The 115130-nt window shown below is 43.9% G+C and overlaps 10 protein-coding genes, 2 long non-coding RNA genes and 2 pseudogenes across 24 annotated transcripts in view; 5 read left to right on the forward strand and 9 right to left on the reverse strand.

Annotated features, from left to right (window-relative positions):
* Positions 1–4706, reverse strand: part of LOC117850808 (beta-glucosidase 20) — a 4917-nt gene extending 211 nt beyond the window's left edge. Inside the window, exons 1-13 of one of the 2 annotated variants that reach the window (XM_034732683.2) lie at positions 4479–4706; positions 4305–4368; positions 2725–2783; positions 2545–2620; positions 2376–2447; positions 2214–2301; positions 1490–1700; positions 1268–1383; positions 922–1142; positions 800–828; positions 610–709; positions 413–500; positions 1–246 (exon numbers count right to left, since the gene is read on the reverse strand). The exon at positions 1–246 is cut by the window's left edge and continues 211 nt beyond it. In XM_034732683.2, the coding sequence (XP_034588574.1) occupies positions 18–246; positions 413–500; positions 610–709; positions 800–828; positions 922–1142; positions 1268–1383; positions 1490–1700; positions 2214–2301; positions 2376–2447; positions 2545–2620; positions 2725–2783; positions 4305–4368; positions 4479–4616 (1491 nt within the window). In that variant the 5' untranslated portion in view covers positions 4617–4706 and the 3' untranslated portion in view covers positions 1–17. Of the gene's footprint in view, positions 247–412; positions 501–609; positions 710–799; positions 829–921; positions 1143–1267; positions 1384–1489; positions 1752–2213; positions 2302–2375; positions 2448–2544; positions 2621–2724; positions 2784–4304; positions 4369–4478 lie in introns of both variants that reach the window. The other variant, XM_034732682.2, reaches the window with a different exon arrangement.
* Positions 4707–7808: 3102 nt separating this feature from the next.
* Positions 7809–10278, forward strand: LOC140222199 (uncharacterized; annotated as a pseudogene).
* Positions 10279–25949: 15671 nt separating this feature from the next.
* LOC117848587 (peroxidase 21) lies at positions 25950–27780 on the reverse strand. Its single transcript, XM_034730046.2, has 2 exons — positions 27191–27780; positions 25950–27113 (listed from the first exon to the last, which is right to left on the reverse strand). Exons 1-2 carry the CDS (start codon positions 27273–27275, stop codon positions 26185–26187), a joined length of 1014 nt encoding a protein of 337 aa, XP_034585937.1. The 5' UTR covers positions 27276–27780; the 3' UTR covers positions 25950–26184.
* A 470-nt stretch (positions 27781–28250) lies between these two features.
* Positions 28251–50298, reverse strand: LOC117848586 (beta-glucosidase 20-like; annotated as a pseudogene).
* On the reverse strand, positions 33186–42302 carry LOC140222379 (uncharacterized). The gene is made up of 4 exons (XM_072292811.1): positions 34580–42302; positions 34435–34464; positions 34068–34152; positions 33186–33961 (listed from the first exon to the last, which is right to left on the reverse strand). The coding sequence occupies exons 1-4, from the start codon at positions 34630–34632 to the stop codon at positions 33680–33682; spliced, it is 450 nt and encodes a 149-aa protein (XP_072148912.1). The 5' UTR covers positions 34633–42302; the 3' UTR covers positions 33186–33679.
* LOC117848588 (uncharacterized) lies at positions 47985–50430 on the forward strand. Its single transcript, XR_011897823.1, has 3 exons — positions 47985–48520; positions 49944–50075; positions 50222–50430. It is a non-coding gene; the product is annotated as an uncharacterized lncRNA (long non-coding RNA).
* A 369-nt stretch (positions 50431–50799) lies between these two features.
* On the reverse strand, positions 50800–54604 carry LOC117848584 (uncharacterized). The gene is made up of 6 exons (XM_034730043.2): positions 54374–54604; positions 53540–53923; positions 52808–53118; positions 52588–52668; positions 51726–52072; positions 50800–51390 (listed from the first exon to the last, which is right to left on the reverse strand). The coding sequence occupies exons 2-6, from the start codon at positions 53845–53847 to the stop codon at positions 51070–51072; spliced, it is 1368 nt and encodes a 455-aa protein (XP_034585934.1). The 5' UTR covers positions 53848–53923; positions 54374–54604; the 3' UTR covers positions 50800–51069.
* Positions 54605–57561: 2957 nt separating this feature from the next.
* Positions 57562–59260, reverse strand: LOC117848585 (phytochrome A-associated F-box protein). The gene has a single exon (XM_034730044.2). The coding sequence runs from the start codon at positions 59081–59083 to the stop codon at positions 57920–57922; it is 1164 nt and encodes a 387-aa protein (XP_034585935.1). The 5' UTR covers positions 59084–59260; the 3' UTR covers positions 57562–57919.
* Positions 59261–61240: 1980 nt separating this feature from the next.
* On the reverse strand, positions 61241–65416 carry LOC117848868 (serine/arginine-rich splicing factor SR30). 3 transcript variants are annotated; one of them, XR_004638944.1, is made up of 15 exons: positions 65241–65400; positions 64865–64956; positions 64239–64304; positions 63893–63967; positions 63707–63806; positions 63576–63622; positions 63449–63506; positions 63230–63279; positions 62975–63031; positions 62734–62873; positions 62610–62651; positions 62138–62317; positions 61753–61786; positions 61608–61676; positions 61241–61514 (listed from the first exon to the last, which is right to left on the reverse strand). XR_004638944.1 is itself a non-coding variant. In XM_034730442.2 (14 exons), the coding sequence occupies exons 2-14, from the start codon at positions 64949–64951 to the stop codon at positions 61500–61502; spliced, it is 840 nt and encodes a 279-aa protein (XP_034586333.1). In that variant the 5' UTR covers positions 64952–64956; positions 65272–65416; the 3' UTR covers positions 61241–61499. The 3 variants fall into 3 exon arrangements, 2 of the variants coding, with proteins under 2 accessions (XP_034586333.1, XP_034586332.1); XM_034730442.2 differs by lacking the exon at positions 62138–62317 and having other exon boundaries at positions 65272–65416; XM_034730441.2 differs by lacking the exon at positions 62138–62317.
* Positions 65417–65493: 77 nt separating this feature from the next.
* On the forward strand, positions 65494–68837 carry LOC117848867 (chaperone protein dnaJ 49). Of its 5 annotated transcripts, none has more exons than XM_034730439.2 (4): positions 65561–65617; positions 66291–66371; positions 66735–67950; positions 68475–68837. In XM_034730439.2, exon 3 carries the CDS (start codon positions 66783–66785, stop codon positions 67881–67883), a length of 1101 nt encoding a protein of 366 aa, XP_034586330.1. In that variant the 5' UTR covers positions 65561–65617; positions 66291–66371; positions 66735–66782; the 3' UTR covers positions 67884–67950; positions 68475–68837. The 5 variants fall into 5 exon arrangements, with proteins under 5 accessions (XP_034586326.1, XP_034586330.1, XP_034586327.1 ...); XM_034730436.2 differs by lacking the exon at positions 66291–66371 and adding an exon at positions 65730–65896 and having other exon boundaries at positions 65562–65617; XM_072292812.1 differs by lacking the exon at positions 65561–65617 and adding an exon at positions 65724–65896.
* Positions 68838–76040: 7203 nt separating this feature from the next.
* Positions 76041–79830, reverse strand: LOC117848649 (uncharacterized). Of its 5 annotated transcripts, none has more exons than XM_072292816.1 (7): positions 79589–79830; positions 79459–79506; positions 79084–79294; positions 77959–78272; positions 77782–77863; positions 77016–77532; positions 76041–76362 (listed from the first exon to the last, which is right to left on the reverse strand). In XM_072292816.1, exons 4-7 carry the CDS (start codon positions 78268–78270, stop codon positions 76347–76349), a joined length of 927 nt encoding a protein of 308 aa, XP_072148917.1. In that variant the 5' UTR covers positions 78271–78272; positions 79084–79294; positions 79459–79506; positions 79589–79830; the 3' UTR covers positions 76041–76346. The 5 variants fall into 5 exon arrangements, with proteins under 5 accessions (XP_072148917.1, XP_072148918.1, XP_072148915.1 ...); XM_072292817.1 differs by having other exon boundaries at positions 77791–77863; positions 79459–79515; XM_072292814.1 differs by having other exon boundaries at positions 79459–79515.
* Positions 79831–79968: 138 nt separating this feature from the next.
* LOC117848650 (mitochondrial zinc maintenance protein 1, mitochondrial) lies at positions 79969–84081 on the forward strand. Its single transcript, XM_034730134.2, has 2 exons — positions 79969–80338; positions 83782–84081. Exons 1-2 carry the CDS (start codon positions 80092–80094, stop codon positions 83856–83858), a joined length of 324 nt encoding a protein of 107 aa, XP_034586025.1. The 5' UTR covers positions 79969–80091; the 3' UTR covers positions 83859–84081.
* Positions 84082–90458: 6377 nt separating this feature from the next.
* On the forward strand, positions 90459–98423 carry LOC117849508 (putative E3 ubiquitin-protein ligase LIN-1). 2 transcript variants are annotated; one of them, XM_034731078.2, is made up of 17 exons: positions 90460–91343; positions 92399–92459; positions 92567–92809; positions 93189–93268; positions 93352–94533; positions 94606–94747; positions 95061–95306; positions 95401–95698; positions 95859–95980; positions 96241–96360; positions 96587–96718; positions 96796–96918; positions 97010–97120; positions 97194–97340; positions 97418–97543; positions 97910–98026; positions 98118–98423. In XM_034731078.2, exons 1-17 carry the CDS (start codon positions 90649–90651, stop codon positions 98133–98135), a joined length of 3963 nt encoding a protein of 1320 aa, XP_034586969.1. In that variant the 5' UTR covers positions 90460–90648; the 3' UTR covers positions 98136–98423. The 2 variants fall into 2 exon arrangements, with proteins under 2 accessions (XP_072148919.1, XP_034586969.1); XM_072292818.1 differs by lacking the exons at positions 97910–98026; positions 98118–98423 and adding an exon at positions 97698–97831 and having other exon boundaries at positions 90459–91343.
* LOC117849509 (uncharacterized) lies at positions 94917–99852 on the reverse strand. Its single transcript, XR_004639034.2, has 3 exons — positions 99332–99852; positions 95516–98111; positions 94917–95300 (listed from the first exon to the last, which is right to left on the reverse strand). It is a non-coding gene; the product is annotated as an uncharacterized lncRNA (long non-coding RNA).
* Between the last annotated feature and the right edge of the window lie 15278 nt (positions 99853–115130).

Consider the following 115130-nt stretch of genomic DNA (forward strand, 5'->3'; position numbering starts at 1 on the left):
TTCTTCGGATGGAGCGCTTAAATTTGTGCATGATAAGTTGTAGTTGCTGCACCACTCTCCACCTGAATTGAAGCATTCTTCTTCAAGAAGTCTGAGTACCAGTACGCAGAAAGCCTTGGCTGCCTCTGCCGCCTCTTGTCCCAGAAATCGACGCGGATGAGGCCAAAATACGCCTTGTAACCCCCGAAAATCTCGTACAGATCCATCAGTGCCCACACAGAGTATCCTTTGACATTGGCTCCATCCCTGGAATAAACCATGTCTTGATGAATTTTATGTGCTAAACACATCCAAAGAACCATGCATCTGTCAAGAAAAACTATGCGTGTACCTGATGCAAGCCTTAGACTTCTCTAGAAGTTGGGGCATCCTATCAGTGCAAAAAAGGGGAGAGAGAGAATTAGACAGTTACCTGATGGCTTTCAGCGTGCTTGCAATATACTTCTTCAGGAAGTCAACCCGTTCTACATCCATCAGGTCGTCGCTAAGTTGTCCACGGCCTGAATGATGCAATGTGTGGTTAATCAGTGATATCGCTAAATGTGTACATGGCATTGTTTGCTTCTGAACTTGCAATTCCAGATGTTATCGCAGAAGCTAGATGGATACCGTTTTCCTGGATGTAAATTGAGATGTTTCCGTACTTTTCACGGATATATCTGAGTGCATGCTCTAGTCCTTGAGGATCAACCACTCTGCCTGAAGGAATCTGCTCTTAAAATCAATCAATCTCAGCGTCTATATTCATGGAAAATTGATAAAAGTATTCTACAACAGTTAGTATCAACCGTCACTGTACCAGCGTGGAAGTTTCCCCGTCCCTGGTTGCTGCAAAAAAATTCACAAGCATACCCATGCAAATGAGCAAACTTCATAAACATTTTGAAGCACGCACATATAGAAATTTACAGGCATTTCAACCTCTGAACAAAGCTCCAACGTCAGCTGCTTGGTCTCGCACGGGCATCTTTGACGCATCAGGATTGTTGCTCGCGTATATGGAGCTGTAGTGATTCAGTCCGATGAAGTCAAATGCTCCAGTAACAAGCTCGGATTCATAACTGGTGAACGATGGAAGGCGGGTGCCAGCAGCCTTCTTCATGCTCTCCGGGTAGTCTCCAAACAAGAAAGGGTGCAAGATGCTGCAGTTGAAAGAGAAATGAGAGCCAATAGTTAACGGAGCTGTTTACATCCTGTAATAACAAGTTTTTGTGGTAAGAGATTTGTCTGAACAACATGAAAAATTGCATAAGGGAACATTACTTACCTACCAAACAAGTAGTCGTTGGCTCTTTCCGTTGCCTGGATATCTTCAGCTGAATCTGTCAATGTGTAAATCCACAAGGAATACAGGTTTATGCCCACTACGCCCTTCTGAACAGCCTGAAACCCAAAATGCCGTGATAAAATTCATTTTTCCATGCGTGTCATCAAGAAAATCCTACATAGACAGAAGGTTTGAAGGGTATGATGAACGCAACAAACCTACCTGGTACTTCTCCCGGTAAAGCCTGACAGCAGACGAGTGAGCCAGCAGACTGTGGTGTAGAAATAAGTAAGGTTCCACAGAAGAGTTGCCAACCGTACAATTACGACCAACGCCAAATGGATTCGAACAACGTCCAGGGGGCACAGCTCCCATGTCATAGGAACCTTGAGCAATGATGTTTGGTTCCAGGATAGTTGTCCAGTGCGCAACCCTATCGCCAAACTCGCGAAAACACACATCAGAGTATGCTGTGAAGTCATCTCTGCATCAACATATAGACATTAAAGGTGAAGCTGCAATGTCATACCAGATAAAGCACGCATTTGAAACGGTTTTCACTATTCAACATGACTTTTTTTATCTGATCCACTTAGAGTAAGGGGGTGTTTGGGAGCTCCTGTCACATCGGATGTTTGGACTCTAATTAGAGTGTTAAACATAGGCTGATTACAAAACTAATTGGACAACCCCTAGGCTAAATCGCGAGACGAATCTATTAAGCCTAATTAGTTCATGATTTGACAATGTGATGTTACAGTAACCATTCGCTAATGATGGATTAATTAGGCTTAATAGATTCGTCTCGCGATTTAGTCTAAAGGTTCTGCTATTAGTTTTGTGATTAGCTCATATTTAATCCTCCTAATTAGCATCCGAACATCCGATGGGACAGGGCTAAAGTTTAACTCCTGGTATCCAAACGAGGCCTAAAGCAGAAACTTACACAATTCTGGGGCTCAGCCATCCGCCATACTCGTCTTCGAGGATTTGTGGGAGGTCTAGGTGGTAAATGACAGCATGTACCTGAATACCTGCACAAGAATTGGAAGACGATGATTCAGTGAGGCATTGACCATAAGCTCTGAACAAATGCAGTGTTACTCACCCTCTTTAACTAATTCATTTATCAAATCGTTGTAGAACTGCAGCCCTTTTGGGTTAATCGCTCCTCTCCCATCTGCATGAACCGAAAATTAAAATTAGTGAAAATGGAAAATCTGGACCTTTTTAAATGGGTAACATGAAAAATTGAAAGGATGAGGTTAGTTGCACACTAGGAATAAGTCTTGACCAAGATATGCTGAACCTGTAAGCCTTCAGGCCTATGTCTTTAATTAGCTTTACATCTTCCTAAATGAAAACAACAAGAGGAGATGTCAGGGAACAATTCACACATACCAACTTATAACCGACTAAAGTAGCAATTAATCTTTTCTCTAAAAGAGTGACCACACCTTATACTTGTGATAGCCATCACAAGCAATATCGCCACTGCGCTCATTTGGATTCCTCGCTATTTCATTATACAATATCAGTCAGGACAAATGGAATAGAAAACTGAGATCAATCATAAGTTCAGAAGGAATATGTTTACAATTCTTGTAACTTTGAAGTGTAGAAAGATAGTACCAGTAACATCATCAAGAGCATGTGAATTTTGATAAATCAATCAAATGGTCCAAGACTAGCTAGGTGAACCCGCTCAGCCCCACGTCGCCCTAGGGGGACTCGGGCGGTGACCCATCCCCCACTGCTAGCGGCGCCCCCTCCGCCTCGCCGCCGCCGGAGCTCGCAGGTGTAAGCCCGTCCAGCCACGATGAGGGCGGTGGCAGGCGCATCTCCTCTCCCACGAAACCCCATCTTCCACCTCCACATCCTCCCCCACCCTCTCGGTTGCCGGCAACGGTCGACGCCCCTGGATCCGGCAAGCCCCGATCCGACGCCAACGTGCCCGGATCCGGCGGCGCCCTGGTCATTGGGGCCTCTCCTGGCGGTTCCCCATGGGAGGGTGCTAACGGGGTCCACGGTGGCGATGAAGGCGGCGATGGCCCGCGGCCGTGATGGTGGCAAGGAGGTGGTGGCGGCCCACAGTAGGGGGTGGCATGCATGGAGCCGACCTCTCCTGGGCTGAGCTCCGGGTGGATGGCACTTTCTTCACCTCCAGTGGCCGCTGTCGTGGGAAGCTAACCTCCGATTACCGCCCTCCCGTCAGGGCCTGCTGGGCGCCCTATGGGCAATCTTATGAGCGGCCACGATCGTCGTGCAATGCTTTTCGTGGTTGTGCAGGTTCTCGAGCAAAAGCCTAGCTCGGTTCTCGACCATTTGCTAGTTATGACGGTGCCAAGGGCATTGTTTTCCTTCTTGAAGGTGTTACCATGAGAACCTCAACATACAGGGACAGATCCAGGTGAAAACCAAAGAACCAACTGGTTCGGGCGGCGGCGACATTGAGATGTTGCTCTCCTCTTGAGGCGTCATCTTGGAGTCCTTGACGGCGACACTATGGTCAGCTTGGAGTAATGGCGGTGCCCGATCTGTTTGTGTGGTAGAGATCAACTCAGTGTAGTTTCTAGATGACAAGGATTACCAGGCAGCATATGACCATCGACAATCCTTACATCAAAAGTTTCTAAGAAGATAGCTGATATGAGATGTTTGTTGCTGCATAAGGATCAAAGCAAGGTTGAAGGAAGGACGTAGAAGAAGTTTGAAGCTTAGTCTTTCAAGCTTTGTTTCTTATTTTCTTTCTTTTCTTATCTTTTATGTTCCTCAGTTGGAGGTTTGGAGTCTAAGTACTCGTGTAGCTTCTGGCCATGTGACTGGATGTGTTACTTTATGGTCGTAGACATTCACATATGAATGTCAAGACCGGATGCTTTCCCTTAATCTAAAAAAAGAGCATGTGAATTTTGTAGTTCGTTAATGCAGCGTTAACAACTACCAATATGCAATCGGAACAAATCAACAATCGTACTAGTGCATAAAACTCCTCTATTATTTTTCCCGGATGAGATATTGAAAAGCAATTGTTTACCTGAGTGAGCCCAGGTGTTCCAAATGCTTGGGCTCTTCCCATCCTCAGCTATTGCACCCTCGTACTGCCCCCAACATATGAAAGGAAGATGAGGTCTCACTCACTTGAAACTTCTTTTACCCTGTTTGATCCGAATTAAGAGAGAGAAATTTGGAGCATGCTCTTTTAGGGTACCTGAAAAGCTGCGGTCCCGGATCCAAAGGTAAATCCATCAGGGAAGTCATCCACTGTGAACCGGAACGCCGTCGCAGCGTGTGATGAAAGCAGCAGCAGCAGCAGCCGTGGCAAGAAAATCAGCAAGCGCCTCCCCATTGCTCTGTTCTCCCGCACGAATGCATGTGGTGTAGGATGCTGCTGCTCGGATGAGGGATGACAAACCTCCTGCTAGTTGTACGTGGCCAGGAATATTTCACACTAGACCTCTCGCATTTGCAAAGACTTCTTTTTAAAAAAATAGAAAAAGTTTCAACCTATGCAGCCTTATGCCCTTATTTCATTATTACACTATTTCAACATTTGTTATAAGATAAAAAAAAAACTATAGTCCTCCATAATATAGCCTCTTACTAAATCGCTAGGAAAAAGTTTCCATGGCCACCACATCCGAAGCTTGACTTTGCAATCTATTATTTTTTAATGATATCTACGTGCTCTTGAAAAGGACATGCATTAAAATGTGGTGTACGATTTATCAATAATAATAATATTATTATTGCGGCATCACCAAATTAAATCACCGAAAATAGAGCTTCCACGCTAACAAATTTATGTTCCTTTTTGCAATACCACTATGCTACTTAACCGACCCCAATACATGTGTAATACCCCAAAAGCAATGGTGGCAATGCACCAAATTGATTTAGCAAAGTGGTAATAAGAAAACAAAACAGATGTTGCATATGTTTATTGTGATTGCAAAAAAAATGCATTTGAGGCTTCTATTCTGGTTATATTTTGTGCAACATTATCCTTGGTCAAGTATCTGTTCCTATATACAAAAGGTCTTTATTTTAATGGAAAATTGAGCAGTAGCCATTGACCCATTTCAGTTGACTAAGGGTATGTTTGGATCCACCTCAATCAAATTATAGAAGTTAACATGTAAATTGTGGAATTGTTAAAAGAATGTGGGTTGTCTGTATCCACCCGGATTTTTGGGTGGTTGTCTCCCAAGTTCATGAAAGCTGAGGTGAGGTAACATGTGAGATTCCATAATATGGGGTTAGTGGATTGTGAAAGAGTTGGACCACAATCTAGGCTGTTTGGATCACAAGCTTGTTTCTAAAAGGTAGATGCTCCACAATTTGGGTGGATTCAAACAGACCTTAAGCATAACCATCTGATTTGGATACCTCCTCCCTCCCTCGGTCCCTCCCTCCGAACATCCTCATTGCATTACTGGACCTGCCGTTCTCCGAGTCCACCTAATTCCTTGATCCTCCATCACCATCACCACCCAAGCAACTGTCCATCGTGCACACTACCCACAACTAATTGTGTCAACCCGCCACCAATTTCAAGGCATATATATTTGCAAATGTTTGCCATGTCAGCATCAAGGTCCTGTAGAGGGCAATCCAAACCTGAACTCACAAGTTAGTTTTCATAGCTAAAGTTAGTTTTCATAGCTACGATGCTAGTAAGATACTTCCTTTATGAACTACAATCCAGAACATGGTGCACGATTTCATTGTGTAGGCCCGTAATAAAATCTGGGGAGCACGCAGCAACGACGGACATCATGGCACGTTTGAGTGTTGGTTCCCCCCCCCCCCCCCCCCCCCCCCCACCCCCACTACACACACTATGGTAATGATGGATTCAGTCGATTTGATTCATATCTGCGGTCCCCAAAGATATGCTGATCTTTTACTTATTCGCAAACCATTTATCTCTCTCCTCTTTAATTATGTTTCCACATTTAGCAATTAGTTTCATGGCAAGGTAATTAATTTTATGAAAACCATCCTAATCATTGCGTCCGGAACCCAATCAAAATCCCCATGAAAAATTATAAATTTTCAAAACAAGCCAAAATTGACATTATAAAATGCGATAAAGTATAGAGTTGGCAGTTTGGTATAAGATAATGAGCGCCTCACAATAAGACCCAACACAAATAAGAGAGCCGGACCGATAGCCTCCTCCCTCATTGTAGGTGGATAGTACTTGGGGATTTATCGCTTTCGGCTCTTTCCCATTGCACTAGCACCAATTTAGTGTCCTTAAAATTGAGCCGCCTCCACCACTCTATTGGTGGCAATTGCTTCTCGACAAGCCCATCCCTAGGGGCGGGCGGGCTGCGCGGTCGTATAGGGTCTCCATTTTCTAAGGGCCTCCAGAATCCATCTGGCTCATCAGTCCCTAGCATAAACCTTTTGTTTTCCTTGTCACTGATGCTCTCCTAAACAGCCCAAGAGTCGTTCTCTATCCGCGTTTGTGGCTCCGCGCCTGTTCATCTCTTCATCTCCTAATCAGGATGAAGATTTGAGTATTTACACTACAAGAAATGTGTTGATCTATGATGAAAATTTTATGAGACATTTGTTCTCATCATAGATCTATGACATTTCTAGCTGAAAACGTCACAAAGTTTGACATCCGGGCAAATTTAGTGATAAAGTTAGGAACATCATAAAAGTTGCCGCTGTAGCCAAAAAAGAAATCGTCACTCGCTGTTACATGGTGGTTTTGTGACGATATAAGCTTCGCAAAAATATCCTAAACCAATGAGGGTCCAACATGTAAGTTTAAGTTGATAAATAAGATGGTAAAATAAAATGAAAAATGTTATCCTCCCGTGGGTCAATCCTGTTACCGATCCAATGGGAAGTCTTTACCGTGACCGGATCCCACACGTAAGGTAAGTTTCAGTTGAGTGTGGTATGTGGCGGCAGAAAAGCCCGTGCTGCAGCCAAAAAGTAGTTTACCCGCTGCCACGCTCCCGCAATAGGGAAAAAAGAAGAACAGAGAGAAGCCGGCCAGGACGAAGCACTCCAGCGGAGGTCTGCGCCACCCCACGGTGGCTCAGTCCTTTGGCAGCACAAATCTGGTGCTTCCAGCTGTGGTGCATCAATCTGGTCAGTAATTTTGAGTTGAATTCATCAAAATTTCATTTCGCATTGAGGTCTTTCAATCTGTCAGCAATTTTGAGTTGAATTCGCTAAAATTTCCCTGATGGATAAAGGTTGGATACATGGTTGTCAACTATTTACCCCCGAGCATGAGAAAGGGGTCAATGATTCTATGGAATTTGTTAAGAGTAGATACTCTGATGATGAATAAATACTATGCCCATGTCGTGGATGCCTAAATCAGTCTAGATGTACTATAGATACGGTGAACCTGCACTTACTTATGAATGGGATGGCAAGCACCTACACTAGGTGGATCCATCATGTTGAAACATTCGAGAATAGGGTTCAGGAAAATGCAAATCTGTAGTATAATGGGGCTCAGGGAAATGCAATTCTATAGGATGATGGGGTTGAGGAAATTGTAGTTCTGTCGGATGAGGGGGTTGTGGATCATGCAGTTTTGCAGGAAGATGGTGATCAGGAAATGGTTCAGGAAAACGAACACATATCGGGTATGGAAGAGGATGAAGGCACTGAAGACGGACTTCCTAAAATGATAGCCAACATGTGCCACGCTAAAGAGCTTGAAGGGAAAATGTTAGAATTTATAAAGGAACATATAAATCGTAAGGTGGCACCGGGACCTAAATATACATAATTTACATTTGTTGTGAAGTTACTTCATGTCAATTCTTTCTATCGAATCAGCAATATCGCATTCAATGCGATTCTAAAAGTGGTGTCCCTTGCTTTTCCAGGAGCATGTGTTCCGACATCTTACGATGATGCAATGAAGTACATACGTGCCATGGGACTCGGCTATGAATCTATCCATGTTTGCAAGAATAATTGTGTATTGTTTCGCAAGACGCTAACCGAACATGGTGTGTGCCCAGTGTGTTGTGAAGCGGATTCAAGATGGAAAGATGCAAACAACAAGAAGCGTGTTCCTCATAAGCTATTGAGGCATTTTCCGCTAGTTTCAAGGTTGAAGAGGATATTTCTTTCATCAAAAACCGCAAAGGATGCGCAATGGCACGAGTTGAAGCGAAAACCAGTGGACAATGAGCTTAGCAATCCAGTTGATGGTGAGGCATGGAAAGACTTTGACAAAAATTGGCCAAAATTTGCAAAAGATGCAAGGAACATTAGACTTGGCCTTGCAACCGATGGTTTCAATCCATTTGGCAACATGACTAACTCATATAGTATTTGGCCAGTATTTGTTGTGCCGTATAACATGCCACTATGGGTATGCATGGAAGAATCAAACTTCATGATGGCATTATTGATCCCTAGGTCGAGTTCTCCATCAAAGGATTTTGATGTCTTCTTGCAACCTCTCATAGAAGAGCTGTTGGACCTTTGGAAGGGTGTTAATGCATACACTGCTTGTAGTCAACAATCCGTTAAACTGCATGTTGTGGTTAGTTGGTGCATACATGATTACCAACACTGAGCACATTTGTGAGGCGAGTCACGAAAGGTTATTATGCCTATGTGCATTGTGACAAGGATCCTTGTTCAAGGAGATTGAAGAACAAGATATGTTATAATGGCCATCGTTGTTTCCTTCCAACTGACCATCCATGGAGAAGAAAGAAAGTAGAGTTTGATGGTAAAACTGAAAACCAAAAGAGCCCAGAGCAATTTACTACTCAGGAGCTTTAGCAGCAACTGGAGAAGGTTAAAGATGTTAAACCAAGAAAGCCTCCTCAAGGTCAGAAAAGGAAGCGGTAACTCGGACAGTGTTGGAGCTGAAGGGTTTGTTTGTTTGACTTGACTTGCCATATTGGACAACTCTGAAGCTACCACATAATCTTGATGTCATGCACATTGAGAAAAATATATGCGAAAACCTTATTGGAACATTGCTTAAAATTGCTGGGAAGACAAAGGACATGATCAATGCTAGGGTTGATTGGGAAGACATGGGCATTAGACCACATCTACACATGCTGAATACTATAGAAGGGAAGTCATGCAAAATGCCAGAAGCTCCATATATAATGGGTAAAAAGAAATAGAAGGTGTTCTGTGATTTTATAAGTCAGCTGAAGTTCTGAGATGGATATGTTTCTAACTTATCAAGATCTATTGCTGCTAATGGATGCAAACTCCAAAGATTGAAAACTCATGATTGTCATATCTACTCTAAAGGATTTTGCCTGCTTCCCTTCGAGGTTTAATGGATAAAGAGATATACTCAGCTGTTTTGGAATTAGGAAACTTCTTTTGGCAACTATGTTGCAAAACTCTAAAGTTGGATGTTTTGAAGAAACTGAAAACAAATATCCCAATAATTTTGTGCAAGCTTGAGAAAATTTTCCCTCCTGCCTTCTTTGATGTTATGGTGCACTTGGCTGTCCATTTGCATGAGGAAGCAATCCTAAGAGGCCCAGTACAATTTGGATGGATGTATCCCGTCGAAAGAAGGCTATGCACGTTGAAGCGTTCCATGAGAAAAATGACTAGGCCTGAAGGATCCATTGCAGAAGCATATGTCGCTAATGAGGCCTTGATATTTTTCTCAAGGTACTTAGCGGATGATGATGTTGGCACACGATTCAATCAAGAGGGTAGGAACATAGAGAATGCTGATTTAATGTAAGAAGGCGATTTATCTTGTTTCCAGCGGAATGTTGATGCAATTGGAGCAGCAAGGACTTCGGTCCTTGATTCGGATTACGACAAGCTGGTTTGGTATGTGCTAAACAATTGCGAAGAGGTTGAGCCATATATCGAGTATGTAATCCGACATGCAATGATTATACTGCAATTATTTCGATCTAATTTTCAGATGGATGTGTTTTTGCAGGATATACAGGGATCAGTTAGAAGCAGAAGGTGTGTTGGACCAGGTTATTCACTGTAGAATTCAGAAAGAATTTGCCTGATGGTTTAAATCGCATGTAGATTTTCTGCTTTTTCATAACAAACTTATATTAGCTGGCGAGGATCTATACATAAAACTATGGTTTTATTGTACAAATTGAAAAGATACCTGAAGGAGAGGTCTTCGAGGACCTATATACATTATCAGCTTTACCAGACAAGCGACTAAGAAAATATTCAACATCTCTTGTTGGCGGTGTTCGGTACCACATACAGGCCCGAGAGGAAAATCGGAAGACACAGAACAGTGGGATTATGGCTCCAGGATTTCATAACAGTGAGCCATTTGAGTTTTATGGTTGTCTAAAAGAAATTATTGAGCTGTGGTATAACTTATCAGGGCATGGTATAAATCGAACTATTGTATTATTCCATTGTGATTGGTATGATCTGGGAGGGACCACAAGGGAACCAAGGATTAGAAAGGATGGGTACTTCACAAGCATCAATACCGGTACAAAAGTGATCCCTACATTTTTGCTAAACAAGCAACGAAGGTGTTTTACTTGCTAGATGCCCTGCTACAAGACCCATGGAGAGTGGTGCAAAAATTTGAGCACAAGCATTTGTGGAGCTTTAATGAAAATGAGTAGGACATAGCACCCAGTGGCATAGTACTTGCATATCAAGATGATGTAATTGAAGAAACCTTGAATGATGGTATTGGTGATGGTTCGGAGGCTCCGGTGTCTATTACTAACAAGAGGAGGAGTGGACTATTTTTCCAGAGGCTCAAGTTAGTTCCATTCGCCAGCATGTTCTATCTGATGTGGACGGATTCAATTCTGATGATGAGGAGGAGGATGAAACTATCTGCCAATACCATGATGAAGATGAAAATCCTGCACCTAATAGAGATGAGGACTAGGAAGTGAAATCAATTAATGTTTTAGTCAATCCGATCTGAACTCATTTGTTGTATAAGATATGAACCAATATGTGCATGTAGACCTTTTATCATAGTAGTTGTGGGAAAATCCTTTTGATGCATCTCAATATGTTTAAAAGCACACTTAGCTGGCTATTGATCCAACTCATTGTATTGTAAAACACCAGAACATCCTATGATGCCTTCCAAAATCTTCGAACTCCCATTTGGCTGGCTTTTTTTTCAGTTCGGTATATTATCAAACACCAGAACATTCTTTGACATCTACAAAATCTTCGAACGCCCATTTGGCTGGCTGTTTATCTGGCTCAGTGCATTGTCAAACACCGAAACATCCTGTGACCACTTTCAAAATCTTTGAACACCCATTTGTCTGGTTGTTTATCCGATTCATTGTATTCTCAAACACCGGGATATCCTTATTCTAGAACAAGGTTGGGTAGGAAATTCCTACCCATCTTCTTGTCTAGGCGCACTTTATACCTTTATGACTTTATCCAACATCGTGTCACTCCTGCTGACCCGTCGTTCCCCATTCCCCATTTACTACAAGGTCACCTGTGGCGCTCGCCCTTGGTAGGGTTTAGCCGCCACTGCCACCACCTACTACAACCACCCGCCGACGCGGCCGCGCTCTAGTGCTACCTCTATCCACCACCGCTCGCCCTGATTTCATAGGAATTCGTCATTGAAAGGGGATTCATTAAATTTTTTGAGATCCTTGTGGATGCTGATTTGAGAAAGACCTTGCAGATGGGCCGAGATGGTGGCAAGAGGAATGGAAAGGCGCTTGATCCACCTCTAGCAAAGCAACAAAGGAAGTCGCAAGCGAATTCTGCAGGCACGTCTGGTGCTTAGACGCGGCAAAGGGGCAGGTTCATTACACAGGAGTCTTCCCCTACCCGTTCTCGTCATACACGGGGTGGGTCAACCTCGGCCCAATCTTGCTATACACGGGCTGGGTCAACCTCGGTGCCTTCCTGCCGCACATTGGGGGGTCAACCTCGACGCCTTCTGGGTGACTGCAATCTATGAGGCATCGGCCGCCCTACCCTGCTGAGTTTCCTGCGCCCGACCCCAGGGAGCAGAACGAGGTACCTCTTTACCCTCCACCAGAAGAGCCGCTAAGGATGATTGACCTAAGAATGCATAGCTACCAAATGATTAAAAGGCTCAGATTTGTGTCTTAGGATGTGTGGTTTGAAAAATCCCATGACAAATGGGTCGAACCAAAATTTAGGAATGTCATTCAGCAAACTTTCTACTATAACTACAAAAGTTGTCCCCTAAACTATTTGAGCACAAGATTATAAACTGGAATCATATGAACATGGCCATAGGAGGAGAAAATATTAAGGGATACTTCGATCAACTACCCGGATTGGCTGATTTGGTCTCAGGGTATTATCAGTATATTGAGGATTGGGTCTGAGTTTTCTATGCTACGGTGCACATTCTTGAGAGCAGAGAGTACATTCAGGTCATGTTTCAAGGAGCTCCACATAGAATTTGACGACACCAAATTGCTGATAGTCCTGGAGTCAATACATGTCACGTGTCCCTACACTACATTGTATACAGGGATAGTGAACCATGTTGCCGTAGTTTTCTTGGTGGATCATTCCCTTCAAATGAGGATATGGCCAAACTTTTTGTGGAGCCATTTCCTTCTCACCGAGCATATCGCATGCCTAACATGCTTACCCCTAAGGCCAATGTGGTTCACTGGGCACTAAAGAAGACATTGTTACCACGGGTCGGCAATGCAAACTCCATCACTAGTCTTCAGTAGTGGATTCTTTTCCATGTCATGACTAGCAGGGAGGTCGACATCGTGAACTTTATTCTTTGTGAAACTTAAGATGTTATCTATGATGGGTTGATCGTGGCCTGACAAATGCCGTATGCTCACTGGATCTCCGTCATCCTAAGTCATCTTACTAAAAAAGATGAGAATAGCATAGAGGTGCAAACCGGACCCAAAAATTGGCAAAATGAGAACGGCAATGCCAAAACACAATTCAAGGTATACAAGCCAGTGAGACTAGGAGACAGCCATCGTGGCCTAAGGGCTAGGAATGAGCAATCTCCTAATGAGCACAGAATTGAGAACGATTGTTCAGACAGTGAAGGCAGTGAAGAGGAAAATACGTATGTACCTTGTTTCCAAGTCACTCATGACCAGCAGATAGGTGCATCGCGATCTGCTATAGAATCAGTACCAGTCACTCCAGCAACAGCCAGTCAACCGACTGAGCTTGCCTTAATTCTTCAGAGACTTGTTGATGGTCAGGAAAAACAAGCCAAAAATAATCTTCGTATGGTCGAGCTACAAAATCAGTTGGACGAGAGACTGGATCGTCAGGAGGAGAGACAATTCTCATGGCTAGAGCAGGTGGCATAGAGGGTAGACAAGGTATGATAGAACTTCAACTTGCCACTAGCACATTTGCACGTACTGATATGTTCCTCTTATTCATGTATATTACATGAGTGTTCATTATTGTAAAGGAAAGGTGTACTACAAACACCGATAATTGTGGGGCGGTCAGGTTTCCTCAGTGCACAGGATCTAGAAGCTACGTTGCACAGGCTCATATTGTGGTAAGCAACTGAACAAGTCATGTTTTTGTTGTGTACTTTATTTGATGAACCTGCTCATGCTCCTTGTTCCAAGCAAACAGTTTGTGCCTGTTTTCACATCATATTAGAGGGAGAAGCATGCTAAAGGAGATCCAACTCCAATAAATCTTTTCAAGAACTTCCATTGTAGCAAAAATGGCTACACCACTCCAGTACAGGCAACCATTGTAAGTACTTGTTTACTTTGCATTCTTCTTTGCAACAACAACACTAGAAACATTTGTGAGTACTTTTGTGAGACCTTTCATTTTTTTTCTTTTATTAGGCTTAGATGGAACAAATTGTCGCCCAACCTGGAGACGACCAACCAAAGACTGTTGCTGAAGCAGTGGCTGAAGTTGTCCAATCTAGGACATTTTGGGAGGTTGCTGCATTCATCCACCCTCGAAGAAAATGACTAGGGTTGGTACTGCACTGCAGGTAGAAGAAATACAAGCTAATCTTGAGAGTGAGAAACAAGGGTGAGCACAACTTCAGCAAAACATTGCTGAACAGGAGTCTAAGATGGGTGCACTGAGATTGATGGCTGAAACACAAGAAACAACATTAAAGTCTCAAACAGAGGAGCTCAAAGCTTTGAAGAAGACCACAAAGCAGTTGCATTCTCTGATTTCTAGCCTGATAAACTCCAACACCAGTCAGAGCCAGGTGAATCCTTCCCTCAACTGAAGTGTGTTGCTGGTGAACTTGTTGTTTGTTGCTGATGAACTTTTGTTGTATCTTGCATTGTTGATGCTTAACTTTTTGTATGTTGCATTATTGTTGCTAGTGAACTATTCATTGATTGTGATTGAACAATATGGAAGTTTGAAATGAGTTGTTTTTATTTCTGTGATTGTGCTGGTGATCAGTAGCCAAAATTGAAATATTATCGATGTTTATACCCGGCAACCTACCGAGGGGTATCCCGGGGTAGTAGATTGGTTGGTGAGGAATGGTCGGACCTGAAACTTGAAGGTAAAAATGAGGACACAAGATACAGATTTATACAGGTTCTGGCCACTAGAGTAGCGTAATACCCTACGTCCTATTTTGGGGTGTTGTATATTGCGCCATGCGCTTGGGTGTTGTTTGGTACTGAGGATTTGGTCCTTTGTTATGGTTCTATGAGGTCTTCGCCTCTGTTTGTCTGAGTTGTTGATCTAGGTACCCCTGCCCTCCTTTATATACTCAAGGGGTGGGATTACTAGTCGGTTACAAGGAGTTCTAGTAGCAATACATGGTATGAGCCCTAGTAGGATTACATAGGAATCCTAGTAGGAGTCCATCTTCTTCCTTCCTTGCGGATACTGGGGATCTATCCCTGACAAGCCCCCGAGCGCTTCATAGTCGAATGCAGCATCCTTTGAGTTCTTTTTGGATCCTCGCCAAGTAGTTTTGGTGCTCTTCGAATACTTTGTCTGGCTGAATCTTCAAAATTACTCAAAGCTGTCATGAGACTATGGTGTGCTCAAGCCCTTGGTTGTCTTGATTTTGTAATCTTCATCTTTGGAATGTGATATGGAGGGCGGCAGAAGTCGCACTTCATATGGAGTAGCCCCTGAGTCTTAGGTTGAATCGAACAATCAGGCGGAGGGTCAATAAAATCTTGAATCTTCTTCTTTCATCTTGAAAAAAACAACTGTTGAGTGTAGCTTATCAGCCCCTGAGCCTTGGAATGATTAATTAATCAATCTAAGGGGTCTTTAGTCCTCACACAAGTCATCATCCGAGTAGTTTTGCAGCATCCAGCTCCCGAGCTTATGTGCCAAGTGAGCCATAGGAGCCACGTTGAGTAGTTATTAGCGCTTAGCCCCCCCCCCCCAAGTTTGAGAGCTAGCGGAGCTACCGGAGGTATTTCGAGTAGTAATTGGCGCTTTAGCCCCCGAGCTTGGAAGCTAACTGACCCACTAGAGATATTTCGAGTAGTAATTGGTGCTTAGCCCTCGAGCTTGGGAGCTAGCAAAGCCATTATAGGTACAATGAGCATCCTGGAGAGTTGTCGCTGAAACTTGACCTGAAAAAAGAAATGCATACATTATGCAGTATATTTGTAGAATTTGAAACTACTGAAACTTATTCAGTGATGAATGTAATGTGAATGTTGTATATCATGCTCTTATTTCGACCATATTTCTCCTGAGTAATTAGCCTATTATGTTTAGACTCTCAGTCTCTGTTTAGCCATTGCCACTGTGTGTGAGATCTTTATCTCGTGTACGCATACTAGCACTGCTTCTACAGAGGTTTTTGTCTCGCGTCCTAGCGTTTAGGCATGATAGAAGATCTAGGTCTACATGAATTAAGGCGTGTTCTGCTCGAGGAGATTAGTGACCGCTAAGAGAAGACATTTCAAATAAGTAGTCGGCATTGCGACAAAAAGAGAGCGCGATTGCACTTAAAGTAGTCGTTGAGACTTATCTACCTTTCAGTGAGAAGAGCGTGTGTTGTGCGCATAGGATTTGTGCCTCCTTAGGGTGTAGCCGTTGTGAGCCTCTAGTATTCAGTGCATCAAATCTGTGGCTATTGCCTCCAAAATTCAATGTACCAAACCCGTGGTGGTGCCTTCAAAACTTAGTGCACCAAACCCATGGTTGTAGCCTCCGTAATTTGGTGTACCAAGCCCATGGCTATCGGTCAACATGCCCCAGGAATAGTTGGCAAAGTGTAGCTCTAGAGGGTAATTACCATCGAGAGATGTACACAGATAGGTAGCCGGCACATTGGCCAATCATGCTGAAAACAATCTAGAGAAAAAAGATTATTTAAAAGTGACTTAGCTTGATTTGTAGGCGATTGACGATGAAGCTGTGATGGTTGTTGATGAAGTCCGATGGTTTGTTGATGAAGCTGACAAGTCGGAGTCAATTCCGACTAGTTATTGTCGACATGAGGCCTACCTCAACTAGTTTATAGTCAAGACAAGTAGTCAAAATAGTCGTTGGTGACTTGATTATTTGCCTCAATGTGCGCTCGATGAGCCGTATGCAGCAGCCTGCGGCAGAAACCAACTCGGTCTTCGATTGGAACGCGGAGCGCATCAATTTTGTCTCGACGTAGATTTGTCTGCTCAGAACCCCGACTCAGCGACTTGCTTCTTGTCGAGTAGATTGATCTTGATGATGACGTCCTTCAAGATCGCCCGATGATCTCCCCGATCACCCCTAACTGGCGCGCTAGATGTCGGTGTTTTATACCGGCAACCTACTAAGGGGTATCCCGAGGTAGTAGACTGGTTGGTGGGAAATCGTCAAACCTGAAACTTTAAGGTAAAAATAAGGACACAAGACACGGATTTATACAGGTTCGGGCTGCGAGAGTAGTGTAATACCCTATGTCCTGTTTTGGGGTGTTGTATATTGCTCCCTAGGCTTCGGTGTTTTTTGGTATTGAGGATTTAGTCCTCTGTTGTGGTTCTATGAAGTCTTTGCCTCTATTGATCTGAGCTTCGATCTAGGTACCCCTTCCCTCCTTTATATACTTAGGGGGTGTAACACCCATGTGGCAGAACCGTCCGACTTAAACTAGCTTAAGTGTGCCTAATCGCTGTCAGAACAGCAATTATCTGAAACGCACTTAAAATAGTTTAAGCCCGATAGTCCGTCGAGTGTCTCTAGGACACCTTAAAACATCCACGACATATTTCATAGCCATACATTAGGATCACTTCCACGAAGGTAAAGCATCAACAAATATTACATTTTTACATACATACAGGAGATACGAATTATTACAAACCGTAGATTGAAATAAATTTAACAGTGCAGGTTAGACCATTACTAGGAGTTTTGAACACAAAACCAGTCCAAGGCAAATAATTATACAACTAAGTTTTATTCTAGGGTATCATGATACTCGTACAGTACCCTAGTTCTTCAGAACTTCCTCATCAGTTGTCCCCTGCTGCGCTTCTGAAAACAACAACAAGGGATCCCCGAGTACAAGGGTACTCAGCAAGACTAACCCGACTAACCAATATAGATAGATTTAAAATACTGTATGATAGCTTTATGGTGTACTAGCTGACTCACATTTTGCAGAAAAGCTTACTATTAGTGGGACCATAGCTTTGTCATTTTATTTCAGATTAGTTTTTTTTACCTAACTAGTCACACAGCATATTAAATCAAGGACAATATTATATTCAACTTGATTACACTACGATGCTTAAACGATGATCAAATGCATTCATAACCGAGAATTGTGACGATCCGGATCGATTTACATCATGCAGGAGATAACCAATTACTAGCCATGCACAACTGTACAGGTTGCACATAACAACCTTTCGATTAGCCGTACCCAAATATCGGAAATATGACTACCCAAACCTAGGTACGCACCCCCACATGGGACCACATGTCTGGCCTGATCTCCATGTGAGTTTTAGGTTACACCCCTACCATTCTCCAGCACGTCAAGCACAGGTACGAAATATTTCCGATCAGAGAGCCAACTAACCTACCGGGCTTTGCTGGTCCCATACACAGTAAGCAACCAGGTAATATCACTTGATCAAAGGTTAAGACAACGAACGGGCCTTGACCAAATTAACTTAGTAGACAGAACTACTGTCTCTAGCTTTTGTCCATCTTTCCAAAATTCTAGGTGAATTTTTCCTTGATTAACATGTATGACAAAAATTAACCTTAGAGCAGAGTAACAAAAGTTACTTAAAAGGTATCTAAGCATTGCTAAGCATAGGATAGTTACTAAATAATTGAACAGGTGACAAAGATGTCCTATAAACAAGGTAGGATCATGCACAAGAGTGGTTTGCAATCAACTCCTAGACTTAATGCATTCATAAGGAAATAACCAATAATTTGACTCATGAATAATAATTTCTAAAAATAGATAGGCTTAGATGCACCAGGACTTGCCTTGATCCACAAAAAGGTTAGTATCCTCATAAGGTCCTCCCACACAAGGGATCAATTCAACAACCTCTTTGAGATCCTAAGGCTCTTTAGATACTTTCAGGAAATCCACTTTTGGGGCTTCTGTGTTTACGATAGGATGCATGCATTAGTTAGAGATGCAAACTTTTCGAAATCTGAGACTATATAACTTATCTTCATCATAAAGTTGCAAGCCAACATTAATCTACCCATAAAGATTAACCCACAATTTTAGTTTCTTTAACTAACCTAACTTAAGCATTTTCGTTTATTTAGAAAAGTATTACAGTTAATTTCTAATCTGAAAAACTTAATTCCTTTGGATTAATAATTATTTGTGAATAATAAAATATTATTCATAATTTTATTCATTTTATAAAGATTAAGTATTTATTTAAATACCTTAATCAAAGGTATTTAATAAATACTTAAATTTTATTACTTTATCCTAGGGTTTAAGAATTTTTAATGCATAAAGCAAAAAACAATACAACCAATAAAATTGGTTTCATTATTTTTGGACAATTCTACAAATTATAATGAACTAAATATAAAAATAGGAATTTAAATCTATTTTCTAAAATCAAAAAACTAACATTATCCAAAAAACCCCTTCCCTAAACTTTTCTCACGCGCCCTTATCCTACCCCCACTCATTGACACGCGGGCCCCGGGTCAACAGACCGAAGCCCGACCTTGAACGAGGATTGGCCGGCGGGTAAGAGCGGCAGCTTGCCGACGGCGAGCTTTCCGGCAACGGGGACTCCCTCACTTGACTCATGACACCTTCCCCCACTCCCTGATGTTGCTCTAGGGTGGTTGGCCTGACAACGATGGCGAACATCGCAAAACAGACGGTGGTGCGGCGGCGATGGCTGACCAGCAACGCAAAGCTCGCCGGCGCTAGTGCTAAGGCAACAAGCAGCACTGGCAACTCTTCTACAGCCTAACCATCGCAGCGCACCCCCAACCCGAAGCACCTCACGGCCGGAGCAAAAGGCTCCACGGTGGCGGCCATGGCTAACGTGCAGCGCACGGCGCCGCAAGCGTTCCGGCCAAGCTAGCGGCACTCCAAGCCAACAAGCTCAACTTAACCCATCTAGAGCTCAAGCACAACACCCCTAAACTCTTGGATAATGTCCTGAACTTTGGCACCCGAGACCTCCACGGCGGCACCCTTACCAAAATAAGCGGCGGCCGAAATCGAGGGAGAAAATGGCAAGGACGGTGGCTGTGGTTACTGGAGCAGGACAACGACTGGCAGGTCTGGTGCACGACCTCAAGGCGATGGTTCTTCGAGGAGGGGATTAACTGGTGGTGGCAGAATGGCAACAGAGCAGACTGGTGACCGGGGGCGGTGAAAAAGTATAGCAGCTGGTGAAACTGGATCACACCAGCGGCGGGAAGGTAATTTATACAAAAAATTACTGCCCTGTCACCCGCCACGTCCTGCCTACTTGGTTGCTCTCGTGTGGCTTGCTCTTGCTGGCGCATGGCATGGTAGCGCTGCTCTTGAAATCAGCGGCAAGCAGCTGCGTGGCAGCCGGCCCTGTTCTGCTCTTTCTTCTTTCCCCCAAAACCCAAAAGTTCCACTCAATTTTGCGACCAATTTTCAATTCAAACTCCTAGATATCCTTTAAGCAAAGTTGTAGAGGATCATGTGCTGTACATTTGATTAATTTGCCTCAGTTGCCAAAGATCACTCCATCCCCATGAAATTTAACTCCAATGTTGGGGTAGGGTTTAGTGCTGATAACTGAATCGCCCCCCTTCCATTCAGTTTCGTCAGACTTCCAAAAACAGCCTGATGCTCTACTTTGAGTTCAAAATTCAACCATTTAAACTTGAGTTATCTTGCCCAACAACTTCTGGAACTTGTTAACCATATAACAGGGGTTCCGTTTTGCATGTTAAAGCCCAACTCTTAGATACAAATTCTTCCAGAAACTCGAACCAATGTTTGCCATAATTCACTATTTTTAGAACTAAATGGGCCTTTGCCATTTAGTTTCGTTAGTTATACTGATAGTGCAACATTTCAACTTTGAGCTTTGAGAGAAATGTGAATTCCTTTCTTTCCTTGTCCAACAACATAATCAAAAGGTTTATTGGACACCATAGTTCACTTGGGATTCAAAGCCCTTCCAAGTATATATGAGAAATCTTCCTGAACTGAATTTCAAATTGGCATATTCCACACTGTTTTTAGACTTAACTCAGTTTCAGCAGAGCTAAAAACTGCACCACTTTCAAACTTTGAACCTCATTTAAAATATGGATTATTTATTTTCTCTGACCAAAAACATGTACAATAGCTTCACTATAGATCAGAGTCCACTTATTCTCCAAAACATCTCCCAGCTTCAATGAAAAATTTTGCCAGAAATCAAATTCAAAGTTGACTAATTGTTACTAATTTCAGACTTGTATTTTCAGACCATGAACAGTACTTCCAAGTCAATCCATCTTTAACTATGAATTTGAGGTGCTTATGACTTGAACTTCACTTCCAATTTGATTCCTTTGAATTCTAAATACCTTCAAGACTTGCCTTCACATTTTTGTCGAATTTCTTCAGTTTTGAATCTCAAATTTGCATTTTTGGTCAAATTTTAACCTAAAGTTGAATTTGGCCCATAATACCTTCTTAGCTTCCAAATTTTACCATTAACACTTTAATAGCCATTCTTAAGCTTTTTAACACCTGGTTGTTATAGCCTCCCCCCTTAAAAGAATCTTGTCACAAGATTACAGGTGCTAGATCCTTTCTTGAGAGTGGAAAGGAAAATGCGTCATACAAGCTTCCTTCTATAATTTCATAAAAGAAATTGGGGAGACTGCTTGTTGATAGCTATTTACCTGACTTCAAGCACTTTCAAACATCTCAGGGTACTTGGATTCCAAATTTTCTGCTTGTTGCCAAGTAGCCTCATCTTTGGTGTGATTTTTCCATTGAACCTTATAAAACTTGATACTCTTAGTACAAGTATCTCTTGTCTTCTAACACAAAATTTTAATGGGCCTCTCTTCATAAGGTAGGTTTGGTTCCAACTTTAATTATGGATCTTCTAATATCTCTTTTGGAACTCTCAAGCATTTCTTGAGCTGAGATACATGAAACACATCATGTATGGAGGCAAGTTGGTCCGGCAATAAAAGCTTATATGCAATTGGACCTTTCTGTTCCAGAATTTCATAAGGACCAATATATCTTGGAGCTAATTTTCCTTTAACTCCAAAACATTGCACTCCCTTCATTGGAGACACCCGGAGATACACAAAATCCCCAACATTAAAGGCTAAGGGCCACCTCCTTTTGCCAGAATAGCTTTTCTATCGGGGTTGGGATATTTCATGATGTTTACGGATCTTTCGGACCTTTTCTTCAGTTTCTATAACCAAATCTGATCCCAGGTGTGCTCTTTCTCCTGCTTCTGACCAATTTAAAGGTGTTATACACCTTTGACCATATAAAGCTTCAAATGGTACCATTTTTATGCTAGCTTGTAACTATTGTAGTAGAAGAACTCCGCCAGAGGCAAACACTCATCCCATTTCTTCGAGAATGTGATGACACAAGCCCTTAGGATATCTTCCAATATTTGGTTGACCCTCTCCGTCTGACATCCAGTTTGAGGATGATAGGCGGAGCTTTTGATCAGTATAGTTACCATTACTTCATGCAGTTGTTCCCAAAATCTGGAAACAAACTGAGAGCCTCGATCGGAAGTGATTGTCTTAGGTACCCCATGCAAGGATATGATCCGAGACATATATAACTCCACATAAGCTGGCATTCGATATATGGTCTTGACAGGAATGAAGTGGGCTGACTTAGTGAGTCGATCAACGATAATCCATATAGAATCATACCCTTCTGAGGTAGTAGGCAATCCTACCATGAAGTTCATGTAAATGTCTTCCTATTTCCAAGTGGGAATTGCCAAAGGTTGGAGTAAACCAGCAGATTTTTGAAGAACTGGTTTAACTCTTTGACAGGTATCACATTCAGCCACATATTTTGCGATTTTTGGCTTCATCATCGCCCACCAGAACCTTTGTTTCAAACCTGGATACATTTTGTTGCCTGGGCCCAGGAAAAAAGACCCAATATGGTACTGCAAAATGTAATAATGGCTCTTCGTTAGATGGGCTAGGTCCAGAAAAAAAAAATGCCCAATATGACGTGCAACAAACATTTTTGAGCCCAAAAATAGCGCGGAAACTTAAAATGGGCTAAAAATTGTTGGGCTCATAAAGGCTCGGACCGGGCTTCAATTTGTGATGAATTAAAATCGTCATAACATCCCTGCCACGTTGGAGTCACGTTGGATTCTTGTCCAACATGGCGCAACCTCTGAAACAGTTTTATGACGACATGGGATGAATTTTCATTCATCATTATCTTAATAACGTATCGAAATAAGGAACGTCACTGGTCGTAGTTTGTGATGCTCGACTAATGATGAAGGTTTTTCATCACTCTTGCATCATAAATCACGATTTATGATGAAAAAATGTGTTTATGACAGTTATTGGTTGGAAAATTTTTTGTAGTGTTAACTCAGTCCCGGGAAAAGAGCTACTTCCTATGGATATGTTTATCTTAGAAGAATTACAGGTGCTATCCGATAATCAAACACTTGATCATGGTTCTATAATTGATAGTAATTGTTCACAATCATCCTATAAATTGTTAGGTAGACACCAAAAAATAATTTTGAGGTTCAGCAAAATATTATTGACAACACAAACATGCAAATGGATAATATTGGTGATAATTTGAATACTTCTATTGCGGTTATTGGATATTCTATTTTACTAGCCTACTATGGCTCCCATTTTAAAGTTTTGTACAGGACCTCCATTTATACCGGGACGGTCCTGCTTCTGGGTCTGAAACTCTGAATAGCTAGCCATCAAAGTGACTGTACTTTCGTTACTTCGTACAGTTGATTATCTCTACGGTAAAAAAAAACAAAAGGAGAAAAAACGTCGTTATATTTTTTACTCCACTTAGGCTGCCTCGCTCCACCATGCCCTCCCCCCGTACCCCATTTTTTTCGCCCACCCCCCGCTCCCTTTTTTTTTCTTTTTTCCACGGAACCCTACGCGCCGCCGCCGCCACCCCCATCATCTCGCCGCCGCCTTCCCAATCCCCATCCTCACTGCCCTCCACCCCCTCCTTCCCTCTCGACGCCCTTCGCCCCCTACTTCCCTCTCAACGCCCTCCGCCCCTCCTGTCGGTCCACTCCCGCACCGTTCGCCGCCGCCACCGGCGTCATCCTGCTCCTTGGCGCAGCCACCTCCTCCGTCCGCCGCCACGCTGGGAATACCGGCACGCCCCCTACCCGGTTGCCCCTCCACACCAGCGCCGCCTCCGGCTCCTCCACACCGCGCCCCCTCTGCAGCTCCACGCCGGCGCGAGGGACCAGCAGAGAGGTTGTTGCTGGTGCCATCCAGGCGTGAGGGACCAGCAGCTTGCATAAGGAGACTACGGTCCTGGAGTATCGTTATCCTCGTGTGGAGTTGATGGTGGCTTGATCTACATCTACACCAAGTAAGGGATCTACATCTACACCAAGTAAGGGATCGATTTGATTTTGTAAGCTTGTCCAAGTCAATCCAATTTGCCATGCCTTAATCGAACCCCGTGATCATTCATACATAGATGCTTGATCAGAGTTTCTTTATGCAGATTATTATTTCCTCAGGGCTGGCGGACAGAGAACTGCAGCACTCAGCTACCTTGTCCTCTATTCATCTCCATCGTCAATTAGGCTTCACTGGATCATCAATTTAGGAGGTGAATTTATTTTTTTTTACTTTGCTAATTGATCCCCAATTCCAACTTGACCTATGACCTTAGTGCAGACTACTGTCACTATCATCTTGCAATTCATGATTATCCAATTAGCCAACAAACTGTTGTGCAGCTGATGCCATATCTGGGGATTCAAAATTCAAACTTTATTTGTAGCACATAATTTGTAGCTAATGCAACCAGTTCAGTAGAGCTATCATAAGTGTTTATGAATAGCATCTTAGTAGATTTCTCATTCATTGCATTAATATAGTTTCGATAAAGAATATATAGTTAGCCTCATTTGTTCTATGGTAATACTGTGCTCGATGCTTGTTTGATGAATTGTGCCACTGTGCATTCAGCGATTTTTGCAAAAGGCCTCAAATTAGTAATATGTCGGTGGTCAAATTGATTCAGCAACCTGCAGTTGTCTACACCGCCGGCCATGGTCGTGACTGTATCCCTTTAGCCTCTTCAATGGCTTCGTCCAGTCCAGCGACTCAGATGGGATCGCTATGGTGAGATCATGTGCATGTCGCCATGACCGTGGTGTTCTGCCGCATTAGTTCTTTAGGGTACCACAAAATACTTCAGTAGTGAGTTCATGCAAGTGAAATTGTTCAATTTTGATTAAGGATAGTATATTCAAAATTGTTATGTAAGAGTGCACCTGTAAATTGTTGTTGCAATACTGTCCCAAAATATGATCAATGTTGGTTTTGGATTTTTCTATCTCTTTTGTTTACCATTCAATTTTTGGAGGAGTGCATCCAATATGAGTACATTTTTTATCGTAGTGTACCTAACTTTGTTTAATTTAGTAACCATGTTCTTGGATTTAATATGAGCACTAAGGAGAAAGATTAGTTACAACCTAAAGTAAAAAGGAATTCAGTACTGCTTCAAAACGAATTCCATATAAATTCATGTTTTTATTGCAATTCATCTAATCTTTTTTTTGGCATGGGGCAAATTGTGCTTGTAGGTAAGGAATGCTTGTAGCTTTGCTTCCCGTTAATTAATTGAATATTTTTTATTTCACATGAATGATGCTGTCCAGATTTAGTAGCGAGAGGAATAATAGAATTATTTGGACTTATTTTTATATTATTATTATCTTGTTGAACGCTCCATGTATTGCAATATAAATGTTTTGTTGCCCATAGCAATGTACGGGCATGATCCTAGTATGTATATAAAGGCATTGGTAGCCCCTAGGCTGATAGTGCCGGCTATCGAGGGTACTCCCTCCGTTCCAAATTATAAGTCATTCCAACTTTCTTGGAGAGTCAAACCATTTTATGTTTGACCAAAATTATAGAGAGGATTACGAAGGTCTATGGCACAAAGTAGATATATACTATGAAAATATATTTAATGAAGAAACCAATGATATTTATTTGGTATCATGAATATTATTACTTCATTGTATAAATTTGATCAAACTTGAGATGCTTTGACTCTCTAAAAAAGTTGGAATGACTTATAATTTGGAACGGAGGAGTATAATACAACCGATTGTGTTGTTTATGTGGTAGGTATCATGGCTATATAAACCATGCAATTTTTTTCATTGCACAGATAAGATAGACGGGCCATAATTTTTCTGGTTCTTCCTGCCCATACACCACATCCCATGGAGCGCATGCAGCAAGTCATCATGAACAGTGAATCCGCAGCTGTCTATCGATCACGCCGGATTGACGAACCTGCAGTCGCGCCTGACCTCCCCCTCGTCGGCGCCGAGCGGGTTGTTCTCCGACAGGGTGAGCAGCGCGGTGGCGAATCGGTCGTGGAAGTAGCCGTTGTCGGCGGCCATCCTGGCGACGAACGGCGCCGTGCGCGGGTCGTCGGCGAGCCGCTGGTCGACGAGCAGGAGCCCCCTCCGCGCCAGCAGGTTCTTGTAGTACATGTTGTCGAGCGCCATGGGCGTGGCGCGGTCGTTGCGCGCGTACGCGACGTCGCGCGTGTCCTCCCTGGCGTCCGCCGTCGGGCACCGCCCCCGGAGGTACTCGCCGTAGGCCGGGTCGAGGCCGGCGTCCACCGCCGGGTACAGCCGGCCCACCAGGTTGAAGCAGTGGACGCGGCCGACGGAGTGCGCGCCGAGGAGCGCCACCGCGCCCTCGGCGTCCACGCCGGCGGCGGCGAACCGGGCCAGCACCGCCGCCACGGTGTCGTTGTGGTTGGGGATGTCGCGCCCGACGTCGGCGTAGCGGCTCGCCCGGGCGTCCCGCCGGCCCGTGCGCATGGCGGCGCGGGGCCCGCCCAGCGCGGCGGCGCCGTCCCGGGCCGCGAGGGCGAGCACGTCGGCGCAGGAGACGGTCCCCGGGCACTCCCGCTCCAGCGCGGCCTTGATGACGTCGATGTACTTGAAGTTCCTCATGCCGAAGCTCCGCGGCGCGGACTTCTCCGAGACGCCGGCGGCGGGGCTCGTGTCCAGCAGGAGGGAGGCGTCGCAGGACCCCACCATGCAGTCGTGGAACAGGGCGCGCAGCCACGACACCGCCGTGTTGCCGTGCTTGTGGTAGAGCTGCGCCACCTGCTCCCTCACGATGTCCTCGGCTGGAGGGCAGGTCGACGAGTAGTACCCCAGCCGAAGACCGCCATTGGCGGCGTCCCCTGCGGAATCAGTTTAGGAATGATCAGCACTCGAGATCGGAGTGGAACTGAGACGAAGGTTTGCAGAGTTACATTACCAGTGGTGAGGCAGCAGAAGAGAAGCAGAGCATAGGGCAGTGCTGCTGCGGCCACTAGGCAGCTTGAGCTTCTTGAACACCTCATCTTCTTCCTTGGTACTCTTTTCTTTTTTGGCGAAACTTTGTTGGTACTAATTTGCAACGATAGACAAGAGAAGAGTAGTGTCCATGCATATATCCAATCTGATGTTAGATGTTACGTATAAGCACAAGCACAATTTATGCTAGGCAGGGGAGCCCCAACTTTATACTTCATCACTGAGGAGAGAGTGCTCGTGGCAACAAGTGGGTGGGTGTGAGTGACTGACCCAGAGCGACTCGAGATGTGCTGAGCATAATGTATGTGTGCAGAAGATGACAAGTGATGGTCCAAATCAAAACTCCCATCCTCGTTACTTAGCTCAATAATATCAGCACTTCAACATAGTAGTAATAAGCAATAAAGCATTACATACTCTAGTACAGTTACGACTACCGCGACAAATGATTCTCAGTAGAAACAGAAACCCACCCTAACTGACGGCCAAGAAACAAGTGTTAAAACCCCCAAGACCAGGATTCATCTGAATGTGATTACTAGATTTCTTACGACAACTAAATGTTAGGCAAGAAACGCCCACAGATGGGTGTAATTACTATATAATATAATACCACACGAGTCAGTCACTCACATGGGCAGGTCGATCGGCAGAACGGCCTTAAATTCTGATGAGTCACGATTACTGGTTTGAGATAGGACTTCAAGAATATAATGGCAAAGTACCAAACTAGTGCCAATAGCCAAAGCCATGGTCAGCAGGGTTAGGCAGGCACTCACGATCACGCAAACATGGCACATAGTGGAGCAAACAAGCAATCGCCATGCATCTGCACGCTGCACGGCCGGACAGAGGAAGAAGACAGCGACATGTCATCGGCCAACAAGAACACATGCTAAGAGTGGCACCTGCAGAAGCAGGGGGGGGGGGGGGGGGGGGGGGGGGTCGTCGGTCAAAATGATATGGGTTATAGGCAGGATAATATTTTTGATTGAAGCAATTTTCAGATAGACATACTGACGGGTAAGATAGCTATACAAGATGGAATATAGAGACGACATAAACAAAGTGTGCCGAGCTTTGGAGTGATTGAAATGGAGTTCTTGGAGGTTTAGGCATAGGCTAGCTTAACGCTAACTAATAAGCAGTTATACATCTTCACTACATATTATTTACTTGTTCTCACTTTCAGCCCAATACTGACCTAAACTTGGTCAAAGTTAGATTTATGGAAAATGCTACTCCCCACTTTCAGAATGTATGTCGTTTTAGTTTTGTCCTTAATCAAATTTCTCCAACTTTAATCAAGTTTATGGAAAAATATATATTAGTATCTATTATACTAACTAAATGTAGTTAAAAGACATATTTGATGGTGGATTTAACAAAAAAATGATTTCATATGATAGATGTTGATGCATTGTTTGATAAATTTGGTAAAAATTATAAAAGTTTAACTTAGGCCAAAATAAAAACGACCTGTATTTTAATACAGATGGAGTACTCACTATCACTAAGATCATGGGAAGGAAAATGCTTCTCCCCATGATGGATGGTTTTATCACCGGCAGTCATGCCTTCCCACTATCATACCGAAAGCTTTGCTATTGGTCCCAAATCCGGCAGTGCTATGAGTTTGGAACCAGGGGGCACTGAAGGACCTCTATATAGTGGTGTTAGTGCGATTGGAGTCTTCTTACCTTTTTTTCCTTCAAATATTACATGTCCTACCCTTGCTATATAAAAGGTTTATTTACATAACCAGATTATACTATATAAATGTTGAAAAGGACATTTGTTTGATGGTATCTCAGAGGACAAATTGAGGTGGAAAAGAAAGTTGGGCAACCTTTTTGTTAACTAATCATGGTGAATATCATAATATGAGCTAAAAACTAACACAGAACTTTGGTGTTTCATAACAAATATATGACAAAGACATGAATGGGTGCAGCTGTTCCAGATGCTTGGACTCCTCCGGCCCTCAGCTGCTGCACCTCGTACTTCAATATCATATTCATATATATGGCCAGAGAGAGAAGTTGTTGACCAAAAACTTCTATTTTCACTGTCTTTCTTTTTTATGCTCCTAATCAGGAATCAGAAAAGATAATGTGCAATGTGCCATATTGCTATAGTAGTTGAGGTACCTGATAGTCTGCTGTTCCAGCTCCAAATGCAAAGCTACCCGGGGAAATCACCCCTTGTGTCTTGTGATTTGTGAACGGTAGGGTGCTCAGCGCACACATTGTGCCCGCAGAAGCAGCACCCATGGTGAGAAGCAGAGAAGCTGAATGTGTCTCGTGCTCGGTATGCAATGTTTTGGTAAGCCGCTATTCATATTTGACAGGCAGATTAAGATACCTATCTTATGAGGCACAAGCCAATAAACAAGCCAGTACTTTAATACTGAAAGCAGTGAGGAACAGGGGCAGATCTAGCGGTGGGGGCGGGCAGGACTCAAGTCCTCCTACCGCCGCTTGGACAATGGAGCCTCTTAAGCCCCTCCATGATTTTTAGGAAGGAAGAAGAAGAAGAGAAGGGAGGGAAGGAGGAGGAAGAAGAGAGAGCCCCTCCTAAGCTCACGGGCCGCATCCGCCACTGGTGAGGAAACAGCTTTGTATTAGGTCAAGGGACTTGACGAATATAGAACAATACATCTGAATCATGTCAAGGTTTTATCAAGATAATAAGTCTGCAAATGATGGTCTGAAGGGTGTTTTATTTTCTTCAGATGGTGTCCAACAAATAGCTGCTACATGTACAAAGGACAATATGTGAACTCAGCAGAGACCGCTCACTGCACATCCAGAAGTACTCTTCTAGAGAATGGCTATTTTGAGAGCATCAGCAGCAGTCAAATTTGAGCCAGAGAGATTTATTTGTAAAATCAGATTCCAATTCGATTGCAGCATTGTTATTCAGGAAGTTGAGTACCAGTGAGCAGAACGTCTTGGCTGCCTTCTTCGCTCTTCAGTGTCGAACTCGACAGCAACAAGGCCATAATGTGTCTTGAATCCACTGTATATCTCATACAGATCCATGAATGACCACACAGAGTACCCCCGCACATCGGCTCCGTTCCTAGAATTGGCCAATGCCATCACAGAAATACTGAAAATAGATGCCGCTGTGTTCAACAACTAAAACGAGAAAACTCTGAGAAACGCACAAAAAACAAATGTTTGTTACTTAAATACCTGATCTCTTTCAGTGTGCTTTCTATGTACTTTGTCAAGTAGCCAATCCTATCCAAATCATTCAGGGTGCCATCTGATCCTCCATAGCCTGTCCCCATGGCAGGTCAAATCAGCACAGAATTTTGCAGTGTTAGTAACAATTTCTGGATGAAATACTAACCATTTTCCAGAATGTAAAACGACAAATTTCCATATTTTTCCTGAAAATATTCAAGTATGAGCTCTAGTCCATAAGGGTCTACCATTTTCCCTGGAAGAATCTGCTTCAAATAGACCAATCAAAGGCACTCAGCAGCTGTTTTATCAAGTTTCAAATATTCAATCAAAAGCAAGTTCTGCATCTCACCATTGCAGAAGGTGGGGCATCCTTTGTACCTGAAAAACAGAGCAACCCTCAGAATATTCGGAGGAATATGTGGATACTACAAAGAAATGTTTACAAACATTGAACCTCTGAAAAGAGTGGCCCAGTCAGCAGTGAAGTCCCGAAGGGGTCCCTCTATCGTGTTAGGAGGATTGCTCGTATATAAAGAAGTGTAGTGATTCAATCCAATGAAGTCAAATGCGTTAGTAACAAGCTCAGATTCATAGCTGGAGAAGGATGGAAGCCGGGAACCAGCAATCTTCTTCATGGTCTCTGGATAGTCTCCGAACACCAATGGATGCAGGATCCTGGAAATTTGTAAAGTTCTTGTGATATAATTCAAGAATGAGGATGAACTAACAGTCGAGCTTTCCGCGTTAGATCGGTGGAACTTAAGCTTCAAATTGTTTGAAACGACTAAATACACTAACAGTTACATATGTCCGCGTTAGATTGGTTTATAGATATTGGACCTCTGAAAAGTGTGGCCAAGTCAGCAGTGAAGTCATGGAGGGGTCCCTCTGATGAGTTAGGATGGTTGCTCGCATATAAGGAGGTGTAGTGATGCAGTCCGATGAAGTCGAATGCATTAGTAACAAGCTCAGATTCATTGTTAGAGAAAAATGGAAGGCGGGAACCAGCAATCTTCTTCATTATCTCTGGATAATCTCCGAACACCAATGGATGCAGCATCCTGGAAATTTGGTATGTTCCTGTGATACAACTCAGGAATGAGGGTGAACTGGAAGTTGAGTTTTCTGGATTCCATGGGTGATTGTTTACGCTTCGTATTGTTTGAAACGACCATATATGTTAAGGGATTTACCTGGACCAACTCATCAATAAAAATAGTTACTAGAACTTTTTTTATAATTATAGTGTATTACTCCCTCCGTTCCAAATTGTAGGTCGTTTTAGTTTTTCTAGGTGCATTGTTTTTGCTATGCAGCTAGATTTTGTGTATGTCTAGATGCATAATAATACCTATGAATCCAGAAAAGCCAAAATGACTTACAATTTGGAACGGACGGACTACTTCTATAATAGATTCAACACGACATACCAGCCATATAAGAAAGTTGTTGCTCTTTCGGTGGCTTCAATATCTTCAGCTGAGTCTGTGAATGGATAGAGCCACATGGTGTATATATTCATGCCAATAATGCCCTTCTGTGCAGCCTGAAACAAAATATAAGGCAACAGGCTTGATTTCGTCAACTTCATAAACAAAATTCAGCAGGGGAAAGGGGTCATAAGAGCAGAACGCTCACTTGGTACTTTTTCCTGTAAAGCCTAACAGTTGACGCATGAGCCAGTAGGCTTTGGTGTACAAACAAATATGGCTCAGTTGTGGAGTTCCCAGCTGTGAAATTGCTCCTGCCAAATGGATACGAGCAGTGGTTTTTTTTTGGGGGGATCTCCGTTGTCAAAATCTGCTTGAGCCATGATGTTTGGCTCGAGCATAGTTGTCCAATGGGCAAATCTATCACCAAACTCACGGAAACACACATCGGTATATGCGGTGAAATCATCTCTGCATCACACATGCGTCGAACCGTAAAGTATTCTGGTTATATTTCAGATGATTCTCATGATTTGGTGTGGATTAAATCAGGATGCTGATAAAAGCTACGACTTACATAGTTTTGGGGCTAACCCACCCACCATACTCTTCCTCGAAGATCTGGGGAAGGTCCATATGATAAAGAACAGCATTAATCTGAATACCCATTCTCAAGAATCAGGACTAACATGGTCAATGTGGAGTGGGAAACACACAAAGGTAGCATGATTAGCCAGCAGTAAATGTTTCCGTAAATATTGCTGAAATGCTACGAAGTTAACTATGTGATATGTGCCTAGGTAAGTAATTCAACGTTGAGACTTCATTAAATTCAAAGTACACGAAGATCAAATTATGACCATGTTTGGTTCCTTTAGTCCTAGGACTAAAATTTAGTCCAACCTTGTTTGATTCTAGAGACTAAAGGCCATTAAAGTACTTAAACAAAGGTCAAAATACACTTAAAAGTGCACAGATCCTGGCCGCCCCCATTCCCACGCTGCTGCCCTCCCACCATGCCTTGACGCTGCCCTGTTGTCCCTTACCGCACTGCTAGCCGGCTTTGCAGTTAACAAATTGTTCATATATTCCAAATAATGTTCATGTAGTACACAAATCTCATTATTACAAAATTATCAGATCTACGATCTATTAAACAAATCATCGGCTATCCAATTCCGAAATTGATTCATATTTTGATCTAATTTGTTGATGTATGTGTCAAAATGGTACATACCGAGCGTGACACCAATAATAGCAATTTATTTCCTCCTCTTTTGACACCTCATAACATACCGTTGCATCTCGGCCTCCTCATCATCCTGTGTGTCCAAAACAATCATCATCAGCAAGATAAACATTGAAATCATCATCATCATCATCATCAAATAGAATAATAAAAGCCATAACTCAAATGTTTACAACATCACACGTTCAAATTATTTCACACAAACATTAAAATGGTTCACACAAATATTCAAATGGTTCACAGAAACATTCACATGGTTCAGATAAACATCACAGTAAATTGGTTCAAATAGATTGGTTCAGTGTCTCCTTGCACCACCACTTCAACCATCCGAACCTTCCTTCATTTGTCTTAAATTAGCAAAAAAACAGTCCGGTTGTATTTTTTTTCAAACAACTTCGTGGCCATGTAGTACTCATCTGTGTCTTCAGTTGCTCCGCAATCCATAGCCATACTCAAGTAGCTTTGTATCTCCTGCTCCACCTGTTGTTGTTCCATCTCCTTTTCTTCCACCTTCTTCTTACTAATTTGTTGCCAGCTTGTAAGGTGTCTATCAGACCCTTAATAGCCTTGAGCTATGGACTCTTGTTCTTCCTAGGTGGACTTGAGGCTATATCTATGGTGCTGCTCGCTCTCCTGCGGCTGCTGGTACTCATGGGACTGTCGAAATTGCCATTTGCATTCCCATCTGCATATTCATCATCCTCATCCGCATTTGCATCTACTGGAAGTGGAAGTGAAGCTTCTCCAGGGATGCATGAGGGCCGTCCATCAACTGTCACACCATGGAACATTTCACGTAGGAAATCAATGTACGCAGGTATGCCCAACCTGAGCTTCCTGCACTCTAGTCTTTTCTGAAATGGACAAATGAACAATCAGAGCAAAAAACATATTAGATGATAGAAAGTAAGAAGAAATGATGACATTCATGAACACAAGGAAAAACTCTAATGACAGTACCTTTGTGTGTGTTTTCCACCATTTATCACTTGCTATTATTGTTCCATTTGGGTTTCGGTCCAATCCTGGTTCACCTAGGGTCCATCTGTGAAAAGTTTATAGGGTCTTGCATTGAGTCCATTTGTTCTTGAATTGTTTGATTTCATTCCTGAGGTGAGTCCTTTCTTGGAATTTTTAGGCTATAATCTTGTAACCTCTACTTGACATTGTCCCACCCATGCAATTCCTTGCCCTAATTTGTTCAATAGCAAGCTCATAGAATATATATGTGTTCTCTTTGTTCCAATTTGCCTTGTCATAACGGTTCTATTACACAAAACATTATTAGCTACAGCTAAATAGTGGATGAAGGACACAAATGTAGTACCTGATCAAGTATATCATCAAGATAGAGTACCTAATGGAGCAAATCAACATATATATTAGGAGATGGAGCATCACAACATAGCAAATGAACTCATGGAAAGAAGCAATGGATGTCTTAGAGCATAGAGCACAGATGTGGATCTTACCAACTGGGAGCCGTTATCATCTTCTTCCTCGAAGTCATCGTGGTCGCCGACATCCTCTGGAGGAAAGGAGATGTTGACAGCAGACATAGATCCACGAACAACGCGGTTAGCCACCGATCTCCCACGGCCTCCGCCACCCATCCCCGGAGGAGGAAGTTGGGGACCGGATCCCAGTGCCTGTTGGCCGGATCCTGCTTCAATGTTGAGGGACTTGGAGTAGCTACCTACTGGATGAGCAGCGTGGCATCCTCCACGGTCGGATCTGCTCCCACCTCCACTCAGGCGAGGAAGCTGGAACGCGTAGTGTCTGAATCTGCCACCACCTCCGCTCGGGCCAAGAGGAGGTAGCCTTTGGTCACCGCGACCTCCTTCCGGCTACATGTACCCTGAGTCGGAGTTAAGGAAGGGGAAGCCGTCAACCTGGGAGTTGCGATCCAGGTTCTCCATGTGTGCCCTTTGAGCCGAGAGGTTGGGGCCGCTGGTAGATACGACGGCGCCTAGGGAAAAAGGTCGAATTTGTCGGAGTCGTGGGTGGCGGCGGAAGCAGAGAAGGCGGGAACTGCCGAAGAAGAACCGACATGAGAGAAGTACTCCCAGTAGCCGTTCCCGTGGCCATCCATGGTGGATCCGGCTTGGGGAGTAGCGGGCATGACGGCAGAGGCGTGGGGAGTAGCGGGGACGGATCGGTTGGATGGGGAACGGAGGAATAATGAGGGGCATCGGCTGTCAAAATGAGCCTTTAGTCCCCTTTAGTCACCCCTTGGGGACTAAAGGGACTAAAAGGGTTTAGTCACTTTTTAGTCCCTGTGTTTGGTATTTTAGGGACTAAAAGGGGTGACTAAAGTTTAGTCAACCCAAACCAAACAGGGCCTATATGTACCTGGTTTCACAAGCTCATTTATCAAATTGTTATAAAACTGCAGACCATTAGGATTCACCACTCCTCACTCCTCTGCCACCTATACAATATCCAAAATCATAACATTAAGTTAACGTTATACGTGAATGATCTTTATCGTCAATGTCAAAGTTTAAGGTTTAATTGTTGTACCAGGAATAAGTCTTACCAAGAAATAGTGAACCTGTTTGAACTAATTTTTTATAGGTCACATCGAATGTTTGGATATTGATTAGAAGAACTAAACGTGAACTAATTATAAAACTAATTGCATAAATCATAGCTAATTCCCGAAATGAATCTATTAAGCTAATTAATCCACATATTTACTGTCGCACACATGATTAAATTATGGAGTAATTAGGCTTAATAGATTCGTCTCGCGAATTAGCCTTCATTTGCGGAATTGATTTTGTAATTAACCTCTCTCTATATATATACTCCCTCCGCATAGGAAAAGGAAGTCATTTTGGATAACGACACGGTCTTCAAAGCATTACTTTGACTCCTTGTTTTTATAAAAATATTTATCAAAAAGTGATATATGTATATTTTTATGAAAGTATTTTTCAAGATAAATCTATTTATATGGCTTTCACATTTCCAAGCTCAACAACTTAAGTTATTCATGATTTATATTCTCAATGTTTGACCCAAACATTGTCCAAAACGACTTCCTTTTCCTATACGGAGGGAGTATATATATATATTTTTCGGATTTCAAATTTCGAGTTACTATTCACAGCACTATTCAAATTCGGCGAACACTATTCAAATTCGCGGCACTATTTAAATTCAGCTCACTATTCAAATTCGGGAATATGAATAGTGCCCGAGCACTCACCGGGAGTGGATGGAGCACCTATGGGTGGTGGCACTATTTAGCCACTATTCACTCACTATTGCGCACTATTGAGCTACTATTCGGGGTCGCTTTCAGGGGATACGAGCACGCGCAGGTGCGTGATTAGGTGTATTCCTTAATTAAGTCTATTCTCAGGATCTTTGCGGGTTGGCGAGACCGAAGATTCAGCCGGTCGTGCTGCTATGCTTGTGACAGTCCTACTCGGTACTCACCGCATGCCTCGCTGGCTCGCTCCAGAACTAGGCCAGCCCGGCCTGCACCCTCACCGTCCCCAGCCACGCTCAAACAGGACTCAGGCTCTACCGTCTCCCCAGGCAGTTCCACCCGAAGGGAACACTTCTCTGCGCACACAGGGTTCTCCTCAAACGCCACTACCAGGGCTAACACGAGAACGACACACGCAGAGGTTTCTCCTCTAGGGTCCCTAGCGTAGAGACATCGCCCCATAAGAACGAGCTTAAAGGAAGGCAGGGATGCTACAAGGACAGCTTAATCCATTTTCACGGGACAAGCTTACATGCGGCTTTCCCTTTCGGGAAACCCCACACACTTAGCACAAACCTTGATTACCTTACAAACCGAGGGACGAGCTCCAACGGCCTCCCTTTATTCTAGTAGTGGTAGTACTGAGGTGGAGTAATACAACGGTAGATTCTAAAATATGGTGGCTAATTCTTTTTCTCTCAGAGAGTGGTGGTGGATGTCTTCATGAGTGGAGTGTGGGTGGAGGTCTTCGGCGGTGGAGTGTGTCTTCGTGATTCTTGGTGATGCTCTAGTGGTTGTCTGGTTGATGTCGTTGATTCCTCCAATGCTTCACCCGGTACCTCCTTTTATAGTCACGGCAGAGGCTTCTGGAGTTGCTTCGTGCTTAAGGCTTCTGGTGCCTTCAACTATTCTCCTCTTCTGTTGCCTGGACACTTGGACGGCTCTCCGCTCCTCAATAATTGTCCTGGATACAGTAAAGTTGCTGTTTATTCTTTTTGCCTTGTCCTCTATCGCGTACTGTCTTCTCGTGATATTCTGGATGCTGCTTGGTATGGTCTTCCACGCCCGAATGATATACGTCGCAGACTTCAATCAAAACATCTTGGCATGTAGTATTATTCTGCCCCGGCCGAAATGTTGTTAACACGTTAACAACACTTGAGACTTATTTCCTTGTGTGACAAAGTATTCTTTTGTGCGAGCTGTATTTCTATTCTTCTTCTTCAATATCCGGTTCCTCTGGTTGCCACAGTTCATACCATGACAGTAATTCACGATATTCTTTTCTTAACTGGCATTCCATTCCATAATTTGGCTTAAGTAGCCTTCCTACTTCTTTTGATATTATACTATTCCTTCCATAATATTCTCGTAGAAATATTTTTGTTATTTTTTTTTGATACATCATATGGTACTCAGTATTGAATTTAGTATTTCCTTCTATTTCTTTTGCTTCATTGAAAATTCTCCAATTATCATGATTATTTTTGGCACGTATTTCTTCATAATTGTACCATGTTTCTGAAGACCATATCGTAGGGAATTTATACGAACCTTTTATAATATATATATATCATGACTTGCTGGTCTTAATGGTAGTGTAAATTTTGGTGGGTTAGAAAAGTATTTTATTTTATATTTTCCTTGAACACACGCCAATCTTTTACATGCTTCTTTAATAGCCTTTCCTAAATCAGATTGAAGTATTTCCTCCAATGTTCCATAAATATCTCGGACTAACCCATGATCAATAATAGTTTGTAAATAAATATCTTCTCCTGTATGCCTTTGTATGTTTGTAAAATATTTTAGGTTTATATCAGCCTTAAGTATTATAAATTTATGATGAGGATTAACAATTAACTTATCATCAAGATGAAGCAAAGGAAAGGTATTTATAGTAACTATTATTCCCAAATTCCTTTCTATACCTTGATATAGCCTCATGAAGTAATTTTGTATATCATGAAATGTTTTGTACTGCCTTTCAGCATATTTCTTCCATATTAGATCTATAATATCTTGTGTAAAATATGCCAGCACTTGTTCAGTCTTAAAACTTATCCTAGGGATAAGAAACTCGTGTGGAGTATTGACTAAATATTTATTATTTCTTTTATCATTTGAAGAGTCCTCCTTCGGACTGATCTTATTTTCCTCATACTTTGTATTGACTACATTCTTGTCACTTTGCTGTTCTAAACATGATCTACATGCCTGTTTTATACATAAACTGCAAGTAGCCCTTTTTCCTGGATCTTGATAGTATATACAAAATACACATCTTATATTAACGTCATCTCTTTTATGATCCCGAATTATTTGATCCATCATTTCTATCTTTAACCCTGCTAGTTCTTCAATCAAGTTTGTCTCTTCATCACTCGATTCATCTTCTTCATTATATTCAATTTCATCTGTTTCTATTATTGAATATACAGATTCATCATCCATTATATCATCATCACATACCAGAATATTTTCGTTAACACTATCTATAATTAACACCTTTTCTTGCTCTTCTTGCTTATTAGAATATCTCTTCTTATCTTTATTAGGACAAGTTTTACTTAAATGATCTGGAGAATTACAAATAAAGCATCTACATGTACTATCATAATTTTTTCTAGGATTATACCTTCTTACATTTCTCTTGTGAAGAAAAGGAGCTCTATTATCTGATCTTCTTAGGAAATATCTTTTCTTTGTCTTTACATTTCCCTTCTTATAATTTTTAGGGTATTTCTTATTTCTATATTTCTCTTCTCCGTATGTCAATGGTATTTGAACTATTTTATTACAAAAGTTGTAATCTGATTGCTTCATTGACCTTTGAGCTTGTATGCTTGTGCATATTTTTCTTAGTTGCTTAAAAACAAATGTTATAGCCTGAGAAATATTATATTCCCTTCCATTAGATTCCTTTTTATATTCTTCAAATATCATAGATCCTAAAGGATCTGATAGTTTATTAAAATATCTTTCAACTATAGTCTTATTATAGCCTTGCTTAGCAGTTGTGGCGTTATACAAATAATGCTGAGAGAACTCTTTTATTCCTTTCCAATTTGTTAAAGTCAATTTCTCTATTTCCTTCAATCTTTCATTTTGTAATGCAGTATAACCTAATTCTGGATCTTCATCTATAACAATACTTGATATGATATTTGCAAAATTATAAGGGTTGCTACCAGCTCTTTTTAATTCTTCATAATAATGAGGATAAGTTTCTACCCATTGTTCCCATAGAACTTTAATTGATTCTCCTAAGAATGTTTCTAAATATGTAATCATATCTTCTACTCTACTTCCAATATTATGCTGATTTTGTATATATTTTTGGACTATTAGGCTTTTCCATATGCTTATAATATTTGGCCAATCAATAGGATCGTGTGCTGCTAAATTTAATATTGCACCATCGCTTCTATAATTCTGAAATTGCACAGTCCTTTCAAACTCTCTTCTTTTTGAACCCATATGCTTATATTGTCCAGGTATATAGGTATATGTAGGCTCTTCCTTTTCTGGTGGCCAATTACCTGGTTTTCTAGATGTCTATCCGTTTCTCCTTCAATTTTTATATCTCTCTCTTGTTCTCGTCTTCTTTTAGATGGACTTGGATCTATATCCATGGCTTCTATAGCAGTATCTTTATTGTATAATTCTTCATTTCTTAAAGAAAGAATATGTGAATCTGACTTACTACTATGTATTTCAATTATATCTTCATCCTCTTCTTCATAACTTTCTAATAAAATTTTATTATTGATCTCCCATTGATCTTCTTCACTTATAACAACCTCTTCTTTTTCCTTTACCATTTCTTTATTATTCTCTAATTCTTTCTGAATCTTACTATTTTTATCACTTACATGTTGCAAAGTAGGTTCATGTTTTATTATCGGCATGTTAATCTTTTGATTATTTAACTCTCTTTCTTTCTTAATTTTATTAAGTCTATATAATTCTCGTCTGAAATATAGCTCTTTTTCTCTAATAGCAGACCATTCACATATCATGGAGGTATTATATTCATCTTGAACATTACTTAGTTTTTTCTCATAGTGTTTTATTTCATTATCAATATCTAATTTTTCCATGAATTCACATACACTATGTCTTCTAGCTTCTCCTATGTTTGACTCAGAAGTTGAAACTTCTAAATCATCTAAACTTCTTTCTTTGTAATTAACAAACCTGATACTAGTTTTGCCTTTACTATTTTCATAGCTTACATAATCTTTAGGTTGTTTTAAAATCTTTGGTTCTATTAAAGCACTTATATTCCACTCTTCACCTGCTCTTTCTTCAGAACTAATTTTTAAAGGACTCATGAATTTTATTCCCTTAGACTGCATACTTTCTATTACATTGTTTACATTTACCTTGTATTTAGTTGCACTTCTATTAGTTAACCTTCCTACAAATTCTATACTTACTAATAAATTTGTACCTTTAAAGTCTTCATAGCCTTTGGTCTGAAACCCTATTGCCATTTTATCTATAAATTCTTTTATTCGCATTATTAAATCTGGAGCTATGTATGTTATTAACATATTTTCATTCATATCTCCTTCTAGGAAACCCAATGCTGCTTTATTTACTGAATCCCATCTTTTATCTAACAAGGTTATTAGAACTTTGGTTCCTAATTTCTTCCTAGTCATTCTTTTAATTCCTATGATATACATTCCTTGATGAATATATTTGTAGCCAGAATATTTTAGCCCGTTCTCAAATTGTTTACTGACAATTCTTAGCTGAACTGGTTCTGTTAGAACACTTAATTCTACTTCTCTAGATATTCTGTATAGCCCATTTTTATTTTCAAACCAGCCCATTTGATATATTTGCTGAGGTCTTATCTTTCTTAAGGTATCTCTCTGATATCTTTCAAGATCTCTTTCTACATCTATCATTTCTTCTAAGTTTTCAATATCATCACATCCTCCTTTCAATCTATCCATAAAGCTTAAAGGCTTTATGTCTTTATTTATTAGTTGGAGTGTCTTGTCTCTTCTAGAGAGACTTTCAGATATTTCCATTTTTCAGAGTTTAATGATCTATTAAACTCGACTAATCCTGTTGATGATAGAACAATTTCTTTGTTATGCTCAAAATTAGTATTATCAAATTTCTTATATAGGTGAGTTATATCCTTTTTAATATAATCACTATTTTGAATGATTCTTCCTAAAGAATTTCTACTTTCTTCTGCTGCTTGCAAGATTAATTCTAGCTTATTATTCAAGGCTAAAATATTCTCTTCTAGATGCTTATGTTCTTTCTGTAGTTTTTCAAATTTTAATTCTAAATCGTCTTGCCTTTTACCCCAAGATATATAGAAGTTATGTATTAAATCAACTAATAAATTGATCTAGCCGTGTGAAGTATGCCAAGTATCATCTTCAGAGCTATTTATTATGCACCTTATATTTATATTTTCTTAAGTATTAACTGTCTTTCCGGTATTAACTTCTAGATTTAAATAGTGAAGTTTTTCAATCTTGACTAAATATAGAAAAACCCTCAAAAACACAAATTTTAACAACCTCGGCTCTGATACCAGTTAAACACGATCGAGGGCGAGGAAACGAGCGACTTCGAAAAATTTCGGATTTCAAATTTTGAGTTACTATTCACAGCACTATTCAAATTCGGCGAACACTATTCAAATTCGCGGCACTATTTAAATTCAGCTCACTATTCAAATTCGGGAATATGAATAGTGCCCGAGCACTCACCGGGAGTGGATGGAGCACCTATGGGTGGCGGCACTATTCAGCCACTATTCACTCACTATTGCGCACTATTGAGCTACTATTCGGGGTCGCTTTCAGGGGATACGAGCACGCGCGGGTGCGTGATTAGGTATATTCCTTAATTAAGTCTATTCTCAGGATCTTTGCGGGTTGGCGCGACCGAAGATTCAGCCGGTCGTGCTGCTATGCTTGTGACAGTCCTACTCGGTACTCACCGCATGCCTCGCTGGCTCGCTTCAGAACCAGGCCAGCCCGGACTGCACCCTCACCGTCCCCAGCCACGCTCACACAGGACTCAGGCTCTACCGTCTCCCCACGCAGTTCCACCCGAAGGGAACACTTCTCTGCGCACACAGGGTTCGCCTCAAACGCCGCTACCAGGGCTAACACAAGAACGACACACGCAGAGGTTTCTCCTCTAGGGTCCCTAGCGTAGAGACATCGCCCCATAAGAACGAGCTTAAAGACAGGCAGGGATGCTACCAGGACAGCTTAATCCATTTCCACGGGACAAGCTTACATGCGGCTTTCCCTTTCGGGAAACCCCACGCACTTAGCACAAACCTTGATTACCTTACAAACCGAGGGACGAGCTCCAACGGCCTCCCTTTATTCTAGTAGTGGTAGTACAGAGGTGGAGTAATACAGCGGTAGATTCTAAAATATGGTGGCTAATTCTTTTTCTCTCAGAGAGTGGTGGTGGAAGTCTTCATGAGTGGAGTGTGGGTGGAGGTCTTCGGTGGTGGAGAGTGTCTTCGTGATTCTTGGTGATGCTCTGGTGGTTGTCTGGTTGACGTCCTTCATTCTTATTATTATTAAACTCTATTTTACTTCTTAGATCTTCTAACTCAGCTTCTAAAATATTTACTCTATTTTCTAAATTTCTAACTCTACTTGCTAATATTTTATCTTCTGCTATTATTTCTATTTCTTGTCAAGATGTTTTGATTGAAGTCTACGACGTCAATCATTCAGGCGTGGAAGACCATACCGATTGAAGTCTGCGACGTCAATCATTCGCGCGTGGAAGACCATACCAAGCAGCATCCAGAATATCACGAGAAGACAGTACGCGATAGAGGACAAGGCAAAAAGAATAAACAGCAACTCTACTGTATCCAGGACAATTATTGAGGAGCGGGGAGCCGTCCAAGTGTCCAGGTAACAGAAGAGGAGAATAGTTGAAGGCACCAAAAGCCTTAAGCACGAAGCAACTCCAGAAGCCTCTGCCGCGACTATAAAAGGAGGTACCGGGTGAAGCATTGGAGGCATGAAGGACATCAACCAGACAACCACCAGAGCACCAGAGCAGAATCAAGAATCACGAAGACACACTCCACCACCGAAGACCTCCACCCACACTCCACTCCTGAAGACATCCACCACCACTCTCTGAGAGAAAAAGAATTAGCCACCATATTTTAGAATCTACCGCTGTATTACTCCACCTCTGTACTACCACTACTAGAATAAAGGGAGGTCGTTGGAGCTCGTCCATGGGTTTGTAAGGTAATCAAGGTTTGTGCTAAGTGCTTGGGGTTTCCCGAAAGGGAAAGCCGCATGTAAGCTTGTCCCGTGGAAATGGATTAAGCTGTCCTGGTAGCATCCCTGCCTTCCTTTAAGCTCGTTCTTATGGGGCGATGTCTCTACGCTAGGGACCCTAGAGGAGAAACCTCTGCGCGTGTCGTTCTCGTGTTAGGCCTGGTAGCGGCGTTTGAGGAGAACCCTGTGTGCGCAGACAAGTGTTCCCTTCGGGTGGAACTGCCTGGGGAGACGGTAGAGCCTGAGTCCTGTTTGAGCGTGGCTGGGGACGGTGACGGTGCAGTCCGGGCTGGCCTAGTTCTGAAGCAGGCCAGCGAGGCATGCGGTGAGTACCGAGTAGGACTGTCACAAGCATAGCAGCACGACCGGCTGAATCTTCGGTCTCGCCAACCCGCAAAGATCCTGAGAATAGACTTAATTAAGGAATACACCTAATCACGCACCCGCGCGTGCTCGTATCCCTTGAAAGCAACCCTGAATAGTAGCTCAATAGTGCGCAATAGTGAGTGAATAGTGGCTGAATAGTGCCGCCACCCATAGGTGCTCCATCCACTCCCGGTGAGTGCTCGGGCACTATTCATATTCCCGAATTTGAATAGTGAGCTGAATTTAAATAGTGCCGCGAATTTGAATAGTGTTCGCCGAATTTGAATAGTGCTGTGAATAGTAACTCGAAATTTGAAATCTGAAATTTTTCGGAGTCGCTCGTTTCCTCACCCTCGATCGTGATTAACTGCTCATAATCACGATCGAGGGCGAGGAAACGAGCGACTCCGAAAAATTTCGGATTTCAAATTTCGAGTTACTATTCACAGCACTATTCAAATTCGGCGAACACTATTCAAATTCGCGGCACTATTTAAATTCAGCTCACTATTCAAATTCGGGAATATGAATAGTGCCCGAGCACTCACCGGGAGTGGATGGAGCACCTATGGGTGGCGGCACTATTCACTCACTATTCACTCACTATTGCGCACTATTGAGCTACTATTCGGGGTCGCTTTCAGGGGATACGAGCACGCGCGGGTGCGTGATTAGGTGTATTCCTTAATTAAGTCTATTCTGAGGATCTTTGCGGGTTGGCGAGACTGAAGATTCAGCCGGTCGTGCTGCTATGCTTGTGACAGTCCTACTCGGTACTCACCGCATGCCTCGCTGGCTCGCTTCAGAACCAGGCCAGCCCGGACTGCACCCTCACCGTCCCCAGCCACGCTCACACAGGACTCAGGCTCTACCGTCTCCCCAGGCAGTTCCACCCGAAGGGAACACTTCTCTGCGCACACAGGGTTCTCCTCAAACGCCGCTACCAGGGCTAACACGAGAACGACACGCGCAGAGGTTCTCCTCTAGGGTCCCTAGCGTAGAGACATCGCCCCATAAGAACGAGCTTAAAGGAAGGCAGGGATGGTACCAGGACAGCTTAATCCATTTCCACGGGACAAGCTTACATGCGGCTTTCCCTTTCGGGAAACCCCAAGCACTTAGCACAAACCTTGATTACCTTACAAACCGAGGGACGAGCTCCAACGACCTCCCTTTATTCTAGTAGTGGTAGTACAGAGGTGGAGTAATACAGCGGTAGATTCTAAAATATGGTGGCTTATTCTTTTTCTCTCAGAGAGTGGTGGTGGATGTCTTCATGAGTGGAGTGTGGGTGGAGGTCTTCGGTGGTGGAGAGTGTCTTCGTGATTCTTGGTGATGCTCTGGTGCTATGGTGGTTGTCTGGTTGATGTCGTTGATGCCTCCAATGCTTCACCCGATACGTCCTTTTATAGTCGCGGCAGAGGCTTCTGGAGTTGCTTCATGCTTAAGGCTTCTGGTGCCTTCAACTATTCTCCTCTTCTGTTGCCTGGACACTTGGACGGCTCTCCGCTCCTCAATAATTGTCCTGGATACAGTAGAGTTGCTGTTTATTCTTTTTGCCTTGTCCTCTATCGCGTACTGTCTTCTCGTGATATTTTGGATGCTGCTTGGTATGGTCTTCCACGCCCGAATGATTGACGTCGCAGACTTCAATCGGTATGGTCTTCCACGCCCGAATGATTGACGTCGCAGACTTCAATCAAAACATCTTGGCATGTAGTATTATTCTGCCCCGGCCGAATTGTTGTTAACACGTTAACAACACTTGAGACTTATTTCCTTGTGTTACAAAGTATTCTTTTGTGCGAGCTGTATTTCTATTCTTCTTCTTCAATATCCGGTTCCTCTGGTTGCCACACTTCATACCATGACAGTAATTCACGATATTCTTTTCTTAACTGGCATTACATTCCATAATTTGGCTTAAGTAGCCTTCCTACTTCTTTTGATATTATACTATTCCTTCCATAATATTCTCGTCAAAATATTTTTGTTATTTTGTTTTGATACATCATATGGTACTCAGTATTGAATTTAGTATTTCCTTCTATTTCTTTTGCTTGATTGAAAATTCTCCAATTATCATGATTATTTTTGGCACGTATTTCTTCATAATTGTACCATGTTTCTGAAGACCATATCGTAGGGAATAGACCATCACGAGAAACCTCTACGTGTGTCGTTCTCGTGTTAGCCCTGGTAGCGGTGTTTGAGGAGAACCCTGTGTGCGCACAAAAGTGTTCCCTTCGGGTGGAACTGCCTGGGGAGACGGTAGAGCCTGAGTCCTGTGTGAGCGTGGCTAGGGACGGTGAGGGTGCAGTCCGGGCTGGCCTTGTTCTGAAGCGAGCCAGCGAGGCATGCGGTGAGTACCGAGTAGGACTGTCACAAGCATAGCAGCACGACCGGCTGAATCTTCGGTCTCGCCAACCCGCAAAGATCCTGAGAATAGACTTAATTAAGGAATACACCTAATCACGCACCCGCACGTGCTCGTATCCCCTGAAAGCGACCCCGAATAGTAGCTCAATAGTGCGCAATAGTGAGTGAATAGTGAGTGAATAGTGCCGCCACCCATAGGTGCTCCATCCACTCCCGGTGAGTGCTCGGGCACTATTCATATTCCCGAATTTGAATAGTGAGCTGAATTTAAATAGTGCCGCGAATTTGAATAGTGTTCGCCGAATTTGAATAATACGGTGAATAGTAACTCGAAATTTGAAATCCGAAATTTTTCAGAGTCGCTCGTTTCCTCGCCCTCGATCGTGATTAACTGCGTCAATCATTCGGGCGTGGAAGACCATACCAAGCAGCATCCAGAATATCACGAGAAGACAGTACGCGATAGAGGACAAGGCAAAAAGAATAAACAGCAACTCTACTGTATCCAGGACAATTATTGAGGAGCGGGGAGCCGTCCAAGTGTCCAGGCAACAGAAGAGTTTAATAGTTGAAGGCACCAGAAGCCTTAAGCACGAAGCAACTCCAGAAGCCTCTGCCGCGACTATAAAAGGAGGTACCGGGTGAAGCATTGGAGGCATGAACGACATCAACCAGACAACCACCAGAGCATCACCAAGAATCACGAAGACACACTCCACCACCGAAGACCTCCACCCACACTCCACTCATGAAGACTTCCACCACCACTCTCTGAGAGAAAAAGAATTAGCCACCATATTTTAGAATCTACCGCTGTATTACTCCACCTCTGTACTACCACTACTAGAATAAAGGGAGGCCGTTGGCGCTCGTCCCTCGGTTTGTAAGGTAATCAAGGTTTGTGCTAAGTGCGTGGGGTTTCCCGAAAGGGAAAGCCGCATGTAAGCTTGTCCCGTGGAAATGGATTAAGCTGTCCTGGTAGCATCCCTGCTTTCCTTTAAGCTCGTTCTTATGGGGCGATGTCTCTACGCTAGGGACCCTAGAGGAGAAACCTCTGCGTGTGTCGTTCTCGTGTTAGCCCTGGTAGCGGCGTTTGAGGAGAACCCTGTGTGCGCAGAGAAGTGTTCCCTTCGGGTGGAACTGCGAGGCATGCGGTGAGTACCAAGTAGGACTGTCACAAGCATAGCAGCACGACCGGCTGAATCTTCGGTCTCGCCAACCCGCAAAGATCCTGAGAATAGACTTAATTAAGGAATACACCTAATCACGCACCCGAGCGTGCTCGTATCCCCTGAAAGCGACCCCGAATAGTAGCTCAATAGTGCGCAATAGTGAGTGAATAGTGGCTGAATAGTGCCACCACCCATAGGTGCTCCATCCACTCCCGGTGAGTGCTCAGGCACTATTCATATTCCCGAATTTGAATAGTGAGCTGACCGGACTGCACCCTCACCATCCCCAGCCACGCTCAAACAGGACTCAGGCTCTACCGTCTCCCCAGGCAGTTCCACCCGAAGGGAACACTTCTCTGCGCACACAGGGTTCTCCTCAAACACCGCTACCAGGGCTAACACGAGAACGACACGCGCAGAGGTTTCTCCTCTAGGGTCCCTAGCGTAGAGACATCGTCCCATAAGAACGAGCTTAAAGGAAGGCAGGGATGCTACCAGAACAGCTTAATCCATTTTCCACGGGACAAGCTTACATGCGGCTTTCCCTTTCGGGAAACCCCACGCACTTAGCACAAACCTTGATTACCTTACAAACCGAGGGACGAGCTCCAACGGCCTCCCTTTATTCTAGTAGTGGTAGTACAGAGGTGGAGTAATACAGCGGTAGATTCTAAAATATGGTGGCTAATTCTTTTTCTCTCAGAGAGTGGTGGTGGATGTCTTCATGAGTGGAGTGTGGGTGGAGGTCTTCGGTGGTGGAGTGTGTCTTCGTGATTCTTGGTGATGCTCTGGTGGTTGTCTGGTTGATGTCCTTGATGCCTCCAATGCTTCACCCGGTACCTCCTTTTATAGTCGCGGCTGAGGCTTCTGGAGTTGCTTCGTGCTTAAGGCTTCTGGTGCCTTCATCTATTCTCCTCTTCTGTTGCCTGGACACTTGGACGGCTCTCCGCTCCTCAATAATTGTCCTGGGTACAGTAGTGTTGCTGTTTATTCCTTTTTCCTCGCCCTCGATCGTGATTAACATACCATACCAAGCAGCATCCGGAATATCACGATTATATATATATATATATATATATATATTTCTAATTAGTAGGCGGAACCAGGAGGGTGCGATACCGGAGAGAATGTTTTCGAAAAAAAAATTCATGCGGTGCTGTCTCGGCACCCGGAGCTCAACTTGGCACCCGATGCCTTGATTAAAAAATTCTTGTTCTGCTGGCCCTCTGCATCCTCGCTCGACCCTCGACCGCATCCTTTCCTCGAGCTCCTCCACCTCGCCCTCGGACGACAGACGGCGCCGACCACCCGTGCCGCGGCTGTAGCGCTCGACGATCTCCCAACGGCTCCCGTCCAGTAGCGCCGCAGGTGGCTGCTGCAGCTGTTGGGGCTTGCCGGCCTTCCCTAGCCTCCACTTGCTGCGGGATTCACATCCGCAAGCCGCGCAACCACGACTCCGAGACGAGCGCGATGCCGTTGACTGTCAGGCTCCTCCAACGGGGAGCCATGGCTACCTCCTCCCTATACCTGCTTATCAAAAATATATCCCCTGCTTCTTTCTTTTTCCAAAAAGATCACGTGAGCCTGCAAGCCCAAATGCAAAGCAAGTGGATCTGGAAGAGGGGATCGAGAGAAACCGATTTGAGCCATCTGCTATGGACAAAGAGGGGATCGAGAGCAATCGATTTGGTGGCGTTCTGGAACAACGAAGAAAACAGAATGAACGGACGGAGGAAGACGAGCACGTGGGAGAGAGAAGGGGTTTTTTATCTTTCTTATCTAGTTTGGTGCTAAACGTTGGAGCAAAATTTACCAAGCTAGCACCTCATGGATCCTACCTTAGCACTACCCAAGGTGCTATACACTGTGGACGCTCTTAGCTTGACATCTTCCTACGTGTAAACCACAAATAGCAGAGGTAACGCGTGATCTCTCGAATCTCCAACCTTCCAAGGATGGTTGCAAATTGATCCCCTGGGAGAATATCCATACCTTATACTTACGGTAACTATCAGAAGCAATATCACCGGTAGCACCACATATATTTCTCTCTAGGTTATCATATAATCAGACCACATTTCAGTTGAGATAAAATGTGTAAATATAAACCACATTTAAATAAATATGCAATAGTATTTTTCTGTTTTGAAAAGAAACAGCAGGAAGCCCCTGCTGCAGTAATATATATTATAAAAGATAAATAACCTGTACAGCCAACTAGGAAAAATACCCAAAAAAGGAAAAAATAAAAATTGTACAAGAAGATAAAGAAGTCTATGCCATATTTGATTTCAGTAACTATGAACTCAAAATTAACAGAGTACTTAAAGTACTTAATATATCATTAACGAGTGCAAGTTTTGCCCCCCTTTTAACATTTGGCACTTGGCAGACAATTATGAAGCAAGTCAACGGGGAAAAAAAGAGACAGACCTGAATGGGCGTATGTGCCCCAGATGCCTGGGCTCCTCCCATCCTCAGCTGCCGCACCCTCGTACTGCAACATGCGATGATCAGAGCAAAGGTTAGTTTTAACAGAAACTTGTTTTCTTTGGCTATGAATCTAAGTAGGAAAGAAAGAAAACATGCTATAGAAGTTGAGGCACCTGATATGCTGAAGTTCCAGCTCCAAACGCAAAGCCATGTGAAATCACCCCTTGTGCACTGCAGGGTGCTTGCACACGGCACCGACGACAAAAGCAGCGGCCATGCCGAGAAGAAGAGCAACGGGATGCATCGCCTCGCCATTGCTGCGGTCCGCCATAGCCTGTAAAGTCCCTTTATATTCCTGTTATAGCTGTCCGTTCGTGGAGTCTCAGACAACTGATGATAATTGAAATAAAAAAAAATAGTCGGACGAACGTGGCCTGTTGCCTTTAGGATTGGGTCTTGTTGTGCCTGTCATTTTGTTGGTTTTCTGATTCTTTTTCTTGGAACGGCAGATCACACCTCACATGAGAGACACAAGGCTACTACTCTCTCCATCCAAAAAACAAGTCATTCTATATTTGTTTAAGTCAAACTTTCACAACTTTAACCAAATTTATAGAGAAAAGTATTAATGTTTATGACATCAAATAGATATATTATAAAAATAAATCTCATGATAAATCTAATGGCACTTATTTCATACCATAAATACATATAGTTTTTATATAATCTTGGTCTAACCTAAAAAAATTTGACTTAGAACAATCCTAAAATAACTTTTTTTTTGCTTGAACAGCGGAAGCTTCGGATAAACGCAACACATTATGTTCTGACTTCAACTCAAATAGAATGCAGAATAAATACTAAAACAATATTGCAATCATGCTTGCAATCAGGTCTGGTCAGAGCAAATCCTCGTAGAAAGTTATATATAATGAGAGTATGTCACTAGTTTTCCATTGCTAGCTGAACTTATTACAAAAAAGTACACAGCAATTGGCTATTTGTAGCTACCAAATTGAGAAAAAAAGTTGCCGCTAGATTTTACTTGATTAAGGATGGGAAAATTATTGCCCCCATCATTTGCTTCAAAAAAATTTTGGTTTCCGTACTCTTTGACTCTTCCGCGTGTCCACAGCTACAAATACAGTGTTTCCAGTGTTTGGATAGTTCAAGCATGTCCCCATATTTTTCTTCTTTGACTTTTTGATTTGATCTTTTATAGGCTGAGCACTTCCATGTTTCTTCTTTGGCTTTGGCCCTCTCTTCTTTGTAAGCTTCGCAGTTGGGGCTTCGGCTACATTTATAATCGGCTCTGAATATGTTTTAGCTGCATTCTTAATCCTCTCAAACAGACAAAATTCTTCCTCAATAGCTGCCTCATTGTTTATAAGGACATCGTCAACACTCTGCAAAGATTACAAAAAGGATCATATGAAGTGACTACGGACCCAGCAAATACCAAGAGAATAGAATAGTAGGGCTCATCATGCTTGTAAGACTATAATGCTTGAGCAACTAAATAATCTTCTAACTATTTTTAGAAATGGCTTTCACAATGACTCGTTAGATTTAGCTCAAACACTTTACATAAAACTCAAATTATCTAGAAAAAATATTATAAACATACATCTATGAAATTTTAAAACCTATTCCAATAAGTGGCAAATGAATGTCAATTATTGTTATCACTAAACAATACATATCTGATTAAGAAAAATAGCACAATACAATATGAACTTACTTCATGGCATATCTCTTCTATATGGGGATCAAGTAGAGAACTATTTACATCAAATAGCATCTCAGGTGTAATTTCATCTCCATCTGGTTGTGTTGTACCATATGGTTTAACTGCATTCTTCTTTTTATGTAAACCATGTGTATCCTTCTTTTTTTGAGACTTTTGAGGATGGCCAATTTTGTTGTAAGCCTCACTGAGATCATTTTGAAGATTAATGATACGAGTTTGGATACATTCAATTGCCAAAAGAATTTTTCTTAAAGAATACTGTTCTAGGACAGCATTATTTTCCTTTGACTCTAACAATGTATCATTCGAACCAATACTGATTTTGGTGTCCTCTGCATCTGTATTAAAATCAAGGATATGATTATTACAAATTGACAAGAGGATATAGTCCAAATACAAAAGATAAGAAACTATATAAAAATGATATACAAATTCACCAATCTATCTCTAACAAATAGAATGATACTTTTATTAATATATACAAAAGTTATCAAAAAGATAATGCACAGATAAATATGTAAAGAAGCAAAGTACCAAAAAATTGTGTAATACATGTTCACCAAATTCAAATAAAATATACTATGATATTTAGGTAATTCAATGCCCTCACTTGTACCCAACCAAGTTTTACAAATGTTGCCAGTAGCACAATGGTTCAGCTTGAATTAAGGGGACACTATAGTGTGACATCCTAGGGTTCAAACTAACACACATGGATTACACTTTAAATATTTGTACTTCTAAACTTTTGAGATTATTTATCCAGCACCAAAGCTACATAACAAAGATAACGCTCTTTATTTCAATGCAACAAAGATTTGAGTACATTGACATGATAAAAGCCCCAACATACCTAAGTTATTACAGTCATCAATAGCCAAAAGCTCATTGTCAGCTCCAATTCTTTCATTCTCTGTTCTACTCCTTTTGTTTTCTGCAGAAGAGTGGATTATTGAAACACTTAATGCTTCATTATTATCAAGTATCAACATGAAACTAGTTCGAAATATAGATACTCTTGCAAGGTAACAATATTTTCAGGCCTATAAAATGAAAAGGACATGGTATCTAACCATGATTATAATAGGAAAATATTTGATGCTTCTTGATATATGCTGATGTGTCTGTACTGTCTTCGTATCTTTTTCTTTTCTTCCTCTTCATAGCTTCATAACTTGGAAGGTCTAATTGCTGTAATTCTGATTTATGTCTATCTGCTTTAACCATCTCCAACTGCAGATACTTTTCGTGATTGATTAAAGCAAGTTCCTTATCATATTTTGCTACTTGCGACAAAAGATCATTCATACGCAGCTCCAACCATTGACATCGCCACCTTTCTGGGCCAATAAACTTCCTCCAATCAGCTGTCACCTTTTTCTTTCTGAAACAGAATATTCATGCTATTTTAAAACATATAAGAGACATAAATTATACCTATCTAATTGCCATGAAAAAAACACCGCAATAGAAGTATTATTCTAAAATATACCCGAATTATCAAGAGTTATCTATCCATTTTTCCACATAAAAAGAGTAAATGCACCAGCAACCATACCTTCACATTTGCAGGAAAAACCATGTTTCATGCATTGAGTTTTTGCATAACAGAATGTCATAACAACAGTGGATGTAGAACTTGCAAAAGATAGCATGATGTTTATGTTACCAAATGTGCGATAATAAAACTAAAACACTTGTTCCTATCATGATGGGGTGAAGAGTAAAAGTAGGTCATTTAGATGGAACTGCAAATGATTGTCATTGTTTCCCCCACTCCAATAACACTGAACAAGAGCGCTCACCTGACAATATGTGAGGCAGCAGGGGTATCATGGACATTGATATGAGAATAAAGGGGCGACTCCACTTCCATTATGCCAGCATCTGATTCCGTGTCGTCATCAGATGCAAAGCCAGAATCACCAAATGAGCTCGAGCACTCCGTGGTATCCCCGCCGTGTTCGTGCTCATCTTCAGCAACCTTGTCTCCGTACGAACCAAACAGGAGCGCCAGATCCTGGGCGTATTCCACATCCGCAGGTTCGGATTTGACAACTGCATTGCGAGCCTTGCTGTCAGCACCGCCAATGTTGCTAGGAGCTGCCGCCATGAAAACAGACCAGGAAAACCTCTTGCGTGTCTGACCTGAAGAACCTCCTCTCCTTCTCTAATGGCGCAAGATCGCCCTGTAATTTGCAGCACGATGCACGTACATTAGTGACAGGAATTCCAAGTAAATGTTAAAAGAAAAAAAAAGAAAAACAAGAAACGATCGGGAACAAACTGGATGGATCAGAGTACCATCCAACAAAACGAATAGGAGCTCTATCCACTCCCGAGTCCCGACCGAAACCCCTAGCATGATAGGGTCTTAGCAAGATTTTACGGGAAGAGACGATATATTACAGACACGGCACGGCGAACATGTCGGCAACAAACGAGACGAACAGGAGTAACATCAAAGAAACAGAGATCGGTTTCGCCACCGATTGAATTGGCTGAGAGAGCGGAATCAGATTTTTCATTTTTTAAAAAAAAAACCTGATGAACAGAAGATTTGGATACTGCAAATAAAACGAAACTGAAAAAATAATAACAAAACGAAATCTCATCCACGAAATCCAGGGCATCCTCACCGAATCACAAGTCCGGACGTGGGAAGAGGCGCGCGTCGCTCGGCGAAGCCGGGAGGAAGAAGGCGGAAGGGAGACGGGGCGTCGATTTGGTAGCCTCTCCTCGCCGCCCGGCCCCGCCAATTTCGGTCGGCAGGAGACCCGACTAGGGAGGGTGGTTTTGGTATTTTTCTTTTCTAGTTTTTCTATTCCTATATTTCCCTTTTCTTTCGTGGCAATCTAGGAATCTAGGATCGCATCGCACATCTCTTTCTCTTTTTTTCCTTGTTCTGTAAGTTAGGATCTGTCAACTGCTGGATTTTGTTTTCACGCGACAGTTTGATGGATGGTTCCGCGCTCCCGTTTTTCGCTGACTGCATGTCTGCATATATGGAAAGGTCGATCCAATTGCCAGCATATACAAATTATTCTTTCCCCGTACGTAGAATTGCCAGCAGACCCCATTGTCTTGACACATACATAAAGATGGACTTCGGATAGAAAGAACAAAACAAAGACAAGGCACGCAAATGAGACACTGAACTGTCATCTCAAGCTGACGCCAATCCGCTCTCAGCAGATGAAAACTCCACTTCAGAAAAAAAAAACAACTCTGCATATCGAAAATAAATGAACACAGACCTCTGAATACCGAAAATGAAACGACAGACCTCTGAATACCGAAACTGAATAAAGTTCCTTTCCCACAAAGGCCTCCTCTGCTGTTTTTCGTAGACAAGGCGAAATAACTTTAGTACGATTACTATAATACTATACGTTACCTCCTTAGATAACGAGTCACCGCCTCTGTTGAGCTCAGGGCTGACACGAATTCTGACCCAGGTGCTGGCCTTGTGTGGAGGATGAGAATTCCGCAGGCACTCCTAAGGAGAAGCAGCCTGAGCGTGAGTCAAGCCACACCCGGTGGATCTTCTGATAGGTCAAGGACAGGGACAGAGCAGCAGCTATCACCAAGCCCTGATGAGTATTTCTCCACGAGACAGGTCAAAGGAGTAAGAGTAGGAGAGTAGAAGAGGTGTGTAACTGTGTGAGGACCTTGAAATTGCTTATCACTGTAGTTTGCGGAGACAGCGGTATCTAGACGGTGCTGAATGAACGGGAAGGTTTTAGAGCGCAACATTTGCAAGGAGATGAGTGAATCTGAAATGTTTGGATCGACTGATGGTTCTCATGAGCACACGAGAGAAGATGACGAGTCTGAAGTTACTAACCGTGCAAAAAAAACTGCCTCAATACCAATGAGGAAATGGAGGGCGCCTTTGTTGAGCAGAAGGCTGACATGATGACTGCTAGCAGACCCTCTTCCAATGTGGCGAATGAGTACTCTGATTACAAGACTGTTGAAGAGAATGAGAAGCCTCCACTTTGAGTTCCACTGGGAGGAATGATCATTCGGACCTTGTGTTGAGGTGCAGGTGGAACGGGGGATTGGCGTATTGGGCATGTGTAAGTTTTTCATGTATGGATGGTATGCAGTTACTCAGATTTTAAACCTGTTTAATTTAACTGCTGAAGATACGTCATGTTGTGAGCTTCGGCGTCGTCGATTAAAAATGGAAGGAGGAGGAGTTCACTGGGCATCTCCCATCTTTTTTCTGTATCAATAGAAAGCGAAAGACAACGGTTGAGAGACTTGTCTCCATTATTGTATCTTAATCCATTTGCACTCATACTGTTATATGCTTCGGCAGGACGAGCGGTGTCCGTTAGATAGATGGTGATCGAGCGGCGGCCACGACAGCGCCAATGGATAAACAGTGTCACGGCATCACGTGACGCAAGCAGACCCAGGGATTACCAAAGCTTCTTTTCGTGCAGAATCATTGCCAAAAGGGGAAGTGTGCGTGAAACAACAGTATCTTTTCTTGGACTCTCTGCCAAGTAGATGCAGCGCAACTAGTAATATCACTGATCTGTAGCTCTGCTCTGCTTGCAAGTCGCAGCTTAGAATAATCAGAAAGGGAATATCGTGTATTGCCCAATACAGTGATTAGTGAGTGCAAGAATAACATGAAAAAAACAAAATGTTATCGGTTGTTGGGTGCAGGCTGAGCATAAAAAAGCATGGATCCTACTGGATTGGAGAACAGGCAGCCATGCTGAACACACCCAAGGGGCGAAGCGTTCTGGGACGGATAATAGATAGCTGAATATATGTTTCGGGTGTTACTAATCCATCAGATTACCACCGCTGGCGCTGGCCAAACCTAAATTAGCAGCAACCACTAAATGCGTGTCCGCAGCTGCACAAATCAGTTGAGCTCAAGCGCGTCTGTGTCACTCAATCTTGAGAATTCAATGTGCAACAAGGATTTGGTGTGCAACAGACATCAATAAACAGTGCAGAGTTGTACATGGACACGAAGGGGCACCACATCCATCCTCCTAGTTCATTGGATATCTCTATTTTTTTTATCCAATATAGTATCAATTATCAACGGACAGGAAAGGAAAGTCCCCATTATCGGTTTTAATCCATTTGTAGAGTCACTTGTGCTTGGACAGAGTGAGCTGTGTCGGGTTTCGATCGATGGTGACCGAGCGGCGGCCACGCCAGCGCCTCGGATAAACAATGTCTCGGCACACGTGACGCAAGGAAATCCAGGACCACCAGCTACCAAGGAACGAGATCCTCTGCCATTGAGCATGGCCTCGTCCCTTGAGCTTTGCATGGCAGAGACTGAGGGGCAAGAGCAAAGCTTATTATAATATTTGTGACCAGCAAGTTCATGCAGCTCAAGTCATGTGGATCATTGCCAAAAAGGGTAGTGTACGTGAAACAACCAATAGTATCTTTTCTTGGGGACTTCCTGCTCACTGCTCTGCTTGCAAGCTGCAGCTTTAGAATAACCGGAAAGGGAAGATCATATGCATTATTCAATATCAACAGAAAGGTTATCAGTAACTACATGCGGGCTGAACATAAAGCGAGCGAGAGATGATGGATCCTACTGGATCGAAGAAAACAATGCTGAAGAGCATGAACAAGTAGTAGAAGAACAGGCAGCCATCATGCTAAAATATAATGAACAAAAGGGGCAAGAACATTGGGCGTTCTGGCCTTCTGGGATGAAAAATGGAACACTATCGAAGTTCTGCAATTCCACTATACAATCCTGTACTCAGCATAACTTATTTTCGGTCATATGAAGCTGGAACCAGACGTACCCAACCCAAAGCAAACTATAGTGTGCCAATCAAACAGCACTTCCATTCTTATGCAGCCATTCTTGGCAGCAGGATTACAATCTTTTTACGCAAATCTTTAATCGCCTACCCTGCAAACCAGCCCAACATCGCATTCTTATTCTAATCATAACCATCCCATGAAGAACAGCAATATTTGAATACACATCATGCATGTATCTAGAGCTCGAAGAAATCTGCATCACTGTATGCAGAATAAACACATACATATTTATCGCTAAATCATACGGAATATTTGCTTGCTAATGCTAGCAGCAGCATCTGGCCATGGCAATGGAGAAGGGCAGTGGATGACGCGGTACCATGTCAGTGTGGGAGGTGGCCGCTCTCCAGGATCAGGATTCAGGAGTAGAGCGGGCGCTTGGTCCATGCGCCGGCGACGTGGCCATTCTCGCAGACGTAGGCGCGCACGACGGGCTCGCCGTCGTCGTGGTAGCCGTAGAAGCTGCGGAGGCAGAATGCCGAGTAGAGGTCCCACGCCTCCTTGCTGCCGCAGAAGGCGCAGTCGACGGCGACGGTGGGGCGGCGCGTGTCCCTAAGCGCGCGGCGCACCTGGGAGCGGGCGAAATTGTGGAACACGCCGCGGAAGACCATGTACTTGCGGCGCTCCTCGGCGTGCACGCACCCGGGCCAGTCGCACAGGTACAGCTGGTCGCCGCGGAACCGGCTGGCCAGGAGCTTGTTCCCCTGCTCACGGCTCAGCGTCCAGGAGCCCGACGCCAGGTGCGCGCCCACCGTGCCCAGCCACCGCCGCGGGTGCCGCCGGCTCCCGGCCACCACGCCGCGCCGGGCCACGCTGCAGGAGGCATCGGTGGCGGCTGCTTCCTCCTCTTCCTCCGCGTCGCGGATCGCCGGCGCGGCCGGTGGCGGGCCAGGGTCCGGGGCAGCGGCGGCAGGTGGGATCTGCGGCTCGGACGAGCAGTCGTAGGCCGCGTCCAGGTACAGGTCGTCGTAGAGCGACCACGCGGCGTCGGTGGAGTCTCCGGCTCCGCCCCGGGCCACGGCGTCGGCCGCGACGTCGGCCGTGCGGTCGCGGGACGTGGCCGTGGCCTCGAGCCCCTCGACGGAGGCGGCCGCGGCAGAGTCGCCGGCGAGGGCGCGGATGGGGAAGTCGGGCCCGATGTCGAGCTCGAGGCCGAAGTCGTCGGTGGGCTCGAGGAGCACCCCGGCGCGGAGGAGCCCCGGGCAGCAGACGGAGAGCTTGTGCAGCGCCGCCCAGGCCGCGGGTGCCCCGTCGGGGGGCGGCGCCGGGAGCAGCTCCGCGGGGAGCGCCCGCGACAGGCGCGGCGGGAGGCAGGCGGCCCGGAGCAGCGCGGCGAGGCGCGGGGACGCGCACGACGCCCGCGCCCAGTCCCGCGGGTCCCCCTCGAGCCGCCCCAGGATCTGGAGCAGCACGTCGTCCGCCAGCGCCGACAGCGACGACGCCGTCTCGCCCCCCGCCGCGCGCGGCGCCCTCCTCTTGGCGCGCGCGCCACCGCCCTCCTCCTCCGCCTGGTGCCCGCCCATGGGTGGGTGGGTGGCGCGATCGGCGGCGTGCTCGCTCTGCAAATTCCACGGAGATGGGAGGAGGAGGCCGGAATGGAATGTGTTATTTAATGCCCGCCTTTTCTTTTCCCTTTGCTTTGGGTGGGGAACTGGGGATTGATGTTGTTTGGATAGTGGAGCGGTGGTTTGTGAAAGATTTTTTTGTGGTGGTGATGTAATCTAGGGAGATCGAGGATTTCTTTTTCTCCACGTTTTGTTGTTTTTTTAAATTGTTTTTGGCTCGGCGCGACGTGTGGATGTCGTTGGCGCCGGCACTGTTGGCTGCTGTTGCAAATGATCAGTGGCTAACTGTACTGGCCAGCTGTTCGTTACTCCCGGTTTGACAAAGTCAAATCCTATAGCGTTGAATATTCTATGGATATAAAAGCAAATTAAAATATTAAAAAAATATTGATTTTCACATATCATGGTAAAATAATTAAAAGAAATAGTTTGGAGGTTAGAAAAAAATATCTTTTATTAAAAATTAATCGTGTGTGAGATAGAAATGCATCTTCCACTAAAAGAGATTTTTTATACATAAAAGATTGCATTCACATAGAACATGTGTGTGTGAGAGAGAGAGAGAGACTGCCATCACTTGAAAGATGCCGAATAAAAGTATCTTTGCAACTATGGGATTCGGTGGATGATGATCTAGACATGAGAACATGACATGGTTCCATAGAGGAGAAATTTGACACCTTTCTCGGGTTGTGTTTCTTAAAAGAAAATCACCTTTTCATCGTAAGCAAATAATAAGGGAAGAAAAAAAACTGTCATAAGAAACTATCTAACCAATAATCAAGAGTTACTTTTTGACCAATTGATTTGCTAGAAAGGGAATATCCTATATTTTTCATGATTCCTTTTTCCCCATCGACCAGCAAAAAATCGGGACCATGTTCCCTCAAAGCATTTTTTTAGAGTATTGAAAAATAATACTATGGCTTTGTAAAATTGTTTTGTTTTGAAAAGCCACGAGACATTTTGGAGTTTAAAAAACTGCAATACTGCTACAATCCACCCGGCTCAAGTTGCGCTCCTATATTAGCAAGTTTGCCTGCGACTTTATTGAAAAACCGTGGACAATACACCACTTTCTTTTTCGAGGGAACAGGAGGGGCAAGCCCCTACTGGAACAGATTAAAGCCACTTTTTTTTTTGGACAATACACCACTTGTACATACATCAATAAAATCAGTGAACATGACAAATCTTATGTCCTGAAAGATGGTGAAAGCAGAGCCATATTCAGAGTCTCTAGCACGAGTCTGCCCATACCTGCTTCTGCTGCCTGCTGCGTAGTTCAAGCTTGCAATGCTGCCACAGCTTCAGCATGGAGGGCGTCTCTTACGTGATTCAGTTTCCCAGCTCCTAATCTCTCCTTCCTGATCTCGTGACAAACCCCCAATCTTCAAATACTCATTTGGAGGGCCATGCCATTTTTTGCACAGCATTCGGCATATGCAAAAGCACCACAGGTTTCTGTTGGCCTGCAACCTGTGAGACTTGACTGCAATTTCTCCCAGCATTCACTTCCTTACGCTCAGACCAAACCTCCAGCATAACTTTTGTTTCTAGAACTGCAGTTTCATGATAAACAGGCCAAATGTCCAGTCAGAAAGTCCAAAAGGTGGAAATAGTACGACAGCACATGGCAAAAAATGCATCGCCAGTTCCCCACTCCAGGTGATGGTCATCTGTAACGTAGCACAAGGCCCACGCCATGTCTTCAGTCTTCACTCAATCTATAGTGGCACCTCATCTTCATTAATACTCCGATCAAAAGTGGTCAAATTCCTATCAACTACGATGCTCACCGCAGATACCTGTTTAAATTTCGAAACCTGCCGCGAATTCCCAGCCTCTTCTTTTGATAAATCCATAGGCAATAGCAGAAAACATAATATGGCCAAGGTCGCAGACACACAGAACAACTCGAAGGATCACACACTCATTTCCCTCAGTACAGTAGAGGAAAACGTCAAGGCAGGCAAAACAGACCACACACCATCGTGGCCAAAGAGGGGACACATACAACATGTTGTGCTAAGCCAAGAGCAGACAATAGAACAACATACCAATGATTGCACAAATGATGCAGCAGCATGCAGCATTGAATGGCACAGCAAAAGATAACGATAACTGATAAATTCAGCTGGATTATGGAACTCATCAATGCCGTTGTTCTGCTGAGTGCAAAAAACAATGACAGTGCTTGCATCATGTCAATTACAAAGTAGCACAAAGTAACCTCCTAAAAGAACAGTGCACGCTTGTAAAATTTTGGAAGGAATAGCAATGCTACTTCAGAACAGAGTGCTGTTCACAATCCATACGACAATCATTCAGCTCCAGCCACACATTTCTGAAGGTTTCAAGCGCACGATCTGATTCACTCAGCTTTTGCCTGCAATCAATCAGACACATAAAATATTTTAGCATACCAACATTCGAACAAGTAACTAAGAGTAACAATGTTTGGGGTACATCGAATGCATACGGGAGAATCAGATCGGGGCAGACTTTTGCTCCTGGCAGGGCTCCTGCTAGCGGACTTGTCGCGCGGAGGCTGTACAAAGCTTCACTTATCACATGGAAAAAAAATATAACTGAAGACAAAAGCATAATTTATTTCCAAGACTTACAGAAGCACGAGGTGACTGGGATCTGGATGGTGATCTGCAAAATGCATCAAAAACAAAAAAGGATGTTAGTTTATAATGCTGAAAGAAAATATGGTAGCACCCATACGTGAAGGAAACAAATATCCTGGGGAATAGTAGGTGAGCACAAGAGATGTCCACCTGTACCTCCACCAGTCAATCTTTTTAAGAAATGTCAAGGAGCTGGAGCTCAGAATAAGTTTAGAGATTACATGACTCAAGTTTTCAAAAAAGTTCCTAAATAAAGATGAAAACATGAAATGCTTTCGTTTTTTTTTTTTTTTTTGCTAAAACAAGCCTCAATGTTAGCTGATGTTCAACACTGAGACTGAATAAAACAGCTTAAGTCAGCAGTATTCAATTATACCAAATTCCACTCCAATATGATTAGTGCCAGCCCTATCTTGCTCCTATTGCTGGTTGTAGTCCACTTGTCATACAGTGCATCACAATCCAGCTGAACTATCCAACGTTCCAAACCATCCTCATGTTCTCAATATTCCAATATCCTAGCAACGCAATCCCCAGATCATCGCATGGCCCCAATCTAGTAAAGACAAGAGCAAATCTTCAACAATGAAGAACAGCTATCCAGTCACACGCTTGGTTAATAATCAGATGCAGTGGAAAATCATAATTCATGTATTAAAAAATAGAGCACGAATAAGCACAAGCCATAACATGAAAATCACAGCAAAGACTTTACATAAATCAAAACAGAAAAAAAAAACCTAGGCCACAGATTGTTTTTCTTTAATTTTTAGATACCAATATTGTAAACAGCATGTAGTTTCAGAATAGCAGAAGTTTCTTCAACTTCAAAATGAAACTGTTCATACCTTGCTTTAACAGGTGATCGTGACTGAGAAGCAGATCTCGATCTGAAACAAAAGAAAAATAGTGCATGTTAATATCTTACACGTGCCCTAAATCAACTCATTTGAGCGACAAATTGAAATGTACCTTGGGCTCCTGCTCCTGCTATAACTGTGGCTTCTGCTTCTCGAGTAAGAGCGTCCGCGGCTTCTGCTTCTTGACTTAGAGCGGCTATGGCTTCTGCCTCTGGAGCGAGAGCGGCTGCGCCTCGCATCATACTCCCTCACCTATTACACAAAAGATGAGAGTATGCTAAATTTCAACTGAGATGAGGTGGAACAATTGATACAGCATTTCAGTACTGAAAATAAACAGAAGATAACCATACCCTGATATATGACCGTGAAAATGCATTACGGAACTCGGACTCATCAAGTTTCCTTATCTAGAAGGTAAAAATAACTAGCTGTCAGCATATATCTTCACAAAAACATGCAATGCATGAATAGTACAAGGGAAGAGACATCACGAAATTTCTCCTTTTCAGTTATTAGATCAATCATATGTAAAATTAAATTTCAAATGACAGTTTGCTTAACCTCCAATAGAAAAAGAAAGATGCAGAAAACACTTTTGTACATACCGCATGTTTCATATCTTCATAGTTGGTATAATCAGCTATTCCAATAGTAGCTGGAATAAAAAAAATAGCATCAGATTTGAGCATTAACGAACACTGAAACATGACTTTCAAGTTCTAAAGTATAGTACAGTTTGAGTGACAGCCATGCTATCCAAAAGATCAGCCCCCGAAGGCATAACAGCATCAAGAGAAGAACAACCAGTGTGTGTTAATACTAACCTCCAGCCTCACGATAAACATCGGAGAAACAGACATCACCAGCTCGCCGCATATGATCCTGAACATGAAAGTAAAATTTAGGATTACGAGGCAAAACTAAGTTCATGAACTTACATCTTCACCAAACCTTGAGATCTTGCCATGATGCTGAAGAAGGTAGTCCAGTAACCATAACTGCATAAACCATGAACTGATATAGTAAGATCAGGGAGATCCCTCATTCAACTTTTGTGCAATTTGTAAGTCAGAAATACAAACCGCGGTAATCAGATCGCCTAGTTGCACCGCGGCGTCCAACACTATTATGGCTGCTTGATCGATCAAAAGATGGGCCTCTTCCACCATGAGCTAATTCCACCTAGATAAAGTTATAAACAACATTAGATAAACATGACCTGGAGAGCTCTCATGAAAGAAACAGGTATGGATAAGAGTTCCACCTACCCGCAACCTATGGCCATCAAAATTGTATCCATCACGACCATAAATTGCATCTTCAGCATCACGTGGGTCCTCAAACTGCAAAATGCATCACTTTCTTGTTAGTTTTCCATCATCTTCCTGTGTATATTATTGATTTTAGTGAACAATTTAGACAATCATTATTTAACTTTTAATATAGCGCTTAGTAATACTGATTTATTCCATTGGTAGTCACTTATAACTCCACTTGAAAATTCATCACTGAAAACTTTGGTCTGTGATAAATTTTTGATGCCACTACAATTTATTAATGTAAATCTAATGAGAACGAAAGATCCTCGCAGCAAGAAGACAACTGTATCATTACCTCAACAAAAGCAAAACCAGGAGGCCTTGGAGGAATTTTCAGGTCAATTTCCACGATACGGCCATACTGCAGAATCAGAAGCAAAATATAAATGAACATCCAGAAATGCTACATTAGCCAAAATAGAGATACAAAAAAAAAACAGGCAATGCCAATTCCACACTGCATTGCCTTCCAGAGCTCCATCCGTACTTGATGATATTAGAAGGCAAAACACAATTGGCAGTGACTAAATCCAGACTCAACAGAACTCCCAATCATCACCAAAATATATTGCATAGCTTGATTAAGTTGGGAGTACAAAATAAAACAAAATTAAAAACTACATTGACCAATGACATAATTGTAAAATTCACGGTAGAGGTTACAGAATGACAAATATAAATAGGAGCAACCCAACATTGCATCATAGGCATATCTCTCACTTGAGCAACACAGGCAAAAAGGAATTTCTCCTAACAACTCCTCTAATCTCTCCATTTCGTACTTGGTATTCATAAGCCAGATCACAGACTGACTAACACCACGAAGATGTCCCCACTGATCTAGCATCTAGCATTTCATTAACAGACGAGAAAGGCAGACCCTCCTGGAGGGTCACAGGATCCACCCAACTACGTACTCACCTTGTAGAAGAGATCCTCTACTTCCCTCTCGCGGATGTCACCGGGGAGATTGCCCACGTAGATCGTGCAGCCGTTCCGCCGGGTCATCGTTCCTGCAACAAAGGATATTGAATCAGAGCCAGCAGTACGAACAAACCCAAAGCAAACCGTTAGGGGTAAACTGCCGAACTGCAGCAGCATGCCAAGAACCCTAGGGTATTCATCAGAAAGGCATCACGATAGCCAATGGACGCCGCTAGAACGAGTAATCCCCCAGAACAACCCGAATTCCGGGCGACGAGCCGCCGAGGAAGGAAATAGTTGCAAAAGTAGCAGCCGCTACAGGCGGAACGGAATTGCACGCTAGAACTAGAACTCGACGGGGAGACTTGGGTACCCGGGGCGGAGACGGGTTCGCGTCGCCACACCTGCGACGATTCGACGGCGGCGAGGAGGGGCGCGACTCGAGTCGAGAAGCTTCGGAATCCGGCGGGCGGGCGGCGCGAGGGGTTTGGGAATCGGGATGGCGGCGGGGATCTTTCGCTTTAAGATTCGTACCGCGTGGATCCAGTCGTGGTTCTGGTTTGTCGATCTCTTCCGGGCTGGGCCTGGTGCTGCGCGGGCCCGGCCCGGAAGTAACACTGGAACCAGCCAGACAGAGACCAGGTCGTAAAATACGGAAAAGTCGAGGGGCTTAGCAGAAAAGTGAAGCGCCCATCGCCGTGTCCTTTGCGGTGGTGGAGCTGTGGTCTTCCTCGCCTCGCCTCTCTTCCGGTAAGCTCCTCCGATCGGGCGCTCCCAAATCCATCCCAGCTTTGGATTTTTCTAGTTTCCGCTTTGATTCGCTCACCGCACCCTGTTCCTCTCGGTGGCCTTGGAGGTCCAGGACTCTCCGTATGTCCATCATCGCGGTCAGATCATGCTGTTTAGGATTTGAGAGGATGGCTAGGATGGTATCGCCTGTTTCTTGTTTGCTTAGGTCCTGGTTAGATGATGCCGAGTGGAGATCGGTGGCTGGTTGGGGTCGGCCGCGCGTCGGAATGAAATTTTGAGGTTAGTACTAGGTTCTACTGTGCGAAAGGTAGCAAAATTGCGCATGTGTTGTTTGTGCGCGTGATTAGGAGTCGTGGGTGGCGCAGATATTCACCAGTTAGCGATATAGACCTCATCGATCCATGTGGTTGTTAATTTCATGGAGAATTGGGGGCGTGAAGTAACTTCTTTTTCTCATGGTTGAGAGTTTATTATTCATCTTTGTTGCTTGCCTGATACATTCCACTAAATGCGTCTATTTCTCGCGGGTTTTGGTCTTGTATGCTTGTTCAGTACTTCCTGTTGTAGTTATTCAGAGCCGGCAAGTTTGCAAGTTTAAATTCTCCATCGATATTGTTAGGTGGACTGCAAATACGTTTTCTTTGCCTAAAGATTCACTTATTGTCTTTTTCAGAATAAGCAGGGTTTCCTTTTCAAAGGGGAAAAAAGCTTCATTGTTACTGAACCACTTGATAAATGCATTTGGTCTTTCTCGGTTAGTTTATTTCTATGAGCCAAGGACATTTCCTTCTGTTAGTATAGTCCTGAGTTCATCAGTGGTGCCTTCTGTTTTGTTTAGGTCATACATAACCAGTGTGACTACCTGCTGTTGACCTGTTGTAGATGGTCTACCAAAATTTTGGTTTAGCACTAAAATGATTTTGTATTCTTAGCCTGGTCACTTGTTTATGTCTATTGAATTTTGGGTCTGAGATTAGATCTCATTTCGTCTCATTGCAATTACAATGTGTTCTGCAGTTAGTCATTCTTATTAGATGATAATTTGTTTTATTATTAATGCTTGGAACATTCTATACATCTTTCAACAGCCATAAAAAAATGTATTCTTGTTTCACAGGTAATCAGGTTGGGGTTTTGACCTATTTATCCAGAGCTGATTGGGCTCATGGATGGGAACAAGGATGAGGCCTTGAGATCTGTCAAGCTTGCAAAATCTGCATTTGCATCTGGGGATAAGCAACGTGCAGAAAAATTAGTTAGAATTGCTCAAAGATTGGACCCAAGTCTTCCACTTGATGATTTGTTGAGCCCAGCTGAGAAGTTTGGTATCCTGAACAGTGCTACTTGCCAAGACAAAACGAGAAGAGGCCAAGCTAGTGAAAACCCCAAAACACCAAAAGAATCTGTTGGTCCTGTTAATGTTGATCAGGTATACACTGAGGAGAATATTAGGGTGGTTCAGGATATCAGGAAGAAGAAGGATTATTATGCAGTTCTTGGAGTAGAGAGGAGATGCTCTGTGGAGGAAATTAGGAAGGCCTACAGGAGATTATCACTGAAGGTTCATCCTGACAAGAATAAGGCTCCTGGGGCAGAGGATGCTTTCAAGTTGGTAAGCAAGGCTTTCAAGTGCCTAAGCAATGATCAGTCGCGGAAGACTTATGATCAGACAGGCACCATTGAGGACCATGAATTTAACGAGCAATATCCCAATGCCATGAGGCAGGGAGTGGCCAGACGGAGGAGGCAAGCAAGAAATGGCTTCTATAACTATGAAGAAGATTTTGATCCAGATGAGATATTCAGGTCCTTCTTTTATGGCTCCCATGATAATTTGTTTCGTGCCCAGCATACCTACAGAGCAAGGGGAACAGGTAGACAGCAGCAACAGAGAAGGGAGCATACAGTGCAGGGTGGTTCCAGCATAAACCTAACAGTGTTAATGCACCTTGCAGTGGTATTGTTTATTGTTTCTCTTGCATTCATTCCAGTACGACAGCCCAAGTATTCCCTTCAGAAGACATATTACTTTCCCATATCAAAGGTCACTCAAAAGCATGGGGTGGAGTACTTTGTCAGCAAACAAGATTTTGATCAGCAGTTTCCACAGGGGAGTCAATCTAGAGAGAATCTTGAGCAGTATGTTTTTAAGGACTATAAGAGTCTGCTTGGAAGATATTGCCATGTGGAACGCCAACGGCGTCAATGGGCCAAGGACTACCCTACCCCTAACTGTGACAGGCTAAGGAGCCTGTCTGTGGCATAATGTGTGCATGTGTAATTAGTTTGGTCTCTCATTTTCATCCTTGGTAGAATGTCACTCGTCTTCGCAGGTATTATTCAATTTTTTCCTGCACAATTCAAATAAGCTTCTTGTTCTTATTTGGCAATCCAATCAAATATTTCTTAGTTTTCTCATAGCCTCAAAGTATAGCCAGGACTTGTACAGAAGGTAAGCTAACTCATAGGGAAAGAGTAGTGTACAATTGTACAAAGAGAGCTTTTTGAGTAGAGCTCAGGCTGGTTGCTTTGACTATTAGAAGCATAACGCTGATGTAGACTTGGTTCCAGCACTGGCCACCTTTATCAGCATATTAAGCTTCTAGCTTCTAGGTGATGTTGTTGGTCCATGGAAATCAGCAGAACATTTAAAACCTGAGCAGTTCATTTGATCTAACAGTTCTTCTATATCCGTACACAACTTGTATGTGTGTTCGTCATTTCATGAAGAACTTGATTTATCTGTTCAGTTGATATGTTTATCTGGCAAGTAACTTAACTGCTTAGGTTTGGTCTCTGTCTGGAATATGGGGGTCTTAATAGTTCTTGTTTCTTGCACCTTTGTTGGAATGTGCAGGTGGAGCACAGCAATTTTTTCCTCAAAAAATGAGCTGTATGGTTTATAACCCATCTATTTGTGAGATGACACAAGGTCGATACCTGGAAATAGATGCTACCTGCTGTTGTAATCGACTTATATACGTGTGAGATGTACACCAGTCGCGAACCAGTAAATCAAGGGCATACAGGCCTTGTTTACTAAATGAAGAGATGCGGTGGCTGGCGCCCAACCGATTTGTTCATGTTGATACTGCCCATCATTTATCTGAAGCAATTACCACCTGGCACTTGCCTCCAGTTGCTGAACTTGTTAATGGATGTGAATTCTTTCTTGTTCTTTTTATCAAATATCTACCTTGAAAGCTGGTTGACAAAGCTATGATTGGCAGTAAAATTACCACCATGGATGCCTGCACTTAGCTGTAGAATACGAGTACCCTTTAAAGGCAATTGGAATTGTGGAATATTTGTCGTACTTTGATGCTTCTGATAGGAGCTGTTCTCTTTTTCGAGGAAACGGCCAGCTCGTCCTCTACTCATTACTCGTATAGAGTAAAATGTATCAGCGGTAAACTTGAGCGGCAACGTCACCTAGGCCCACAAACTATTAATTTGCAATTTAACTTTTCCTCCTTGAAACTGGATTTTTGGGCAGAGGTACACTTTTCTTGGAATATAGTTAAAAAATGATTAGGCTAGTCTCAGTGCAAGGTTTCATTGCACTATTTCTAAGGATGCCACATCATCCCATGAGGTGTATTCTCATGAATGAAACAGGGAGTCCCAGTGCACAGTTTCATTTCACGATTTCATAGGATGCCCATGACATTTAATTGTGAGGCATGTGATTGGATATGGTTAGATGAAATGAAACTCTATAGCCTCCAATGCAAGTTTCAATAGGTTTCATAGTCTTGGAAACAATGTATACACAGTTTTATCCTGATAAAACTCCTTCCCTCTCTCACTTCATAACTACCATACCATGTGGGTCACTGTATTTAATGTGCATGAAACCTCTATGAAACTCCCACTGGGATTAGCCTTAAAGTCTATCTCTACCTAATATTAAAGCAAGTAAGGCTTCTGCCTTTTTTTTTTACTTCGTCCATCCTGACAACTGGATCCACTTGTCATAGGGCTCCGTCTCTCTCCCTCCCTCCCGTCCCCGCCTGCGCGCCTCCCTCCCGCCGCCGTCATCCTCGCTTCCGACCACCCTCCAGAGCAGCCAAGCAGCCCACGTGCACCGCCCGACCAAGCGCCAACCGCCCCTGGCAGCCCTGGCCGTGCACCGACCGGCTGCACGCCGTGAAGGGCGGGTGCCGCCGCATGCGGGCAAACGAGCTCTGCTGCACGGGCTTGAGCTCTGCCGCACGCAGGGGAAAGGGAACGGAGCTCCCCATGGCAAAGGCGCATGCAGCGGCCCCAAGGCGGAGATCGATGGCGAGTTCGAGCTCGGTGATTGGTGGCTACACTTTTTTTCTTGGCGGGAACGGCTTGCTCGGTGATTGGTGGCAATGGCGGATAGAAAAATTTTAATCGACGGCGGGATGAGGCATGAGGATGCACGAGAAGAGGTCAAAGGTGGATCTAGAGATGTGGTGGAGTGATGCACAGCGGCGGTTTGATTTTGGTGGAGGCTGGCGGCGGGATTTGGCCGGCGAGCTCGGCCACACACGAGCGGGAGGTAACTCCATGGCGGGGTCGTCGTCCATGAGGACGAGGGGAGAGAGTAGAGGGCGGCTAGAGGGCGAGGGAGGGAGCAAAGGGTGGGCGAGGAGAGGAAGCAGAGGGCGGGTGAGCGACGGTGGGTCGGCGCGGGTGACGGGGGTGCCGACGCAAGGCGTGGGGAAGAAGAGGCGAGGGGAGAGGATGTGTTGTTTTGCAGATTGACCCTTGAAAAAATGATTCATTTCGCAGATTAGTCCTTAAACGGAATATAGGTCACAGTTTTAGGTATGCCGCTGGAGATGAGCTCAAAATTTTTCACAAAACCTTCTCTCCCCTTAAATATACATATGCTATTGGAGTTGCTCTGAAGCAGCTCTCTCTACCTGCTTCAATTCTTTGAGGAAGCAGCATAGCTCGGGCGATCGGCGATCGCCGTGGACCCCAGACCCTGTTGGAATCTCCACTAAGAAAAATAGAAACCCGTAATCGAGTTGATGTGTGCCATAGTTTTTTACCCGATAATGACTCTGCCTATTATCAGGCTCGGAGATAGTTTTGGGCTGGCTTTTGGCGAAGGTGAACAATTATTGTGCCAGCTTCAGTTCGGCCCGTTTGTCTATCAAGCCCTATTGACTCCCTCCCGGCCCTTCCAACTCCTTAATCTGAATCTGCGACAGGAACCAACGCGACCGAGATGCCGATGAAGGGAGACGGTGGAGGTAACGCGGAAGGCGTCGTCCGCCGTTCCACGTCCGGGATGCTGGCATGGATAAGCAGCGACGGCCGCACGTGCACACGGATACGCTAGCGAGTCGTGCATGCGGAGCAATCAAGCAGGCAAGGGTGAGTTTGACGGAGTTGCTTAACTATTTAGTTTATCGGAAATCAAATTTTTGCATTAGTTGATGGGAGATAAGTGAGGTAGCTCTCACGCTGTGATGCATTGAGCGAGAGTTATTCAAATGAATTGAACTTCGCAAAATTAAATTACATGTATCCATACGTAGTATTAAGATTTTTTTAATTTCTAGGTGCATATTTAATTTCCAAATGTTAGGGATCATTTATTGGCTTGAAAAATAGCAAAAATATGTATGCGGGGTGGACCTAACTCAAAAACTGAGTGACGAACTACAGTGCTGGCTACACTAAAACAGTGCTAGAATTTGAGGAACGGCATGTGCCCTCACTCGTTGTACGGTGGATCTGCCCCTGCATGTATGGAAAGTCCAATAGTACTAGAGTAAAAAAAAGTTACACAACATGATAAAAATATCACGCGCTAAGTAATGTCGTTTCACCGTAGCAACGCATGGGCATCTCGTATAGCTTAGAAAAAAGTGGGAGGGCGAAAAAACTTCGTCTGTCGTTCGCCCTCCGCCTCTTTGTCCTGTCAAGTATCGATTTTCAGCCCTCCGTGCCTGCGACATCTTACCAACACGGCTTATTGCCATCGGATCCTTGTTTTCTCCCCGAGCCCGCCCTCCTCGCCCGCCAAGAAGCCGCACATCCGTTGGTCTTTCCAACGAGAAACTGCAGCCGTTGATCGATCTTCCAATTATTGTGTACGCGCCCAAGGGGAAGAACGCCTCAGAACACGCTGCGATCCTCTCCACCTTTACAAACATCGCCTCCGCCGCCACCACCGCATTATCGCTCAGTTGCTTCTGTGCGTAAAGGTTAACGGTGGCAGAGACGATCGCTACACAAGGGCCATTGATTCACCGAGGCCGTCGTCCATGGATTTATGTCTCAGCTAAATCGCTCGCCACCGTTAACCAGGTAATAAATATCTCTATATCTCTATATAGAGCTAAAAAGCTTAGAAAGAATATCGTCTCGCGCTGGAAGGAGAGGATGCCCGCCACGGTGGTGGAGGTCCTCTCTTCACTCGACTGTTCTATTCCCTCCATGACATCTGCAGTGAGACACCTATCACGTCTTCTTTCCGTTGGGCCATTTTCCATAACAGCACTCCGTCGGATTCAGGATTGAGCTCATAATATAATTGTTCTATTTTCTTCTCACTCGATCATGAGATTTGGCGCCCCTCGCATTTCTGATTTATTCAAAGGCTCGGATAACATACAAGAATCAAGCCAACTTTACTTCTCTTGCTCAAACAACTTGGATTTTTTGAAGGATTTTTAAATCAAAACATAACCTTGCTCCTTAAATGATTTTCTCGGATCATTCAATGTGTATGGTTCCTTACTGAGGTATTGGGTTGCCTCTTTTCTCCCTATTTCTAGTAAGGTTTTTTTTTGAGCTCAGGGTAGGGGATGAAGAGGAAGCGTACTTGTATTGCATATTTTGTAAAGTCAAAAACTGGATCTAAGGAAAAAACAATTCATACAATCAGATCAAGATGTGCATGTGTGTGTGGAATTTCTATGTGGAATTTATTTGAACTCCTTTTTGCATGACTCTTTTTTATTTCTTTTTTCGTGTATGGGCTACCTTTCTTCTTTTTTCTTCTCTCTCCTTTTTTTAATGCTTTTGAGCATGAATATTTTTTCTTTTTCTTTCTTCTTTTTTTTCATAGCCCATATCCTTTTTCATAATAAATATAAAGAGTCATGTTAAAGAGATGGAATATTTTTGCGTGGATGGAAGGCTTGTTTTTGCGTAACTTACAGTGTAGAAATCAGCATGAGTATATAAGGGGTGTACGTGATCTTGATCATGAAAGTATGAAATGAATCTCATAAGGGTCACAAACAGTTTGACAAACCTCAATGCAAAAACAAATAGCATGTGTATAAGATTTTTCAAAGATGTTAACAAATGGCTTTGGTAGCAATTTATCGTATTATTGAAGAGCTAAGCTATTTTTGTTTTTGCAAGATAAAATTTTCAAGTATTTTGCAGTAAGAACTATCTCCTGAGCCAACACCATGCACTATCCATCAAGCCTCATCTGACGAGCTATCTATCTCCTTGCTTGATGTGCCACTCCTGATTCTGCTCCTAAGTACATATGCTGAACTCTCCTCTTCTTTTTGTCAAATACCTTTTTTTTGTTGGGCAGGTAGTAGAAATTTTTTTCTACCTTTCGCTTTAGGTTTTTTATTATCTCCTTCGAGGGGTTTTAGGATTGTTCAGGCTATATTTAGTCTATTTCCAAGTAAAAACTCCTAGTATATGAAAGAATAAAAAGGTGCTTTTGTTCATGTGGAATAAGAATCCCTCGTGCCTCAATGAAAGGAAAGTAGGAATTTTTCGTTTACATAAAGACTACCATTAAAGCAGCCATAGCGAGCGCCGAGCGCCGTTCCTCCGTTCCGGCAACCTTGCGGCGGTGTCGGCAGCAGTAGCGTCTTGTTGTTCCATCAGCCCGGCGGCGGCGTCATTGTCGAACCACCTCCAGCAGGCCCGCGGCGGCGGCGTCGTTAGCAACACCGTCTTGTTGTCTAGCCCGACAGCCTCGCGGCGTCACCATCTTCATTAGCAGCGCGCTGTCTTGTCGTCATCTTCACGGAGTCACCTTAACTCGCAGCAACATGCCGCGTCGTCGCTGCCGGGCGCGGGCGCCGTGCCCCCATCACGGGTGTAAGACTTCATGCCCCTTCCGTAGCCGATTTGATTGCAGACCGGACTCCTCCATCGGCTATCTTTTTTTTTTATTTCCTCCATCGGCTGCCTAGCGTACAATGATAGGAGAACAGGCAGCTGACGAAAGGGTCTAGGAGATGGACTGGCGTTCCTGCATCTGTTTCCTTTTGCTTCGTGAAATCCAAGTTATACTTTGCTTTCTAAGACATACGTAGCACAACATCGGACTTGCCATTCACTCCATCGGCTGTCCTTGTCAGGCTCTTCCTTGTCATCAGCCAAGAGACATAGATAAGCTTGTATAGGTTGAAATCCTGGTTGAATACGTTGCCGTAGACAGGCTTGTCCCTATAAATGAAGGGGTACATGGCCGACTGGTTTTCCTCTCCACTTTGTTTGCGGGACAAATAAAATAACCCTGTGTCCGCGTACACCAGCGACCGGCAAAGCACAGAAATCCTCTAAGTATATTGCTCCTCTGCCTTTCTTCCGTGGTCACCAACAGAGCCTCCATTTGGACATCACACATCAATAGTAATACTATGTATGGCATGGCACTCCAGCATGTGCATTGTATTGCCAAAGAAACGAGTGTGATTGTGTGAAAGGAGAACGGCGACGATTCACCATGGTCTACGCTTCCAGCATTAACCAAGTTCAACCAGAATATCCAATCGATGTCACGGCTTGCACGATGTTTGAGCTCTAAATCTTCAATTATTTTTATCGCCCGTAGCAACGAATGGCCACATACCTAGTTGCAAGCTAGAAAAAAGCCTCCCTCTTATTCAGGGTAGTACGCAGGAGTGCCTAAAGAAGCCGCTAACTCTTTTAGGACTAATTTGGAAGCATATGGTCTACTAAAGGTGTGTTTGGTACTGCTTTGCTAAAAAAACAGCTCGACTCTACCAAATTCATCTTTTTTTAGCTCCACTCCACCAACTCCAGGAAAACAAGGAGTTATGAACCTGTTTGTTAAATGGTGTAAACTTCAGCTTCAAAAATTATAGTAATTGTTGGGAATAATCTCTATCGCCCTTGGTTGGGGTTTGGGTTTTATTTTCCGCGAGCTATAGGACCTGTGATACAGTACCCACGTGCTACACTAACCGACTGCTACAGTAAACAAATTGCTACAGTACTCCCGTGTTTTTTCTCATGAAGATTGATGCATCGGAGAGCATAGATATAATTGTTCCAATTAAATATGTTCCAAGGCGACACCAAATAATATTACAAAATCACACCATGATAAAAACTAGTTCCAAGCGAGAGAAAGGATGGTAGCCAACTCATCACAAAATACATCCATAGTTGGAGCATTAACATCAGAGTGACCGTCGTAGGCCAAAGCACGCGTGCCCTCTAAGCTCCAGGCCGTTGGCCAGGGGGTGGCTGCCGCTGGCCAGGGGCGCACAGCCCCGTCCAGGCCGCGCCCGCCCGCTGGAGCCGACGGAGGTAGCGGTACAAGTGACGTTGGTAGCGAGAACTTTGTGGGCGGCGTGGGTTTGGTCAAAATTGATCCGACCAATCATCCTCAGCATCCATCTCGCTGTTTTTTGGTCGTCGGAGGGAGGGGAGAAGGCGGCGGTGGCGAAACAGGAGTCCCCACAAGGATTTTTCCTGACCAGCGCATCCCTCTCCAGCCCCTCCAGCCTGTCTTTTCTGTTTTTTAGCCCTTTTTAGGAAAGATTTTAGCCCTTTTTAGGAAAGATTCTCACAAATACGCTCCTGGTGGAACCATTTCAAAATCTGGACCCTTAGCTTGGCGCCATCCATGCTGGCGCCAAGCTTACACGTCTCAGCGCTAGTCATCCTGACGCCGACGCCAGCCATCTTGGCGCCAAGATCCATACGCAGCTGCTGACGTGGATGCCGACGTGGCGGGAGCTTGGCACCATCATGGATGGCGCTAAGCCTTAGCGCCGAGCAATTTACCCCATACCTCTTGGCGTTTCGAATAAAACAAGTATAATTATTCCAAGGAGTGTGCAACAAACTATGCTGCGGTTCAATTGGTTAGGACGTGAGCTTCTTATCCCAGAGACTTGAGTTCAAACCCTTGTGTTAAATCTTTTCTCAATTTCTTAAATCAAAACAGAACGCTGTTGTACAGGTAAATTCTTTTACGAAATCTCATATCCTAGGATAATATAGATAATATAGTTCGTGATTTTTGTTACTCTTGCAGCCTCTTTGACATGACGTATGTGAAATTTATACTTTTCATTGTTGTTGATCTGGGAGGGAGAAAATCAAGCAACATCAATCACAAATGCTAATCTGACACTTCAAAAAATCAGGAAAAATCCAAAAAAATATAGAAAATAGCAAGTTGACAAATAAGATAAACATATGTGTAAAAGATCAACCTGCAACATCAATCACCAAGTTGCCATGAGTGCAACATCACAATTCATATAGCAAGTACAATCCATCTCTAGGGCTTCAGATGATACATATATCACATTACATTTACATCCAGCTGACGCAATGGCCTAAATGGTTAGGTGCTCTTTGCATGTTTTAAGCATCTACTCAGCTATAAAACCATGCATTTAACTCAACTGTTGGCACATGATATAATTACTGTATAAGAGATTTAGCTAGTAAAATAAGCCGAGGACCTTCTCTCCAACATTCTTTCTCCTCTTCATGCTTCTCAACACTCATTGATTCTGAAAAAATAATCAGTAGTCAATATTGAAAAGTCCTAAATGAGAACTGAAACATACTGTACAATAGCTTAGATGCATCTACTTCATACTGCATATATACGCTAATCTTTCAGGTTATATATGCAGATAAACATGTATTCTTCTTTCATACAGTAGTATGCCAAATAAATGCATATTTCAAGTTGTTGCACCAGTTTAGCTTACCATGTTAAAAAAAGTAACTAAACCACCAATGATTAGTGGGTACTGCCTGATCCTTTTGGCATGCCAACAGTCCAAACAAATTTTTTATCACAGTAGTTTGTCGTGATACTTCCACATATGCACCATATTTGCAAGAAACAGATTGCAATCAACTACCTTAGGAGCAGTAATAACTTCAAATTAGTGGCATGATTGAAGCACAGAAGCAAATAGCTACCCTGATACTTTCATCTTCAATAACACAAGCAGTTACTCTAATGCTATTTGGCTAAGTTCTTGTACATATCCTAAAGTCATTATTATTCACACTTTTTCATCTCAGATAATTAAGGCATGACAAAGAAGAAGTTGTATATTCATCTCAGAGAATTAAGCAAACTCAAGTAGAACAGATGTCTACATGCAGCTATCTATAGATTAGTTGCAGCACAAGAACTGGGGGAACATACCGAGCAATTTTTTTCATCAACCAAATCAGCCGGACACTTGGGTTTTTGGTGCTCACGAATATTTTTCTGTTCATTTCACTTTGGAAAAGCTCGTTAGCATCGGCTTTCTGTTCATCTGATAGCTCTTCCATGGTGTCCACAATGTCAATACATTTCTCCACTGAGTAGTCTTCCTCACGTCTCTTCTTCTCCTTTATCTTTTCTAGAGTTTTTTCATTCTGATTCTTTCTAAAGTCAATGAAGTCCCCAAGTTTTGCTGCCATCTGACTTTGCTTGCGTTTCTTCCCACCAACAACATCCTGATCCTCTGAATTATGATTGGATGGGGCTGATTGAACTTCAGTGCTTTCTATGCCATCAAGTCTAGAAGCCATGCCATTATATCCAGAGCTAGGTGCTGTGTTATGATTGCTTTGCTCCGAGATACTCCTTTGAGGTGTTGGTTCAACTTGCAGCTCAGTTCTTTGTGGTGGAGGCTCAATTGATGTAAAATTTAAATCCCTTGTGGCCACACTTCCTATTAAACAAACAAATGACCGGCTGAACAAGTTTATTGCTGAACAAGTGAATAATTAACTAAATTGCTGAACATTGGGATAATTAACTAAATTGATGAGCAAGTGAAAAAATAACTAATTGCTGAACAAGTGAACTAGCCCAGGAAGCTCGTACATAAGATTACTTCTAACCGTCATAAGGAAGAACTAGCTTTGCAAATAGAAGTCGTGGCCATTAATGTAAACAGGAAGCAAGATGAAAGAATTACCTGAATTACCTTCATACAATAATTCCAAGCTGTTATATAAAGGAAATGCCTTCTTGCGGAACTTGCCAACTCTGTGATTATCCTATTTAAGTACAACAAAAATGTATGATTGGAAGTTTAGAACCAGAATGTGCCTCTCAAGATTCTAATCTATTTAAGAGAGTAAAAAGACCTAACCTTAATCAACTTCTCCCAACCTTTTGGATCTGCAATAATCATACCCAAAGTGTCGTTCCAGCCAACACCACTTTTCCTGGCTTCTTTTATTATCTTATAGCTCCTTTTTAACTCCTTCTCCTTTTCTTGTACTTGTTGCTTAGTGAAATTTGCCATTGGAAACATATCATTGAATTTATTTGTAATACTCCTCCAACCTTCTGCTGTCCAGCCATTTTGTCCCTTCAACATTGGGAGGTTGGCAAGCTCTTTCAGAATATCCACTAGTCCTTTCTCATGCATGTAGCTCCATGCAGCCCTTTCCGTTGACATGGCTGCAAGAAATAAACAAGATTAGATAAGGCTATCATGAAATAAGCAATCAAGCAAAAACCAGTATAGAAATAAGCAATCGAGCAAAAAAAAACAATACAGGAACAAACAATCCATGCACACTAGTGCTGACATTTATGCTTCAACTAATTATTGTGGGCAAACCACATTTGAAGGGCAATTTGGTCTCGTAGGGTGCTTCCATCATTGGATTGCACTTCATTTGGGTAGTTGTTATCCCTCTCTAGCAACTCAACATAATCAGATGGATTGATATGATTTGGTTCGTGATCCAACCACCCTTCATCCCCGTTTTGCTCTCTAATGACAACAGTAATCAGATACATATATGTATGTTGATTCCAAAAGGCAACAGTGACATTGACAATTATTTGAGACAAGATACATAATACAACACTGCAGAATGGAAACACCTATTTACAGAACATTCAGCTAGTATATCCTACCACTACTTTGGCCTTGCTCAGCAGGCCAGCGCGTAATGAATGTACATGTTTTCCATCAGAATCAGATGCAGTAATCAGATACATAACTTGACAAGGAATGCTGGTTCAGGTAAGCAGTTAAGCACAGATTGAAACCATGGACGAATAGGATAGAAATGGAAAGGGGCATTGATTGGTTCCTCCAACTAATCTGAACTGGCCAAACAGATGCCAAATTTTGTGGGATTTACTACTCATTTCGAAAACAGATTAAGCAACATAACCCAAAGCCGGTGGAGTGCAAGCAGTGCTAATTGATATTAAAACCTAGAAGGAGAACTCGCATTGAGGTTTCAGGATTACTGACATTGTTATCCGGCATCTGACTAGCTTTCCTGATCCATGTTGTTCAGTAATTACAACGATGAATCAAGAGGCCGACTCTGAAAATCATTTGTCCCATCCTGCAGGAGGTTTATTGGCAAATTCTTGCTTGGACGTGACATCCTCTCCTCTGAATTAAGTAGTGCTCGTGTTGAATTAAGCCAGTAGAGTACAAGCAATGGCTTTAGTATTAGCTGCATCCATGTGCCCACTATTATAATGCTCATCATCAAACAGTTAGTAGTAATAATATTGCTTCATTTTTCCTATTCTTTACAATCCTTTTTTTTTACAACAAGCATGGTACAAATCGTAACAAGCAATTCGGCCTTGGCAACTAACAGAGTGAGAGGCTTACCTAGGCAAACAATGTCCAGTGGAGACGAACAAGGAGTCGATCTTGGAGCTGGCAGATCTACAAGAACTACGAATCAGGAGAGAGGAGTATAACCCTAGGCAATAGGAGAGGGAAAGGGTGGAGAACTCACATATGCTAGCCGAGGAGGAAGATGAGGTGCCGGCGATGTGGTGGATGCGGAGGCGGCGGCCGGGTGGAGCCCGGAGGCGCTGTTGCAGATTGAGACCTCCGGGGGCGGCACAGCAGTCACGGGGAGCGGAGGCACTTCGGAGAGGAGGTTCTTGGACGGGGAGGCGGGGTGGCGGCACCTCGACGCGGAGCGGGTCGGAGCGGCGGCGCTAGCTTGGACAGGGCGGCGGAGTGGCGGCGGCGCGGCGCGGCGCGGTGCTCGCGAGACGCACGGGGAAGCCGCGCCCGATGTGCCCAGGTGGGGGAGCGCTGCCCCGGGGAAAACGCGTGGGTCGGGTGGGCGAGTCCCTTCCCGAGGGCCGAGGGTTTCCAAAGGCGGGTCACTTTGGCCCGTGGCTGATTCCCGCGTGGGCTTCCAGCCTCGGGAAATCGCCGCGCCCTTACCATCACGACACCAGAGGGCCCCGGCCTGACGCGCGAGACCTCCTCTCTGCTCGCGAGAAAATGGCGGCGGCGGCGGAAGGGCTGGCTGCCTACCGGTTGGTGCTGCGGGCGGCGCGTCGGACGTTCGCGGGCGACCGGCTGATGCTGCAGGAGTCGGCGGTGGAGATCCGGCGCCGCTTCGAGGACCACCGCGGCCTCGCCCCGGGCTCCGACGAGTTGGCGCGCGCCCTCGAAGACGCCCGCGAGGCCGCGTTCTTCATCGGCCACGGGATAGTCCAGGCCACACGCGGGCCCTCCGGATCCTTCGGTACGATTCGATACTGCTCACCAGTCATCCCTCCCCCCGCTCTGCCCGCTCGTGATCTAGGGCTTCGATTGGTTCGGAAATTTGGCTTTGGATTCTGAGTAGGTGCGAGTGCGAGTAGGAGGTAAATAGATGCTAGGAGTATGAGGGTAACCAATTCATCCATGGATCTTTGCACTAGTTAGTATACAAGATAATCTACTGCATTTGACTTGAAGAATTACAGCATCTCTTATGTCTGCAGAATGATTACTCTAAAACTCCTTAGATTCCTAAATTGTTATGGCTGTAAGGAGCAAAATTGTTAAAAAGGAGAGTGCCTATTGAACTTGCTGTTTTTGAAATGCGCTGGCTGGCACATTACCGTGGGATGCAATGGATCTTGAATAGAGACTCTCAAAACAGGAATTGCTAAAGGTATTTGGGCACAAACAGGCTTAGTTAATCATGGTTTTATGCAAATTTTGTTGTATCTGTTGCAACTTTCATACAGAAAATTCCACAAACACCACACAAAAGCAAAAGCATAGCTTCTTTGGTGATTGCACATACAACTTTTGGCGTATTAGTAAAGGGATTTCTTGAGTAGTTGTAGACAACCCTGACACATCTATAAGTAGCATCTGCATTTACAGTACTCCAGTATTTCACTCACAAGTCACAACAGATGAGGGGCTTCATTTGACTAGATTGAACTGCCCTATGCCATATTCTGGATTGGTTCACTTCTGTCCAGTAAATTTCGTTAATGTTAGATTCAAACTTATGTAATATGCTGTTCACACGATCTTACCATGTCTGCAACTCAACACACATTTTAGCTTTATCTGAACAGTAAACACTAACCCCAGGGAAAAACATAATCAATTTGGCCTAAGTAATCTGGCATGATAAGAGCCATGGAGCTCAAAAATGATATATGATAGACAAAGATGTAATGGACAGTTGTGGCTTTGCCTTTGTAAATACCTGCAAAAGAAGAAAGCAGGTAAGGTGCTTCAGCTTGATCAACTTTTGTCATAATAGTCTTCAAGTCAATACTATTATTAGTTAGATTAATTACACTGTACCATGAATTTGGCGCTGGCATCATTAAGCAATTCAGTGAGTTACTTCTGTAGGTATACCATGTTATGTCGAAGTCCCTGGACTATCTCCAAGTACTGAGTGTTCTTAATAACCAATTCCATCTTACTTTGCTCTGCTGTTTGTACCGTACACCTCAAAGTTCCATGCCTGTTAATCTTGTCCTTCAAACAGAGTCCAACAGCTTCTCACATACATCACTGGCTGCTGATGTGCACGAACAAGTGCAGTATCATGCACGTGCTGGCATGGGCTCAGTTGCTAAGATGCTAGCAGCTTGCCCTAGAATGGCTGCATAAGCTTTATGTGGGTGGAAAAGTGCAGACAAGACATTTCCTTATATGCTGTTGAACTGGTTCTTGAATGATGTATAATTGGTGACTCCCCAACTCTTGATCTGAACTGAGCGGACAAGTTCCATGGAGACACCACGCACAAACTAATTCACCAACCAACAAGTAAGCAGTGTGAATATATATTCTTTGGGCTTTAATGTGCAAAATGTAACAAATGGCTCACTGAAAGTCTCCCTGAAAGGATTCTTTCAGACCCTTCTTGCGATTTAAAACATGTCATTCATCTTGCATTTTTTATTTAAAAGTATACAAGTCATTCAGCATTTTCTAGGATTTTTCACGTTATTTTCTAAAGTACCCTTTTCATCTTCCGAGAAATGTCACTTTTGAATGCCTACACAACAACGTTAGATTCGTTTCCTGTAGAACTCAATCCTGTATTTCAATATTTGTATATATCTCTTGTCACTCTTCATGGACTTGCATACATCTTTTAGTTACCATTGTCATGTTGGAGGAATTTTTTTTCCTACTGAGGGAAAGAGGAAGTTGGTTTTTCATTTTGCAAATGAAGGGAATCATTTGGTGGCTGACAACTCGCCAGTAACATTTATATAGAACATAGTAATTGAGTTGATAAGTTGAAAGCTGAATTATAGCACAACTGCAAGAGTTATATGGAGTAGAGAAATATTGAGTTATAAGCTGAAAATCAGAGTGTCAGTTCTATTACAGTTATCATACGGATGATGTGCGCAGTGAATTAATGATTATTTGATTACTTGATTAGGATAAATCCTTGCTATACTATAACACGTCTATCACACAAGATAGAAGATGTGACTATTATTATCCTTGAAAAATTATTTACCGCTGGGAACATGCTTGCATGTTTGAACAAAAGTAATTGGAAATTTGATGTTTTATGAACTTTTTAAGGAAAAATCCATTCAATATAAATTGAGCCAGTATTGGAGCATTAGGGGGTTAACTGAATGAAACAAATTACTTTAGATTTTGTGTGGACCCATGCGATACTTTGGGGGTTTTAGAATGGACTTTGAGCTTCCTTCCATCCTTTGTTTCATTGTCTGAAATAATACATAGAGATGTGACTAAAAGGAGATCAAGTTTTTCAATCTAGTGTTAGTCTGCATACCCTAAGCACAAACTCTTTATTTTGAAGGTGTACTATTTAGGGGTGTTTGGATATTAGGTGCTAAGCTTTAGCAGTGTCACATCGGATATTCGGGTGCTAATTAGGAGGACTAAACATGAGTTAATTATAAAACTAATTGCAGAATCATGTGCTAATTCGCGAGACGAATCTATTAAGCCTAATTAATCCATCATTAGCAAATGGTTACTGTAGCACCACATTGTCAAATCATGGACTAATTAGGCTTAATAGATTCGTCTCGCGAATTAGACTCCATCTGTGCAATTAGTTTTGTAATTAGCCTATGTTTAATACTTCTAATTAGCATCCAAACATCCGAAGTGACAGTTGCTAAACTTTAGCAGGGTGTATCCAAACACCCCCTTAATCTTGTCACAAATGGGATACTGTAAAATTATTTTACCCAATGTGTGGATGACAGTTTTGAGCGTCACTTTTTTCGCCAAATATGCAATAGTTGCACTAACTGTTGAAGATGAACAGTCCAAGATCTATTGATGGATACATCGTATTCCTTGCCCTATTTTGGCTGTAGCAAACAAGCAATCCGCTAGACATTAGTACTGTTTGTTGCATCTGATCCCAGGTGGTCCAGGCCACACACCATGCCCACCACCATGCCTTTGCAGGGCTAATGATGAAAATCTGGTCTTGTATCAGCATCGCTCTGGAATTAGCCTGTCTGGAGAAGGAGAACTATATCACATACAACTTTATGGTCTGCTAAAACAGTCTTTCAATTGCTTTCAGTTTATGATGTGAACTGAAGTAAGGCTTAAAAACTAGACCCAGTTATATTAATAGTTGTTATGCTCTTATATGTTTACATTGTTGTTCCTTTACCGTCCAGTCTGCGATCATAACTTTCATAAATGGCTTTGCAGTTGTGAAGCCCGAGAGCGCACATGCTGGAGCTACACTGGAGGTTCCTTCCGAGGAGATCCTGTCAAAGTTGAAATAGGGGAAAGCACTCGGCTTTACAAGGATTGATACAAAGAACTCACACCCATATTCAGCCTAGTGATAATAAGAACAATTTTGCATCCTCTGGCTTGTAGGATCGTATTACTGGTGTACTGAATAGTTTCATGCATTTTCCCTGTACCCTCCTATTCAGAGCGTTTTTTACAGCACCGAGATTGTGGAGTTCTGGAAGAAAATTTTACTGGAGCGTTTGGAGTTGAGCTGCCGTGGAGTTGGTCATTGTTTGTTCCTGTGTTGTTGCCAAGAGCGTGAGAGGCCGGAGCCACAAGAAACGCGGGTCTCCGTGCTGTTGCGCTCTCTGGCAGCTGGGCGTTGAGAGGATGGATGGCCAAAGAAGGAGACACCCTGACTGTACGTGCTACGACCATCCAAAGGACAGTGGCGTTGGCAGGATTCGTATTCGTCTCGTCCTGGCTACGTGTGCGCCTGTCGCCTACATGCTGTAGATCTCCAGCCTGACAAGGATCGTAGGCCACCGTGACGGAACTGCAACTCTAGCGTTGTTACAATTCGTTTGCCATTCTACAGCCTCTCATTCAGTTTTAGCAGATCAATTTTGTTCAGTTTTAGTAGTGATCTGTTGAGCTAGAATCCGGCGCCGTCTGCCTTGACGTTGCCGCGCTAGCTCCATCGCCATGATGATCCCGGGCGGGTGCCGTAGCCCCCAGGGAACTCGCGCCGTTGGAGCTTTCAGGAGGGTTTCATTCAATTCAAGAAGCGGAGGCATCGCCCATGTCTGGCCTGGGAACCTTGCATTCGCATTCATATGGAACGGACGATGAAGCTCTCGATGGCCATCCTGGGCCCACATGTCACTGCCTCATTGTTGTCACTGCTGTCGGCGACAACAAATGCTCTGTTGCCCATGTCTGCACTGTGCGTGCCATCTTGAGACTTCACTGCACTGCTTGTTCCCTGAAGCTGATGCGTCACGAGTCTGAGTCTGAGTAGTAGGCTTTTATGAGCTCCGAGTGATGGGAGCCTTGGCCGTGTCCTTAGGTCTCTCATGCGGCTACAGAGCTTCACCATGGTTCATGCGTAGATCGATAATAATTGCAGCGCCACGAACTGTATCTTCAGTTTCGGATAACAGTAACAACAGGAAGACTATCCTTTTGAGTTTTGGCCGCACTTGTACATGATTGCTACTGTATTTTACTATAGGTTACCTAGTAGTCTAGTACAGCTGGAATGATGGAGATTTGACTGTCAGGCAGCACCTGCACTGGCATAGTGTCGCCGCGCTGTCTATGCTACAGAACACAACAGCACATACACATACATGCATGATACAGCATTGACGTGCATACATGTACATGCGTTTTTCCCATGTAGTAGTAGTACGTGCATTACACATGCATGTTTCCATCTTTGCTGTGCAGTGTCGTGCAGCACCAGCACCCGCAATGGAGTCACTGTCACCTGCTGCTGACCAATCGCACGCGGCCACAGTGAGCTCACCTTCATGCCTGCTGTTCTTCTACTGCCACCATTACCAAGCAGCCCATTACCAAGCAGCCGACGAGAGTGTGGTTGGTAGCAGCATCATAAGCAGCCTAGCTATGTGCATGATGGGCAGCATGGAGGCCAAGCCAGTGCAGCAGGTTCTGAAACTGGAGAGCATGTGATGTAGAGCTCGCAGCTTTTCTGCAAGTTGCCATGCATGATGCATGCAGCCAGCAGCAGCCATGGGGGTGGTGACTTTGTGGTCAGGGGAAGGGTTAACGTGGTGGAATGTGTAACAGTTCCTCTGGAAGCAGGTGCAGGTCCGTACTGCTACATGATTGTTTACCGGTAGTAAGGTACCCGTACCTCCCTCTCAAAGGCTTTTTTGTGTGACGATGCTTCATTCCTTCCGGGCAAAAGGGGAATCAGTGGTGCTCTTGCGCTTGTGACCCTTGGAATGTTGCGGCGTGTAAACTAATCCGCTCCCTTTGGTGCCTTGTTGCTCTTGGGATTGGACGACGCGGGCAGGCTCGTGACGCATGCCGCCGCGCCAAGCCAAGGTGCAAGCTGCATGGGGCTGCACCTTGATTCTCTGTACACCACCACTTTGTTTGCTGCAAAATAATGCTAGTATTAAGGTTTCCAATGTTGGTTACTACACAATCCCAAGGCTTTGCAAAAAGAGCATGATACATGGTGCAGGCATAACCTTTTTTTTTCTATTTGTTTTTCCGCGACAAAAAGAAAAGATTTTATCATGTGACTAAACTTCTTTAAGCAAAATGCTTGGGAAATATGTTGGTGCAAATTGAACTCTTTTTTTATCGGCCACGCTTCATTTTTCTTTATACCATTATAGAGTGTACTATATTCGTACCTGGTGGAATATAGAATGGGTAATATAGAATAATGGAATAGAGCTGGTGGCCTCTCAAGATCCTCTCACAGAGCACAAAACAGATGGCGCACGGCCGTGTGCATCCCCATCAGCACACACATACACTAGTCAGGTTGTTAGGATATATATATATCGATACAACAAACCACTTCCCCCGCGTCGGCGACTTGGGCAGCGCTCGCGTCGCACGTTGCCAACCCCTCCCACTTCCCTCCCGTCCTACCACCGTCAGAGCACGCCCCCGAAAGTTCGGGCGGCCGCAAGGACGAAGGTGGCAGGGCACTCCTCCCCGCGCCCTTCCTCTCCCCGGTTGCTTCCTCCCTCTCCTCTTCCCGGTCGTTTTCTCCCTCCGCCGGTTGAGGTCGCCGCCGGCGCCGTTGACCAGATCCATCCTCCCGCTACCGGATCTGCCATGTCCCTCATCGGATCTTCCCTATGTCGCTGGGACTGGCCTACTTCCTCAGAGCCGCCATGGTCGGCCAAACCCTAGGTGGGTCCACCTCCATGCCTGGTGCCACCACCTACCTCAGGCGCCGGGTGGCTGCCCGCAGCGGCGGCGGCGTGGGTCAGGCCCCCCGGCGTGCGGCAGCACGGGTCGGGCTGCCCGGCATGTGGGTGGTGACGGTGGCAGCGGGTTCCTCTGGTGCCCTCCCTGCTGCCGACGGTGGCTTCTTCCCCTTCCCTCTCCCTCTTTCCCCTCGCCCCACACCTTGGTCGCTGGTCGCTTTTTTCCTTTGCCGGTCGGGGCTCCTCTAGCCGGTTCTTCGCCGGATCCGCCCACCCTAGCTTTGGATCCACACCCTCTTCATCCAGATCCGTCTCCTCCGAGCTCAGGTCGGCCGTTCCGTGGCTGCCAGTGAACTACTGCTAGGTCATGGTGGGCGGCTCTATCACCGTCGGGCTCCTTGCAGTGGTTCTTCACCGCTGCCGCTAGTGGGCTGCCTCCACTGGTCATCCTCCGAAGCCGCCGCCACCAGTCATCATTGTCGAGACTCGGGAGCCACCGCCGCTGCCACTTGTTATGCAGCCCGTTGTGATGCCCTTGTGCTCCTGGATACTTTCCATCACCCCTTGGTCGTGTAGGTGCCTGTTTCTAGTACCGCTCTTGGTCGTGGGGCTGTCGTGCCCGTTTGTCGCTCTGGTGATGGGAGTTCTAAGGCATATGCCCCCACTCTTGATCTACTGGCGCTTCTCCTCGGGTTGCGCTGATATGCCTTCACCCCTACTTGGCCACTCTTGCGTGACTTGTCTCCGGCTCTGCTCCTCGCTGGCTGTGGTGTTAGGGTCGAAGGATGGGTTCATGGGTCTTAGGTGAAAACCTTGCGCAGCTTGAGCCGGTGCACACTATGGCGACGTCTGAGGACGTTATTTGTCTTGTTGGAGGAATTATGATGACCCTAACCTTGTTTCCCTAGGTGAAAACTTTGTCTAGATGTCTAGACAGGCGATGGCGGCGTACAATGTGCGTCATGTCCTTCTTGAAGGCATCATCCTTTGGGAGTTCCTCGTGCTCTTATCTTGCCTTCATCTCGGGTACCCTAGCCGATTTCGAGTCTTTGCTTCTTGCATGCAGGGTGTTGAAAGCTTGGTTGTAGCTGTTTTGGGCGTCGGACGACGATGTGCTCCTTCATGGCTTATGGAGCTGAGGTGGTCGCTCTTTTGTCTACAAGCTTGTCTGGTGGCTTGTCCCTGGCAAGGATCGGGCTTTTCGTCCATCCGTTCTCACCGGTGGTCTTCAGGCGTGTCTTTAGGTAGTTAGGTGTGGGGTGGGTGAGGTTTTCTTTTCTTGTGCTGTTGGTTGTCTGCAATTCTTGTGTGGCATCCTGTAATTGCGTTTCAGGATTTTCTTGAGACTACATCGTTATATTTCTGCTCTTCTTCTTTATGAAAAAAATGCACGTCTTAAAAAAAGTTGTTAGGATATACATTAATCAGTGAGCCCTCCGTGAACTTTGGACCTTGCATAGGCCAAAGAGCACTGCATGAGCCACACACAAACAATAATTCAGTGGCCGAAGCTAGCCATCCACGTACAACTTCTGCATGCGTCCAAGATTGGGGCCTGGATGGCCAGCTTGTTGCGAGTTACCTTTTTCCATTGCCCTTGTGTGGACAAGCTACAACAGGACACCACAGCAAAGTGAATGTGTAAAACCTTCCTAGCTATGGACCTCTAGTTGTTGTTGTTGTCGTCGTCCCTTTTATTCCCATTGGTCATTAACAATTGCAAACCGTAGTGCCCCTGGGGTCAATATTGTACCGTGCACAAGATTATAGTGATAAGACCTCTCTTGCATTATTGTGACATGACCTTTTGGGCTCTGGTTTAAACCAATCAGTATCAAGAATTCAATTGACCAGAACTTGGAGAGATTTTAGATAAATGTATTGGTGCCTTTATTTGTAACCTTTTGCCCAAACTATGCCACAGCAAACCTAAATGTCAAAATATGAGTAAATTCTCTATCTTTTTCCCATCAGCTTAGTTTTTTTTGTTTCAACTGGCTGGGCGCATACAATTGGTATCTGGCATTTTATTTCAAAAAAAAAGTATCTAGCATAATTAATTAAATAAAAAAGTTACCCACTCTTGCTCAACTCCTGAGGCCTAAGGGAGCAAGCACGCGTAATGGTGTTGAAGTATCCCTATATCAAGCTAACATTTCGGTGCAAGTGCATCCAACTCAATACTAAATCTCAAGAGTTCTTGAAACAGTCATGGGGATGCAAACAAGTAACAAGAGCATGCATGAGTTTTTTTTTATTAAAACTCCCACTGCTCAGAGCCCAAACAATAACTGGTAAACAATATGCTTTCACAGGCCACAAATTCGAGCACCGATTCAACGGACCGGATTGTCTCCTTGTGCACGCCGTCCCTTTCCCGGTGAGCTGTTGGCATCACGTACCGATCCGATAATGCAACGGCGACGCCGACGCGCATCATCACGCATGTGTACTACGCATGCACGAGCGAGGAGTCCATTTCACAATTCCAATCTGATTCTGATCCGACTGGACACAAGTCTGACAGCACAAGGTGGTGGTCAATATCTCTTCTGCAGTTTACTCCAGGCGCTGCTTTGTATTTTTGCAACTGCGTGGTAAAGATTTAGAATGTCTCATCTGCTGTCTTCGACTTGCAGTGGATTGGATATATGCAGTTTTGGACTAACGATTGGATCTTGTAATGGAGGCCGGATTCAGTTGCAAATTGTAATGCATAAGATCCAGCGCAAAACCCTGAGCCCTGAAAGTATTAAAGAACGTTTTCTTGACAGTAGAGCGAACGCATATACGAGCATCGCATTGTCTAACTGTAAAATAGTGTGTGATGATATATCTAAACAAATTAAATGTCTGCTAGCCTGTCTGCGTAAGGGGAATTAGGATATAAATCCTTATAATTTAGACTAGATTCTGCGAGTTTAGCTTCAGGACAATCTATCTCGTTGTTCAAACACGCTGAGAACCCTCCATTTCGATATATTTTGTCGTCGTTAGTAATGCCATACGTAACTCGCAATATGAAAAATTATATTTTGTTTTAAGAATTCGGTAAACCATGGCAACTGAAATCACGGATGGTGGATTCACAATCCCCTGTATTACATGCCACGGTTTATTTCTCAGTTTTTTTCCCAGATCAAGCAAAAAATTTGTGCCAAATTAACAATATGATTGTATTACGCCTTCTCAATAAGGTATCAACTAAGGTCATATATTTATTTCAGGTCCTGATTGGATCCACCCAATTAAAATTTAACTAGCTAAAGTTTAATTAGAAGTGTTTGGATCCACTAGCTAAATGATAGATGAAGAGATACTTGCCTATTCTACCCTCCCCTCCCACTTTAGAATCTTTTCCTAAGGAAGATGGAGAGGCAATTTGATCATTAGCAGTTTAGCTGGGTTCAACCAGCTAGAGGAATTTTTAACCAGCTTTAGCTGGATCCTATTTGGATCCATAACAGCTAAATTTAGCCATTTTAGACGATAGAAGCACAAAATGTAGGAAGTTGAAAACAATCCACTATATGTTTTGGAATCTGTTCCACTATAGTTACTGCAGACGGACTTGGTCACTGACGTGTGAGTCCAGTCACACGCGGGTCCATGTGTCAGAGGGGGCGAGTCACTCTAGTGTAGTACTGCAGAGAAGACTCGCCCATTCCATGACCGCTTACTCAATTCCTCGTATTTATTTATTCACACACACACACGAGAGAAAATTTAACCTCCCAACCCTCACTCTCTCTCCAATCCAGTGCTAACGCTTCCTTCCATGAACTCAAGAAGGGAGGAGAGGGACCAGTTGCTTCCCATACCAACGCAAGATTTCCCATGAGCCACTCTTACAAGGCACACGCTTGAGACGGCGAAAGAGTTCGCTGAGCACCGGCACCGTGGCGACACCACCGCAATGCCGACGACGGCGCCTATAATGGCGTTGCCGCCGCGCGCCTCCATCAGCTCCCTCATCTCCTTCATCCAGTACCACCTGCGCTCGCTCCTCGCCGACCCCGCCGCGCTCCACGCCGCGCGCCGCCGCTGCCTCGCGCTGCTCGCGCATCCTGCCCTGAGCCACGACCCTCCTAACACCACCGAGCCCAAACACGACGACGAAGACGAGGCCGTCCTAGCCGCACTGCACGGCGCCATCGACGCGTTCCTCATCCCGGCCTCCGGCGCGGACTCCGCCGTTGCCGCCTGCCTCACCGGCGTCGAGGAGGCGCTGCAGGCCCCCGCGCTGCTGCCGGTGCACGGCGAGACGGCGGGGCTGGACAACCGCCGCGTCGCCGCGTGCGCCTACTTCTACCTCGCGCTCGTGCGGTGCGCGCAGGAGGACGCGTGGCAGATGGCCATGGACCTCCTCCAGGCCGTCGCCGTGTGCCCCACCGCGGTGGCCGCCGCGGGCGACGACGACCGTGCCGGCCTCGCGCCGCGCGCGCTCTGGGAGGGGCTGTTCGACGAGGGCGTGCTCACCAGGGCCGGCGCCGGCGCCGGCGCCGGCGAGGAGGACGTGGCGCGCAGGGTGGCCAGGCGGTACAAGGACTGGCTCATGTACTACAAGGTGGTGGCCGCCGCGCCGGACGCCGGCGGCGCCGAAAATGGCGGGTGAGTCGCTCGGCTCGTTGGGAAAAGGAGGGGGCTTTACCGCGGCAGTTATAACGGTATACGCATACGAGCACGTACATCTAGAGTATACAACCGCGTACGTACGCTGAGGGGGCATAATTGTACGTGTATACGGTATACTTGGAGTGACGGTGCAAGCCTGCAATGCTGCATGGCACGCTGATGAGGCGACTGCAAAGTGAAAAGCGAAAACTTTTCCTGACAGAATGATAGGATTGTAATGTGCTGAAGTAGGCCTGTTTTGTTTTTTTTTTCTTGGAAAGATTTTGTTAACCCTGCCTTTTCTGCCCAAGGTCCCTTTCACCTTTTATAGGTCCTTTTTCTCGCTTGCTAATTTTGTCTCCATGGCTTTTCATGCAAATAAAATTGGAGGAGGATTTCAGAAAAAGTTTAATGGCTGTATTTTGGTGACAATGGCGGAAAATGTTACAACTGCATAAGAAAATCTAGGTTACAAACTTCCTATTTTCTTCCTATTTTCTGACGCAGGACACCATCTTGTGATTTCTCAAAGGAAATATATCCCTTTTCATTTGCTTTGCCCAAAACACCCATATTTGGAACACCTATTTTTACAAGTCATGGGCAAATAACTGTCGAGTCCCTTAAATGCTGCAAAAGGGGAAAGAACAGCACTCCCTTTTCCAAAAGGGATTCTAAAGGCAAATGTCACGCACCTTTTCAGCCAAATGCCATCTTCACATTCCTGGCTAATCCAAGCAAAGCTGGGGGCAAAGATTCTCCACCAGCAGCTTGAGACAAGCATGTACACTAAACCATCCTGGTCCCCTGCAGCTGCATGCCTGCAGAATGAATGATAGTACCATCTGGAGAGATCGTCTTCAGTACTGATGCATTGTCTGCATCTATATATAGTTCAATAACTAATAGGCGAAATCATACTGTCAGTGTAGTTGCTGCATTGTCTATATGCCCTCTCTGCAGTAGTGGCTTGCTACTATCTGTAGGTGTAGAAAACAAAGGCACGGCTGTCTAGCTGCCTGAAATCTGAAGATATATACTTCCATGAGCAGGTGCCTTCAGTTAGGAACATCGGGAAACTCTGTTGTTGCAAGATGGCTGAATTCTTCGGAGGTAAGTATCATATTCTGTCCGCATATCCTGATGCAATGCTGTATGTGCATACAAGAGTTGATCTAACCTGCATTTGTGAGCTGACAGTGAATTTGGCATTGTTGCAGGATAGAACAACCCAGTCAATTGATCATGAAGGAATGAGAACGGCCTCTGCATCACGGTTCGGTGCTCATGATGGTCTCGCTGAGCTGAAGGATTTTCTCAGCATTGCAGATCAAGATTTCCAGGAAGATACTAAAGGGAGCTCTGACAGCAGATGCCTCCATGAGATGCTTGAGGAGTCGCAGTCCGGTTCACCTGTTTCCTTCTACTCACATCTTGATTCTAGTGAAGAAAGTGATAGTGAGGTAAAACATACTCAATGCTAGCTAGCTTCAAAGCTTCATTGCAAATTATACTGGTTAAGGGATATAGTAACCATTTTCAGTACAACTTGATTTCAGTTTTTATTGTGCCACACTTATCTGCAGTACAGCTTCACACCAGCCATCCATGATTCCATGTGAATTTTCTGTCACCTGAGTCGAAAGTCCAAATGATTAGAGATAAACGCCTACGTTGACCAAATATTTGTGTTAGTCGAGCACTAAAACCTGGATCTGTTGTTAATTTTTGCCAAAATCATTTCCTGGACTTATATATGTGGGCTGAGGCGTCTTTATTGCAACATTTACAAATGTTGGAGCAACCCCTAGACTTTAATGGCATCTAATTCATCTGAAGCAGGCAGCTCCATATGACAAAGGCAGATCAGCAAAGATTATGCCAATAGATGCAGATTTCTTGGCAGCTAAACTCCATGAAAGGTACTCCATTCACATTGCACGCGGTGCTGTTTCCTGTTCTGCCTAACCTCATATTTCTTTGTCTTGGTACCATCTTTGCTTAGATCAAGCCACAACAAGAATCTGACATGGTGCACATCTCCTGAAAATGCGATGATATATGCTCCAGAATCTCCGATGTACCATGTCGATGACAGCGAGATGAAACCAAACGGTTTGCCGTCAAACATATCACATGGCTCACTGAATAATCTGTCAAATTCGGTTCTAGAACTGAAGAACGCTGACTCATACTCCACATCCAACTATTCTGCCAAGGATGGCATGTTTCCACAGTGCTCACCAAGGTGTGAGGTCAGATGCTTCAGCAACTTCTCGACCAAATTCATCAAGAAAAGTTCCCTGTCAGATCTTGTCTCCAGAGGAAGCATGAGCAGGAAATTCAAGACTTCCACAACCAGTGAGGACTGGAGCGATGTTAGTTCACGCTGGGGGAAGGACAGTCAGGTAGATTTTCTTGAGAGGTTCGAGAACGCGGTATCGAAACTATTGGTTTCAGATGGATTAGAAAGCTGCCTAGATGCTGGCTCTGAGGTCACAACTATATGGCAGTTATTGAACAACACTTATGAGGTGAGACACAAGTCATCAGTAAGGCAAGACATCCTTGACCAGCTGCTTGACAGCATTTCGACATCTAAGAAGGACAAAGTGATCAGGGCATCAGTATATGTACTACTGCTCATGATATCTGAAGATAGAAATGTGATGAGAGGCATCAAGAGGAAGGACTTCCATTTATCCAATTTAGCCACTGCATTGAAGAGAGATGTTCATGAAGCAGCCATTCTGATATATCTGTTGGACCCTACACCTTTAGAGATAAAAAACTTGGATCTGTTGCCCTCGCTTCTACGTGTTGCCTGTAACTCAGACACCCAAAAATGGCCTGCAATGCTTCCACTTACACCGACATCAGCATCGATAGCTCTCATTGAGATCCTAGTGACAGCATTCGACTATGTAACAAACAATGTTCACTTGGCTTCCCTCAGCTCCCCTCCTATTTTGTCGAAGCTTGTTGATGTTGCGAAGAACAACAACTTGGAAGAAGGTGTCGCCCTGGCAGCAATTCTCATCAGATGTGGGCGTCTCAATGGTAACTGCAAGAAGTTCCTGTCACAGGCTACTCCAGTGGACCCATTCCTTCACCTTCTCAGACGAAAAGAGCACCGTGCCAAGTGTGCTGCACTTGAATACTTCCACGAGATTCTTCAGATTCCCCGGTATGATGCAGACCCTGAAAAGGTGTATTCTGTTATACATTTGCCTGAATAGCTTGTGGAATTGTGCAACAGGTCCTCGGCAAACTGTCTGCTCCAAGAAATACGACGGCAAGGAGGCATTGCAATTATGCACACATTGATGGCCAGCCTCCATCAAATTGAACCTGAACATCGAGTTTTAGCAGCTAGCCTTCTCCTGCAATTAGATATGATGGTACATATACACTGTCACTCTGTCAGCTGTCCTAGATACATCTAGGCTAAATAAGCATTTGCAGTCTAAACTGTTAAAGAACCACGAAGAAACTTCCAAAAAGACACCCCAAAATGTTTCTGTTTGTTCCACATACCCATATGTTTTTCATGGTTCCATGAATCGTGCAAAAACGCAACATAAAAGCATTCCTCCTTAGTAGTAGTATTACTTTGAAGATATACAAGTGAATATTTAAAACAACCGCAACATTACAGCTAGCAAGTAAACCTCACATTATCTGAAGCAGCAGGTTTTACATTCCTTTTTGCAGGAGAAAACAGATGGCAGGAGTGTGTTCCAAGATGAAGCGATGGAGGTCCTATTGGACTCTCTATCATCTCAAGAAAACAGTAAAGTGCAGGTGTTATCAGCATCATTTCTTTCAAACCTTGGAGGGACTTATTCCTGGTCAGGAGAACCATATACTGCAGCATGGGTCGCAAAGAAAGCGGGTCTCACATCAACATCTCATAGAAATACAATCAGGAGCATCGACTGGCTTGATTCTTGCCTGCAGGTTAAGTATCAAAACACTCTTTCATTTGGCAAACATAGAAATAACAACTTCATGGTAAGCAACATAATAATAATGATGGCCATATGTGATGCAGGATACAGAAATAATCACATGGAGCAGTAGATCCGCACGAGCAATTATTAAAATAGGAATACCGTTTATCAGCGCTTTAGCCAAAGGAATGCAGAGCAAGATCAAGGGAATCTCACATGATTGCCTTGTATGCACTGCATGGCTTGGAAGTGAGCTGGCTGCCCTTGGTGAAAATGCCATCAGATATTCTGCTTGTGAGATTTTGTTACATGACATAGCAAGTCACCTGCATCCAGGGTTTGATCTTGACGAAAGGGTTCTAGCATGCATGTGTCTATACAATTACACCTCTGGAAAAGGTAAATAGTACATCATTACTATCTTATATCCAGTAAACTTTCAAGAGCTATTTTGCACATCCTAAAGAGTAAAGACTCTTGGAATGTAAACATCCGAGCCAAAGTTGAAGGAATGATTGAAACGCTATATTTATGCAAAGTTATCATTTTCTAACAACAGGAAAGCAAATGTTGATGAGCTTGTCAGAAGGGTCCCGAGAATCTCTTAGGAGGCTTTCATCATTCACATGGATGGCTGAGGAATTACTTCAAGTAACAGATTATTTTCTTTCCAGCAAACCAGTGAGTATTGTTGGAACTTTTCTCCTTATCTTCCCGCCTTTGTTTCATACTACCCCTGTTCCAAGCAGGCCTTCAAGTAGATCTTCTTCTATTAGGAGCTAATATCATATCTGTTCAACATGGATCTCAGAAATTCTTTAGGCTTGCCATTGTTAACTTCAAAATCTATGCTGAGATCATTTTTACAACATTGCTAGCTAGCCCGTCATGTAACATGTTTCTTAAACACAAGATTTAATTTTCTGATCTTGTCAGTGCAGCGTGTATCATGTGTACATACACAAATCCTGGAAATTGGTCAGCCTAGCAATGGTGCAGCAACTGCTATAGCAGTCTTCAGAGGACAGCTTTTTGCTGGTTATTCTAATGGCACCATCAGGGTAATGATTTATTCCATATGTCAGAATTCAGATCATAACCATAGTTTCAAATTACCATAAATCTACGAAATTAGCACATAATTTGTTGCGTTACAGAAGTTACTTGGAAAGGGACTTTTCAAAAATGATAGAAACTCTGTACTATCACACACCAAGTTCACTGCTTCAGTTCATGCAGTAGTATTTACATAACTAAAATTTCCCAATACTTGGGTGTTATGTGCAGGCATGGGACATAAAAGGCCAAAGGGCAGTAATTATCAGGGAGGTAAAAGAGCACAAGAAGGCAGTGACTTGTTTTACACTATCGGAAACTGGGGAGAACCTTCTGAGTGGATCAGCAGACAAATCCATTCGGGTAACCAAAACAACCAGATTGCTAAAACTGCAAAAGGATATCTATTGCTGGATGTTAAATTACAAGGTCATTTGCAGGTATGGGAAATGGCACAGCGCAAGCTTGAGTGTGTCGAGGTGATTCAGACAAGAGAGGCTGTACAAAAGCTTGATATTTGTGGTGACAAAATCCTTGTACTGACGCAGAACAATGTTCTCAAGGTACTCATTGACTTACTATGCACTAGAAGATAACAAATAGCATGCATAACAATAATGATGTTTTTTACTTTCATTCTTCTTGTTGTCACAGTTCTCTTGTGCATCAAGAAGCAGCCAAACATTGTACAGGGGCAAGCATGTCAAATCTCTAGCTGTATGTCAGGGCAAAGCTTACCTTGGTTGCACAGACTTGAGTATACAGGTTAGTTTTGTGGTTACAAAAGCATGTAATAGTATTTTGGATCAATATATGTAAAGAAAAAGATTGTCAACAGGAACTAGACATGTCAGTTGAATCCAAGATTGAGATAAGGGCACCTAAAAGAAGATGGAGGATTAGGAAACAATCCATTAGTGCCATTGTTGTATATAAAGATTTGTTGTATTGTGCTGGTGCTCAAGTGGAAGGTTCAGCCTTAAAGGTATTAATCAAAATATTGAACTTGACCTCTGAAAGTTATGAGATGAAAAGAAATGTGAAACTTTAAACTTTTTGCAGGACTGGAAGAAACGATGCAAACCTAATATGACAATGCCACTACCAAAGGGAACAAGTGTAGAGGCAATGGCAGTGGTGGAAGACTTCATCTACTTGAACTGCAGTAAAAGCCCTAGCATCATTCAGGTGACATGAATTTCCTTTTTTTTTTCTATATCAGCTACAATAAGTTATGTAAAAAAAGGCAAAAAAAATTCAGGTACTTGAGCACAATGTACTGTTAGGAGATCTCTATCTGCTTACAAATTTCAGGCTTTACTCTCTGAAAATTGTTGGGCAGTCCATCGTGATCCTGTTCTAGGTACGAAATGGAAGTAACATTAGGTGATTAGGTCTCACCAACAAGAACCAGAGGAACCAAAAAATCCATGTTCAGTGAAGACCGGCCTACCATTTTATATCTGATCAAAGTATAGAAGCCATACCTGTAATACCTTGGATAAAAAAATACAGGATTCGCCAGTCTTGATTCCGCTTCTGAATTTATGATAGATATGGCTGAGGGAGAAGCAGCAGAAAGTAGGAAGGCTATCTGCAGGAAGCAAGGTGACGAGCTTATTCGCCGCGAACGACATGATCTTCTGCGGTACAGAAACTGGATTAATTAAGGTCAGTACCAAACAAATAAATCTTGAGGAGTGACACTTATGGTTCTCTTAGGATAACGTCATATAGAAAAGTCTTGCAAATGTACCTACAGGCATGGATCCCATTGTGAAGACTAGAAGCAAAAGGAACAGAGGAAGGCTCAATCTTGTAAATGCAAAGGAAAGCTAGAGTGTACAGGAAACATGAAAAAACAAAAAAGAGAGCATAGCATTGTATAAGCCCTCAGGAGGACACAACAGCACAGCTGGCATATTTGTGTGTAAACTCCATGATTAGCTTGTCCTTCAAAATGATGACTAGTAGCTTCATAATGTAAATACTAAATAGTGTGTGTGTTTTGGGAAGGGTTGGTGATTGTGAATGTCAATAAAAGTAGAGTAAATTTCTTAGGACGGCATATACTTGTGGCAGTAATACTATCCAAGAATGGGATTTTTACGAAATCATTATATACTACCTTGGATAAAAAAAAATGCCATTTCGACATTGGCAGGCCTCCAGAGTATGGTTTGACTATTAATTCCTATTGCAATACGTTTGTAAAGCCCCAAATTTATATGACCATGGAAAAGGTTTTGAGAAACACTACCCATACGATTTTCACTCATGATATCAAGAAAAGATGATGTTTATAATCAGAATCTCGAAATTTTGACTTGATATACATGAAAAATGAAAAGTATCTTTGACTAGGAGAGCAATAGGGAAACACTTTGAGCAACCAAGTACCTTTGCCGATTCCGGCAAAATATGTCAGAAGACTGCATATGTCATTCGGGCCAAACATGTTTGGGCATCCTGGGCCCAATAAGAGACACGAGGGGGGCTGAGACTGATTGCTCCAGTTGATGATAGAACATGTACGTCGAAATTAATGGCGCGTGCTAACTTTACGCTCTGTTTGCTTGGCCAACGTTAACGCAGTACTTACGATGTTGGAATGTTTTTCTGTCGTACAAGTAGTGTGCCATGAGCCGACAATAGTTTTGTGTGTGTGTGGAGTGCGTGTCGTTAAGAAATTAACTTGAAACAGCCCCGTACATAGACCCCCAGAGATAAATCAAGGCGTAATAATTAAGCTCCCGTGGCTTATACATATATTCCCCCATAGTTTAAGGTGCTGAGTGCTGCTGCTGACTGCCGAGGCCGAGGCCGAGACGTTCGCCCGGCCGTTGGGCCAAAGCGAAACGTAACACGGCGCGCCAGGCACGAAAACGATGAGGCAACCGCCAAGGCGCCAACCGGACAAACAAGCAACCCAGTCTGGGCAGATCATGAGGATGAGGATAGCATGTGGCCACACACCTGAGACGAGACACCCATGACCCGGGTGCACTGGACTGCCGCAACGACGACGCCCCGGGCGATTCGCTTGGCCGCCCCCCATTGCCGCATATGGACGAGCACCTTGTCCGCACGGCTGTCGACAGCACATTCCGGGCCGGCTCCTCCGGTTCGGCCATGGAGCCTTGACCCCCGCGGGGGCGCCTTCGTCGTGTAGGTGGGTAGGCCGCCGGTGGTCTGGTTCGTCTTGCTTGATTCCCGGCAACGCTGCCGCATGCACCGCCCGACCGCCGCCCCCGAACGATTGCACAGATGAAATGAAATAATCGAGAGAGAGAAAAAGAGAGAGGAAGGCTAGGCCAAATGGGCCTCCATCAATCGTCGAGAGGAATGCTAGGCCCAATGGGCCTCCATCAAATGGGGCCCACCCTAGGTTTTGCGGACCTAAATTATTTCATTTCATCATCGTCATCGGTCAGATAAAGAACTGACAAATTATTTAGCAGTAGCAGCAGCATCTGTAGTAGAAATGTAATTACGCAGGAAAAAACATAAATCAACCCAAGGCAACTGATGAACCCTAAATTAAAATCACTGAGAGAAGAGCCGTCGGTGGAGAAACCTCATGATGTGGTCCCGGCCCCACCGGAGAGAAACGAGCGGCGAGGCAGCAACGTGGTCAGGAGCATCCGCATGAGTCGCACAGCTCACATCGCATGCCGCCCAACGTGTGTCATGTGCTGCATCTAATCTTGCTTTGCTTTCCCCCATGATGTTGATCTGGGGCTTCATATGAGATGACTGGGGCGCATGACACGCAGGTCAGGCAATAAGCGCGCATGCATGTGTGCGTGTGCTGCTTCGAAGAATCAAAGCGCTGCTAGCTCCCTCGTGGCACGGGTATGGGTACGTTGATGGATCGTTGAGATCCAGGCGTCCATTACTCTTGCACTCAATCGTGCAGTATGCGGAGAGGCTCCTTACAGCGTCTCTGCACAAGTCGGTCAGATCGGTATGGGTGACCGGTCAGACCGCTTCGCCGATGAGCCCGGTGGTGAACCAACAAACACTCGTCCGGGAGGGGCTTGTCGGAGCAAACGCACCTTGGGTTGTTCTAGGATCGGCAGATCACCTAGAATGTTCTCAGATGTCATAGAGACGAAGAAAGAACAGTAAGATGGGACTGGGAAAGTCAGGGCAAAGAGAAAAAAATAAAAGAAAAAAAATAGTCGATTGCATACCTCTCAATCGACCGTGGCGCTTTATATTTACAGTGAGGGGAGGTCTTGCCCCTTTAGAAGTCAAAACCCTTGCAAATTTCATGTCAAAATACAACTCCTAACTCAGTTGATTGCTTTGCTGCCTTTTCCCTGCGCATTCTTTGTAATCTCCTCTTTTAAGTGTGAGATAAGCATAAGGGACACCACCTCAGCTGTATGCACTTAAAATCTTTCTTGCTGTTGCTCTCACATTGTTTAACACCAAATTTACATTTTTTTACTAAAACCCTTTTTTTTTATTTTGAATCTTTCTCGATTTTAGATCGGATTTTTTGGCGGCATCTTTTGTCATTCTTTGCTCCTTTTTCATATATTACTTTTGACCAGATCACTATTGAGAGTAACCGGTTGTTGTAATGTACTTAATTTGTATGAAATAATATATGGTTGCATGTACATACTACTATAATCACTAGGTGCATAATAGTAAGGATATGACCAAGACAATGGCATATGCGGCCCAACAAAAGAATATGGTGCAACGGCATAGTTACCTCGTTGTTGGTGAAGTTCTTGTCGCTCTAGATGTCTTGGTGGTGATTTGGCATCCTTAGTGTTATCTGGCTAACTCTTTTGCTTCTGAGCAGCTTTTTTTCTTCTTATACTTGGCTAGAAGTTCCTTGAAGTTCGGCCTCAATTTCTTCGTAGCCTTGGAAGAATTTCCAGGCTTCCTAGATACATCGGTCAGATCGGTCTGAGAACCGATCAGACCGGTCGGTGCACAACCTGCCATCTCGCTTTTCTCTTGCCCCCGAGCGTCGAAGTGCTTGTTGCAACTTGAGGGGTCTTCTTCTGTAGCACCTTCTTCTTATGCCTCTCTTCACCAATGACCACATTCTTCCCTTTAGCTTTTTCAGCTTGATCCGGCCGAATGAGCACTTTAGGATTTGTTAATTCCAAAGTATGTATAGGGAAAGGGTTTTGATCAATTTGCATTGCAGTAAAAACCAATCGTCCTTCATTGATGGCCGATTGTATTTGTTTGCGGGAGACATTGCAATCATTAGTAGCATGAGAGAAAGAATGATACCATTTACAATAAGCATGTCGCTTCAACTTATCAGGTGATGGTATATATGAGAAAATTTAATCTTCCCTTCCTTTGCTAATTCATAAAGAGTCTATCACACTTAGATACATTAAAAGTGAATTTCACCTCTTCTTACCGATTTTTATGAACCGGCTTGAGAGAAGCACAAGTGTTTGCTTTATCTTTAGATGACCATGCAAATTCAACAGCATAAACAACAGCATAAACTTCTTTGCTCTCATCATCCGAGGAGTCATAATTTAACATATGCATATTAGGACGATCAGATTTGAGCCGACTATCTTTAGTTCGGCTTTATTGAGCTAAAGCTCTTGGTAGCACTTGCCCAATGGTTAGAAATTCATATCCTTCTAATTTTTTCTTAATACGAGATCTCAAACCATTAAGAGCTAATTCAGCATGATCCTTTTCATAAATAATTCAACATTGGTTTTTTTTTATCTCTAAATCTTCTAATATACTCGGCAACAGGTTCATCATGCTTTTGACTAACCGAAGTCAAGTGAGATAGTCTCAATTCATTATCGCCTCTATAAAAGTGCTCATGAAATTTATACTCTAATTGAGACCATGCATGGATAGAATTTGGGGATAATGCTAAAAACCATGAGAAAGTAGTACCAGATAATGACAAAGGGAACATTTTAATTTTTAAATGATCAATGCTACCAAAAATGTCCAATTGTGCATTAAATTGACTAATGTGTTCCCACGTAGTTCTACTATTCTCCCTAGTAAATTTGGTGAACTCTGGAACTTTAAAACCTTGAGGATATGGTATAGCATTAAAATTTTCAGGATAAGGCTTTTGACATACCTTAACCTCTATGCCGAAATATTCTTTAAGCATAGTAGCCAATTCCCTTTTATGTCTTTCAAGAACACGCTCATAATAAGGGTCACGTGGCTTTTGCATATTAGAAATACTAGCATTCGGCATTTGATGTGGTGTATGGTTCGGTTGTGTATGCAATGAATGCTGCAAGTAATTACTAAAAGTACCACCTGGCATTGAACCACATGTAAAACCTGAACCTTGGGAAGGAATAGAATATGCATTATGTGTTACTAGAATAACAAGAGGAACATAACCAGAAATACCATTACTTCGGCTAGGATTAGCTTGAACAGGAAGTATACTGGCTAATGGCTCGGGGGACGGTTGATATACAACCATGGGGCCTACACCGGTCTCACCGGCTTGTGAAATCGGTTCGACTGGTCTGGTCGGATTGTGTTGCCCTAGAGGAGTTTGTCCCGGAAAGTAGTTCAACAGCATGCCATAAGGAGGTTCCTTAGGTGGTACTGTAGCTGATGAATCATGAGGTGCAGTTTCATGTTGATAAATACTAACATTATTAGAATTCAGAGCAATGCTATCACTAACCATAGATTGTTTTTTCAATTTTTCTAAAGATCTATTAATCATAGCCTGAAACTATTATGCATCTGTTTTTGATTTTCAAAGATTAAACCACTAATTTTTTCAAGGGTAATGGGTGGTGATGCAGCACTCACATTGGACTTAGGTGGTGGAGCATCGAAGGTGACATCCTTGATCTTTGTGACCCTACCTTGATGATCTTTCGAATAGTGTGATAAGAATTTCTCTATTGCTTCTTCCTTGTGTTTCGCTTCTCTTTCTAACTCTTCTTCAATCCGCTTGTACTCTTTATCAAGGATCTTCTATTTGTCGGTTGTAATTTGCTCGAAGTCAGACCTGACGATGTTGGATGGGTTGATATCAGCGCTTTGAGAGTTTGAACCAGCCATGGCATCTGATTTACTCTTCTCCCCCCGTGGAGTCGCCGAAAAGTATGTTGACGCAGAAACGTGCCGCGCCAATTACTCTAGCACTCGAATGTGCAGTATACGGAGGGGCTCCTTGCATCGCCTCTACACAGGTCGGTCAGACCGGTATGGGTGACCTGTCAAATTGGTTTGCCGGTGAGTCCGGTGGTGAACCAAGCAACGCTCGCCCGGGAGGGACCCCATCGAGGCAAGCGCACATTGGGTTATTCTAGGATTGGCAAGCCACCTAGAACGTCCTCAGACGCTGTAGAGACGAAGGAAGAATAGGAAGATGGGGTTAGGAAAGCTAGAGCAAAGAGGAAAAAGTAAAAGGCAAAAAATAGTAGATATATTTATGTTTGATCGATTGGATACCTCTCAATCGGCCGTGGCCTTTTATATTTATAGGGAGGGGAGGTCTTGCCCCTTTAGGATTCGAAACCCTTAATAATTTCATGTCAAAGTACAACTCCTAACTCGGACTACACAGATCGAACTGGTCTGACCGCCCTGGCAAACCAGTCTGACCCGTTTTCTTGGGTGCAGAACTTTCCGAAGTCATAACTCTCTCATCCGAATTCCGAATCGGACGTTGTACATATGCATCTTGACCTACTTGACGAGAGGTATACAATGGTGAAGTCTAATTTGTATTTTGAGAACTTTTATCAAACCGGTCCAACCGGTTTGGGAGACCGATCTGAACAATCTACCAATTTTGATTGTCAACACATTCTTTCCCTTTTCCTCCATGTGAACATCAAGGAGGCACTGAGGCACGGACGGGCCGATGTCATTGCGATGCTGACTCGTTCTCTGAGTCTGAGAGCCGGCAACGTGATCGGACACGAGAGTGAAAAATCTACTGCCAAGCAAAAAAAAAAAGAAAAGAAAGGTCTCTTTTGTTTGGCCTGACTTGCTCTGTCACTCAGTCACTTCTGCTGACTTGCATGTCAGGTCCTCCATTTTCTTTGGGGTCAGCAAGCGAGGGGCCAACATTCCACGACGACGCAGCACGGCAGCAGGCACGCCCCGCCCGTCCGCCGGGAATCCGGGACGTACACACACTTGTGCCGAACAATTCCGTCCGGGTGCAGGGGTGCGATCACGACGCAGCTCAAGTCAAAGAATGTACCAGCAACTTAACGAACAGTACGTATCAGCACCGCTACCAAACTGATGATGATGTGCTGAAATTGGTGTGTGGTGGTTCGGCAGATTTAGGAACGAACCTGCTGACTTTCCTACGAGTATCAACGTAACACATCGGTGCTAGCTCCGTCGAAGAAAGAGCCACACAGCACGTTGCGGCATATTCGGTTCGGTCAGGTCGATCTGGCGTGCGTGTCTGAAGAGTTTCTATTGAAATCCTGTGCTCTGAAAGTTGAAGTGTACCAAAATGTCAATGCCAGAAGCCCAGAACAGTACATCCTCCGTGTCATGGAGCAAGTTTGTTACCATAGATGGGAATAATGCAAGTGTGATGAGGCACTTGTCAAAAAGAAAAGAAGAAGGTGCAAGTGATGAGACGTTTTTCTTTGCTTGTCGTCGTGTGGTTCAGCGTGATGAACCTAACATATATTGCTCCGACAACGATATGATTGCCAGACAAAACTAGGGATCCGTGAATAAAAGGGTTACCAACCACCAAATTAATAAACCCTCTTCCAGTTCAATACACAAAAGCAACAATATGTATGTTGCATTTGATCTAAGTTTGTACAAAACCGTGTCATTTAAAATCACGTATTATATATTTCGCAAAAAGAAAACACTTATATATTATGAAACTTTGACGAGATGCCTTTGGTGGCATCATGTTACCAAATTAAACCTTGGACTACTGGCCAATAAAAAACCTGCAACAACGACTGGCATTTATGGCTGAATGGACTAAGGAACAATAATATATTTATTTATACCTTGCTTTGCATACCATTCATACATTATAATTACATTTTAGACTACTAGACGCTAACGTGGATTAGTGAAAGTGTCAGCCACCACCCCATGAGCGCAGCACGTGGTGAGATGAGATGCCCACGTCGGCCTCCTTTTGCCCCTCTTTTTCTTTAGTTTTCTGGTGCAAGTGCCTCTCATCATGAGAGAGCTGTAAAGCGGACATGGGAAAACGACTTCGCATCTGTACCTTTCCACAATACTTAATTATTACATACATGCAAAAGTGCAGTCAGTTTTAATTTAGCGCTCCGTGTCTGCCTTGGGATTTAAATCTTCCGCATTCCTAGGGCTAATTTGGAAGCTCATGGCTGATTAGCTCCGGGAAGGAAGGATTATCTGGACTTCGCAATCTCCCTCCACCAGCAGGGTAGTGCTGGCCCCTCCCCCATCGCTGTTTGGAGAGAGGGCATGGCAGGGCAGTCCCGAGTTCCTGACGCAGGGTAGCCTGGTGGGAAGAAACTTGCGCAGTTCGGTTGTCTCCGCCAATACCAACACATGCTCTCTTTTTTTTTGAAAAAAATTACCAACCAATAATACATGCCATATAGAGCATCACTTTTATCTTGCACATGAGCAAGCTATCAGATAGCAATGTACATGAGCAGTTCATTTGTGATGGCATACGAAGCAATATCTACCACCAAATCATCAGGCCATTGCAATGGTAGTGGTACACCGTATGTCTATAGCAAGTTATTTGACCACAAATTGAAAAAAAAAACATTTCCATGACTGGAAGTCAAATGAGCACAACGTTGCCTCCAAAGAGTTATCATACAAAACTTCAGTCCTACGTAACCCTTCTTGCTTTGGATGATGCATAAGAATTGATGGCTACTACATAATATCATATGGTGAAGCACATGGCGTTTTCTTCGTACCACCATTGTCAAAGACTTGCCCGAGGAAACCTATAAATCAGAGATTTAGAGCACAAGTTAGTCAAGAGAATTAAAAAAAATACAATCTGGTATTTTAATCAGAATAACTTGTCATATTGAATGTTCTGGATGCAAAACCTCTCTTGCACACCACAAGTTTAGGTAAAAGAAAGATACATTCAGTTACATAGGGAAATTGTTGACTGGCCAACAAAGCAAAAGCAAAGACATATCATAAATGGTATGACTGATCTAACAGCTGCTGTGTACAATCTGATGAGCCAATGGAAGAATATAAGAGTGCTAAAAAAACAGAACAAGCTCAGGACAGCAAGTATGTGAATTTAAAATGGTCTGATTGGTGCAATAGGAAGGAAAAGCTGACTAATTATGCAGAACCTTTTTTTGAAAAGGTTAATTATGCAGAACTTGATTGACATGCGAGTCACAGTTCATCAGCTAAGCTAGTTCAAGGCTCAATGCATGGCGCTTTGGCAACACAATCACATAAGGCTTCATGAGTAATATGTTAGTAATTATTCTCTTTTAACTTTGGGTTACTAAAATGGAAAACAAGTCTGACTTCTATTAAAATGGAAACTAGAATAAGGAAGCTTTACACATAAAGATTTAGACAAATGAGGAAGTTGATGGACATATCTGATAACCAAGCCTTTTTCTGCACATATCTGATAAATTTTTTCTTCAACCAAGTTGATGGAGATAATTAAGTTAGTAATGGTAGCTACAGAACCAAATCAGAGCAAGTTGATGGACATACCTTATATCAGCACTGGAGGCAGACACAAGGGGCTTCTTAGTTTTCATTTGTAGCAGCACTGGAGGTAGACACCTGTAGCACAAAAACATGTAAAATCATTGACACCAGGAGACATAATTTTATGTTTTATATATGCAAATAGAGGATTCAACCGACAAAGATAGATAACACATTGTAGAAACTCTAGATCAATTATGACAGCTGAGCAAGGGTACAAAACTGAGAAAGAGAACGTACCCGAGCAATCTTTTTCTTCAACCAAATCAGCCGGACACTTGGATTTTTGGTGCCCACCAATATTTTTCTGTTAATTTCACTTTGGAAAACCTCATTTGCATTAGCTTTCTACTTATCCGATAGCCCTTCCATGGCATCCACTATGTCAATACATTTCTCCACTGAGTAATCTTCTTCTCGTCTCTTCTTCTCTTCTAACTTTTCCAGAGTTTTTTTCAATCTGATCCATTCTAAAGTCAATGTAATCCCCAAGTTTTGATGCCATCTGATTTTGCTTACGTTTCTTTCCACGGGTAACATCTTGGTCCTCTAAATTACGACTCGCTAGAGCAGATTGAACTTCAGCGCTTTCTACACCACCAAGACCAAAACTAAGTGGATTTCTATCAACAGAAGCCATGCCATTATATCCAAAGCTAGGTGTTGTGCTATGATTGCTTTGCTCTGAGATACTTCTTTGGGATGTGGGTTCAGCTCGCAGCTCAGTTCTTTGGGGTGTAGGTTCAACTCACAAAGCTATTCCTACCATCTTGTTGTCTAGCCAAAATCAATGTAGCGCTCATACAAGTAGACCACATTTCAGGAATGGCATGGAGCATATGGCATATCTCAGTCACAAGAACAGAGCCATTCAAAAATTTCAGGAATCATTAATCTAACGATTAAATCCAATCATTTTTTGTGACTACAAGACTGCTAGTTCATGATGACTAAATATAGACTACAAGAATCTGCTACTCTGATTAGCCATATAGCATCACAATTTCATTCAGTAGATAGGCACATCTTGGATGCAGAGGCTGTTGACAAGCAAGGAGTGGATCTTGGAGCTAATACACCAAGATCTACAAGGAATCAGGAAAGAGAAGGAGACGGGGAGGGGGAAAACTCACATATGCTGGTCGAGGAGGAAGAGGGTCTTGTCGTTGTAGATTGAGACGGCAGCAGTGCTCCTAGACATGGACGAGGATGCAAAGGGGGGTGGCAGCACCTGGACAGGGACAAGAAGAGGTGGCAGCACTTGGTCGCCAGCCGAGGTGGTTTCGGTGTAGATCGAGATATTCGTTGCGGAGAGCACCGGAGGCGGCAGCGGCGGCTTCTGGTCGGGGACGAGGATGAGGACGCGGAGGAGGGGAAGCGCTTGGACGACGACACGGAGGGGCGACAACGCTTGGTCGGAGAGGCGGCGCGGAGGAGCGGATGAAGATGGCATCACTGCCCTCATGAGTCGCGACGATGCCGGGTTGTGGCATCTGGACCCGAGAGGTGGGGTGTTCTCACCCAAGAAAAGTCGCGGATTGGGCTTGCCACCTCGTGCTCGTGGGCTCTCAAATGCAAGGGAAATTTAGCTGGGAACGGAATTTGCGTGGAGAGCCCACCTAGGGAAATCACAGGGGACCCGACGGGATTTTCTGTTCCCAAAGGAGCCCTTAAGGTCTATTTAACCCCATCGCTTTAGAAAGCCATGGTACCAAGAATCAAATCTAGCTAAGTTTTTGGGAAGTCAATACTCTAGTTTCTGAAAGTTTATTGAACCACCATATAAACTAGTGGCAGAAGCATTTTTCATTATCTGCTGCAAATGCCATCCAAAAAAGTGATGTCGAATTGCATCATCTGAATGTGTAGTTTCTAATATGAACCGATGCCACTTTATTTTGGGCCGGAAGGATGATGTGCTACGTACTACCGCGCACTACAGTAGTACTCCCTCCATTTCAAATTGTAGGTCGTTTTGGCTTTTCTAGGTTCATAGATATTATTATGCATCTAGACATATACTATATCTAAGTGCATAGCAAAATTATGCACTTAGAAAAGTCAAAATGATCTACAATTTAGAACGGAGGGAGTAGATCATCCGAGTGAGACTTCCTTACCAAACTAATTTTTCCACCATTTTCGGTTGCTAGTCGATAAACGACTAAGACTTTCAAGTAGGTCACACTAATTTGTCCCGATCAATCATCCAACAACCCCGGCATGCACCTTGCGTGAGATGTAGCTGCGTGCAGGTATGGAGTGCTAACTGTACCAACTCTTGTATTAAATTTAGAGGAATTATTTCTTGTCTGTTCCCCGGGAATTTTAGGCATGTTTATGGATCTGTTAGTACTAATGGTTAGCATCAGATGCAAATATGGTCTTAACTCTTAAAGCTAGAGGTAATTTCTATTTCTTTTTCTATTTATAATTATAATATTTTTATTCTCGAACACGCAGGAGAACTGCATATATATTAGAAATGAATAAAAGAGGAAAAAAATCCTCTGAGTATACCACATACACTCCACAGGTTTAGAGAGTTGCATACCTATTGTAGTACTTGTTAAAAAATTCCCAGGTTTAGAGCTATGGCAACCAAGGTGACAACTTGCAATGGATTTCTCAATTATGTGTCGAGCAAAGACACGACATAATGGAGAGGATGATATTAATATATGATAGAGAAAGCATCCCATTTGAGCTAGAGTCATCGTCTATTCCATTTCTGGGTCCATTATCACCGATAGCAAAAAGAGGGTTTTGTCCCCCCAAAACCATCCAAACCATGAATACCCCACCACTAACACTATAGAAAAAGGAGCCATTTAATTTATTGAGAGGCCTGAGGGAGCAAAAGCAAATTGAGCCTACTGGATGTTATGGGGATGAAACTTCTGTCTTATCTAATGAAATACTCCTCCTACCTTTTTATAATGATCTTGCTAAGGCCCTTTTGAGCAGGGCTCCGGGAGGTGGTTGTCCACCCACTCCACCCGAAGCCTTGCCAAATGGTAGCAGCAAAAATGGCTTCAGGAGAGAAGCCCCCCAAATCCCGCTGAGAGGAGCCATCGCGCAGTGTGGGAGCCGAAAAAATTGGCTCCCCGCAGCTCCTCCCCCATCCCCGCATGCATAAGGGCCGATTGCCCCCTTAAACTCATAGATACTGCAATAAAAAAGCCACTCACCGGACCGAAGCATGGTGTGTCGGTGTTTAGACCCGACAACCTACCGAAGGGGTACCCGAGGTAGTGTTTTATGTGTGAGGCTCGTCGAGATCAGGAACTCGAAGGTGAGCTCGAACACACGATTTAGACAGGATCGGACCGCTTATGTCACGTAATACCCTACATCTTGTGTGTTGGTTGGATTGTATCGATTGAACTTGTTTAAAGGGGGTCCCTGCCTCGCCTTATATATTGCTGGAGGCAGGGTTACAGTCGGTTGTTTACAAGAATTCTAGTCGGATTCGACTAGAAAGTCATACTCTAATTGCTACGAGTAGTTTCCTAATCCTCGACTAGTTCTTGTCCTCCACGCAGACCACGCCGTCCTGCACTGTAGTCTCCATGTCTGACACGTCTCAGTGTACAACCCTGTATCTAGGACTGTCCAATCCTTCTGGTGGACCCATAGATGTATGGACGACAAGCCCCCAAGTACTTTTTAGTCAAATGCAGCAGTCCCGAGTAGTTTTGCAGGCTTCTCCGACTAGTTTGTGGTACTCTTCAAGTACTCCATCGGATCTCAGTCTTCAAACGTACTCGAGTAATCTCATGCGGCTAGAATGTGCTCAAGCCTCATTTAACTTTGTCTTGAATCTTCAATCTTGAATTTTATGTGGAAGTGCGATGAAAATCGCACTCCATAAGGAATAGCCCCCGAGCCTTAGGTTGAATCAAAGAATCAGGTTGAGGTTTAATCTTGTAATTTCACATCTCTTTTCCTTAATAACCTAAAGAAAACACTTTTTAGCCGATGGCCACGTGGCACATGGCCCCTGAGCTGTTACATGACTAGTTTGGGTGTAAGGGTCAACCACTAGTCACCGTGACCGTTCACCAACAGTAACGTTATCTTCTTCCGATAAATTTGAAAACTGCAGACCGTTGCATAATCCTCGGATATTTTTAAAATGGAATATTCCCGTTAATCTCACCACGGTTTTAATTGCGGCGCGGTTATAAATAATAGAGGAAATCAACCCTTCCATTTTCACCTGAGCAATTCTACCTGTTCATCTTTCTCACTGTAGCCTGAGCGTCGCTACTCACTGATCCTTGAGCTCAAGTGCCACCGTCCCGAACCACTTAGCCCCTGAGCATACGCACAAGTCATGGCAGCATGAATGGGGAATAAGGCAACTTCCAGCAAGGCGGCGGAGAGCAAGAAGAGAAAGGCCGTGAAGAAAGAACTCCAGTTGCCGGCTCCGAAGTATGGTAAGACGGACCAGACTGCTCCGCCAACACAAGCGTGCACCTGGAAGAAATCCGTAATGAAGGAGGCGGGCATCCCGGCATTGGTGGATCCTAATCTGCTCCAAGACCAAGAGTCCATCAACTGGAGAGAAGCCTGCGGCAACCTATGGCCGATGGAAGCCTACACCCACGAAACAGTGATCTTCACACACTTTATCGAGCGAGATTTGGCTTTGCATGCATCTAATTTCTTCCACGGGTTGCTGAGTTACTACAAGTTGGAGTTAGTGCACCTCAACCTGAACTCCATCCTGCATATTGCCATCTTCATGCATCTGTGCGAAGTTTTCCTTGGAATCCAGCCACACTTTCAACTTTTTCGCAAATTCTTTAGAGTTAAATCTCAGCCCCGGTTAGACCATACAGAAGTAGTTCGACGCACAGGTATTTAACTGCGGGAGAAAGTGAAAAGCTTGTACTTTGGATTAGGAGCTGATCAACTCTCACTCTGGCTGGAAGGAGGTGGTTTTATATTGGAAATCATGAGCCTCGACTACCCAAGGTGACATGCCACCACCCAGTTTGGAATAACCGGTTGTTGAATGAGCCTTCTCACTTAGATAGCTTTCAACTACCTGAGCTCCTAGAGAAAATCGTCGTACTCAAACGGGAGGGTCTGATAGGAGTAGGTGTAGCCTTCAGTTTCATGAGGAAGCGAGTTCAACCCCTGCAACTACGCTGCACCTGGGGATACAACTACTTGGGCCCCAACGACCCACCCCGGATAACATCGGATGACTTGTTCGTGGATGAGGTTATGGCACAATTGAGGTGCCTCTTCAAGCACACAAGAGCAATCCTCGTATGAGAACACTGCGCCGCCAACCCGCCAAGCAGTGTAAGTACCCGTGGCCTCAACCCCTGAGTACCAATTTTGTACTTGTCGGTTTTCTGACTTGTCTTCTCTTGCAGGAAAAAATTCACTTGTTTTGCTCCGATCCGCCTCCACCCGGCTCGGATGGCTCTGATGCTGCTCCTCGAGTGCACATGACTATCGAAGCATAGAAGGTAGTCGAGGAGGAGGAGGAAGAGGGCTTTTCTTCTTTCAGCATCTCTGATTCAGAGTCTACTAAAAAATTTGTTGTCAAGACTCGGCCGTCTGACAAGGTGGGGTCTTCCTCCGGGACATCCAAGCGCGAAGCTGAAGATGACCTGGAGGCTAGGCTAGCACCACCACCGAAGAAGAGGCGCACTGTTGCCATCAAGCGCGTGGTGAAGAAGCCGCCCACCGCCGATGAAATCCCTCCTCCGGTAATCACATACGAAGAAGGACAAGATCCTGATGATCAAGTACTCGTAAGTTATTTCCCTAATCGCCATGCCTAACTTGATTCTGACATTGATGATTTGCAAGTAGTCGGAGAGGAGACAAAGGCAGAGAAGATGACTGCAGAATTTGTGCAACAGGAGCTGCCGTGATCAAGGAGGTCATCGATCTAGAAGATGATAGGGAGCCTCCTGTCACCAGGGCCAACCCCATCCTTGCGCAGACTACTCAAATGGTCGAGATGACATCCAAGGTTGGCGAAGATCAAACTGCAATCCAGCAAGCCGCGCCAAAGAAAGCGGCGCCCATTATCAAGTCTCTGTGCCTGGGGGGAGAGCCCTCCTTGAAGATAAGGCGATCCACAAAGTAAGTACTAGACTGTTATCCGAGTGCCGATTGTGACTTGATGTTGTCTTGTAGTGTGTCTTGAAAAACTTTTCTTTTTGCAGGAAATCCGCCAGCGTGGATATCGGAGGCCCGAGCCCGAAGTCTGTTACTGATGGCAGTGGCCGCTCAACCAAATACCCTGTCCCGAAACCTTAAATTCCGCCGCCACAGGAGCAGCGTGCACCAGAAATAGCTCCAAGTGTTGTATCCCTTGTCGCTGCACTTATGCATGATGTAATTGCATCACTTAATGTCGTTGTAGTGCCAGCCCCCGAGCTGCTAGTAGCCGAGCCCATCGCGGCGACTACCTCTGCTGTGATGGCTACATTGGTAGCCCCCGAGCTGGAGCCGGAGACCAAGACTGATGTGGCGACTACCTCTGGAGCTAAGGCTACACTTGTAGCCCCTGAGTCAGGAGTTGAAACTGAAACCACCAAAGCTCTCGAAGTATTGGCGTCCATCTCGCCTTCTGCAACAGGACCATCTTCTAGCTGAGGTGTGGCCTCCCTCTTGTCTTCGGAAGCTGGTCCATTAACTAGCCGAGCTCTGGTTCCTCTTGGTATGCCAATCTCGGAAGAGCACAAGGAGCCTTGGGTAGTTGAAGGGGTGAACTTGGAGGATATCCAGCTCCTGGCAGACCCACTGACCACCATAGAGATGGAGGCCATGATCATGGAGATGCATCACCGTGTAGGTGAATACACAGTGGTAAGCTTCTCCTCTGCGGTTATCTTTAACTTGAAATTGGTACTCGTTCCTTATACGAGTACTTGCTCTGTTTTGCTGAAATTGATCAAGCGCTCCCACTAGAAGTCCTGGATGATCCACGGTTATGGAGACACCATAATGCGGGCGCAAAGCTGCCGAGTACTGCAACCTTGTCAAGCAAGCCACGAAGGGGAAGGACCGCCTTCGGAAGTGCAACAAGGTGATGAAGCATTGATTGGAAGGTAACTTGTCACCTTCTGCTGGTCTTCGAGTACTAAGTTGCACTTCATGATTCTGAGTTGCTCTTTGTATTGTTCTTGTAGCGCTCATGAAAGAAAAAGAAGATCTCGAAGGCCACATCACGGACTGGCAGAACTCATATTACAGAGTGATGGAGCAACATGAAAAGTTGTCCGCTCTGTATGACACTCTGGAGCACCGGCTAGAGAAGGAGCGGAAGATGCGCACTGATGGAGAAGTTGACCTTTTAAGTGCTATGACATCCATCTGGGAGCATGAGGCTGACCTAGAGGCGACCAAGCTTTCTCTAAAAGAGCTGATAGAGGCTGCTAAGCCTATCGCTGACATGGTAGAGCCCCCGGTGGAAGGCGTGGAGCCCCGCCCACTGGTTGGACATACTCAAGGAGGTTCCCGTGAAGATAACCGACTACATCCAGAAGATGGCAGAATCCGTCTCCAAGCAGCTGTTGGTGATAGTGAAGTCCTTTTATCAGCAAGCAGACTTGTCTCCAGTTGCGGAGGGGATTGCCAAGACTGCTCTAATGAGCATTTTCAACAGTACCTGCAAGAGATGGCTCCCATTGCTAAGGAGGTAGCCGGTCAGATAGATCTTGAGTAGTTTGTATGTAAAAATGTGAAGTCATTCTAACATAACCATGTCATGAATGAAATGTAAATTATTATCACAAATTTCATTGCTTGTTGACTTGTTTGAATTCTTTGGTTTAGTGCATCTCGCAAACTACCCTGATAGTTGCTCGTGCGGTAGTCGTGAGTGTCTGTGCACAAGGCTACTCTTATGAGCCTCTTCAGATACACGATGCTGAGTACCTCTAGGATGCAACCCCTTTCTGCGGAGCTCAAGTACTTTGGTATCTGGGTAGTTGAACTCCTTAGGAGAGTAGGACTCTTCAGGACTTCGTCAGTTAGAGCCTACCTTTGCAACCTTTCTGGGTTATTCGGGTGTTGTGCTTCGAAGGTCTGGAACTACAGA

This window comes from Setaria viridis, chromosome 3 (genome assembly GCF_005286985.2).
Source record: "Setaria viridis chromosome 3, Setaria_viridis_v4.0, whole genome shotgun sequence".
Classification (NCBI taxonomy): domain Eukaryota; kingdom Viridiplantae; phylum Streptophyta; class Magnoliopsida; order Poales; family Poaceae; genus Setaria; species Setaria viridis.

Excerpts from the sequence above, each read along its gene's own strand:
- LOC117848587 (XM_034730046.2), bottom strand. The coding sequence starts at position 27,275 with ATGAGGTGTTCAAGAAGCTCAAGCTGCCTAGTGGCCGCAGCAGCACTG. Across the intron at positions 27,114-27,190 it reads CTTCTGCTGCCTCACCACTG|GGGACGCCGCCAATGGCGGT; the intron begins GTAATGTAACTC and ends CTGATTCCGCAG.
- LOC140222379 (XM_072292811.1), bottom strand. The coding sequence starts at position 34,632 with ATGTCGGCGACCACGATGACTTCGAGGAAGAAGATGATAACGGCTCCC. Across the intron at positions 34,465-34,579 it reads ATGATAACGGCTCCCAGTTG|GTACTCTATCTTGATGATAT; the intron begins GTAAGATCCACA and ends TTGCTCCATTAG. Across the intron at positions 33,962-34,067 it reads GGTGGAAAACACACACAAAG|AAAAGACTAGAGTGCAGGAA; the intron begins GTACTGTCATTA and ends TGTCCATTTCAG.
- LOC117848584 (XM_034730043.2), bottom strand. The coding sequence starts at position 53,847 with ATGGCGGCAGCTCCTAGCAACATTGGCGGTGCTGACAGCAAGGCTCGC. Across the intron at positions 53,119-53,539 it reads GCTGCCTCACATATTGTCAG|AAAGAAAAAGGTGACAGCTG; the intron begins GTGAGCGCTCTT and ends ATTCTGTTTCAG. Across the intron at positions 52,669-52,807 it reads ATTTTCCTATTATAATCATG|AAAACAAAAGGAGTAGAACA; the intron begins GTTAGATACCAT and ends ACTCTTCTGCAG.
- LOC117848585 (XM_034730044.2), bottom strand. The coding sequence starts at position 59,083 with ATGGGCGGGCACCAGGCGGAGGAGGAGGGCGGTGGCGCGCGCGCCAAG.
- LOC117848868 (XM_034730442.2), bottom strand. The coding sequence starts at position 64,951 with ATGACCCGGCGGAACGGCTGCACGATCTACGTGGGCAATCTCCCCGGT. Across the intron at positions 63,807-63,892 it reads TTGATGGCCATAGGTTGCGG|GTGGAATTAGCTCATGGTGG; the intron begins GTAGGTGGAACT and ends AACTTTATCTAG. Across the intron at positions 63,623-63,706 it reads TAGGCGATCTGATTACCGCG|TTATGGTTACTGGACTACCT; the intron begins GTTTGTATTTCT and ends TGGTTTATGCAG.
- LOC117848867 (XM_034730435.2), top strand. The coding sequence starts at position 66,783 with ATGGATGGGAACAAGGATGAGGCCTTGAGATCTGTCAAGCTTGCAAAA.
- LOC117848649 (XM_034730133.2), bottom strand. The coding sequence starts at position 78,270 with ATGTCAACGGAAAGGGCTGCATGGAGCTACATGCATGAGAAAGGACTA. Across the intron at positions 77,864-77,958 it reads GTTGGGAGAAGTTGATTAAG|GATAATCACAGAGTTGGCAA; the intron begins GTTAGGTCTTTT and ends GTACTTAAATAG. Across the intron at positions 77,533-77,781 it reads ATTGTATGAAGGTAATTCAG|GAAGTGTGGCCACAAGGGAT; the intron begins GTAATTCTTTCA and ends TTTGTTTAATAG.
- LOC117848650 (XM_034730134.2), top strand. The coding sequence starts at position 80,092 with ATGGCGGCGGCGGCGGAAGGGCTGGCTGCCTACCGGTTGGTGCTGCGG. Across the intron at positions 80,339-83,781 it reads CGGGCCCTCCGGATCCTTCG|TTGTGAAGCCCGAGAGCGCA; the intron begins GTACGATTCGAT and ends ATGGCTTTGCAG.
- LOC117849508 (XM_034731078.2), top strand. The coding sequence starts at position 90,649 with ATGCCGACGACGGCGCCTATAATGGCGTTGCCGCCGCGCGCCTCCATC. Across the intron at positions 96,361-96,586 it reads ATTCTAATGGCACCATCAGG|GCATGGGACATAAAAGGCCA; the intron begins GTAATGATTTAT and ends TGTTATGTGCAG. Across the intron at positions 97,341-97,417 it reads TGGAAGGTTCAGCCTTAAAG|GACTGGAAGAAACGATGCAA; the intron begins GTATTAATCAAA and ends AACTTTTTGCAG.